General features: G+C 33.3%; 12 protein-coding genes and 1 pseudogene across 21 annotated transcripts; 6 read left to right on the top strand and 7 right to left on the bottom strand.

The window, feature by feature from the left end:
* Window positions 1-1,051: 1,051 nt before the first annotated feature.
* LOC124833708 (sulfate adenylyltransferase subunit) lies at window positions 1,052-5,132 on the bottom strand. The gene is made up of 3 exons (XM_047308248.2): window positions 4,875-5,132; window positions 1,645-1,866; window positions 1,052-1,526 (listed from the first exon to the last, which is right to left on the bottom strand). The coding sequence occupies exons 1-3, from the start codon at window positions 5,049-5,051 to the stop codon at window positions 1,302-1,304; spliced, it is 624 nt and encodes a 207-aa protein (XP_047164204.1). The 5' UTR covers window positions 5,052-5,132; the 3' UTR covers window positions 1,052-1,301.
* An 8,204-nt stretch (window positions 5,133-13,336) lies between these two features.
* Window positions 13,337-16,736, top strand: LOC124833706 (SWIB complex BAF60b domain-containing protein). 2 transcript variants are annotated; one of them, XM_047308244.2, is made up of 6 exons: window positions 13,337-14,046; window positions 14,834-14,945; window positions 15,077-15,248; window positions 15,568-15,752; window positions 16,033-16,164; window positions 16,410-16,736. In XM_047308244.2, the coding sequence occupies exons 1-6, from the start codon at window positions 13,652-13,654 to the stop codon at window positions 16,431-16,433; spliced, it is 1,020 nt and encodes a 339-aa protein (XP_047164200.1). In that variant the 5' UTR covers window positions 13,337-13,651; the 3' UTR covers window positions 16,434-16,736. The 2 variants fall into 2 exon arrangements, with proteins under 2 accessions (XP_047164200.1, XP_047164201.1); XM_047308245.2 differs by having other exon boundaries at window positions 13,340-14,046; window positions 16,033-16,169.
* A 5,241-nt stretch (window positions 16,737-21,977) lies between these two features.
* Window positions 21,978-30,428, bottom strand: UPL5 (ubiquitin protein ligase 5). The gene is made up of 3 exons (XM_047308147.2): window positions 28,470-30,428; window positions 23,497-24,086; window positions 21,978-22,683 (listed from the first exon to the last, which is right to left on the bottom strand). The coding sequence occupies exons 1-3, from the start codon at window positions 30,220-30,222 to the stop codon at window positions 22,420-22,422; spliced, it is 2,607 nt and encodes an 868-aa protein (XP_047164103.2). The 5' UTR covers window positions 30,223-30,428; the 3' UTR covers window positions 21,978-22,419.
* A 2,573-nt stretch (window positions 30,429-33,001) lies between these two features.
* On the bottom strand, window positions 33,002-40,092 carry LOC124836574 (E3 ubiquitin-protein ligase UPL5-like; annotated as a pseudogene). The gene is made up of 2 exons (XR_015783950.1): window positions 38,049-40,092; window positions 33,002-33,718 (listed from the first exon to the last, which is right to left on the bottom strand). The product of XR_015783950.1 is annotated as an E3 ubiquitin-protein ligase UPL5-like (transcript).
* Window positions 40,093-43,902: 3,810 nt separating this feature from the next.
* CPR1 (F-box and associated interaction domains-containing protein) lies at window positions 43,903-46,448 on the bottom strand. Of its 4 annotated transcripts, none has more exons than XR_015783951.1 (3): window positions 45,117-46,447; window positions 44,462-44,618; window positions 43,903-44,371 (listed from the first exon to the last, which is right to left on the bottom strand). XR_015783951.1 is itself a non-coding variant. In XM_088105547.1 (3 exons), the coding sequence occupies exons 1-2, from the start codon at window positions 46,226-46,228 to the stop codon at window positions 44,579-44,581; spliced, it is 1,152 nt and encodes a 383-aa protein (XP_087961673.1). In that variant the 5' UTR covers window positions 46,229-46,448; the 3' UTR covers window positions 43,903-44,371; window positions 44,555-44,578. The 4 variants fall into 4 exon arrangements, 3 of the variants coding, with proteins under 3 accessions (XP_087961673.1, XP_087961672.1, XP_087961671.1); XM_088105547.1 differs by having other exon boundaries at window positions 44,555-44,618; window positions 45,117-46,448; XM_088105546.1 differs by having other exon boundaries at window positions 44,538-44,618.
* An 11,686-nt stretch (window positions 46,449-58,134) lies between these two features.
* On the top strand, window positions 58,135-62,072 carry LOC148207091 (uncharacterized). The gene is made up of 4 exons (XM_088109479.1): window positions 58,135-58,703; window positions 58,902-59,335; window positions 60,380-61,528; window positions 62,007-62,072. The coding sequence occupies exons 1-4, from the start codon at window positions 58,135-58,137 to the stop codon at window positions 62,012-62,014; spliced, it is 2,160 nt and encodes a 719-aa protein (XP_087965605.1). The 3' UTR covers window positions 62,015-62,072.
* A 2,989-nt stretch (window positions 62,073-65,061) lies between these two features.
* LOC124836564 (cysteine proteinase inhibitor 5-like) lies at window positions 65,062-65,684 on the top strand. The gene has a single exon (XM_047311738.2). It carries the CDS (start codon window positions 65,115-65,117, stop codon window positions 65,460-65,462), a length of 348 nt encoding a protein of 115 aa, XP_047167694.1. The 5' UTR covers window positions 65,062-65,114; the 3' UTR covers window positions 65,463-65,684.
* A 1,574-nt stretch (window positions 65,685-67,258) lies between these two features.
* LOC124836561 (putative MO25-like protein At5g47540) lies at window positions 67,259-71,339 on the top strand. The gene is made up of 11 exons (XM_047311735.2): window positions 67,259-67,759; window positions 67,842-68,003; window positions 68,089-68,207; window positions 68,526-68,600; window positions 68,927-69,020; window positions 69,094-69,153; window positions 69,860-69,928; window positions 70,180-70,278; window positions 70,611-70,655; window positions 70,755-70,857; window positions 70,950-71,339. Exons 1-11 carry the CDS (start codon window positions 67,664-67,666, stop codon window positions 71,024-71,026), a joined length of 999 nt encoding a protein of 332 aa, XP_047167691.1. The 5' UTR covers window positions 67,259-67,663; the 3' UTR covers window positions 71,027-71,339.
* Window positions 71,340-73,353: 2,014 nt separating this feature from the next.
* Window positions 73,354-77,787, top strand: LOC124836571 (inositol-phosphate phosphatase-like). The gene is made up of 12 exons (XM_047311745.2): window positions 73,354-73,765; window positions 73,846-73,901; window positions 73,983-74,033; window positions 74,124-74,204; window positions 74,293-74,396; window positions 74,471-74,555; window positions 75,288-75,342; window positions 75,425-75,468; window positions 76,512-76,580; window positions 76,669-76,769; window positions 76,853-76,909; window positions 77,403-77,787. Exons 1-12 carry the CDS (start codon window positions 73,753-73,755, stop codon window positions 77,497-77,499), a joined length of 813 nt encoding a protein of 270 aa, XP_047167701.1. The 5' UTR covers window positions 73,354-73,752; the 3' UTR covers window positions 77,500-77,787.
* Window positions 77,788-78,782: 995 nt separating this feature from the next.
* Window positions 78,783-81,214, bottom strand: LOC124836575 (cytochrome b561 and DOMON domain-containing protein At5g47530-like). Its single transcript, XM_088105544.1, has 3 exons — window positions 80,131-81,214; window positions 79,501-79,755; window positions 78,783-79,404 (listed from the first exon to the last, which is right to left on the bottom strand). Exons 1-3 carry the CDS (start codon window positions 80,752-80,754, stop codon window positions 79,087-79,089), a joined length of 1,197 nt encoding a protein of 398 aa, XP_087961670.1. The 5' UTR covers window positions 80,755-81,214; the 3' UTR covers window positions 78,783-79,086.
* Window positions 81,215-87,033: 5,819 nt separating this feature from the next.
* On the top strand, window positions 87,034-91,115 carry LOC124836553 (uncharacterized). Of its 4 annotated transcripts, XR_015783949.1 has the most exons (4): window positions 87,034-88,548; window positions 89,497-89,581; window positions 89,713-89,767; window positions 90,522-91,115. XR_015783949.1 is itself a non-coding variant. In XM_047311726.2 (3 exons), the coding sequence occupies exons 1-2, from the start codon at window positions 87,301-87,303 to the stop codon at window positions 89,557-89,559; spliced, it is 1,311 nt and encodes a 436-aa protein (XP_047167682.1). In that variant the 5' UTR covers window positions 87,034-87,300; the 3' UTR covers window positions 89,560-89,581; window positions 90,522-91,115. The 4 variants fall into 4 exon arrangements, 3 of the variants coding, with proteins under 3 accessions (XP_047167682.1, XP_087961669.1, XP_047167680.1); XM_047311726.2 differs by lacking the exon at window positions 89,713-89,767; XM_088105543.1 differs by lacking the exon at window positions 90,522-91,115 and having other exon boundaries at window positions 89,713-89,975.
* Window positions 91,116-92,202: 1,087 nt separating this feature from the next.
* INT4 (inositol transporter 4) lies at window positions 92,203-95,517 on the bottom strand. 2 transcript variants are annotated; one of them, XM_047311723.2, is made up of 6 exons: window positions 95,219-95,517; window positions 94,835-94,905; window positions 94,417-94,752; window positions 94,204-94,311; window positions 93,468-94,073; window positions 92,203-93,217 (listed from the first exon to the last, which is right to left on the bottom strand). In XM_047311723.2, the coding sequence occupies exons 1-6, from the start codon at window positions 95,349-95,351 to the stop codon at window positions 92,735-92,737; spliced, it is 1,737 nt and encodes a 578-aa protein (XP_047167679.1). In that variant the 5' UTR covers window positions 95,352-95,517; the 3' UTR covers window positions 92,203-92,734. The 2 variants fall into 2 exon arrangements, with proteins under 2 accessions (XP_047167679.1, XP_087961668.1); XM_088105542.1 differs by lacking the exon at window positions 95,219-95,517 and having other exon boundaries at window positions 92,203-92,734; window positions 92,855-93,217; window positions 94,417-95,151.
* Window positions 95,518-101,038: 5,521 nt separating this feature from the next.
* LOC124836572 (zinc finger CCCH domain protein) lies at window positions 101,039-102,004 on the bottom strand. The gene is made up of 3 exons (XM_047311746.2): window positions 101,740-102,004; window positions 101,437-101,583; window positions 101,039-101,322 (listed from the first exon to the last, which is right to left on the bottom strand). The coding sequence occupies exons 1-3, from the start codon at window positions 102,002-102,004 to the stop codon at window positions 101,204-101,206; spliced, it is 531 nt and encodes a 176-aa protein (XP_047167702.1). The 3' UTR covers window positions 101,039-101,203.
* Window positions 102,005-103,059: the final 1,055 nt, after the last annotated feature.

Raw genomic sequence — 103,059 nt, 5'->3', positions numbered from 1 at the left:
GAAATTCAATTAAATATAATTTTTTTATTATCATATTTCAAAATCAAATGTTAATTTCTTTTTATGTAAATTTCCATGTTATTAATCAGAAACCGATAAAGTCATGAACAAAACTAATAATGGTTCCAAATTTCATACATCTCATATCATACATTTAATAATAATTTATTTATTTAATATATATTTTGTAGGGGTAAAATGAGAAATGCTCTAAAAGTTGGGGAGCAGTAAGAAAACAACGGAGTGCAGGAAGAAAACCCTGGTTTCGAATCGAAACTTCATTATCAGCCCGTATATTCATTTACATGCCTGAATACATGATGTACGAATGCAGTTCTCCCTCTGGATTCAAATTGAGTTCTCAAAGCTTTATTTAATATTGCTATTTCAAAATAATTGTCTATTTAATATAGGAATGATATTTAACACATGATCAAGAATATCACATGGACCTAATAACCATTTTTAATAAGTGTTAAATTAGTTTATTTTGCTTAAATAAAAAGTATTATACACGAGATAAAATTATCATAGGAAACATAGATACTATGATGCAGACAACCAATTCTTGCATCAACTGTCTTTAAAGATAATTAAAAAGTATAAAATTATTCATGTGACTTTGCCTTCTATCAAGATCTGGGATGTCCAGGCTCACAGGTCATCCTGGACCGTGTCCTCCATGCCTAATTTAGTATATCCCTGTTCTCATGAAGCCCCTGAGTGGCTGATAGGGACAGAAATTAACCCCAGACAGAAGGTGGACTTAAATGCTTGTATTATGAGATACAGCTCATATGAAAATGAAATCAGCAATGATTCAATGACAGGTCATACAATGTAAGGACTGCATTCCAAATAATCAAGAAAAACAATACAAATCATAAAAACACGGGTTTACAGAAAACTGAAAATCACCAGGCATCTTTTGGGGACCATTTTTCAGGTGTTTGTACAGCAAACAAGTGTTGGAGCCAACAGAAAATCTGTTTTCTTACTTGATCTTAAACTTTCATGACATTCTTTTATAAAATTTGATACAATACGAAAGTAATCAATCAGCAGCTGCTAATAAAATTTAAAAGTACACTTTCAATTCTAACTAACTTCTCAGGATCATGAAAGCGTTAAACAAAATTTAACCGTTGTTTAGGTGCGAAGGAAATAAACAATCTGTGTTACAACAAAAATCGCTGCACTAATATTTGCATGGAGCAAACGTGATGTTGAACGTATTAAGAGGGTGTGAAATAACATACTGTATCAAGGCGTTAATGCCAAACCTTTAAGGGATGAATGACTCAATAGTCACTGCCCCATTTTCTTACAACATTCTCCTTTGCAGAAGTTTGCTGATAAGATTTCTTCTTTGAAAGTCCATCAAAATCAGCCTGATTGCTGGTAGAAGTATTTTTCAAGACTTTAGATGTTACGAAACTAAACCCATTTCTCACTCCCCGAAGTGTATATAGCAATGGATTGAGAATGATAGCAAGGAACAAATCACCTTTTGCAACTAGGAGATACTGAAAAGCAGAGAAGGAAAAATAGAATTTTTATTGTAGGCTACGTTGGTACTTACAATAAAATATGAATTCTGGATATCAGAAAGTGAGTTAAGACAGGAATGAGGAAACTTCTTACCACTAGAACGAGAGCAAGTATAGTAAGACCAGCTTGTTTCGCTTCTTGCCAAAAATTATCATCATTAGACCAGCCAAACCGTCCACCCCACCCAAACCAACCACCTCCACCGGAATCACCCCCACCTCCCAGCTCTTCTCTTCTTTTAATTTCCTTATCCCACTTGTCAAATTCATTTTTCTTACCACTTAATGCACCTTCTAATGCTTTTCTAGCCTGTTCCTGCAATCCAAATTCTCTTTCAGTTTTGTATTTCCCCTCATACCAGTTTTGTGAGGCATAAAGGACTAAACATAGTTCATTATCACAAGATTCAAAATAGATTTTACTCATTAACTATTTCCATGGATAGTCAACCATGACGTCAAAATTTTATTATTATATCAATATAAACTGATAGTGAGAATATAATTTTTTCTACAAACAAGAGTATGATTCAATTTTTATACTTTTCATGAAAATTGTACCTGCACAACATGACGAGGCCAGCAGAATAATTAGACTAAATAACAAACAAACCGATTTTTGTTAACTAAGGCATCTTCCAAATGTTATCCAAAAGGAAAAGGAATTGAAAAACAGAATTCCATTATTGGACCACCTTGACATCTAATAGTGATAAGACAAGTAATAGAAACTAACTCGCATAAGCTCAAGTCAATTAGCAGTGACTTCATGCATCATTCTGTTATAGTTTAGCTTCCATTGTATTTTATAAATACATGCAAATCATTCTTATATCATCATCTTTTATTCTTTCAATTCTCCGAGTTAGTTCTAAGGAACTCCTCTCTTGTTCTGAGATTTATGAACTTTGACCTCAACACCTGATGATCATTTGCAACCCCAGCCAAACTCTGATAATTATCAAATCTTTGGCTTGACAATGCAGATATCAAAATGCTTGAAGGAAAGGACCTCAAGATGGATTTAAGCTTTCAAAACCTTGGCACACTCAGACCACAAAAACACATCGTTGTCGGGTTCAATGCTCAATTATTGTTCAATACTCAAATTGATGCTGGGAAAAATAACATAAACCAATGAAATCACCCAGAATAATTGACGTGGTTTGACACCTCTTCTTGCCTATATCCATGAAACCATCTTAAAACTATTTTGCTATATAAATATGATTACAAAATTTGTAATTCACCCTGAACTGTGTATCACTCGACTAACTGACCAAACTATTTTGCTATATAAATATAATTAATTACAAAATGTTGCTAAACCAACAGCCGACGTCAGCAATTTATTAATAATGGGTATGTTCAGCAAACCACCCATAAAAAATGAGAGACACCACATTTTGAAGCTTTACCAAATTACCAGACCAGATGGAGCTTGCTGAACAGAATAAGGAATAACACCTACGACACAAAAGAGATCATAGTTTGATTCTTCAAAATCAACTTTGTTAGGATTGGCTGATAATAGGCTCTACAAATGGGAGATGAGATGAGCAATAGAAGAGAACTGGTTTCGTCAAATGCTAATTTTCAATGCTTTGCAATCACTGAAAGTGGTCGCACAAAAACAGTGCCATTGTTTGAGAAGATGATGCTGTATTCGGAGACACAACAAAGCCAGCTGAGACTGACTCTTGTGTTACCTGGATTGCCCATCAGTTTTAAAGTTGTTTATGCTGGCGAGTGGATGTTGGACACCATTAACATGCTGCTTCTTGTCTGTAGCTTGTTTACAGATAAAGATAAGAGAACAAAGACTGGGTTTAGATGGTTGCAGATCACTTCTCTGGTTTCACATTTGACTGGTTGAAGTAATGACTTACATGGTGGCCTTTTCTCGTGGCTTACTGAGAATTGCAAATAAAAAACACAGAAGGCTTTCGAGAAGAAAATAATTCAGGTGACTTGTATCTAAGTCATACAAGATAAAATAATAGGGTAACAATTAGAGTGAGAATTATTGGAAGACTAAACTATATTTGGCATGGTAGAGGGAAAATGATGAAGGAAAGAAAAAATTTAAAATTAAATTAAAGTAAATATGAAAAGCATATATATTTTTTCTTAACAACAAAAACAGAAGAAATGTATCACTATCCTTGCTTTATTTCCTCCCATAAAAACATAATAGAACAGGGATGGGTTTACTTCGGAGTCCACTCTAAAGTTCTTACATGTTTAATAGAGTATGGAATGTACTTACTCGGGACATACAAAAGATTATTCATTCAATTGCCTTTCAGTTCCCCTACTTTTTCAATTTCGCGAATTTCACCACTTCATGTTTAATTTTGGCAAATTTGATCCCCCTCTACCTTATTCTGTAATTTGTATCCATATTTAACAGCCAATATTAAACATAAATGCTAGCGTAGCATTGCAGTAGAGTGTCACTCGTGGATGTGTTGATGAGGCAGTGTATTAGAGTGTCATACCAACATCATTGTTAAATATTAGATCAAGTTATCGAATAAACAAGAATTGAACAATTAAAATAGAGGGGGCATCAAATTCAAGGAAAAAAATAGTTAACAAATTTCGTGAATTGAGAAAAGGAGTGCAATTAAGTCAAGGATTATCCCTAAATGTATTTTTTGTGAGGATGATATAAAGATATTAATGATAAAGATTAACTATAAATCCGAGCCTTGGAGACAAACATTGAAATCAAAGGTTTTTTGCAAACAGAATACATACATTGCAATTAGTAAGAAACAAAAAGAAAATGACTAATAGGTAAAATTGAAGAAGATGTTATGTCAAAAAGGTTTCTATATCTAAGTACGGAGGATGAATATTACAAAACAATGAGGAAACTAATGAAAATGTCATACATCATGGGATACAAGCTAGAATGGATAAAGGTAGTAAGCGTTATTTGTGACTGTAAATTATCTAACAAGTTGAAAAGGAAGTTTTAACATATTACTATAAAATCAACTATACTCTATACTTGTGAACGTAGGACGTTAAAGAAATAACGGGACAGAAAAGTGTGACAATAGAAATAAGTATATTACGATAACCAAATGACCATTCAAAAAGGGACAGAAAATGAAATGACTGAAATAAATAGAATGAATTGTGCACTGCACAGCATATGATACATTATCAGAAAGATAATTCAGCAAGTGTTGTCAAAACTCATTCCCAAACGCATGGATAAGGCAAAACAAACGGTAAAAGGGTTGAAATTGAAATGCAGAGATGCAGGAAAGGAATAAGAAATCGGCGAGAAAGAGAAATTGAGAGAAAAACCTGTTTTCTGTTATCGGAGAAAAGGCACAGGAATCTGCCTCTGCACTTGAGGTTGTGCTGCAAAGAAGACCAGCTTTGGCTGATGGAATCATGCTTTGTGAAATGGGAATGAGAACGGCATGAGTGTTTCCTCGTACCTAAGCTTTGGGGGGCTCCTAGGTTTAGAATATCTGCCATGCTCTCCTCTTTCAAGCCTAACCCTTCTCTTTTCTTCTCTTCTTTTTTTCTCACTGTCACTACACTATCCAATCACTTGTATTCCATTTTATTAACCCCAATTATCATCTGTTACCATAAGGGTTCGTTCATGATGTCACGTCGTCCTTTCTCTCTGAGTAAATAAATTAACGAGCTATATATTTTAAATTCGAATATAAAATTGGAATTTAGTTAAAAAAAAACTATAATTTTAAACTTTAAAAATAAAATAAAGATAATTTTTTAATTTGTTAAATTCTTTTATATTTTAAACTGTATTTTAGACTTATATATAATCTGAAACGTATAAAACGACATAAGCATTTTGAGTTTGAAATACTATATAATATATAAAACATGATACGTCGCAAACCGCTAAAAATTACATTACAATAGCTATACCTATTTATTTTCTAAATTTGAGGACGAATTTCTATCAAAAATTATAATATAAGTAAATTTGAATTTTACCCTTGATGTTTAATGAATTAATTTTGGTCGTCTTCTCTTAATTCAATCTCATGTCCAATGTTTATATTTAATGATACGTCTGTTATTACACGTGTTTCTGAGCATGGTTCCAGTTGTTATTCAAAAAGTTTATTATAAAATTTCTAAAGAAATTAAACAATTTTTTAACGATTTTTATTAGTAAATAGTTAAGCATTTTATAATAAAAGAGTATTAAATAGATATATAACATTTTTACAATTAAAGTTGTATTCCTAATTTTAACTTTTCCCCATTTAATAAATAAGTTGAGTTAACAATTATAATGCAAATTTTAAAAAATTTAATAACTATAAATATATTATAACTAATATACAATAAGAATTTAAACATATAATATGTAAATACAATAAATATTTCAATTTGATTTTTCAATTTTTATATCAAATATTGAATTTGGTACTCTTTATATTTTTTTATTAAAATTAACTAATTTTTAGTCATTTAGATTTTAAGCACTCATATATATATATATATATATATATATATATATATATATATATATATAATGTAATTGAAATAATAATATAAATTTATATATTTTGTTTTCACATTTTCATATGTTTTTGTGCATCCACTAAAATTGTTGCATGTGAATATAAGATTATTTATAAATTCCTTCGTCACTATGGTACATTTTCACAAATCAATTCTTGCGAATAGACTCTTAAAGATAAAATTAGGACAAAGTTTAAGTCTTCAATTAAATTTTGTTGCAAAAACAGCAACAACACTCATCCTAATATTACTCTTTCTCAATCACACTTAACTGTAAAGTTCTATTAATGCTGATATGATCGCACATACAAAGTATTACACCCTCAATATATATATATATATATATATATATATATATATGGGTCCTGGGCATAAGTTTCAATGCTTAGGGAGACACTAAGTCTAGGGACGTGAGGTAGATGGTTTAGGTCTGACGAAACTGTACTAACAGATAAAGTCGTGTAAGCAGTACTTTTGGACTTGTTGCAAAAAAATAGTGACAAAAAGGAATTTAAAAGTAAACAAAAATTGTAAAAAAATGTACACTCATATTAGTATTACTCTCATCCAAACACGCTTAACAGTAAAACTATGATGAAATACAATATATTAGTGCTTATATGATCGTACCTACCAAGTATTATACAATCAATGTATATATGAATATCGCAATGAAATTAAGTTTAATGTTTAAGATGACATGATTCATATACTTAACATAGATGGTCTGTATTCAAATAAACTATAATAAAAATAAGTTGAAATCGTGTAAACAATATTTTCATACTTGATTAAAAAACAATAAAAAAATATCTTAAGAAAAAGAGATGCAAGACAATTACTTAACAAATATGATATTAAAAGATAAACTATATTAAAAGCAATATTTTCATATTTGACTAAAAAACAATAAAAAAATATCTTAAAAAAAGAGATGCAAGACAATTACTTAACAAATATGATATTAAAAGATAAACTATATTAAAATATGTTAAAAAAATAAAATAAATTTTGATTTTTACATCCTTATATATTTCTATAATTATACAATCATGATATTTTACACATATATACACACAGGGACGAGTTAATTATTTTAAACAATTACACAATATATAATTCATTTTAATCACTTCTATGTTCCCATTAATCTCTTGAAGAAGATGATGCCCAAATCTTTCATCAATTTCTGTCACCACTTCATGTTTCAGTACACAGTAATAAATTATTAATGAAGGAGGAATACTAACTTTTATTCTTTATTTGACGATGGGTAAGACAAATAGCACACGTGTATTAAATTAGCAATGGTTTTTCGTTATCATCTTTATATATTTATATTTATTTTAAATATAAAAAATATTTATATATACAATAAAAAAAAAGGAATTATAAGTATATTGAAATGGTGACTAACTCTGTCCTGCTCATGACGCTGTGAGTTAAAAGATGTGGAACTCGACTCAAGAGACTTAAAAGGTTAATATACCACTCTAACTTATAAAATCCATGACAAATTAACTTACATAATAAACTTCGGTGGGATTGCACCTTCATAATTTGTCTTTTTCCACCGCTCGGTTTCACTTCATGTGTTTCTCTTTGCTCGTCTGTCTGGAGGTGTACTTGTTAAAGACGCTTCGATGTTAAAGTCAGTAATTGAACCATTCGGTAATTCAATATGACAATGATAATAATAAATACGCACTAAATGTCACTACTTACCTTTTATCTTTGACTTATATTTATAGTTTTTTTTATGTGGACCTAGGATTAGCGATATTTTAATCTCGGTCTAATCCCAGTCCAATACCCTTAAACACGATTTACCTTAATCTCCTTAAAATTAATCATTTACACTTGTGATGCCGTCTGTCCTTATCGGGCGTCCCTGTGGACTTTAATGGCCGTTCGACCATATGGTACAATAACCATGTTAACTTATCTAGAAATATTTTCTTATTGTGTTTTAAAGCATGCAAAACAAATCTTAAAAAAAATAGATGAAATCAAAGTTTCTAAAAATAAATATTTTTTTAATAATATGAAATTAGTTATTTTGATTTTAATTTAGTGAAAAAGTTAATTTTTTTGTCACTTTATAATCAAATTTTGATTTATTTTAATCGGTGTAAAACCTGTTAAAGGGTTTACATGTCAATAAAGGGTGAAACTATCCATTCTGTAAAATAGTGTTAGTATGCTATACCAAAAGGATTAAGTATGAAAAGTAAATGTTAGTGTATATCTATCAATGCTAAAATTAACTGTAAGGGAAAAAAGTATGATTTTAAAGTTTTGAGAATATGTGAACAAAACAAATATGTATATGCTAAGTTTTCTGAACTTATCATGGTAAAATTGTTATTTTTCTCTTTTAAGTATAGATATTAATAAAATAATTTATTCTAAATTGTCTGGGTGGACTATCAGTAAAAAATAACGATATCCGAATAGGTTAAAAAAATTAAAAGTTAGAAAATATAATATATATTTTTATTCTGTTTTATAGGAATAAAATAAGTAGGGTTTTTACCATCGGAAAATGATACTTAGACAACAAATTTTGACAACATTTCGACACAGCACACGTGTCAGCGTTTGAGCGGCCCACGTTTTGGTTGGAAAAAGCTGCTGCGTTCTGAGAAAGTCTGATGAAACCTGCTGACGTGGCGAGGACGGGCACGGGCACGGGCAGATTGGGGTGTGCGTTTCAAAAATTAAAATGACGTGGCAATGACAGAATTGGGGGCAGATTCAAATTTTAGGGTTGTTTCGAAAATTTGAGATTCAAATATTTTGAGAGAGAGAGAAAACGGAGAACATTTGATGGAGCACCTTCTTTCCTTCTTTCCTTCTTTCCTTCGAACCAGCCATCACAGCTCTCGCCGGATACGCGCCGCCCGTAGACGTTGCCGTTTTCGCTCCATCCAGTGCCGCCGGTGTCCGTCGTCTTCCACCCAGCCACGCAGTTCCGTTTGCGGGTCGCCGCAGCGCCAGTGTTGGCAGACGAACCGAAGACGGCATCGTCTTCCCTCCGGCCCAGCCAACCAAGTTTGCGTTTTGAGTATCGATTCCTCCCACCCGCTTCCTTCCCTGTGCCGGACCCTTGCGGTGGCCGCCGGACTGCCGTCGGAGTGTCGCCGGACCAAAAATAGTCCCACTTGGTCCCTTCCCTTCCCTTGATGATATTTTATGGACTTGCAAATCTCTTTTGCCAGTAAACCAACTTCCTTAGATTGTACTGATTCATTGGATGGTAGAAATACATAAATTTGTTGCAATATATGCTGTCTTTTTGGACGAATTTCTCATAAACTATGCTTAGAATATATGTTCATTAGATTTGATAGAGTATTGAGATCAAGTTCTTTAATTGCTTGAATAGACCCAAAACTATTTTTGTCGTTCTTGGATTTATTTTGTTAATTTGAGTTGACAAATCATGATACAATGATAATTTTGTTTCGGTTCTTACATGTTTTAATCACATCTATTGGTTTGAAATTCCACAGGAGACTATTGGATGACTGTTGATAATGGAATCATTAGGTAGGCAGACATAATTGGAGGGTTGGTGGAGTGGGAAACATTAGTGGAAGTTTGTTAAGTGGGAATCATTAGTGAAGTTAACTGTTTAAGCTGCTTTTACCGTTCGGCTTTATTGTGCTCATTTCTGATTTACTGCCTTAACCGATCGGCCTTGTTATAAGAACCGTGCAGTTAGGACGCTCGGTATTTAGCGTTCGCTCAAATGCATTTTCGGAGACCGCTCGGTCTCAATGTTATTACAGCTCGGTTTTTACTTCTGTGCAATTTATACTTCAACCTTTCGTTCTGTGCTTTGGACCGTTCGGTCTTTTATATCACCGTTCGGTTTTAACATTGGTTAGAACCGTTCGGTTTTCTGCTTTCAGCTTTTAATTTTCATAATTTTGTCAATTGTTTTTAACTTTCAACTTTTAATTAATTTAATTTTCCTTGCAAAACAATCCAAAAAAAAACCCCCCTTTTTTTCGTGTGTCATCTATGACTGAACCGCAATACTTCCTAGTCTATACTGCATTAATTCAAATCATCAATAACTCGTTAAATGGATTTAGAATCTTAAACAAAAGATGAACATTGGGGCACCTATTGCTGCACCAAATTCAATAAACTGGCCGTAAAAGGTTATCATATGACGCTACAAAGGCGTACATTAACATAATTACAATTTGCTTCTTAGGAGGACCACGAAAGTCACTATTGACTCGGTGTTCAAGAATCCATATAACAATTCCAATCACAAAAAAATGAGACAGTCGTAGCACACCACATCTGCTGTAAATGGTTGATAGGACGAGCGTCCTCTGCGCGCTGGACGAGCGTCCCCTCTGGGTGACAAGCTTCTGGACGAGCGGCCTCTGCGAGCTGGGCGAGCGATCTCCGCTCTCTGGACGAGCGTCCTCTGCGCGCTGGACGAGCCTTCTCTGAGCGCTGGCCGAGCGTCCTCTGCGCTGCGCGCTGGACGAGCGTCCTGGCTTGCTGTTCGATGGGCGTTCATTTTATGTGTTAGTGAACGTTCGTTGTCTACGATCTTATTCTCAGTTGAACGTTCGGTCTTTACAAGGCGTTCGTCATAACAGTATATAATAGGTTTTAAAACGGTTTGCTATTTTAAAATAGTCCTAATCATTTCTCTTCCTCTACCGCTCGTCCTAATCACTTCCCCTCATCTACCGCTCGTCCTAATCATTTCTCTTCCTCTACCGCTCGTCCTAATCACTTCCCCTCATCTACCGCTCATCCTAATCACTTCCCCTCATCTACCGCTCGTCCTAATCACTTCCCCTCGTCTACTGCTCGTCCTAATCACTTCCCATCATCTATCGCTCGTCCTAGTCACTGTCCCTCATCTACCGCTCGTCCTAATCACTTCCCCTCGTCTACCACTCGTCCTAATCACTTTCCCTCATCTACCGCTCGTCCTAATCCCTTCCCCTCATCTACCGCTCGTCCTGATCACTCCCTCTCTCGTCTTGATCGCTCCCCTCGTTTAGGCCCCCAGTAATGATTCCCACGATCTTCACTAATGATTCCCACGATCTTCACTAATGATTCCCACTTAACAAACTTCCACTAATGTTTCCCACTCCACCAACCCTCCAATTATGTCTGCCTACCTAATGATTCCATTATCAACAGTCATCCAATAGTCTCCTGTGGAATTTCAAACCAATAGATGTGATTAAAACATGTAAGAACCGAAACAAAATTATCATTGTATCATGATTTGTCAACTCAAATTAACAAAATAAATCCAAGAACGACAAAAATAGTTTTGGGTCTATTCAAGCAATTAAAGAACTTGATCTCAATACTCTATCAAATCTAATGAACATATATTCTAAGCATAGTTTATGAGAAATTCGTCCAAAAAGACAGCATATATTGCAACAAATTTATGTATTTCTACCATCCAATGAATCAGTACAATCTAAGGAAGTTGGTTTACTGGCAAAAGAGATTTGCAAGTCCATAAAATATCATCAAGGGAAGGGAAGGGACCAAGTGGGACTATTTTTGGTCCGGCGACACTCCGACGGCAGTCCGGCGGCCACCGCAAGGGTCCGGCACAGGGAAGGAAGCGGGTGGGAGGAATCGATACTCAAAACGCAAACTTGGTTGGCTGGGCCGGAGGGAAGACGATGCCGTCTTCGGTTCGTCTGCCAACACTGGCGCTGCGGCGACCCGCAAACGGAACTGCGTGGCTGGGTGGAAGACGACGGACACCGGCGGCACTGGATGGAGCGAAAACGGCAACGTCTACGGGCGGCGCGTATCCGGCGAGAGCTGTGGTGGCTGGTTCGAAGGAAAGAAGGAAAGAAGGAAAGAAGGTGCTCCATCAAATGTTCTCCGTTTTCTCTCTCTCTCAAAATATTTGAATCTCAAATTTTCGAAACAACCCTAAAATTTGAATCTGCCCCCAATTCTGTCATTGCCACGTCATTTTAATTTTTGAAACGCACACCCCAATCTGCCCGTGCCCGTGCCCGTCCTCGCCACGTCAGCGTTGAAGCAGGTTTCATCAGACTTTCTCAGAACGCAGCAACTTTTTCCAACCAAAACGTGGGCCGCTCAAACGCTGACACGTGTGCTGTGTCGAAATGTTGTCAAAATTTGTTGTCTAAGTATCATTTTCCTTTACCATCAGATAGTTGAGGCGTGAGGCTCAACTTATTTTGCTTATTCAGGTTTACTTGCTTGATCCTGTTTTTGAGTAAAGCTATTATTTTTGCTACTTAAATTTTTTAAAAATGGCTAATTAAATACACTAAAAAAGCACACAGGATTCAAAACCTTGAATATTTTTATTTTTTACTATGGCCACAGGAACGATAGATAAGAGTACCATATTTCATCTAACCAAAAATAAGTAAATGTTATTTATTAACTGATTGTATGATTGTATAAATAGAAGAACGGATGTAGAATCTTTAACAATAAAAATTCCTAAACATAGTTTTAATCAAGAGTAAAATTCCTAAACATAGTTTTAATCAAGATTACTAGTAAAAATTATTTAGTGAATAATGGAATATGATTAAGACTTCACTAATCATAATTTTATCTCAAAACTTATTAATAGACGTGAAATGTGAGAAAGTAGATAATTATATTTATTGTAAATTTAAAATTTTAGTAATCCTCGGAGATTAATCATTGACTTAAATGTTAAAGTATTTTTTATAGATACATTCACACGGTTTAAAATTTAGAAAAAAAAAGTTTTGACTAAAATCATTTATAATTATCTAAACTAACTTGAAAGAAAACGTGAGAAAAGTTGTATAAAAAGTATCGACCTATATCAAAACAATTTTCCAAAACAATATTCCGAAACAATTTTCATTAGTTTAGCTTGTTGTTTATATGATATTTTTGTATAATAATATAATGTTGGACTAGGTGAGACAGCATATAGACCTATGTCTTACATAGTTATAGCCTGATGTTAATGTTAAATAGTCGAAAACAAGGAGGATATGATAGATGTCCAGATCTGGGTATGTTGAAAGATGGTTAAATAAACTGGGCCATGGTCGTTTGATGGCTTGCCTAGGAATGAAAGAATTCTCCATTACTAAGTTGACTATGGTAGCTGAGTTATAGATAAAGGCCCACCTATTTCAAAATCTTAATTAGTTGACCAAACCCCTCTAATCCCCAACCACTCACGGATTCTCCTGTAAGTCCCACCACACCATTCTCTTTCGGAACATACCCACATTACACAAATGGCATTACCGTAATTCCACCTTGCTTCACTTTTACCTTATTCCTCCTTCCCAAAGTCACATTTCATTCATCTTTAACGTCAAAAACAAGCAACTCCTCTCACTGCAACTTTTACCCTTTTTACGATTCCACCCTCAACCACTGCTCTCTCACTGCAAAACCATTTTCAAATAAAGGGTACTTTTGTGATTTCGATGTTATAAAGAGAGAGAGAAGAAGCAGAAGAGAGAAGGTATAAGCAGCCGTTTTTTCTGTTGGTATATGAAGGTGGTGAACAAAGAAGAACAAGAATGGTGTCCGACCAGGATATAGCTAAAGGGGTCGAGTCTCTACTGCGTCACTCTGACCCCAACTCCATAACCACTGTAAACGCCGTCGTACAGCAGCTCGAGGCTAAGCTAGGGTTAGACCTCTCTCACAAGGCCGCTTTCATCCGCGACCAGATCGACCTTCTTCTCCGCTCTCACCCACCGCGTGCATTTCTTCCTCACCCTCCTCCTCCTCTGCACAAAGACTACTTCGCCCCTCTCCCCCAACACCACTTCCCAACCACTCACTTTCCTTCCCATTTTGCCCTCCATGACGAGATCAACTTCCAGCACCCCAACCCTCCTCCGCCCTCCAAAGTTGATTCCTTTCCTGAAAATGCTGCCACTGTTGCCTCACCTCAAGCGCCCAAAGTAAGGTGCGGTTTTTCATATGCCCTTTTGTTTTGATCTTCAACTTCTTAACTGGGTCTTCCTGGGGCTTCTTGTTGTCGCTTAAATTAATTAGATCTTAGTTCCAAGTTTTTTTTTTCTGTTTGCTTCGATTTAGGGTTAGAGTTGTCCGCTTTCGCTTTCGTCCGAAGTACGGTTGCGATCTTGGGTTGATCTCCTACTGTATGTAGTTCGAGTACTGTTCCATTTCTGGAAACTCTTAATGGTTGGTTGGTTGGTTTTTGATACTATTTTCTTTATTATTGGTTACCGTGGTTTCCTTTCTTTGAAATTTGACGCCTTTTTTGGTAAAATAGTTGTAAACTTGTTCATGTCATGTCATTTCCATTTGATGGTTTTATTATGTTAAAATAATAATAATAATTTTTCTTATTAAAACACGCCGGTCCCAAATATCTCTTTCGTTAACTATTGTCCTCTTGTGTAGTCCTGTTTCTTAGCCCTCTCTTACCCCTATTGTGTATTTATTCCCATTCCATTGACCTGGACGTGTTTCAGAATTTTAAATGCATTTTTAGTATACCGTTCAAAAATAGCTTATATATGTGTGTGTTTTTATTTTTCCACATATACATAATCAGCGTTTGCTAGCCCGTGCTATGTATGACTTTCTTCAAGTTTTCTGGTCTCATGTTCTGGTTAGCTTGGAATATGTAATATTTTTCTCCAATCTGTCTCTATCGTACTAAGAATGGGTTTATGGACTTAACATACGAGATGTTGTGTTGCCGTTCTTTATAAATGGTTTTCCAGTGTTCAAACTGGAGGCAAAAGAAGAGGTGGTGCTGGTGGTCTAAACAAAGTTTGTGGTGTTTCTCCTGAGCTTCAGGCAGTTGTTGGTGAGCCTGCATTGCCAAGAACTGAGGTAGTTTTCTTTTACCGAACTAAGTTAGATCCCTCGCATTTACTGTAAAAGCATGAATCTTCATTTATCTGGAATAAACCATTAATAAAAAAATTCATATGGAATCCAACCCTTTGGTATGCTCAATGCAGATTGTGAGGCAGCTTTGGGCATATATAAAGAAAAACAACCTCCAGGATCCTGGTAACAAAAGGAAGATAATATGTGATGATGCACTGCGTTTGGTATTTGAGACAGACTGCACTGACATGTTCAAGATGAATCAGTTGCTAGCTAAACACATTATCCCACTTGGTCCCTCAAGTAAGTACTAAATAGCCAATGCCCTGTTTGGATAAACACGTTTCAAGAAAATAAGAAGGTGAAATGAATAAGTTTCTCCCATAAATTAAAAACAACTAATCCACTTTCAACTTTGATGCAATAAGTTATTTTTATTTAACCTTTCTAAAAGCTTTTTTTTTACCTTCTTAATTTTATCTCCTATGACTGCTTATCGAAAAATTTATCTTTCAGAACCCAAATAAAATGAGGATGCTGCATTACCATCTTTTCTACCAGTGGTTTTTGTTGTTTTTTTAGTAAAATAATCTTTAATATTCTTTGAATTTTGTCACTCCAGAGCAGTCACAAGCTAAGCGAGTGAAGGTGGACGTTGAAACTAAAATTGAATGTGCTGAACCTGCTTCATCCACCGTCGTGATATCTGAAGCACTTGCCAAATTTTTGGGTACTGAAGGAAAAGAGATGCAACAATCTGAAGCCATAAGACGTGTTTGGGAGTACATCAAGCATCACCATTTGGAGGTGTGTTGCATGTTCATCACATTATCCAATCTTTCACATGCTCAGACATTCTTTAACCTTCTGTTAAGAGCCAATACATACATGAAAAAAAAAAGTATTTTCTGATAGAGTTTAAACTGTTTCGGACAATGAAAGGTTCTTGAAATCAAAATCTGATTGAAAGCTGAAAAGTAACAGAAATTGAAGAAAAGGCCTTATATTCTAATGATATTTGTTTCAAAAATTACTTTGGTGAGCTGTTGCTTTTAATAATGAGAATGTTCCTCCATATTGATTGCAGGACCCTTTAAACGCAATGGTGATATTATGTGATGCAAAGCTTCAAGAGCTACTTGGGTGTGAAAGCATTTCTGCTCTAGGAATACCAGAGATGTTAGCGCGCCATCATCTATTTAAACAGCCAGACACCCACGTAAGGTTAACATTTCCTTTCATCTTATGTTTACCTATTGTGCTAGCACTGTGTTTTTTCCTAATCTCTGGATCATTTCGTCAACAATCTTGTGTTTTTCTTTTCTTTTTTATCTCTTCCCTTCCTGACTCCCTGTCAACGTTCATAAGTTATTTTCTTACACTGACTTTTTAACGAGTCTTGTATTAAAGCCTACTAGGAAATTGACTGACAAATTGTTGTGGTTTTTCTTTATTGTTGTGCAGCGCATGAACCGCAGAGAGGCGTAGTTGTATGTTTCTGGCTGTTGCTAGATCATACAGGAACATTTTACTTATTCCTGTAACTTCCTTAATCTGTTTCTTCATTGACATATGTAAACTGAATGTTGTCTGACAGTTAGTAGGTTCGTTGTTTAGAATGACAATGGATACATTGAGCTAGGCAAGAAGTATATTATTGTATTTAAGATATGGCCCCCCTAGGTTGCCCCTGCATTTTCTTTTATCAATTCTCAATGTCTAACCTCAACTCACTCAAGGAAACTCAACTCCCATTTGGAATTACTATTACTTTTTGTACTTTGAGTTACACCAACTACTCTCAAACAATGCCACTTTTCTGACAGGCTTGCAATTAATCCTTTGTCTCCTTAGAAAAAAAGTAAACAACAACTTGTTACATCGTACATTTCTATTTGAAGATGCACAGTTACAAGCATAACCGGGTTTATTGTGTATTTTCCTTTCTTTAAGGATCAATTCTTTACCCAAAATTACTAGTTCCAAAGTTATTTCATAATTACTTCCTTCTCCCCCCAAAAATTCGACATGGTGCTACTTTTAGTCGAAAATTTCCAACTCAGAAGGTGTAATCTTTTTCAAGTATTAGGTAAAGTATACGTGTAAGCCATTATGATAGCCTGATCACTTTGGATATCATTACTGGTCCCCAACAAGGACAGAGCAGCCTTTGGAGCATTCAATTATTTGTTACTATGAACCAACATGAAAATACAAGGCTTCGCATCCCAATCTTCCATGTTCTCACCCTGAAGATTCACGAATCTCGATTAACTTGCTCCTACTAGAACAATCAGATAATAAAATATTGCGTAAAGATCAGAACGCGACGCATGTTTCTAAACCATTTTATATTTCTCCATTCCAATTAAAACCTTTTTTGGTTGTTTGTTTCTGGTGGAGTTTTTCGTATGGATAATGATATTTTGACAATATTTTTTTGACAATATTTTAACATTGTCTACATGTTATTCTTTGATCGGTCTTTATTGGTGTTTATGATTATTATTATTGATTGTGGAATAATTTTGGATTAATCACAGAATGACACGTAAACAGTGTTAAAATGTTGTAAAGAAAAATGTTGTCAAAGTATCATTATCCTTTCGTATGGCAACATTTATAAAACAGATAATGATATTTGAGAATATTTTTTAACAACATTTTAACATTATCTATGTATCATTGTGTTTGATCTAAAATTATAATAAAATAATGATACTTTGATAATATTTTTTTGACAACATTTTAAGATCATTTACATGTCATTTTGTGATTGTTCTATGTTAGTGTTTATGATTATTATTATTGATTGTGGAGTAATTTTGAACTAATTACAAAATGACAGATAGATAGTGTTAAAATGTTGTCAAAGTATCATTATCTATTATAATATTAAGTGTTAAAACGTTGTCAAACTGTGAAAGTATAGGATAAAACATACTAATCGGGTAAGAACACACGCAGTGGTTCTTAGTACATGTTCGGATTGGAACTTGGAACCTCCCGCAGCGCAGAAATTTAAGTGACTGAAACTTAATGTATTTAAAAACATGACTGTTAAGTTTATCGAGGATAAAATTCATAATATAACACTGAGTTTAATTACATAAATGATTCACAGAATTTTTTATCTAAAATTTTAAAATAATAAATTAATAGGTTTTTAATTATATATAATATTTTACTTTTCTTTTTATTTAATGTAACACTTAAAATCAAATTTAAAATTATAATAATGATATAAGTCGTGGTACCTTCACATACGTGTCAACTACATTTAGCATTAAATTTTAGTACTGTGCTGAAAATTCAGTAAAGATAAGTCTACCAGTGTATCAAATGAATGTGTTAAAGTATTATTTTTGTAATAATATATATTAAAGATACTTTACTTTTTCATTTTTATTAAATATAACACTTAGACTCAGATTTAAAATTATAATAATGATATAAATTAAAAACATAAGAAGCTTCAGAGGCAGAAAACATTGCTAAATTCCAAGAAAGAAAGATCAAAGGAAAACGATACTATTTGCGAATTGACTTTCAAAACAAAGCGTGTAACTTATAAATGATACTTTCACCACATTTTAATATATATATATATATATATATATATATATATAGTGTTTGATACATATTAGTGTTTAGAATTATTATTATTATTATTCTAATATTTTTGAGATTATGTTTATTACTGTATGAACATTTGAGAATATTTTAGTAGTGTAAACATATAAAGGTCGAATTTAATATGTTATACTGGTAATTTATTCATTTTTACATATAAAGATAGACTTTTTCATTAAATATTAAATGAGACTTAAAGTGCTTTTTTGCTAAATTAAATTTCTCTTAATAAATTGACTAATACGTAGGAAATCGTAATGGTTAAATGTTTCTTTCCATTCATCATTATTATTATTATTATTTTTTGCATAATTCATTAAATGACATGAATTTATCAATATCTAATATTTCCCTCAAGACACTACTGGGAAGATATTATCCTATAACTACAATTAAATTATTTAATATTATCAATCACTCAAATTTCAGCACTATGTTTAAAATATAGTTCAATTAATGTGTTTCATTAATGAGTGAACTTACAAAATTTATTAGTGTTGATGTAATCTTTTTTTGGCTCATCTAAGTACAGTAACATCCAAGTATATCAACTTTTAATATAGTTTTTTATTTCCACGTCTCTTACATTAATGGGTACAACAACATTTTTATGGATAAATCTTTGTTAGACTTTTTATTAATATCTGTGGACAAACCTTCAATGCAATTAAATTTTTCTTATGAATATAAAAATAATTGAACTAATTCATTTTGATATATTATGAATTTTATTTTGCCTTATTTTTCATTTTATTTATTTTAAATCACAAAACACCGTACAAGATTTTTTTTCAAATCAAGTTGTGTTTAATAATTTGTAACTTTTCTATACTTTCCATGCATTGCATAAGGTGAAATTCCTCTATTAGCCCACACCAACGTGTAAAGATATAAAATATCTTCTGTTTGAATTAAATGAAAAGTTTATTACATTATTTTATAGTAATATAAAAATAATTAGTGTTTGGGATAACGACTGAAATTCTTTATTCAAAACATTCAAAGTTATTTTAAAGACTAGATAGATTTCCTTGATCATCTTCTATTATTTAAATTATGTTGTTTGTTCCTTTTTTTTCTAAGTTGTATGAAAGAGACATTCTAATACTCAAATTAATAACTTTGTTTGTCAAACATATATTTATATATATTAAAATGAATTTATAATTAAAACTGACCCATTAAACTTTCATTATTTTATTAACTATTAATAAGTTGTAACGATCTTTTATTTGTCCAATTCATTAAGTTGACAAGTATCCATCCATTACAATTAATTATGAAATCAATATGTTTCAATTAAATTCTAAAAATAATAGAATTGATATATGATCCACCCAAAAAGCTAAACTTGCTGAAGACCACTTATCTCTGCAAGAAGTTGATATCAACAACGCAAATCTAATATATTTGCATTATACACCTTTTTGTTAGAATTTTGAAAATAATAATATTATATTCACACCCAATAAAATTTTAAATATGTTTTACATCTATTATTTTATTTTTTTTTAATTTTTACAATACGTGAATAAGATGAAATTAAACAGGAAAAGGAAGTGTACATGAAATTGATTGAGTGACAACATACAAAGAATAAAAAAATAGTCTGAATTTTATATAAATAGAATAATGCAAATAACAGCGGAGAAAAGTAATGAAAATAAGTAAAAGGGAAGTGTGTGACTAGATAAGTGATTGAATATAAAAATCCATAATAAAAAATATGTTATAGTAATTATTAAAACAGAAAATTATAAAATAAATATAAATAAATTTAAAACGTTAGTTGTAATAATTTTTATTTATTTTATAAATAATACGAATTATTATTAATATGCTGCTCATATAACATCTGTTCATCCATGATTTACAGTTTTACATGTGTTACACAATTATCTAATTGAACAATCATTATTATCATGTTTCAAAATAAGTGAAATAGTTAAATTTGGGTTGTTTTCATCTTGTACCTTTTATTTTTATCACTCCTAAAAAATGATTTATTTTTTTATTCTTCGACAATATACCTATTTAAAAAAAATAAAAATTTAAAAAATCAATAATCACAGTTAAAAAAAAGTTATAATTGTATATAAATTCATTTGAATTATATATATATATATATATATATATATATATATATAATATCATTTTTTATGAGGAAATGTTATTTGTTATTTGTTAGTAAAAGAAATTGAACCCACGTCTCTCTCACCTTCCTTTCAAATCTTTCAAAGCTCAGCAAATAGTAATGAGAGTTAATTGTCTCATTTTTCCTTTCAAATTTGCATATTTGAAAATTATTTTTATACGTTGATCAAATAATCGATATCAGGTTTCAATGTGACTACAGTAAAAAATTTACACGAGAAAATGTTGAGTTCAAAAATCAATATCAACATACATAATTTCTAACTTTATTTATATTATATTTTACAAATGAAATAGAGGTTTTCTTATTTTACAAAAAGTGCAGTGAACACTCTTTCTTCCTTTGTAAGTAACTTCTCAAATAGGATGGTGATATGATAAAATGTTTAAGCCCCTTAAAATGATTGGATTATGATTTTGATATTTGTAGACAATATTTTTTTTTTATCTTTCTATAATAACTCATAAATTTTGTGTTAAACAGAAAATCGAATGACCATTCAAAGTAACTCAATATCAATTTTGTGAAATAATAAAAGTATGCTACACTTCAAAATAACTTAAAGTACGTAAAATAAATGTGATTTATCTATCTAAAAAGGAATATTAGGAACTAATAAAGATATATATATATGATATTTTCCATAGATGAATATCAAAGAAAATATTTTACAGAAAATAAAATCAGAGAAAAATATCTTTTAAAGAAAATAAAATTACTGTAAAGAATTTCAAACATTAAAGATTAAGGATAGATTGACACTCTTAAAGATAATCTACCTTAATAAAATTATAGAATATATTAATATTTAAAGTTAAAAAATATTAAAATATTAATATTGAGTTGTTAAATGTAATTTTTTTTTTCTTATTATTAAAATATAACTTCTCTTTCTTTAAAAAGTGATTAAAAATAAAAGGAAATTTTCTCACACTAGTATAAAATTAGTCTTTCACATTGTATGGTTTAAGACAAACACAGAAAAAATAACGAAAAAAACAATATAAATTTAAGAATACTTTGTTTCATCCTTTCTTTCTGTTTCCAGCTTCTTGTTTCTCTTTGCCTTTGTCTATTCTCTCTGTTTCGCTATTAACGTGACAACAAAAATATGCAGCAACTAAAGAGCCTAAAAATTTCATACACCTATTTATCTTAAGGGATTAGAAGCAATGAAACCAAAACTTGTGACAAAGTAGTTACTATATCTATCATAGCTAAACAATTGCATAGAACTCATAACATAGTAATAATGACTTTAAAAAAATTAGTCGTTAGACTTGAATGTAATTTATAGATGAAGACAGATAACTTAAAAAGTTTGGTGTTTCTACTGAGGGAGGGAGCAAGCAGCAGGCCTTTAGGCCGTAACCCGATCCATCCTGAGCACTACCATCCTAAGTCCATGGCATCACAAAATAAGCTACTTACCACAATAGCAATGCTAAGATCACAAGTGAGATCAATATTCTTTCTTTAAAGCCTGTTTTATTTCATACTTTATCCATATAAACATTTGATAAAGACCAATGCCACTGCAACCCTCCACTACTTTGGAAAATAGAGAACTGGTGAAATATGTCACAGTATCCAATTAGAGAACTGATGGGAACACTCATATAATCTGTACAACGACAATCTATGTGCAGTCAAAACCACTTTTATCCAGATTGAAGGTGTATTTGTTCACCAAGTACCAAAACTGCACCCAATGTGTTCTTGAGTGATGAGTTCGAGACGTTCTTTCATGACAGCCATAGATGAATAAGCCGGGAAACACAGCCGGAAAAAGCATGTGTGAGATGAAGGTAGGCGATCACCAGGTTCAAGGGATCTGTATATGTAGAGTCGTGAAGCCAAACCACGGAAACCTTCAACTGGTAAATATTTTACAGATGTCCAAAAGAATAGAAGAACCTTCCTTTGATCAGCTGTCATACTCCCAACAATCTGTTAAAAAGTGTTTTTCAACAGAAAAAAAAAAGAAAAAACTAAGATCTCTCGACAAATCATAAAATACCGAGTTATTTGGAAAGCTTTCCAGAACTAATTGATAACCACCCATATTTACTCAAAAAGAGATCATTGACAAATTAAATGAAGACGAGGAAGTTAATATTCAGACTAAACAAAAGATGAAATTATATGCTTGCACTACGAAAGATTCAAAAATATATATTGGTATGCTACCATTAGTCATAAAGAGGTGCATATTCAAAATGTATAAAGCTAGATGCTATCAGAAAAAGGGCCAAAACTGACAACCATAACAATTTTGACAGGGTTTCAAAGAAGGAACGCACGGCTACGGCAATGAACAGTCTGCTAGCAAATAAGGCATAATAAGATTTGAGGCTTCGGCAACAAAAATTAGAGAAAAAAGGTTCCGATAATAATGAGGCGCATCAAAGATTGAGCTTATCAGGAATTAAGGGAAGGAAAAATTTACAGTAACAAAGTTGAGGACTCTAGCACACTAGCATGATTGCTGCTCAGAGAAGTTAAAAAGTGGATTCCAACAGCAGTCAATAGAAAACAATTCCCTTAGGGAAATGGACACTTCAAAGTAACCACCATAGTGATGCTTTCCAAGAAGTACCAAGGCAATAAAACACACTTTGTTCAGTTGATAAAATGGAAGCAGAGACAGCCTTAAAGAACATCACATTGCAGGTACTTGTCACCAACCAGAGCAGGCGTTAAAAAGGAGATAGAACTTAGAGACAAACTTTGCGAGATTTAATAATAGCAGCATGCACATACCTCCCAAAACCAAGAGATCTGAATATCTGTCTCACTGTAACCATTATACTCGGTGTGTGCTTTCCAATCCTCAACAGAAAGGGTGTCTTCACTCCCGTGCAGCATCCAATCAAGATCTTCAAGGTCTAAACTTTGGAAGAAGTACTGCTGGAGCTTGGAGTTTGAAAGAATATCAGCAAAACCTTTGGCAAAATGTGATACCTGCTCGGATATGGATGTTACAAAGCGATCCTGTATAAGAAGTTCAACATACTTATCCCTGTTCTTACTATTAACTACAACGTTTTTTCCCCCAGGGCAGAGCTCAACCACTTTCCTCTGTCCTAACTCCTCCACCTCTCTAACAAATGTCAGTCCTAATGCATCTGAATCAATGAAATCAGCATCCATATCCAATATTTTCTTGCAGCTAGTATACAGACAAGGGTCCGCGCTCCTGATATCCTCTAAAACAATATAGCTTCCCGCCAATTGCAAGAAAAACACACGATCAAAAACAATACCCACTTGCACCCTATGCATCAAAGCTAATGCAATTACTCGACCAGCAAAGCTGAAGTACTCAAGGTGCAGAGGATGTACCCTAGATGCTGCAAACAAGTAAACAAAAAATATAAGCTAAACTCGTTATCCATAAATGCTATAATGATTGCAATGAATAGAAGATATAAAACAAATTATATCTTAGTCCCTATCTTAGGTGGGAACTAATATTTAGAACCAAAATATTTAGATGTGATAAACAAATGAGTTTTGAGTAATAGACAAGAAGCTGTTGCGTCCTATTTCAAATTATGACACAAGGATGCATAGGATTCTGCAAAAAACAAAGTTTAACCTACTAGGAGAGGTCAACTACATGGATCACACAATGTATTCGATTTTGATTAAAGATATTTGACAACTTCCAATATCCTTCTTGGTCTCCTCCTCCCATCACAGAACTAAAAATCATAATATTTATTCTTCTCGGCGATGCCTCCAGTGGATTTCACTGTAAGTTTACAAACCACAACCAATTGTGTATCATTTATACTTAATTGGGGCTACACCAAACATTACTTGTATAATCATTGCGTATTTTGTCTTCTTTTTTCTGTACAGTCACACATCCATCTTAACATTCTCATTTCTATCACTCCCACCCTTTTCTCTTGCAGTTCTGTTAAAGTTCAACATTCATTACCGCAAAGTATAGCCAGTCTATAACAGTATAATAAAATTTGCCTTGGAATTTAACTAATGGTCTCTTTCCCCATTTCAGTAATCCTAAGCAAGATATTTTCTCTCACTTTTACTTCCTAGTTCTATTCCTCGTTCCTCGTTAAAATTGTAATGCATATATTCCACCTTACTCATACTTAAGTGAAAACAATTTGTTTAAAATGTCTGACTCCAAAGTTGTTCACGGTTGACTAATCCCCTCAATTCATCAATCAAAACTATATCGCCTATATGGAAATACTTTGGTAAGTTCCCGGTAAGCACTTCCAAAGCTAGATTAAACAAGTAAAGATTACAGGCTTGACATAACCCTATCTGTTACGTACCTGAGTACGTAAACTAGCCAAATACAACCGCTCACACTCTCACAGACAATGAACAATGGTAAATAGCTGAATAAACCTCTTTATTGAATTGAAATAACTGTATCAAAGAAAACAAACAATAACTGGGAGCAGGATCTCTGTCATTTACCTGAGAGCATAACCTCTCTTACAAAACTCACAAATCAAAAGCATGCCCTAAACCCTAGACTTCCTCCTTTATTTAAACTAATTATTTCCCGCCCAACTTGTACTGAATATTAGAAAATAATCTTTATTTGCTATAATTAACTTATTCTAAATATATTTATCTTTATTTACTATAATTAACTTTTGCTGAATATCCGCTCAGAATATCTCTCTCCTTAGTTTCCCGCCCATCCTAACCGCTGTGGCTGTTAGGAGGCTTCCTCGCTGCTTCCAACCGTTCGGTCCACACGCTCCCCGCCTCCTACCGATCGGCTTGGTCGCTCCCCGCCTTCCACCGTTCGGCCTGGTTGCTCCCCCTGATCTACCGTTCGGCCTTTGTCCTCTACCGTTCAGTCCCCTTCTCTTTCTCTCTTATACCTTCTTCTCTCATATACTTGCCAACCCCTAACACTATCCTTAAAGGAAAATCTGTCTCACCTATTGGAGTTCTCACGTCGGTCATTACTTCATCATTGTCTTGTATAGCCAAAATATATGTCACATAAACACCTTTCCTTCCACAACACTACTTTTGGAACGCTCAGGTCAGTAAAAACCACAGGTAAGTTTCTTTACCATCCCATCAATCTTCGTCAAAGATAAATGACTTGCATATAGATCTCCTCAAACAAAACCAAATAGATTCACTACAATCCTCATCTCAATTTGTAATCCATGCTCCCCTTTTTGCACAATTTCATGATGTGGTTCATAAGTTTTATTTATACCTATAATCCATGGTGTATTAGATAAGTTCTGAAAAATGATATGGCCCTAAAACACCCCCAAATGGTTGAATAGTTTAAAATGAACATAACAAATTTCATTTTCATATGTAAAGTAGTTTTTCAGCAACAACCTTCCTAGCGTAGCAGTAAGGTTGATGCTTCATGACCCAGAGATCACAATTGAAATCCAGGAAACACCCAACCCCCTTGTAGGGGTAAAGGCTAGCAGGCTTACATTTACCCTCACTGGAACCCCTCAAAATTAAATTTAAAGAGTTTTTATATCATGGAAGTATTCTATTAGAGCTTCCTGGAAAGGACGGTGATAGACATCACTTTTTCATCGAGATATGACGCAAGGACTACCTCTTGTTTGTGGTCATTGGTTCGTTCGTTCTCCCTTCTTCATAACACTGCGAAAAGGTATGACAGACATAGGTTCAATTATTTCAGCACCATCATCCTCAAAACCAGTGGGTAATTCTTCCATTGTCTTATAATTCCACACCATTTTTTTAGAATGGACACATGAAATTCAGGATACCACCGAATTCTGTCCATGTTGCTTGAGCTTCAAAAATACCATTTCTCCTACATCAAAGCTTCTACCTGTCAGGTGTTTATTAGCTTGTGCCTTCATTATACCTTGAGCTCTTAGCAAGTTATTCTTTAGTTGCCTTAGATCCTGAAAAATTATTTCCAAAACCCGCTCATAAATATTGAATCCCTGTCATTTACAATAGAATTTGGAATGCCCCGGAGTCTCACCACCTCCCTTACAAAAATTTCTGCTATCACCCTAGCTATATAAGGGTGTTTCAGAGGCACAAAATGACTATACTTTGTTAATCTGTCCACAACTACCATAATGGCTTTGAACCCTCTTGACCTCGGTAAGCCTGTAAGTTCCTTATTTGCTGAACATAGGTAGTTCAACCTTTTTCATCGATTGTCTGAATTCATCCAGTTCTAGTGATCTAAGGACTTCAAGTCACTTCCACCACTAGATGACTCCTTATTCTTAGACCCAACAGAGCTCTCTCCCTCCATGTGAGGGATTTTCTCACAACTACAAGTCATTAATTCCACTAACTTTGATTGGTTTATCGCAGCCTCTTTAAGCATCGTCTTTATCGCTGATTGGTTTTGGATTGCTTGGAGTCGTATCTTCTCCATGACAACACTCATTCGCTCCAATTCTCCCTTGACAATCTCAACCCTAGCATCCATGACTATTGTATTTTCTGGCTCCCCTGTTTTCACCTCACTCCCCTTTTTCTTTGGTGGCATTCATTGGAAAAAAGGGATCCAAAAGGTGTGACCAAATGTTACAAACCCACACCTTAAAAGCTTAGAAGAAAAAGAAAGGAATGAAATGAACATTGTGGTTCGTATTATTCTATTTACAAAAATAGGATATAGAAGGATAACAAATCCCACCCAGAGCTACGCTAGAGCAACACAAGCAATTCCTCTCCTCTATCAACCAAAAACCTGTCCTCAACTCTCTGCAAAACCAAATACAAATAGAATCTCTCTATTCCCCTCCCCGATTTCTCTCTCCTCTAACTTCCTGCCACCTCAGCCCTTGGGTTCTTCTTTCTCACGTATATTTTTCCCACCATGTCTTGGTACCTTCGTGGGCTAGTGGTTGAGGAAGCCCAGTCATTCTCTGGGCCTCATCCGCCTCTCTATATTATTATTTTAGGTTCATTAACCATATAAAAAATGTAACTTGGGAGATTGTTTGGAGCAGCTGAATATACCTTTTGTGAAAGATACAATTTGACTTGTTTTTTGGTTTTCCTTGTAAGAGATAAAGTATTTCCATTGTAAAATATGTCTCCTAATAATATTGTGATGCCCATTGTCATAGGAAGAAGAAGAATGTAACTTGGCAGATTGGTTGGAGAAGTTGAACATACCTTTTGTGAGAGATATAATTCAACTTCTTGTTTAGTGGTTTTCCATATATGAGATAAAGTACTTGCATTGTAAAATGATGTCTCCTAAGAATATTGTGATGCCCATTGTCACAGGAAGAAGAATATACAAATCTTTATTCTGAGGTTAGATCTTCTGTTATACTACTCATTAAATTTTCAGTTTGAGTTCCTCTCGTGCGTGTGTGTGCTTTCTTAGAGTCCTCTGTTTTAAGACATTAACTATGTCATGCCCAATGTATGGTACAAAAGTCCACATTTTTAAGTATAGTCCCCTGCACAATCAAATAAATTGAAGCATAGAGGGCCTACAAGACAATGGAGATCATCCAAGGATTTCACCAAATAGGGGCATATTTCATTTAAGAAAAACCAATGAGTAATGATTCACAAATAAAAGACATGACTTCCACTATGCGGAGGTTAACGAATGGAACATTATGTAAATAAAGATCATATTAAGCCTCAACATATTTTATAATCTTAATAAAGGTCATCTTGTAAATAACAAACATCCAAGTTATTGAAATAAAAAGAAAGAATTCAAAAATGCAGGAAAAACTTACCAGGATTAGGGAAAAATCTCCTTCTGTCAGTTGGGCATGCCACAAAAAGTGCATTTTGTGGATTGAATATTGCTTGGCATACCAGAAGAAACCACTCCCTTAGTACACCTGGGCCAGTAGCTTCCTCATTTTTGAATTCCATAAATAAACCAACATGTAGAGATTCAGGCTCAGCACGCGCTATGTATTCAAAAGACTCAGCCAATAACTGAGACCTGTCAATAAGCATCTCGTGCAACTCCTCATAGTCTTCTTTGACCTCTGGGAACATCATCATGGCCAAATGCCTTCTAGACTCAAAATTGGTCACAAACCTATGCTCCAGAATCCACTGATGCTCATCAGTTCTCTTTGCATATCGAACAATCAACAGACACAGCACATTTCTATGTCGCCTCAAAACACTCCAAAGCTTTTCTTCAGCACCATCATAAAGCTTAGAAATTTGATACAACTCCTTCAAGATGGAAAGATAGTGAGACCACCCAGGATAAGGATTATCCCCTTCCATCATTTCCTGGCCAGCCAAGTTCTGGTCCATTTTTTGAAGGCACTGGTCGATTTTGTTCAATAACTGCATGTACAAACAGTGAAGATATTCAATCTCTTTGGCGTGCAAGAGATCCTTATTACTTTTGTCTTGAGCCATAGAACCATTGACAGCTTGTTGCTCCTTGATTCCAGTTCTCAAAGGCACTAAGAAGGCAGTAAAATCCACAACATCATTAGACAAAGGCCCCACGGCTCTGTGGGATTCCATACTCGAGTCCAAGTCCATCAACAAGCAATTAACAAGCTCAAAAACAAAGGGGAAAATGTCCTTAATCAAAACTAACCCCTTAGCATTATCAGAACCAGCGTAGGAAACCCCAGCAGTTTCCAACAAGGACCCAAAGGTACTCCGGCAATAGAGATACAAAGGGTCATTAGTTCCAACTCTCCTAAGCAATTTACAGAACTCTAAGACCACACATGCACACTGCCCATGCAATGCCTTAGACAAGGTATTTCGGCAAGAACTCAAAAAGTGTCTAACAGAAGACTCAGCACAATCCTTGTTACCTGCATAAGGGGACACATAGAGCATAACAAGCACGTCAGGAGCAGAAGAAGACATGAAAATCTGAAAATACCCAGAAGCAGATTCGTTGTCAATCCTCGGAGTCATGTTCAAGTAACTGGTGATTAACCCCTTGATAGTCTTCAAGGAATCGTGAACAGTCTCACCACAGCAAAGTCGATACACGAGGGAAACCATGTCGTTGATAATTTGCCATGCCTGAGGGTGTTCAGTACTGCGCATGCGACCAACGAGTTGAAGATTGGCGTCGTTTTGAATGGAACATTCAGCGAGAGTCTGTTCCCACTGAAGCTGCTTCCCCCGATAAATTAATCTCTGTTCAAACACCGGAATTCCCTTCATGCTTTGGATACGCTCATGAATCGATTTCACGCTGTCTTCGGGGAAAGCCTGCATCACAATAGTGTTTCCGGCTGACATCATTCGCACAAAGAACTGGATGTGCGATCGCGGCTTCTGCGCGACCGCAGAGCAGCCGCTTCCTGCGGTGCCAGAGGCGCCGGAGGAGCTCGACCATGAATTCACAGCCTCCTCTTTCCGCATCCTCACACAGATTAAGTCCGAGAAATCTCCGTCATCTTCTTCGTCGAGTTTGCGTTTAGACGAGTGACGGTGATGATCGGTGGCGCCCCCGCTGAGGTGGTGGACGGCGGGGGTTTCAATCATAGACATTTAGGAGGCGCCGCCCCGAGTGGCTGTGTCAGACACAAGCCGAGTGAAAAGTCCAAAAAGCCATCCACGAATGAAGACGCACCGGTGAGTCCTGCGGTGAGCCGAGCCGAGCCAAGCAAGCCAAGCCAGAAACAGAACTGTGTCTCTGCAAAGGAAATTGGGTTTTGCCTTTGATGTTTTACCGTCTTCAGTCTCTCCTTCTAATCCCTTCCTGCTTCTTTATATACTACCACTTTGTGTTGGCTTTTTCAATTGCCTCTCGAAACGGCGTCGTCTTCTGCTGTGCTGAGGCGCAAATGCTTGGATTGCTCTCCCGAATAAACCCACTGTGGGACCCTCTGCCTTTTGGAAGCAGCGGATGCTTATTTGGAATTTTTTTAATATTAAACTTTACATTAATGATTTATCATTTTATATTAATATTTCAACAGGAGAGATAATGTATTTGCTGCATACTTAGCAGAGAAGCTGCCAGACTTTTTCTTCTCTCTTATTTTATTCTTAGGTTAAAAGAATAAAATATATCAACTTTTTCTTCTTCTTTTACTTTTTTTTTATCTACTGTTTCTTTTCATATAATATATCACAAAATTAAAAATAGTATACTTATTTCAGTTGTACCTTATTTTATATGTATCTTAAACATAAACTAGGTGGTAAAATCCTAACGTTTGATTGTTTTTTTTGTCTTCAAAAAGTTTATTCTGTTACTTCGAAAAGATCTTTTGAAAAATCAGCAAGAAACTTAATGTCTTTGTAAATCGTGTGTATCAATTTCCGATTGTGTGTATCAATTTCCGAGGGAGCGTGCAAAAAGTGAATATTTATCAAATAATATTAATTATATTTAGAAAATAAATATTAATTATAGATTTATATTTTGATTAAAATAATATATAATAATATTATAATAAATAGTAGTAAAATAATCAACACATGATATTATTATCAAAATATAGTTATAATATATAAATAAGCTTAAATTTGAACTATTTGAACTATTTGATAATAAATAAGCTTAAATTTTTTTATTGAACCATACTTTTTAATATAATGTTAAGCTAAATAATACCAAAATAATTTCAAAATATTATATATTACAATATTTACCGGTTATTCCAAATTAATATATAAAATGTTTTTTTTCAAAAATTTACTAGAAATTTAGAAAAATATGAATATATAATATATAAATTTATTATTTTGGGTTGATATTTATTATTTAGTCATGATTTAATTTGGATCACTAAATAAATAATTTTTGAAACTTTATTATAAAGTTTTTATATATTGTATAAGTGGTTTTATAATTAAAAAATGGTTAAGTTTAATAAACGGTCAAACTACAAAATATAAAATTTAAAGCAAGAGTAAAATTAATAAAATAACTATTTTAATTTAATTTTTTTATTTAAATAATAAATTTAGAAAATAAATATGAACACGCAGAAAATCTCTTCTATATAATATAGATAAAATTGATACCGAATATTAAAGTTATTATCTTAGTATATTTTAAATTATTAACAATAAATTTATTACATAATTAATTTAATATTAAATTAGCATTTATAGTCCGTAACGTAAGTTATTGATTTAGACTATTCATAAAGTTTTCTCGTGTATTTTTTTTATCTTATTATAACTTTAGTTACACATTAATTGCAAATTTCGTACCAATAATGAATTGCATTTAAGACCCACAATTTTATTAAATATTCTTTTGTAATATTATTTAAATAATTAATCAAATATTAACCATATATGTCATACACTACAAAACATGTGTCAGTCTATGAATTTTTCTTACTTTTTTTAATTTTTAATCTTTTAAAAATTATTTTATATTTTATTTTTTTCAATTCAATTCCTATATTTATTACTTTTATTTATTTTAATCATATTTTTTTAAATAACATTTTTATTATTAAAATTGATATTTTTATTGTTTAGTACTTCTGGTGTTATTTTTAAACCAAACTCTAATAATTATATTTTACCAACATAATTAGAGTAAATTTAAAAATAATTTATAAATATTAAAAATGAAGTTGTTATAAGTGATAGATGTATTAAAAATAATTTAAGAAATATTAAAAAGAAATACATGTGTGTTTTCTCTTTAAAATATTAACAACTTACATGTTATTTTTATCAATTTTGAGTTTGATCACTCATGAAAATTTTAATAAAAAATATATATTCAATAAAACAAGATGATGAAAAGCAGTAACCAAACGCCAATAAAACCATCTAAAAAAACACATTATAAGTTTATAAGCAGGTCATCCACATAATCACAGTTAATAAATAAGTCAAACTATGAAAACTAAAATGAGAAAAAAATTAAAATAAAAATAATGTAAAAAAATGTTAACAACCAAATATAAAAAATAAAACTCAAAATTAAAATTCAATTAAGAACTATTATAGGAGAAAATTTGTTAAGGATTACATGTTGTGTTCATAATTAAAAATAACAACATTCTTACTTTTATTATAAAATTAAATATAAATAAGTTTAAGATTTTGAAATAATTTTTATATAGTTTTATTTTAAAAAGGTAATTTATAATTATTGCTTTAGTCATTAATAATTGTTCTGAATTCTTAACAATAAATTTAACACATCATTAATTTCAACATTAAATTAACATTTACAGAATTAACTTAGTCGATTATTTAGATTTATTAGTCAAATTTATAAATATCATTATAAATAATTATTCTTACAAGGATTTATTTTCACAATAATATTAGTTGTTCTTTGAACAAAATCTTTAAAATTTACAATTTCTTAATAATAACAAATTCTTTAAAGGGACAATAATAGACTACTTTTAATATTATACAAAATTCTTAGAGACAAACTTTGCGAGATATAAAAATAGCAGCATGCACATACCTCCTAAAACCAAGAGATCTGAATATCTGTCTCACTGTAACCATTATACTCGGTGTGTGCTTTCCAATCCTCAACAGAAAGGGTGTCTTCACTCCCGTGCAGCATCCAATCAAGATCTTCAAGGTCTAAACTTTGGAAGAAGTACTGCTGGAGCTTGGAGTTTGAAAGAATATCAGCAAAACCTTTGGCAAAAATGTGATACCTGCTCGGATATGGATGTTACAAAGCGATCCTGTATAAGAAGTTCAACATACTTATCCCTGTTCTTACTATTAACTACAACGTTTTTTCCCCCAGGGCAGAGCTCAACCACTTTCCTCTGTCCTAACTCCTCCACCTCTCTAACAAATGTCAGTCCTAATGCATCTGAATCAATGAAATCAGCATCCATATCCAATATTTTCTTGCAGCTAGTATACAGACAAGGGTCCGCGCTCCTGATATCCTCTAAAACAATATAGCTTCCCGCCAATTGCAAGAAAAACACACGATCAAAAACAATACCCACTTGCACCCTATGCATCAAAGCTAATGCAATTACTCGACCAGCAAAGCTGAAGTACTCAAGGTGCAGAGGATGTACCCTAGATGCTGCAAACAAGTAAACAAAAAATATAAGCTAAACTCGTTATCCATAAATGCTATAATGATTGCAATGAATAGAAGATATAAAACAAATTATATCTTAGTCCCTATCTTAGGTGGGAACTAATATTTAGAACCAAAATATTTAGATGTGATAAACAAATATGAGTTTTGAGTAATAGACAAGAAGCTGTTGCGTCCTATTTCAAATTATGACACAAGGATGCATAGGATTCTGCAAAAAACAAAGTTTATCCTACTAGGAGAGGTCAACTACATGGATCACACAATGTATTCGATTTTGATTAAAGATATTTGACAACTTCCAATATCCTTCTTGGTCTCCTCCTCCCATCACAGAACTAAAAATCATAATATTTATTCTTCTCGGCGATGCCTCCAGTGGATTTCACTGTAAGTTTACAAACCACAACCAATTGTGTATCATTTATACTTAATTGGGGCTACACCAAACATTACTTGTATAATCATTGCGTATTTTGTCTTCTTTTTTCTGTACAGTCACACATCCATCTTAACATTCTCATTTCTATCACTCCCACCCTTTTCTCTTGCAGTTCCGTTAAAGTTCAACATTCATTACCGCAAAGTATAGCCAGTCTATAACAGTATAATAAAATTTGCCTTGGAATTTAACTAATGGTCTCTTTCCCCATTTCAGTAATCCTAAGCAAGATATTTTCTCTCACTTTTACTTCCTAGTTCTATTCCTCGTTCCTCGTTAAAATTGTAATGCATATATTCCACCTTACTCATACTTAAGTGAAAACAATTTGTTTAAAATGTCTGACTCCAAAGTTGTTCACGGTTGACTAATCCCCTCAATTCCTCAATCAAAACTATATCGCCTTTAGGGAAATACTTTGGTAAGTTCCCGGTAAGCACTTCCAAAGCTAGATTAAACAAGTAAAGATTACAGGCTTGACATAACCCTATCTGTTACGTACCTGAGTACGTAAACTAGCCAAATACAACCGCTCACACTCTCACAGACAATGAACAATGGTAAATAGCTGAATAAACCTCTTTATTGAATTGAAATAACTGTATGAAAGAAAACAAACAATAACTGGGGGCAGGATCTCTGTCAATTACCTGAGAGCATAATCTCTCTTACAAAACTCACAAATCAAAAGCATGCCCTAAACCCTAGACTTCCCCCTTTATTTAAACTAATTATTTCCCACCCAACTTGTACTGAATATTAGAAAATAATCTTTATTTGCTATAATTAACTTATTCTGAATATATTTATCTTTATTTACTATAATTAACTTTTGCTGAATATACGCTCAAAATAGCTCTCTCCTTAGTTTCCCGCCCATCCTAACCGCTGCGGCTGTTAGGAGGCTTCCTTGCTGCTTCCAACCGTTCGGTCCGCACGCTCCCCGCCTTCCACCGTTCGGCCTGGTTGCTCCCCCTGATCTACCGTTCGGCCTTTGTCCTCTACCGTTCCGTCCCCTTCTCTTTCTCTCTTATACCTTCTTCTCTCATATACTTACCAACCCCTAACACTATCCTTAAAGGAAAATCTGTCTCACCTATTGGAGTTCTCACGTCGGTCATTACTTCATCATTGTCTTGTATAGCCAAAATATATGTCACATAAACACCTTTCCTTCCACAACACTACTTTTGGAACGCTCAGGTCAGTAAAAACCACAGGTAAGTTTCTTTACCATCCCATCAATCTTCGTCAAAGATAAATGACTTGCATATAGATCTCCTCAAACAAAACCAAATAGATTCACTACAATCCTCATCTCAATTTTTAATCCATGCTCCCCTTTTTGCACAATTTCATGATGTGGTTCATAAGTTTTATTTATACCTATAATCCATGGTGTATTAGATAAGTTCTGAAAAATGATATGGCCCTAAAACACCCCCAAATGGTTGAATAGTTTAAAATGAACATAACAAATTTCATTTTCATATGTAAAGTAGTTTTTCAGCAACACCCTTCCTAGCGTAGCAGTAAGGTTGATGCTTCATGACCCAGAGATCACAATTGAAATCCAGGAAACACCCAATCCCCTTGTAGGGGTAAAGGCTAGCAGGCTTACATTTACCCTCACTGGAACCCCTCAAAATTAAATTTAAAGAGTTTTTATATCATGGAAGTATTCTATTAGAGCTGCCTGGAAAGGACGGTGATAGACATCACTTTTCCATCGAGATATGACGCAAGGACTACCTCTTGTTTGTGGTCATTGGTTCGTTCGTTCTCCCTTCTTCATAACACTGCGAAAAGCTATGACAGACATAGGTTCAATTATTTCAGCACCATCATCCTCAAAACCAGTGGGTAATTCTTCCATTGTCTTATAATTCCCCACCATTTTTTAGAATGCACACATGAAATTCAGGATACCACCGAATTCTGTCCATGTTGCTTGAGCTTCAAAAATACCATTTCTCCTACATCAAAGCTTCTACCTGTTAGGTGTTTATTAGCTTGTGCCTTCATTCTACCTTGAGCTCTTAGCAAGTGATTCTTTAGTCGCCTTAGATCCTGAAAAATTATTTCCAAAACCCGCTCATAAATATTGAATCCCTGTCACTTACAATAGAATTTGGAATGCCATGGAGTCTCACCACCTCTCTTACAAAAATTTCTGCTATCACCCTAGCTATATAAGGGTGTTTCAGAGGCACAAAATGACTATACTTTGTTAATCTGTCCACAACTACCATAATGGCTTTGAACCCTCTTGACCTCGGTAAGCCTGTAAGTTCCTTATTTGCTAAACCTTGATATTCTACCTACATATCACAAAGAGACGCAAATAACAATTCTCCTCAAGGCATCCCTTTTAAAATTGTGGTTCCTTGAGATGTCTTCTTTATCTTCATGGTTTGTTTTTTCCAGTCAACAACCATTTCGCCAGAGAAACCAGCCATGGCATGCCCAAAATCATATCAATGTCCTCTAAGTCAAACAAATAGGCATCTACCATAAAGTCCAAACCTTCTATTTCAATTTTAATTTTACAACACACTCCAAACGTTTCTATTGTGCCCACCCCCCATCAATATTCGCATACTTGGTGGTCTCCAACTGCCAACCTATTGCCTCTACCAATCCTCTAGAAATAAAGTTATGCGATGATACACAGTCGACCAAAATAAACAGAGGCAATTCATGTACCTTTTCCTTAAATTTAAGAGTTCGAGGTGATTATGTTTTCTCATCTCCTAGGCTGAGTAAAGTTGAGGCACTGCACTCACCACCGGTGTCTCCCTCTTCAACCACACATACATTTCCTGACACATTTTCTCCATCATCATATTCCATCTGGATTTCATCACCCACTAACACGAATTGTAGTTGTTTCACGGGGCATTGTTGCATGGGGTTGTACGATCCACCACATTTAAAATATCTCTATTTTCACTGAGTTCTTTTGTTGTGTTTGGGCCAGGCCCATTAATCCCTCTACCAGTCCCTTGTTTTTTGGGAATGATGCACCCTGAAATATTTGAGCTAGTCTTGTAACCCGAATAGCCTCCCAATTGTGTTTCTTCTTTCGCATGCCATCCTCTGTTCTTATTCGGAAACTTCATACAATGGCTCTTGCTCATTAATCATTTTTCCTCTCATAAGTGGACTAACAACATGCAAACTTCTGATTTGGGCCCTAATTTCTTCGTGCAATCCATGAATAAAGTAAGCAAAGTATTGTTCGTCATGTAATTTGGGCACCTGCCACTAAACATTTAAATCTTTATATGCATTCTTCTATACTCCCTGTTAGTCACAGTGACGTCAAGTGCTCGAATACACTTCCCTCACCCAAACCTCCATATCTTTCAATCAATTCTTTCATCAAATCCTCCCAAGTTAATTCATCATAATCATTTAATGGTGTGTTGAAGAAATGAATCGTAGCCCCCTCCATGCATAATTGAGAAAGATTCACCCTCATAGCCGAACTAGTTTCTTAGAGTCCTTTGTTTTAAGACATTAACTATGTCATGCCCAATGTATGGTACAAAAGTTCACATTTTTAAGTATAGTCCCCTGCACAATCAAATAAATTGAAGCGTAGAGGGCCTACAAGACAATGGAGATCATCCAAGGATTTCACCAAATAGGGGCATATTTCATTTAAGAAAAACCAATGAGTAATGATTCACAAATAAAAGACATGACTTCCACTATGCGGAGGTCAACGAATGGAACATTATGTAAATAAAGATCATATTAAGCCTCAACATATTTTATAATCTTAATAAAGGTCATGTTGTAAATAACAAACATCCAAGTTATTGAAATAAAAAGAAAGAATTCAAAAATGCAGGAGAAACTTACCAGGATTAGGGAAAAATCTCCTTCTGTCAGTTGGGCATGCCACGAAAAGTGCATTTTGTGGATTGAATATTGCTTGGCATACCAGAAGAAACCACTCCCTTAGTACACCTGGGCCAGTAGCTTCCTAATTTTTGAATTCCATAAATAAACCAGCATGTAGAGATTCAGGCTCAGCACGCGCTATGTATTCAAAAGACTCAGCCAATAACTGAGACCTGTCAATAAGCATCTCGTGCAACTCCTCATAGTCTTCTTTGACCTCTGGGAACATCATCATGGCCAAATGCCTTCTAGACTCAAAATTGGTCACAAACCTATGCTCCAGAATCCACTGATGCTCATCAGTTCTCTTTGCATATCGAACAATCAACAGACACACCACATTTCTATGTCGCCTCAAAACACTCCAAAGCTTTTCTTCAGCACCATCATAAAGCTTAGAAACTTGATACAACTCCTTCAAGATGGAAAGATAATGAGACCACCCAGGATAAGGATTATCCCCTTCCATCATTTCCTGGCCAGCCAAGTTCTGGTCCATTTTTTGAAGGCACTGGTCGATTTTGTTCAATAACTGCATGTACAAACAGTGAAGATATTCAATCTCTTTGGCGTGCAAGAGATCCTTATTACTTTTGTCTTGAGCCATAGAACCATTGACAGCTTGTTGCTCCTTGATTCCAGTTCTCAAAGGCAATAAGAAGGCAGTAAAATCCACAACATCATTAGACAAAGGCCCCACGGCTCGGTGGGATTCCATACTCGAGTCCAAGTCCATCAACAAGCAATTAACAAGCTCAAAAACAAAGGGGAAAAAGTCCTTAATCAAAACTAACCCCTTAGCATTATCAGAACCAGCGTAGGAAACCCCAGCAGTTTCCAACAAGGACCCAAAGGTACTCCGGCAATAGAGATACAAAGGGTCATTAGTTCCAACTCTCCTAAGCAATTTACAGAACTCTAAGACCACACGTGCACACTGCCCATGCAATGCCTTAGACAAGGTATTTCGGCAAGAACTCAAAAAGTGTCTAACAGAAGACTCCGCACAATCCTTGTTACCTGCATAAGGGGACACATAGAGCATAACAAGCACGTCAGGAGCAGAAGAAGACATGAAAATCTGAAAATACCCAGAAGCAGATTCGTTGTCAATCCTCGGAGTCATGTTCAAGTAACTGGTGATTAACCCCTTGACAGTCTTCAAGGAATCGTGAACAGTCTCACCACAGCAAAGTCGATACACGAGGGAAACCATGTCGTTGATAATTTGCCATGCCTGAGGGTGTTCAGTACTGCGCATGCGACCAACGAGTTGAAGATTGGCGTCGTTTTGAATGGAACATTCAGCGAGAGTCTGTTCCCACTGAAGCTGCTTCCCCCGATAAAGTAATCTCTGTTCAAACACCGGAATTCCCTTCATGCTTTGGATACCCTCATGAATCGATTTCACGCTGTCTTCGGGGAAAGCCTGCATCACAATAGTGTTTCCGGCTGACATCATTCGCACAAAGAACTGGATGTGCGATCGCGGCTTCTGCGCGACCGCAGAGCAGCCGCTTCCGGCGGTGCCAGAGGCGCCGGAGGAGCTCAACCATGAATTCACAGCCTCCTCTTTCCGCATCCTCACACAGACTAAGTCCGACAAATCTCCGAGTTTGCGTTTAGACGAGTGACGGTGATGATCGGTGGCCCCCGCTGAGGTGGTGGACGGCGGGGGTTTCAATCATAGACATTTAGAAGGCGCCGCCCCGAGTGGCTGTGTCAGACACAAGCCGAGTGAAAAGTCCAAAAAGCCATCCACGAACGAAGACGCTGCACCGGTGAGTCCTGCGGTGAGCCGAGTCGGGCCAAGCAAGCCCAGCCAGAAACAGAACTGTGTCTCTGCAAAGGAAATTGGGTTTTGCCTTTGATGTTTTACCGTCTTCAGTCTCTCCTTCTTATCCATTCCTGCTTCATTATATACTACCACTTTGTGTTGGCTTTTTCAATTGCCTCTCGAAACGGCGTCCTCTTCTGCTGTGCTGAGGTGCTTGGACTGCTCTCCCGAATAAACCCACTGTGGGACCCTCTGCCTTTTTGAAGCAGCGGATGCTTATTTGGAATTTTTTTAATATTAAACTTTATATTAATGATTTATCATTTTATATTAATATTTCAAAGGGAGAGATAATGTATTTGCTGCATACTTAGCAGAGAAGCTGTCAGACTTTTTCTTCTCTCTTATTTTATTCTTAGGTTAAAAGAATAAAATATATCAACTTTTTCTTCTCCTTTTACTTTTTTTTTTTATCTACTGTTTCTTTTCATATAATATATCACAAAATTAAAAATAGTATACTTATTCAAGTTGGACCTGATTTTATATGTATCTTAAACATAAAGTAGGTGGTAAAATCCTAACGTTTGATTTTTTTTTTTTTTGTCTTGAAAAAGTTTATTCTGTTACTTGGAAAAGATTTTTTTGAAAAATAGCAAGAAACTTACGCTGTGTTTGTTTGAAGAAAAATGACTGTTCACGGTGATTGGCGATAATGGATTTGAAAAACGAGCGTTGTTCTCTTGCGACGATTTGAGACGATGGAACAGCGCTGATTTGCAAGATAGCACGGTTGAACTTATCTCGCCAATTTGCGAGGATTTGCTCTGATTTAATACACAAAGACTCATATGCCCTGACTAACGTGGAAGCAGCCGGGATTGAAGAAGTGATAACCGGTTACAGAAGAATGAAGTTTTGGTGACACACGCGTTACGCAAACGCGTAACCGGTTACACAAACGCGTAACCGGTAACAGGCTATATATTTTTCAGTTTTTTTATAATTATTTTAATATTATAATTTAAAAAGATCTACATCTTAATAAAATTAGGTATATTATATTTTCTAATTTATTAAAAATAAGTTGATTATTTAATTTTTATAATTTTTAAACATTAATTTTATAAATTATTCATAATTTTTTTTTCTTTATAAACATTTTTACTATTAAATATAACATTTATAAATAAAATTTTATATTTCTTTTATAATTAGGGGCATTTTGGTAATCTTTAATTTCTACCAATTAAACTAATTTTTAAAATCTATCACATCAATCAAATCCTACACTAATTCTCATCAACTTTACTTCCAAATTCACTCTCAATTACCCACAAATCCACTCAAAAAAATAACAAAAAAAATTACTCTCAAATTCACTCAAATCTATTCAAATCATTTCCCCCAAATCAGTTTTCGAGGGAGTGTGCAAAAAGTGAATATTTATCAAATAATATTAATTATATTTAGAAAATAAATATTAATTATAGATTTATATTTTGATTAAAATAATATATAATAATATTATAATAAATAGTAGTAAAATAATACAAAATAATCTATCAAAATATAATTATAATATATAAATAAGCTTAAATTTGAACTATTTGATAATGAATAAGCTTAAATTTTTTTATTGAACCATACTTTTTAATATAATGTTAAGCTAAATAATACCAAAATAATTTCAAAATATTATATATTGTAATATTTACCGGTTCTTCAAAATTAATATATAAAATGTTTTTTTTTTCAAAAATTTACTAGAAATTTAGAAAAATATGAATATATAATATATAAATTTATTATTTTGGGTTGATATTTATTATTTAGTCATGATTTAATTTGGATCACTACATAAATAATTTTTGAAACTTTATTATAAAGTTTTTATATATTGTATAAGTGGTTGTATAATTAAAAAATGGTTAAGTTTAATAAACGGTCAAACTACAAAATGTAAAATTTAAAGCAAGAGTAAAATTAATAAAATAACTATTTTAATTTAATTTTTGTTTATTTAAATAATAAATTTAGAAAATAAATATGAACACGCAGAAAATCTCTTCTATCTAATATAGATAAAACTGATACCGAATATTAAAATTATTATCTTAGTATATTTTAATGGGTTAAATATGTTTTTAGTCCCTCAATTATTAAACGATTTTGTTTTTCGTCTTTATTTCAAACTTAGTACGTTTTGATCTTCTCATTAAGGAAACCATAATTTTTGGTCCGACGTTAATAATCAGGTGAGGTGACTAACCTGGAAACTTAGAAACTCTCTATATCTATGCATCATTTGATATATTTCAATGCAAAGTCAAAACAGTAGTCACACACACGAACGCCAACACACCTCCACTAACTCAGGTTGTCGTCGGCGACGTATGTTGCCGCCGGGGAAGCCATCGGAGTTTCCCATCCTTTTCTTCCAAGCATTAGGGTTTCTTTCTTCTTTTTCAATCTCTGCAACGCTCATCAGGAACGATAAAGGCACCATCACGGTCCACTCCAACCAGATTCGTCATGGGTGGCATATGGAGCCATCGATGGTGTTGTCAACGCCAGTGTCTCCTTCTTCGATCGATCTGCACTGGCCGTCGAAGCTTAAAGCTTCAATCCCAAAACACAAAACAGTCAAATTTTCCGATCAAGCTTTTCTCTCACATCACCCATCACCATGAACTTCACTGGCTTCAATTGGGTTGGTTTGGAGTGAAGAAGATACCTCGACGTGGGAAAGTTAAGTTTCAGATTAGAAGACAAAGTGTGTGCCATTTATGAAGATTAACACATCATTAATTTCGATATTAAATTAACATTTACAGAATTAACTTAAGTCGATTATTTAGATTTATTAGTCAAATTTATAAATATCATTATAAATAGTTATTCTTACAAGGATTTATTTTCACAATAATATTAGTTGCTCTTTGAAAAAAATCTTTAAAATTTACAATTTCTTAATAATAACAAATTCTTTAAAGGGACAATAATAGACTACTTTTAATATTAACTATATTAAATGTGCATCTGTGCTACTTTTTTTATATGATAATAAAAAATAACAAAATTCTTCTTATTATTATAAAATTAAATATAAATAATTTTATAATTTTATTAAAATAACTTTTACATATTTTATAGGTAAATTATATATTAAAGAATTGTTAAGTTAAAAATTATAGTAAGATTTAAATTTTTTTAATTAAACATTTATTTTAATTTAGAAAACTTTTATCTAAAAGGTAAAATTAAAAAAGAAAAAGAAAAATCCTTTATATATAATATAGATAAAATAAGTAAATATAAATAATCCTTTAAATTTCATTGAAAATAACTTTTCATAGGTAGTTTTATGATTAAATTAATAGTTAAGTTTAAAACATGTCAAATTGTTAAATTTAAAAAAGTATATTTTAATTTTTAAAAAAACTTTCATTTAAAGGATTATATTGGAAAAAAAATATAGATACTAAAAAGAGAAACCTATAGACAAAAATAAATATAATTAATTATCTATAATTTTATTGTAGATCATTATTTTAATTTAAAAATAAGTAGTTAAATGTAAAAAAGGGGAATAAAAAAATACCAATTTTAAAAAATAATTATTTAAAGGATATAAATGAAAAACATGTAAACCAAAATTCCATTTATATATATAATAGCATGATTTTACTACTAAATTTTAATAGATAGTAATAATAAATTTAAAGTGGTCTTGATATTAATAATAAATATATAATATTGAATTAATTTTAATATAATAATGAAGTAGTATTGTTGATTTATATTATTATATAATAATTTAAAATATTAATATTAACTTACAACTAATTTGCATTTATTATATCTATTTTAATATATTTTCAAATTTATTATTTTATAAACATTCTAAATTCATAAGAAGCCGGATTATAACTAGTTTTCAGAAATGGAGAGTAAAAATGAGATTTAGAGTTCATTCTCAAGGAAATTGAAAAAACTTAGATATAACCTAAATTAAAGTACAAAAAGAAATCCTAAAAGTAAAACATGTGATCCATAATTCTGTCTATAACGTGAAAAGAGTGTCCATATCCGTAGTTAAAATTCAGTAACTCTAAAAAACCAGATTACTTCAGTAATTTGTTCCTTGAGTTATCCAGGAAAGAAAATCCAAGTGTTCCGATTCCTTTCTCAATCGTGCGAACAAAACTCACTTTCTTCAAACAGAGCACTATTCATGTAAAACTGTACGTGAGATATACCTATTAAAGTGGCTTGTATTGTATACGTGGGTAGCTTCAACCATTAAATGCACATATGCATACCCCTCACCCATGGATCAGTGAACTCAAGTTTGTAGCACTGTGTGGTTAAACTTATTACAAACTTAACTGGCCATGGCGCATCTTCTTTATCCTTGTTGGTATGAACAGGTTGTACTTATGTACGGTTTTTCTTGATATTGAACATTCGGAACTTGGATCACTTTGGTCCCTCTTCAAACCTGAGAAAAACAACATGAGAAAACTCGGGGCAGTAAAGGGAGGGAATTGAACGTCCCAGAAATTAGCATTAAAAAGAGTGGTTTTGTTACTGATCATTCCAAGTGTTTCCCATGAACCAGGGTGCCTAATCTCACAACAAGAGACAATTCAATTCACAGGACAAACCAGTTTCAGCTGTATACCGTGTCCTCTTCTTTTGCTCGAGCTCACAACGTCAATTTGAACCCCTTAGACAGGAAGTCATCCCTGCGAAAAAGATGAAGTAAGCACAACAACAACAGCACAGGAAGACGAGGAGCGTTGAAAAATCAAAATTGGCCCACCGATCCATGTGTGAATCAGATTAAACTTTAGGCTAATTCACTATTACAAAAAGATCTCAGGACAATCCCGAGTTTTTTTTTCTTTTTTTCTAAATAAGATTCAAACATACCGTGAATTTTTTATAGTCCAACCACGGGAAAAAGTTAATCTTAACAAAGAGAACAACACTATCATGCATGTAAAATTTAATTTCAGAAAAGTTACCCATAGTCATAAACATCAAATCTGACAACACTTAATAAATTTGTCAATGATTTCACTTGTCATGAGGGGTGGACTTGGTTCAAGTTATAGTCAACTCACTACTAGACAGAGCTAGCCACAAAATTAAAGAAAACTTGCATAGCCCCTTGTTTTAAATATGACAACAGAGAGTATAAACTTATTTTGTGGGAGACAAAAAGCAATTAGCATTGGTACCTTTTCTTCCTATTCTTCTGGTGGCCCAGTTCGTGCATCTCGCTCTCGTCACGGAGGTTCAGTAGAGTGGGTGGGAGAAGGCTTCCAGCGCAAACTGTGCCTTCGATGGAGTTTCCGATTCCGGGTATTTTAACGAAACTCACATCGCCACTACTGAGGTTATACCAACAGAGCTTGCTACGGTTCTGTTCAAGCAAAACCCTGTCTCCGTCTATAAGCAAAGGCCTCACAGATTGTAATTTTGGCAATCCAATGTGAAGATGGTCCTGCGTTATGGTAAACAGTTTCTCCCACGAATCTGAGGATCCGTACACTCTCATAACCCAGAAGTCAAATCCGCTTCCCCTATTCTCCACCAGGCACAGACACCCTCCCAACAGAGCCACCTCCATATCGAAATTTCCCTTCACGGTTGCAGGGAGCTCAACTTCACGAAAGCTCTCGCGCGTGAGGTCAAAGGCGACTATGAGATCGGGTTGGTCAGGTTGGAGTTTGCGAGTGACGACCCAGTGAAGGGCACCGCCGACCAAGACGCCCATGGTCCGCGCGCAGCAGAGGGCGTAGGGCATGCTAGGGAGATTTTTCCAGGCGTCGGATTTGAGTGTGTAGAGTTGGACCTGGGAATCGAAGGTGCGGTTGTGGAGATCGACAAAGTAAGTAATGCTGACGAGCTTGTAGTCATTGGAGGCAGCATCGTGGCCGAAGCCGTGGACGCGGGCTGCGAAGAGGGAGGAGTCCGGGCGGTTGAAGCGGTCAGCGGGGAGAATCCGGTGCTTGCGGAGGTGAGGGTTCCAGAGGGCGATGTCGTCGGCGACGTTGGAGATACAGATGAGGCCGTTGCAGGAACCAAGAACCTTGATGCTGTTGCTGTAGCACATGAGAGGGTGAGTAACTTCGAGGGGTTTCTCGAGGGATTGAAGGTCGACGGTGTAGAGGTGGGAGCGGTGACGGAGAATGAGGGTGGTGTGGGATTTGCTGAGGTGGAATAGGATGAAGTGGGTGGTGTCGATGAGGGAGCGCCACCACTTACAGGTGGAGCGGAGCCGCAGCACTGACTTCACCGGCAGACGGGACAGGATTTCGGTGATTACTTCCACCGGAAGATTTGCCATCACTGGGATTGCATGCAACCGGAATTGATTCCTATTGCTGCCACTTGATTCTCAAGAATTGGGATTGATTTTCTGTCTTTTTGTTAATGCTAGGGTTTCCTTCTGAAAAAGAATCAGTGTTGCCAACAGCAGTTCTGTATCACACGCTTTACATCATTTTTTTTTTACATTATTATCCAAATTTATTTTTTATATACCTAACTAAACCATCATCTCAATTACAATGGATTATCCACCACTCCAATTTAACTATTTAGTTTTTTTCCGGATCAATTTAGAATTAATTTTAAATGGATTTTTCGTTTTTCTAGTTTATAATACTTTTTGTTTTTAAAGAAATTGATATTTTGGAAATAATAATATTCTTTCACAATTTGATTTTGGTTAATACATGATTTAGCGTATGTTTAATTTACTAATAAAAGTTGTTGATGTTGTGAACAATTCAGTAACTTGTCAAAAGGAATGGCATATAGAGTAATTATAGAAGAATATAGCAACAGTAATAATAAATAACTAATAGTAATATATTTTTAAAAGGCTGTTTATAAAAGAATTACAACAATTAGCCAGAATTCAAATTTATTTACAAAATAAGATAAAATTATTTTTATATAAAATTAATAATACACATATAGATATAAATATGTTTTATTTAGAAACAAAATTGTAAATATATTATATTTTTAAGAAAAAAATTGTAAAAATGTAATAAATTTAAGTCATATTTTCATAAAACACATGAGAAAATTTGGAGGTACTCATTGCCATGACACGTTTCAATTGTCCTAATTAGATGAAATAAGATGTGAGATTTTTGATACAGCTGTCAATTTGACCCATGACTCTAGAGCTAGATCTAATCCACTCTTGAAAAAACCCTCTCTTAAGAAGCCTCTCAAATTGGGGCAAAAAAAAAGCCTCAATCCCAAAGTCCCCTCTCAAGGAAGTTAGGGTCACGGTTAATGTAGGTTTAGCCCTACTAAAATTTTTTTAGAAACTAAACTTCAATATTCTCATAGTAACTATTAAAAGTACTAAATTTTTACTAAAATATTATAAAAATGCTTTATTTGGTTGTCAATTTTAATACAACTATGTCTTAAATTGCAGACACCAATTATTAAAAAATTATATATAATTAGTAATATCAAAATAACCCCATAATAACATATTAAATTGATTTAATATTTGCACTGCTTTTACAGTTCTTAAAAAGAATCATTGTTTTGTTTCCTCGACTTCTAAACTATCACTCAATCTTTTTTTAATTATTTAAAATTAAAAAATAATTCAAAAATTTTTTATCTAAAATTTTTGGATCAAAACTAGTATTAATATTTTATGTGTAAATTAAACTTATGTTTTATTTTGTTTTTTTCTCTTTGATAATCTTTTCTCAAAATCACCATAAGATATATTATAAAAAGAAAGTTAATTTGTTAAAAATTTATAAAAAAATAAAAATTTTAAATAGACCTGAAGTACTAAAGAATTACAAATGTTATAGTGTTTCAATTCTTTGACTAACACATTAAATAATTTTTCAATTAGAACACGTAACATAAATGTATGTTTATGTTTATGTTTATGACATTTAAAATGTAAACATTTTGAGTATGTAGTACGACGAGATAGAATCCTATGGACGAATACAACTGCAGCACAAGGTTTATGAGTTTTTTTCTTTTTAGTTATTATTTATGTTATAAGCATGATTTGTTGAGTATAAAATGAAAAAAAAAATCATTTATATTTAATTTTTTTCAATAGCTTTATAAGAAAATAAAGAAGCCTTGTTTTTTTTTTTTAATTAAGAGTTTCAATCAGAGAAAATCTTCTCTTAAATTTCAATTTGGATAATTTTAGATAGAAAGTTAATTTCTGATTTATAACCTAAAAAAAAGCGAAATTAAATATTTAAATTTCAAATTTATAAAATGATCGTTTAATTATATACTTGGAGAATCTAACTCAATAAATATTGTTATTTTCCTTTTGTTTCTTGATTCTAGAACTCTCCTCCTATAAAAATTTCAATTTATTTTCTATAATAACTATTTTTGTAATAAATTAAAAGTTAATTATATTTTTTTTTATTCAATAAATATTTTTTCTTTAAAAAACTCATGGATTGAGCTGACCCACAAGACTTTTGAAAATATTTTAACCCTATAAATTTTTTTTACGAGAGACTTTTTGATTTTATGAATTTTTCTGGCCAGCCTACATGAGTTAGCGCCTAGGCCAAAATTGACAGGTGTAATTGTTGTATGTTGTCACCATGTGTACTTTGTCTATTCACGTAATTCTACATAGTTCGTTTTCTTTTTTATTTGTTTTCATAGCTGAATTTAAATAAATAAATTATTCCACCTAATTCCACTAGATAACTTTAAACCTTGTTTTCTTTTAATTTATTTTTTTTACATTTGGTTTAATAATTAATTAAACTTAGACGGTGGGAATCATGTGAAGTTAGTTGGTGAAGGAATGCAAAATCTGACAAAACTCACTTCTAGAAATCATCGAAAAGCTTTCTCCATTTGAAGAAATCTCGTAGCTTGTCCTGATTCCTGGGTTACCTGATTCCTGGGTTACGTTACGCATCTTTCGAAGTCTATCTTCTTCGTTTTTTCTTTATGTATTGTCTAGTTTGATATTACAATTTTTTTTTCAATTTTATTATTAAGTAATTGTAATTTTAAATTAAAATAATTATTATTCTTTTAATTATTAATTCTAATTTAATTATTTTATAAATTGAAATGATTATTTTATCCTTTTTTTTTCAAAAAAAATAACTAATTATTTATAATATAAAGTATACAGATTATTATTTTTAATTAATTATTTTATAGTTCAATAATTTTTTATTAGAATGTGAAAAAAATAAACACACATATATGTATTTCCACTAATTGATAAATTGAAAAATTATGTTTTGAATTATACAATTTAAAAATTATCATTTGTATAGAAAAAGATTTGGATAGTGTAATTTATAAAAAAAGACGAATTATATTTTCCAAAAGTTCTTCCATGAAAAACAATTTTTTTCGTTAAAAAGTTACTTTTGAAGTACATAATCTAAAAATTATAAATATCGGATAACATAATCTATAAATAAAATAATTTAGATTTTATAATTTGAAAAGAAAAACTGAAAGACATTTTTAACAATAAAATGAAAAGTTTTTATGTTTATGAAAGAGAAGAAAAAAACATATTAAATATGCAGGAAAAAAATGGATACCAGAGTTTTTTAATTTCAAATTAATGTTATGTTTTTTTCTCTTGATAAAATAAGTAACAGTCTTTGAATTCAATTCATTATCTCACTTCATCAAAATCTCGTATAAAAACAATACTGTATACCATCTAGATCTGTTAATTTGATATCCTCCTATGACCCAAATAAGTTAGGATTAAAAAAACTCACAAAAAAAAACTCATTAAAAAAAGCTTGGGAGATCAAAATATTCACAAAAATAGACTAGGCCATAACCTTTATTTTTAAAAAAATATTTATTTTTGAATATAATAAATAAATTGTAATTAACTCATAATACGTTATAAATTTAACTATTTTTAATTTGTCAAATAATTATATAAAAAATTTTAATTAGATTAACATAGATTTTATAAGAAGTTTCAATAAATTTAATTGTTTATTTATACAAGAAAATCATGCAATAACATGTAAGATAATAATTTGATTTTCTTGTGAAAAAAATCATCTAAATCCTAATCAAAATTAAATAAAATATTTTAATTTGAAATTTAAAATAGTGAATTTATTAATAAAAAGGATATGAATTTTTTTCTTATATGTTGTTTTTTTTAATATGTATGACTTAAATTTACACTGAAATTATACCAATTATTTATTTATTTTATATATATATATATATAAGGGTCTGTTAGCATGTATAAGGTATTTTTTTAGTTTGTATATTTTAACAATGTGTATCTGGTTTTAGTAGACAAAAATGTCCTCATATATTATGCATTATAAGTTTTAAGGTCAAGGATATTTGAATAATTTTCATTCTCAAAACTAAAAAAAACAAGAAACTCTAAAACCCTTACTCATCTCCCAAAGTCCTTTTAAAATTTTCTTTTTCATCTCTTGTTAAATATAGTGAAAATTATATATGGGATTAATTTCCCTTGTGTTAAACACACATAGGGTTCTCTATTTATAATAGAAGAAATATGGGCTAAGCCCAAAATACAAATAAGAAATAATAACAAACTAACTGAAAGATAAAAGATAAAGATAAAAGATATAATATTTCTAACACTTCCCCCTCAAGCTAGAGCATACAAATTGTATGAACCAAACTTGAAATAATTGAACTTGGTTTTGAATTAGATGATTTGTCTTCAAGAGCAACGGAGGAGGAGGCAATAAACACTTAAACTTCAAAAGTGGATGAAGGAGAGCAGCGGAGAAGGAGACAATAAACACTTCAACTTTTCAGAAGTGGATGAAGAAGAGCAGCGGAGAACAGCGAAGAAGGAGGCAATACACACTTTAACTTCAGAAGTTGATGAAGGAGAGCATAAGAGAAGGAGGCAATAAACACTTCAACTTCAGAAGTGGATGAAGGAGAGCAGCGGAGAAGGAGGAAATAAACACTTCAACTTCAAAAGTGGATGAAGGAGAGCAGCGGAGAAGGAGCCAATAAACACTTCAACTTCAGAAGTGGATGAAGGAGAGCAGCGGAGAAGGAGACAATAAACACTTCAACTTCAGAAGTGGATGAAGGAGAGCAACGGAGAAGGAGGCAATAAACACTTCAACTTCAGAAGTGAATGAAGAAGAGCAGCGGAGAAGGAGGCAATAAACGCAGCAGATCTGTGCGACAGATACAATAAGAAAGGAAGAACAAGGCAAGAACAATAATACAGAGGCGAAACCCTCTACAATAGAGACGAAGCACAAAAAAACGCAGAAAGAAGAAGGAGGTCCGAAGATGCGGAAGCATGCGGCGAGAAGAAGACAGACGTCGATGGCAGCAATGGCTGCTCTGGAAGGTCTGAACAGAGAAAGGGAGGTTCGGTGAGACGACTGGCAGCGGCGCGGTTTGATACCGACACCGAGAAGGCGGCGCGTGATGAACACGCGTTCGAGATCTACTTCCGGAGAGTGGAGGCGCGTGACAACGCATGCAAATGAGACAAAGACGGCGACCGCCAGGGTTAGGTCGCGCTTGAAGAAACAATCCAGATCCACTGGTTCAGAGGAGGCAGTGGTTCCCAGGAGACTTGTCTCTTTGATTATGGGTGCTGAGATTTAAGAAGAAAATAAAATGAATCTTATGAAATTTTTAGGGGCTGCCGGCGGCCATGACGGCCGACCGCCGGCAGACAGCAAAGACCACCGGAAGAGATCAGAAAACCTGCTCTGATAGCATGTTAAATATATTGAAAATTATATATGGGATTAATCTCCCTTGTGTTAAACACACAATAATAGAAGAAATATGGGCTAAGCCCAAAATACAAATAAGAAATAATAACAAACTAACTGAAAGATAAAAGATAAAGATAAAAGATATAATATTTCTAGCATCTCTCTCACTCCAATATTTTCTCTGTCATCCCTGGTCTAGTCCCAACTGAAAAAAAATCAGAAACACTCACCTAACCCTAATCCACATTTCTCACTTATTCAATTTATTTCTCTCTCATCTCCATCCTCTCTCACATCCACTCACAGCAACCCACGACACCGTAATTTATTACTCTTCCTATGTTCGTTCATTTGATTTTCAATTTAATAACAAAATGATTGATGATGTTGATGTTGATTTTTGATTAGAGGGTTGTGTTATATATTTTCACTTCTGATTGTAATTAAATATGTAAAAAGCTAAAATCTACAATAATTTCAAAACTAAAATAAAAAACAAGAAACCTCCCATAAAAAAATGTTAACATCAACCCATAATAGTTGCAAAACATTTAGTTTCTTAATACCAATTTTGATAAAATCATAGAAATGAAAGGAGTAGAAGTTAAACTATGAACGTGATTGGTAACAAATTTATTAAATTTTAATTTTAATTTGAAATTCATTACGTTTTGTTTTTCTTAATTTCACTTCTACAACAAATGATAAATGAGAATCACAACATCATGTTTATAATTTTGATAAAATCATAGAAATGAAAGGAGTAAAAGTTAAATTATGAGCTTAATGGTAACAAATTTATTAATTTCAATTTGAAATTCAGTACATTTTATTTTTCTTGATTTCAGTTATGCGACAAATGATAAATCAGAATGGCAACATCATGTTTATATTGACAAAAAAAGTTGGAGATGTGAATTGTTTAAAATAAAATTACATGATGTGATTTACTTTGGAATGTAGTCTTTTGGTCCGACCTAACAAGTTCATTATGACTAGTTTACTAATTTCTGGTTGATTTTTAATTAATTGGTATATCAATGCAATTCTTCTTGAAAACTACTCGATATTCTGCAATCTGCTTAAATATAGAGAAGATGTGTAATTTGTTATAATATTTTATTCTTTTTACAAAAATGAAATGAAAATATGCTTATCAATATAAAACATTCGAGATGGAACGAGTGGTGATTTCTTTTTTGAACAAGGGGACAAAGTCAACAATAACAATTTTCTTTGTTCATAACTTTCTTCAATAACTTGTTCCGGTTAAATAATTTAGTACGATGTGCATGAACTTTATTTTTGCTATGTTTTGAAGTTGGTTATATGCAGGAATGTGTCAAGTATATTGCATTTTCTGGACAATGATTTACCCCTTTTGAAATCCCCTTTTCACATTACGATTTTGCCCTTTTGGAAAATATTTTCGAACAATTTAATAGTCAAAATATAAAATCTTCCTAAAGATAAACTACTAATTTTAAAATTTAAAAACGAAATTTTATATCCATCAGAAGAAAAAATATATAGCACAACCCTCCAAATTTTAAAAACGAAATTTAGAAACGGAAGTTATGGTATGTGTTGGAAACCATTTTTAATTAGTATTATCTTTCTAAACCGAAAAACTAATGCAATAATTTCATTAGTTATTTTATTGAGATAATTTGAATAGTTTGTCCAATTTTGGGTTGGAAACGTATGCCAAGTTTTTGTCGTTGTCTTTTGAGCATTCTTATTGGCCAGTTGCAAACTTAGTTTTCCATTAGCATGCCAAAAACAATGTTTGCAGTTTCCGAGAGTCATTTTTTTCACTGTATATATACACTCCAAACACTCAAATATAAGAATAGTTAATTGATTAGTTTTATGTCCATGAATAAAGTTTCTCGTGTTAATATTTAATTACATTTAAAAAAAACTCTATAAAATGTCTTTCTCAAATAAAAATATGCATCACTAATTGTTAGTTACTTGAATAAAATTTTTGAGATGTTATGACTTATATTTAAATATATTTTGCTGTATAATTTATAAAAAATAAATTTTCTAGTGTACACGTCATCTTGTTCAATTTTATATTTTATATATTAATTTCTTTTAAATAAAATTAGTTTTAAAACTGGTACATAAGTATGGGTTGATGTATTTTTTATGTTAGTAAATATATATTATAATAAAAAATATTTAGAGGTTGAAGAAAAAAATCATGTTTATAATTAAATTTTGAATAAAATCAACGTGAAAAATTATTCATAATTTTTAAAAGTAGAAATGTAAAGAATAAATTTTGTAAAAATACAAAATATATAATATGTGAAAAAAATATAGAATAAACTTTTTTAAACTATAAAGAATAGACTATAAAAAATTACGTTGAGAATATTTGTTATAAATATAAGTTAGTGTACAAATGTTATAATGTATTGATAAACTCATATATTCATATATTTATAGTGTATCGACAAACTCATATAATAAAAAATTATATTATGTAATCTTATAAATTTTGTTTTCTATATTCTTTTAATTGATTTTAGTAATGTCATTAGTTTATGAAATTTAAAATTTTCAAAACAATATCTGAAACAATAATATTTTTCTCTCTTGAAAAATCTTTTTTATCACTATCTACCATATAATAAAAAAATGCTAACTAATAATATTGAAATACAAATAATAAATAATTAAATTAGGTGGGTTAGTGAGTCAACCCGACTCACCACGAGTTCAACCTGGTGAGTCGAGTTTTAAGTGAGCCGGGTTGAAAACTAACCTACATAAACAAAATTACATTTTTTTCAAACCAAACCCGGCTCAAACCCGCGGTGAGCCGGGTTGGTTCGCGGGTTAGAACCCATTTTTACAACACTAACAAAAATTAAAGATACTAATACCTAACACCTATCATAGACATTAATCTCAATTTAACATAAAGGCTAACATTACACTTTAAACAAAATTGATAATCAATTAAGTTAAAAAAGATATTAAGATATAATTGAATATTTGTGTTTAATATTGACATCAAAATATTAATTAAATTTCTCTTTTTTATATATATTGATGAAAAAACATAAGTTATTGTATTGAATGTGGAGTTGCAATTACAAACAAAACTGTTCTTCATATTTTTTTTTCTCCAAATTTTTAATATCGTTTCTATTTTCGGGTTCTCCTAAATCTTTAATATTTTAATTTGAAACTATATAAGGGAATATATGTCAAAATAACTCATACCGAAGTCAATTACATGGTTGATAGGTTTCTATATAATAAAGTCTTAAATTTACAATAAATACAATCACATAGTTACATAGGTTAATACATTATTTAAGTATTTATAGATTTTGAAACGAGATTTTTATGTTTTATCTATTGTGAGACCCTGGATAATTAGCAAATTTAATCCTGACATCACACCACTAACACACACACCACGTCACTGTTGCGGGTAATTAAAAACCCACTTTCAACTCTGATTTTCACCTCTGCAATGCACAGAAAACTGAACCACCATCATTCTCTGCAACATTAAAAACGCACCACTCCTTACATGCACACCTGCCACTTGTCACGTTAGAAACTTACAAATCAGAATTTAGTATGCAGGTGTCAGTCTTGGACATGTTTGTTCAAGCAAACGTTACTTTAACAAAACCAAAGTTTTCTGAGAACCCTTTCACCTGCACACTCATTCATCTTCTTCCTCAGAAAACCAAACTCTTCATTTTCTCCAAATTTCTCTCTAAGAATCCTTAACTTCTCTCTATCAGAAAACTCACGTTTCCTCTCTGATCACAATTGCAGCACCATAGGAATGTTAGTACTGCTGTGATCTCCATTTTGGACCAAACAGAAACTGAATCCAATCTGGTAAGCCTTCTTACTGTATTTCGTTCTTAGGTTTCTGGAAGAATAGAGTTTTAGTGCATGCAAGTATGTAGTCTCAGAGTTCTGCAATTTTTGATTAGATTTGTTTTGGAAGAATCAAGAATATAATAGAAGCATAGTTGGATAAAGCCATTTTCATCTAGGACAAGTTGGAACTTCAATCCGGGTAAGGGAAGCTTATATGTTTAATTCATACTGCTTGATTTTATAATCTGAGTTGCATGTATATGAAATCTGATATTTGAGCCTTATGAACGTTTACTGATATGAGATATAAATTCTGGTTCATTTGCATGTTGTTTTGGATACGCATGAAAGATGTGTGAATGTTATAGAGTTGGAATGATTAGATCGATTGAATCTGTCATGAATGAACACTGCTTAATTGTATTATATATATGTTGTTGCTGATTTTGATTTAAATGTATATTGATTTGATTCTGTATAAATGGAGTATGGTGATTGTATATTTGGAATGATCCAAATGTTGAAATCTGTATGATTTGATGTATTAAATCTGAAAGGAAAGTTGTCAAGTTCATAAAAATCGAAATCTGGAAAATTCTGTTAAGAGTTGAGAAATCTGGTCTCTGTACTGATAAAGGACGTTCGTCCCTGTACGGTCTTAAACCGTTCGGTTTTCAGTTAAGCTTACTTAGACTAGAATTCTTTCATTTGGAAAGAATTCTGCCCGAGAATGAGCGTCCCTAGTTGATGATCTGAGCGTTCGTCTAGCTCAGTAATATTTAAACATTTAAAACTTTATAAATGAGTGACGTTCGGCCTTAAGTAGAGCGTCCGTCCTTAATAACGTTCGTCCTAAATGAAGTTCGACCTTCTGTTGAACGTTCGTCTACAGAGCGTTCGTTTCTATATTGAACGTTCGTTCATAACTGGTGTTCGGTCATATACCTAAACGTTCGTCCTACCCAACGTTCGGTTTATACCAACGTTCGTTCTGATTGTGCTCGGTCATTGACTTAGCGTTCGTTCCAAAGCGGGGTTCGGTTTCTAAACTGAACGCTCGTCCCTATTATTGAATTTTGAGCGAACATAACTGGCGTTCGTCCAAATTGTTAAATTACGTTCGTACTTGGACTGCCAGTGCTGTTCTTCTGAAATCAATTATATTGCTGGTGTATCTAAACACTTATCACTGGTTTTATTCCTTGGGTTCTATCTAGATTCTTTACACTTAAAATCTTTCAATGTATTATTCATCTCTTCTAAAGATCAGTATTTTCAAATTATCAAGAGTTGAAGCATATTAAGTGAATAAATGACTCGTTTCTTTTGTTCAGAAACGTGAAATCAAAGGTTCTGTGATAAGTTCATTTTATTTGATTAAAGAATGCATGACGTTAATATTAAGAGAGTGAAATACAGAATGGAGATATTATAATTATGAAAGGATATGATGGTTGAACACGACATGATATGATTATATGATTTTGAACTTGAATGAGCATTCCATGGAGGAGCTTCTCAGTTGTATTAAATGCTAAATTTGTAAAGTATGAACATGGACAAGTTACTGATGGCTTGGTCCATCCTGATATTCCGTGATGCTCATCTTCACGTAGAAGGGGGTAGTCATGCGTGGGAATGGCAGGAGGTCATTCGTATCCCTCACTTAGCAGGGGCGAATGATTAACCTCAAGTGGAGGTCATTCGTATCCCTCACTTAGCAGGGGCGAAGGATTAACCGCATGTGGAAGCTGATTAGGTATATCCCGGCTACCACACCACTTGGGTGCAAGGACGCCTGTAACTACATGGTTCATACAGTTCAGTACAGTCTGTTTTATATAGATTTATATGTTAAATTTTATGATTAAGTTGTTTGATGTATCTGTGAATTAAATTGTGAACTGTATGTATGTTGTATTAATTAAACAATATAAGCTTACCCTTGCAATTTTCCTGGTGCTGTTTACTGTCCATGTATAATCCGTCTTGTCAAAATGCAATGATCATCCGTTGTGGATGTGAGCAGAGGGTGATGCATCTCTTGAAGTATTACTGGAAGAAGAAAATTTGGAAGATGCAAACCTGGTTGAAGTTGAAGTAAAAGCTGAACAGTAGGGGCGCGATTCCGTAGCAGTTTTAGTCTAGTGTGTCGTGCAGTATTTTTGGCAGTTGTATATATATATAGTTCTGCAGATCTGTTTTGTATTTATCTGAAAATTTGGAATTCTGTCAAGTGCTGGACTGTATTTTGATATTCTGTATTTAAATTCTACAGAATGGATAATCAGAACTGGTTTCTGTTTATTTTTTTATGAATTCTGAACACTGCAGATTTTACTGTACGTGCTGTATGTTAGGTTTTAAAATTCTGAGCTACTGTAATATTCTTAAGACTGAACTGTTTATCTCTGTAAATGTGATCAGTCCTGGTTAATGGTAATTATCATTATTTAGGGATGTTACATTAGTGGTATCAGAGCAGTTTTGTTCTCTTAAGGACACTGTAGGGTTATGAGTGCACTGTGTTTTGCTGTGTGCTTATTATATGTTTAATGAGTTATTATTATTTAACTCTTGGACATAACTAACGCTCGTTTTCTCTGTATCCAGAGAACTAATGGCACCTAGATTGCCTCCCCCTCCTCAACCGAATGAACCTGATACTTCCAACCGCTCTAGATTGTTGGAAGACGTTATTGAGAGACTCCAACGACAAAATACCACCCTTATGGAACAGAACACCACCCTGATGCAGCAGAATCAGGCAGCCATGCAGGGTTTAGAAGCCTCACGTGTTACTGCTGAAAACACACAGAGACAATTGATGGACATCCTTGCTGCCACTAGAGGTACGCCTGGAGCATCCTCTTCAAACGCCACTCCACACGCTGCTCAACCAAACGCTGAATGGAGTTTGGAGAGTTTCCTCCAGCATCATCCAGCTAAATTCAATGGAAAGGGCCTCCCTGATGAGGCGGATCAGTGGCTAGGAGACATGGAGAGAATTTTCAATGCAAAGAGGTGTCCGGACGAGAATAGGTTGGCTTACACAGAATATTTACTGACTGGGGAAGCAAGCCACTGGTGGGCGAGCACAAGAGCTATTCTGATAGAAGCTCAACGTCCTGTCACTTGGGAAGTATTTCGTGGTAAATTTTACGAGGAGTACTTTCCTGACAGCGTACGGTTTGCGAAGGAAGTGGAGTTTTTACAACTAGTTCAAGGTGGGATGACAGTTTCAGAGTATACCAACAAGTTCAAGCACCTTGTTCGGTTCTATACGATGGCAGCCAATGAAGAATGGCAGTGTAGGAAGTTTGAGAACGGATTGAGGAGTGATTTGAAGGTGTTGATATCCAGCTTATGTATCCGGTCTTTTCCCAGTATGGTTGAGCGAGCTAAGGTATTGGAGAAAAATATGGCAGAGGTTGAACGACAGAAGAAACAACCGCAAGTTAGTAGGGGACCAATTGTGTCCAGGGGAAGTTCTGTTCAGAGGAGACTACCTTACGCTCGTCCAAATCAATCAGCCAATACAAGTGGTTCTCAAGCACTGGTTCCTGTAGGACAAGCTGGACAAGGCAGTGTAACTTGCTTTCACTGTGGAGGGCCGCATTACCGTTCATCCTGCCCTCAACTGGTAGGAGGAAAGCACTGTAACAGATGTGGACGAAATGGGCACGTGGAGAACGAGTGTAACATGAGTGGAAGAGCAGTGATGAGACCACCAAACACTGGCAGAAATCAGCCACGGGGTGGACGTGCACAAGCAGTGGGGAGAGTGTACGCTATCACTGGAGCGGAAGCAGAGAACGCAGGTAATCTTATAACTAGTGAATGCTTGCTGTTTGGAGTGCCTTGTTGTGTGCTGTTTGACTCTGGGGCAACGCACTCCTTCATCTCGAAGGCGTGTGTTGAAAAGCTGGGAATAGTAGAGAGAGATCTGCAGTTTGACTTGGTGGTATCAACACCAGCGGCTGGAGAGCTTAGAACATCTACCGTGTGCATTAGATGTCCTATTGTGGTTGAGGGGCATAGTTATAAGGTGAACTTAATCTGTTTACCTTTGAAGGACTTGGAAATAATTCTAGGAATGGATTGGTTGGCTACCAACCATATTATTATAGATTGTGGCAAGAAGGAATTAGTGTTTCCTGAAGATGATGAAGAATGTGTGGGAGTTACATTCGGTCAGTTAAGGGAGGATATAATGGAAGGTGCAAGCTGTTTTCTCATTATGACACATGAAGACAAGGAGTTAGGAGGGTTGACGGAAGCACGGACGTCCAATGAGAGCAGTACGGAACGAGCAGTGGTGAGTGAATTTCTGGACGTTTTTCCAGAAGAGATACCAGGATTGCCTCCTGTTAGAGAAGTCGAATTCACCATTGATTTGGTGACAACGGCAGCTCCTATATCTGTTCAACCTTACCGAATGGCACCTGCAGAGTTGGTTGAACTCAAGAAGCAAATTGAAGAGCTTATGGAGAAGAAATTCATTAGACCGAGCGTATCACCATGGGGAGCTCCGGTACTCTTGGTGAAAAAGAAAGATGGCAGCTCTCGGTTATGTATAGATTACAGGCAATTAAACAAGCTGACCATCAAGAACAAATACCCGTTGCCAAGAATAGATGATTTGTTGGATCAGCTGCATGGAGCAACAGTATTTTCTAAGATTGATTTGCGTTCAGGATATCACCAGATAAGGGTTAAGGAGGACGACATCCAGAAGACAGCATTCAGATCACGTTATGGGCATTATGAGTACGTGGTAATGCCATTTGGAGTAACGAACGCTCCAGCCATCTTCATGGATTACATGAACCGGATATTTAGACCCTATTTGGATAAATTTGTAGTTGTGTTCATAGATGATATTCTCATCTACTCCAAAACCAAGGCTGAACACCAACGTCCAGGTGGATTGCTTCAACAATTGGAGATTCCTGAATGGAAGTGGGACAGCATTTCCATGGACTTTGTGACTCATCTGCCACGCACAGTCAAGAATCACGATTCAATCTGGGTAATTGTGGACAGATTAACTAAGAGCGCCCACTTCTTAGCCGTGAATTTGAAGATGTCAATGACAAATTTGGCTAAGCTGTACATCAAGGAGATAGTGCGTCTTCATGGAGTGCCTTCAAGCATAGTTTCTGACCGAGACACGAGATTCACATCTCGGTTTTGGCAATCTTTACAAGGTGAATTGGGAAGCAAGCTACAGATGAGTTCTGCGTATCATCCGCAAACAGATGGCCAATCTGAAAGGACCATCCAGACGTTAGAAGATTTGCTTAGGACGTGTGTCCTGGACCATTTAGGCGCATGGGATGAGGTCTTGCCACTGGTGGAATTCACATACAATAACAGTTTCCAGTCTAGCATTGGTATGGCGCCTTTTGAAGCTCTCTATGGAAGGAAGTGCAGAACGCCACTTTGCTGGTTTCAGGAAGGAGAGAATGTGCTAACTGGACCAGAACTTATCCAGCAAACTACTGATAAAGTGAAATTGATTCAGGACAGATTGAAGACATCCTTGAGCAGACAGAAATCTTATGCAGATAGGAGGAGAAGACCCTTGGAGTTTGCAGCAGGAGACCATGTATTTTTAAGGTTGAATCCAATCACTGGAGTGGGAAGAGTTGTTCGTCCAAAGAAGCTGTCTCCCAAGTTCATAGGACCGTATCAAATTCTGAAGAAGATTGGACCAGTAGCTTATGAGCTTGCTTTGCCTCCTCAACTATCAAACCTTCATCCTGTTTTCCATGTGTCTCAACTCAGAAAGTATATAGCCAATCCCTCTCATGTTTTAGAACTGGAAGACATTCAACTACAACCTGATCGAACGCTGGAGTTGCAACCAATCCGCATTGATGATGTTCGCACTAAATTACACAAGAGGAAGGATGTTCGATTGGTGAAGGTAGTGTGGGATGCCAAGAATGGAGATTCAACGTGGGAGGTGGAGAGTGCAATGAGGGACTTATATCCACACTTATTCATAGGTAAATTCTGAATTTTCGAGGACGAAAATTTTTGTAGTTAGGGAGAATGTGAGACCCTGGATAATTAGCAAATTTAATCCTGACATCACACCACTAACACACACACCACGTCACTGTTGCGGGTAATTAAAAACCCACTTTCAACTCTGATTTTCACCTCTGCAATGCACAGAAAACTGAACCACCATCATTCTCTGCAACATTAAAAACGCACCACTCCTTACATGCACACCTGCCACTTGTCACGTTAGAAACTTACAAATCAGAATTTAGTATGCAGGTGTCAGTCTTGGACATGTTTGTTCAAGCAAACGTTACTTTAACAAAACCAAAGTTTTCTGAGAACCCTTTCACCTGCACACTCATTCATCTTCTTCCTCAGAAAACCAAACTCTTCATTTTCTCCAAATTTCTCTCTAAGAATCCTTAACTTCTCTCTATCAGAAAACTCACGTTTCCTCTCTGATCACAATTGCAGCACCATAGGAATGTTAGTACTGCTGTGATCTCCATTTTGGACCAAACAGAAACTGAATCCAATCTGGTAAGCCTTCTTACTGTATTTCGTTCTTAGGTTTCTGGAAGAATAGAGTTTTAGTGCATGCAAGTATGTAGTCTCAGAGTTCTGCAATTTTTGATTAGATTTGTTTTGGAAGAATCAAGAATATAATAGAAGCATAGTTGGATAAAGCCATTTTCATCTAGGACAAGTTGGAACTTCAATCCGGGTAAGGGAAGCTTATATGTTTAATTCATACTGCTTGATTTTATAATCTGAGTTGCATGTATATGAAATCTGATATTTGAGCCTTATGAACGTTTACTGATATGAGATATAAATTCTGGTTCATTTGCATGTTGTTTTGGATACGCATGAAAGATGTGTGAATGTTATAGAGTTGGAATGATTAGATCGATTGAATCTGTCATGAATGAACACTGCTTAATTGTATTATATATATGTTGTTGCTGATTTTGATTTAAATGTATATTGATTTGATTCTGTATAAATGGAGTATGGTGATTGTATATTTGGAATGATCCAAATGTTGAAATCTGTATGATTTGATGTATTAAATCTGAAAGGAAAGTTGTCAAGTTCATAAAAATCGAAATCTGGAAAATTCTGTTAAGAGTTGAGAAATCTGGTCTCTGTACTGATAAAGGACGTTCGTCCCTGTACGGTCTTAAACCGTTCGGTTTTCAGTTAAGCTTACTTAGACTAGAATTCTTTCATTTGGAAAGAATTCTGCCCGAGAATGAGCGTCCCTAGTTGATGATCTGAGCGTTCGTCTAGCTCAGTAATATTTAAACATTTAAAACTTTATAAATGAGTGACGTTCGGCCTTAAGTAGAGCGTCCGTCCTTAATAACGTTCGTCCTAAATGAAGTTCGACCTTCTGTTGAACGTTCGTCTACAGAGCGTTCGTTTCTATATTGAACGTTCGTTCATAACTGGTGTTCGGTCATATACCTAAACGTTCGTCCTACCCAACGTTCGGTTTATACCAACGTTCGTTCTGATTGTGCTCGGTCATTGACTTAGCGTTCGTTCCAAAGCGGGGTTCGGTTTCTAAACTGAACGCTCGTCCCTATTATTGAATTTTGAGCGAACATAACTGGCGTTCGTCCAAATTGTTAAATTACGTTCGTACTTGGACTGCCAGTGCTGTTCTTCTGAAATCAATTATATTGCTGGTGTATCTAAACACTTATCACTGGTTTTATTCCTTGGGTTCTATCTAGATTCTTTACACTTAAAATCTTTCAATGTATTATTCATCTCTTCTAAAGATCAGTATTTTCAAATTATCAAGAGTTGAAGCATATTAAGTGAATAAATGACTCGTTTCTTTTGTTCAGAAACGTGAAATCAAAGGTTCTGTGATAAGTTCATTTTATTTGATTAAAGAATGCATGACGTTAATATTAAGAGAGTGAAATACAGAATGGAGATATTATAATTATGAAAGGATATGATGGTTGAACACGACATGATATGATTATATGATTTTGAACTTGAATGAGCATTCCATGGAGGAGCTTCTCAGTTGTATTAAATGCTAAATTTGTAAAGTATGAACATGGACAAGTTACTGATGGCTTGGTCCATCCTGATATTCCGTGATGCTCATCTTCACGTAGAAGGGGGTAGTCATGCGTGGGAATGGCAGGAGGTCATTCGTATCCCTCACTTAGCAGGGGCGAATGATTAACCTCAAGTGGAGGTCATTCGTATCCCTCACTTAGCAGGGGCGAAGGATTAACCGCATGTGGAAGCTGATTAGGTATATCCCGGCTACCACACCACTTGGGTGCAAGGACGCCTGTAACTACATGGTTCATACAGTTCAGTACAGTCTGTTTTATATAGATTTATATGTTAAATTTTATGATTAAGTTGTTTGATGTATCTGTGAATTAAATTGTGAACTGTATGTATGTTGTATTAATTAAACAATATAAGCTTACCCTTGCAATTTTCCTGGTGCTGTTTACTGTCCATGTATAATCCGTCTTGTCAAAATGCAATGATCATCCGTTGTGGATGTGAGCAGAGGGTGATGCATCTCTTGAAGTATTACTGGAAGAAGAAAATTTGGAAGATGCAAACCTGGTTGAAGTTGAAGTAAAAGCTGAACAGTAGGGGCGCGATTCCGTAGCAGTTTTAGTCTAGTGTGTCGTGCAGTATTTTTGGCAGTTGTATATATATATAGTTCTGCAGATCTGTTTTGTATTTATCTGAAAATTTGGAATTCTGTCAAGTGCTGGACTGTATTTTGATATTCTGTATTTAAATTCTACAGAATGGATAATCAGAACTGGTTTCTGTTTATTTTTTTATGAATTCTGAACACTGCAGATTTTACTGTACGTGCTGTATGTTAGGTTTTAAAATTCTGAGCTACTGTAATATTCTTAAGACTGAACTGTTTATCTCTGTAAATGTGATCAGTCCTGGTTAATGGTAATTATCATTATTTAGGGATGTTACATCTATAAATAGATATTTATGCAAATAAGGATAATTAATTGTAAAATAAATGTATTTTTATTTCTAAAAAAATTTAAAATCTAAATTTAGCATGTATAAAACTTAATACGTATTTATTTAATTATTAATAGTAATGTTTCATTCTCATTAGAAACTACATAAAAATTTTAAACATATTATATATATATATATATATATATATATATATATATTAAATAATATATTTTGTTCACCTGTAAGAAATACGAGCCTTGTTATATAAGACAAGACTGTACACAATTGTTTGAATAATTCAATTCCTATTTTTCTTTTCGAATACTTGTACATGCATTTTATAAAAATTCATAAATCAGAGCATTACCAGTGGTTTCAACTTAAATAACCTATTTAGAGTATTTATATGAAATATTTGGAACCAACTCTCATGTTATGTTTTATATGGGCTTTTATTCTTATGGGCCAAGCACATACAGTGCGATCCAACCCATAAAAACTATTCCCCTTCCTCGAGCTTCTGCTATAAATTAGAATCCTGAAATTTCAAGTTTCAAGTGAAAGAAAGAGAGAGAGAAGAAACAGTTACCAGTCACTATGAAACCTCTCCAGTGCCTTATTCTTCTGATGTTTGTTCTCTTTGCTTCTGCGGTTGCAAGGAAGGACAATATGAGCGGAGGGTGGAGTCCCATCAAGAACATCAACGATCCTCACGTAAAGGAGATAGCAGATTACGCGGTTACGGAGTATGTTAAGCGATCGGGTCAGAAATTGAAGTTGGAGAAGGTATTGAAGGGCGAGACTCAGGTAGTTGCAGGGCTCAACTACCGCCTTACCCTAGCGGCCGCCGACGGTTCTTCTTCCAACAACTACGAAGCAATTGTGTGGGAGAAAGCGTGGCAGCATTTCAGGAACCTCACTTCCTTTACCCCTGTACGTGTTTAATGGTTCTGTTGTCTTGTAGTGCCTATCTATCTTCTGTGTATTATTATTATATACACTAATAAAATCTTAAGTTAGGTTAACTAGATGTTCTGTGAATCTTATTTTATTATTCCTCTGCGTGTTAAGATGTTTCTAAAATTGAAGATGTTCTGTGAATCTTACAGAAGGAATTAAATTGTACTGGTTAATGATGACATTATTTGAAAGAATTCGTTAAAAGGATGCCTCGGTTTTGATCATCATGATACTTATATGCAAGTTTTTGTCAATTTTGATTTATGTGTAAGATTCTATCACTTTTTCTTCGTATAATTTGATTAGATATTTAATTAGATTCAACACTAATTAATTAGAAGGAATCGACGTTAAAATTTTTGCATAAAATAATTTCTATTAATTCATAACGATTTTAGTAAAATTTGCATTTTAACACCTTTCCCTTTAACGTTTTCAGTATTTTGAGCTGAATTTGAGCATAACATTAATGACTTAATAGGTATTGAACTAAGGTGTCATAGTATAAATTGATTTTGAAATAAAATTATCATTCCCGTAACTTTAGTGTATTGATTTTGAATTGAAATCATGGTACCATTGACTTGAATATAATAAAAACTATTTTTATTATTTAAAATCCAATGATTAGTTATTTTATTTAACTGTTTATTATCTCTAATGCTATTCATTTTATATTTTAATTTACTTAAATAAAAGTAACAATTAAATTATATTACTATATATTATCAAAAAAATATCTATTGCATGTAAATTATCTATTACGTGAAGATTTATTTCCAAATTTTCTTAAAAATAATTTAAAAAAAATACTTATAATTTTTATTGTGAAATATTTTTCATAAAATATCTATAAATATTTTTAGAATTACTTTTTCAAAAGATATTTACAAATAATTTTAAAAAATATTTGTAGAGAATCAATATTAATAATTGTATATTTCTTAACAATAATGTTATATATATATATATATATATATATATATATATTCTACTGTGGACTTTAATAAAAAATTAAATTACATTTTTTAATAAAAAAGTTAAATTACATTGAAGAGATAGTAACTTTAATTCCAAACTTATTGCACTAATAATTAATAATGAAGTTGTGAGACGATTTTAGTTTAAAATAATTTATACTGAAGTCATTAAAGGAAGCACGATTTTACGAAATGTTAAAAGTTAAAATTATTAGGTAAAAAGAAGTGTTAGATTGGTGGAAAATAATGTGTAAAATTAAAAACCCCAATTATAATTTCGAAAATCAGAATTTCAATTAGCAATCCACGATATCATGTCAATTTGCAATTTACAAAAAAAAATAAAAAATCTTATATATCTTCCAACATTTAGGCAATCACTAATTCATAATTGTGTTCTTCTTTACCTCAAACACTCACAATAAAAAAAAGTCATTAAAAAAGAGAAAAAAATAATAAATAACAGTAATTAAAAAAATTTAACAATAAAAAAATATTAAACACAAATAATTTTACTAAATTTATAATATAACATTTAATTAAAATTAACTATAATAATACGGTAATTTTATCAATACATTATTTCCCACTTTTTTTTATTTTAAATTCATTCAGTCGAATATTAAAAAATAAATTCATCTATATGATGTTTCTTTTAATTTAAATAATCTGATTTTTTTCCTATTATATATATATATTTTATTTTTTCACTTCCTTATTAGTTTCTCCCTCCAATGGCGACTTAAAAAGCAAAATTGACCTAATTTTTAATTTTCAATAAATAAAAAAAGAGAATATAGTAAGAGGTGCATCGGCAACATATGGATGGAGGGATTGTCTTTTGTCTGTAGATTTGGTTGTTGAAATCGGCAAGGAAGGGAAATATCGAAAGAGACAGAAATAAAAAGAATGTGAGAAAGAAAAAAGAAAAAGAAAAGAAGTGAAGATGGAGGAATGAATGAGACGGTGGAAATGATGAAGGCGATGATGATGACGAGAGAAAAAATGAGAAAGGCGTGAATTCACGTGAAGGGATAGGAGAGTGGGGTGAATTAAGGAAGGTTGAGAACTGAAAATTGAACATCGGAATCGGATAGGGTAAGAGAAGAAGAAGCGGAGATAGGAGTGTGCGTGTCCAAACCCAAGGGGCCTAAGAGGGGCTCTTCGTCGGAGGCGGTGGTTTTTTCCCCTCCGGATTCCCCCGCCATGAAGAGCCTCTTCAAGTCCAAGCCCCGCACTCCCTCCGACATCGTTCGCCATACTCGAGATCTTCTCCGCCTCACCAACCGCGATGACGACAAGGTATTTTCAACTCTCCCTCGCATCGCACCTCTCATTCTACGCCTCCCATTGTTTTCCACTTTTTCTCTTCTCTTCTCTGCAGACGGCCGAACTCACCAAAAACCTCCGGGAGATGAAGTCAATTCTCTATGGAAACAGCGAATCCGAACCGGTCCCCGAGGCTTGTGCGCAGCTCACTCAGGAATTCTTCAAGGAAAACACCTTGCGTCTCCTTATCCAATGTCTTCCCAAGTTAAACTTGGAGGTAATTGCTTGATACAGGCGTTACCGTTTATTTTATTATTTCATTTCTTTCGGTGATTTTTGTTGTGTTGTTCGAATTTTTTCAGGCTCGGAAGGATGCCACTCAAATTGTTGCGAATTTACAGAGGCAGCAGGTTCAGTCTAAGCTCATCGCGTCCGATTACTTGGAGACAAATTTGGATCTCATGGATGTGTTGATATCTGGGTAGGCTACAACTGTTGGACAAACTTTTTGTTTCTTTCATGTTTGTCTTTTTAATTTTTCTAGCTGGCTTTCCAGTCGGTAGGTGCACTCGCTATTTTGATTTAATGTAAATTTAGTTTTGTGGTGCCAGTTGATTATAGTCAATCGTTCTTGATTGCTACATTTTATCTGTTTCTTTAGGTGAAAGTCTGTACTGTTGTGTATCTTATCGTGATCATGTGACTTCTGTTTCTTGTTGTGCTCTTTATAAAATTGCGCTCGCCCTCTGTTGATTCTCTCATGATATTATTGACAAGCTCTGTTGTTTCCTTTTTGTAGCTATGAAAACATGGACATGGCTTTACACTACGGTGCGATGTTGAGAGAGTGTATAAGACACCAGATTGTTGCTAAGTAAGGGGAAGGAGCAAATAGATTCGACGGTGTTTTTTTTTTGTGATTTCAAATTTAAAGCAGTTAATGTTCACTGGTGGAAACAATAATTTTGGCCATGCTAGAATAGTTTTATATCTTGAAGTCATATTGGTGATGCTATTGATTCCAATACTTCCATATATGTTATTTGCTACACGATAATGCTATTGTGTAGGCAGCCCCTATGGAAACTGAAGCATAAATAGATGAAGAAAAATCAGAGACAGCCTATGCATTATATTTGTTTCTAGAATAACTTCTATGAGTTGTGACTTTTGATGTTGTAACTTTTTGCTTTATATCAGATATGTTCTGGACTCACCTCATATGAAGAAGTTTTTTGACTACATTCAACTTCCAAATTTTGACATAGCTGCAGATGCTGGAGCTACTTTTAAGGTATTTTTTTCGTTTTTGGTATCATGCCCTTTCTTTAGGGAAAGTTGAGAGTTATATCATGTCATCGTTGCAGGAGCTCTTGATGAGGCATAAATCTACAGTTGCCGAATTCCTTTCCAAGAATTATGAATGGGTAGGTTATCCCCCTCAATTTAAATAGAAAATCAATGATTTTTTAGGTTTACACACATGTGTATATTTCGCTTCTTGCAATATTCTTCTTGGTGCTAGATTCATTGGAGGAATGCTTGATTTGTGAAGGTTTAATGGTAATAGTATGTAGTTTGGTACTAAAGGGTCACATTTAGATTATGATTTTAGTTCTTTGGTAACTCTTACATTGATATTATTGTTTTCCAGAGGGAGTTTGAAAAATGAATCATTGTTTTTTTCAAGTTTAAGTTATACGAAATTTGTTATTGGAGAAAATACTTTTTAAAATATTGTGTAATAAAACTTATTTCAAAGAACAGCTGTAAATGCATGACAGCATTTGTTTATGATTGTTAACAACCGAAGTGTTTTTCCTCACCCTGTTCTTGGAATCTTTTTAAAACGTTTTTTTTGGGAGGGGGACAATACTTTCTGTTAGTTGCATAGATTGCATTAGAAAGTCTATCTGTTTATCTTGACATGTTTTATTTTGTATTGGTTTTATCTCGTATACATAACCACATTTATTTATGAATATTAACCACACAAGTGTTTTTACTTGCCTTGATCTTGGAATCTAGTTTAAAGCTACCACTTTTTAAAGTTTGTTTTGGTAGGGATGATACTTTCTATGATAATCGTAGTTACCACCCGTTGTTACTCATTGTCTTTGTGATTAATTACAGTTTTTTGATGAATATAACTCCAAGCTGTTGGAATCTTCCAATTATATTACAAGGCGTCAAGCTGTCAAGGTATGATCTAAGTTTGTTTGTTATTCATCTCAACTCTAATTTTATAATGCAAGAATGAGAAGTCTGGGATTCTGAGATTATCCTCTTGAAAATGTTTTCATAAATCTTTACTTGTTTGGTTATAGTAGTAGGTTTGAGTTTGTTCAGCTCTTTGCTATTATATGTCTTCTATTGCTACTTTTATTCTTGTTCGATAATTGAATCTGTTCATATATATTTGTTGAGTGATTTCTTTTATTCCTCTTTTGCAGGTGCTGGGAGATATGTTACTTGATCGCTCAAATTCAGCTGTAATGACACAATATGTCAGCTCACGAGACAACCTAAGGATTTTAATGAATCTTCTACGAGTATGGTCCTTCATGACTTGTTTTCTCAACTGTCTTTCTTGTGTCCCCCCCCCCCCCCCCCCCCCCCACCACCACAAAAGCTAAAAAAGGAAATATATTATTATATGATATTGCAGTTTTTGAGTCGACAATGTTTAATTTTTATTAAAATATTACAGTGACTTCTTACTAGTCCATCTGTCTAAACGTAAGGAATTGCTAAACATTAATATGATCAATGTTGAGTTTCTGATGAGCATGTGTGTGTGTGTGTTAATGTTGAAGAGAAAATTCAGAATTTTTGCTATGTTTGTAAAAGCATTTAATGGGTCATTGCTCATATCTTTCTGCAGGAGTCAAGCAAGAGCATACAGATTGAAGCATTTCATGTTTTCAAGGTATTATAGTTACATATCGGTCCACATTTTGAAACGTTATTCTTAACATAATACCTTTCAAATTATGCTTCTCTATATTGATTTGTTCTTGTCATGCAGCTTTTTGTTGCTAACCAAAAGAAACCAGCAGATATCATCAGCATACTTGTTGCAAACAGAAGCAAGCTTCTTAGACTTTTGGGTGACTTAAAAATAGCTAAAGGTAAGGAAAAAAGTGATGTCATTTCTGAATAATTTGTATTTACTTTCTCATTACTGTGTTCCCATGATCTCACACTTATTGGGATTTTGTAGAGGATGAACAGTTTGAAGCTGACAAAGCTCAAGTTATAAGAGAAATTGCAGCTCTTGAACCGAGAGATATTGCTTGAGCTTCAGATTGTGAGGTGAGAAGGTGCATTGCGACATTTTACTTTATATAATTGTCTATTGATATAGTTCTTTTAGTCTTCATCAAGATGAGACCAACATTCAACACAATTCCAGTGTTTTCATTCTGAAATTTAATTTCGTTTCTGTAATTCGTAGATAAATAAATAAATTACTAAAATTAGCTACACGCAGTAGCAGTATATGGCTTTCTGGTGTTAGAATGGTTTACCTACCAGCTGGTTTATATATTGTATTCGGTCATGTAATATTCTTAATCTATTTGTATGACAAATTTCTTCTGTTAGTTCTTCATTTTGGACTTCTGCTGTATTCTAATGATGTTATTAGACATGAGAGAAAAATCTACTTTACATCAAAGTACATGTTATCAACGAAATCTATTTAAGGGTTAGGATCTCTTCAGGTGAAAAAGTCACTGCATAAAATCCTTATACCAGTGAGGGGGCATTTTTTACCTGAGTTGAATACAATGAATGGTCAAAATTTGAAAAGCTTTTTACATTAACACAATCTGTCAAGAAAGTATGTAACTTTCAAAAAATCTAAAATGGTTAGTGCGTTTTAATCTTTACCACTTATCTCAAAACTGAATTGGATGGGTCAATTGCACTAACAAGTTCATGAACCGGTTAATAAATATTGAGTATTGTTGAAATTCAGCCTTTAATAAGTATTATGATATATTTAATCTTATTCTAAACCGATTAGGCAAGCACTTTGACTTTTAGAAACTAATAATGAAAGTATCTACTATTTTCGTTGAGTTACAAAGTTTGGTATGTTTATTTAATATTGTGCTATCTACCTTTTTGTAATTATGAGTTAGAGCAAGATTGAATTATTGACTCTTGAACGATTTCTTGCCCAGCTCTCTGGTTTTAAAAGCATACATTTTATCTTTCATGGTAAAATATATTTGTTAAATTATTTTCACTCGTTAAAAGGACCTCTTCTCCTTTTCAATGCATGATCAAGCATGTTTATATGGATATATAATCTCATGTTATAAAAGGAAAAAAAAGAATGAGACTTATTAATTTTTATAATAATTAATAAATATATAATATCAATGATTCTTAATTAATTGATCGTGTAAAACTTTTGACACCGACGACATACATTAAGCTGTGTTCTCCATGACATGTTTTTCTTATAAAGTTTAATACTTACGTATAGTCAATATAAAATGTTTATATTTTTCATTAATTAGAAATAATTAAAGATAAAACTTTTTCAAATGACTATTAAAAAATAAGAAATTTATTATTGGCAACGGTTTATAATGTGATGATAGCAATTAATAACTATTTTAAGTAATAGAAAAATGAAATTTTTTTAGACACTCTTGTGAGTTAAGATGGAATTCCTGGCTAAGGGTCCCCCATAAATGGACTTTTTGTTTTATTGCCTTGAAAACAATGTGTACCATTTGGACTCAGAGACAAAACAACGACGCAATTTCAATTTTTGTCTTTTAACTGTTTTAAAAAAGTTATGTATCCTTTTCCCCATCCTTTTCAATCAACTGAAACATTTTCTTGTTTGGTAACACACAATAAATGATGAGAAAGAAAATTTTTTGGAAAAGAAGGTGTCTCGACATTTTATTTTTCGTAAAATAATATCATTATTTAATTTAACCAGACTCAGAGAATAAAATAAAAGTAACAAAAAAGTGGGCTATTAAAAAATTAAGAGTGAATTAAGTTTGGTCCTCAGACATTACGAGTAAATAAATAGATGTTAGTTTTTTTTATTCCATTTCTAACGTTAGAGAAAAACTTATACTTTAGTTAGATATAATTTCACAAAAAGCTCATTATAGCTCTTAACACTTTTTATGTTTAAGTAATAATATGTATATACTTCTGATATTTCTATTTATATGATTTGAGTATTAATAAAATCAAATTTTAATGACTTCGTGATTTGATATAGAGTTTAAAAACCTTTTAGAAATTTTTTTATCACCTTAAAAAAATTAATCCTATAACATGAAACCACTCCAAACTTCAAACCTTCACTTTATTTTCCCACCAAACAACCATTGTTTGCGTGAATTTCTAGGAAAAAAAGGTAAGGAGTTTGTGAAAAAGACTAATCTTGTTGAGAGAAAAATATGACATTAATGTTTCGGAGCCTTGATTTCAAATTTGAAGGTCACATTTTTTTAATTTTGAAAGGATAAAGATTAACTTCGAGAAGCATACCGAGAAAGAAAGATGGTTGATTGGAGAGTGATAGATGAAAGGGTATATGACTTTTGTTTTCACTTTTGGGAGAATAAAGAAATGAAATATTATGAATGTTAGAGACAAAAATAAAATACGGAATTGCTTCATGATTTGTGGGTGAGAGACAGTGAAAGAAGGTTCGTGAGAGAACAAGAGCAGAATGCTTTCCATGTTTTCTTTTCTTCTCATTCACGGCAGCAGGACAAGAATCGATAATAGACAAGAGAAAACGGAACAAATTCATAAACACCATTGAGGAAAATAACAAAACATGAGAAATTGAGAGCCAAATAAATGTTTAGGAAAAAATAAAATAATTTAGGGCCAAATTTGAGTTTTTGTAAACAAAGTAAAATTCGAAAGAGGAGAAAATGGGAAATGGAACTGAAAATGCTATATAGTTGGGCTTCTGATTCAGAATGAGAGCAGTGTGCTGTTGAAGTTCTCACTCTGATTTGCGAAGGAACAAAATGGGTGACAGTGGTACGATTAAGATCGAATCATTTTAATAACTGCGAATGTTATATGATATTGAAATCTTTTGATTTTCATTGCAAACACAGATTCGCTCTCCCAATTTCTCGCATCTGCGGTCGATGCTGCTCACAAGGCCGGTGAGGTCGTTCCCCACTTAAATCTCTCTCTGTTTATGTTTCTTTAGTTTCATCACTTTCGATCGTCAAAACGATTTTCATTGCAGATTATTCGGAAAGGTTTCTATCAGACCAAGAACGTGCATCACAAAGGACAGGTTTCTGCCTTGCCTTCATTTCTAACTTCGACATTTGCACTGTAAGTAGACGATCGAAGGTACGATAATAATTCTTTTTGCTTTCATTAGGTTGATTTGGTCACTGAAACTGATAAAGCATGTGAAGATCTCATATTTAATCATCTCAAGCAACTTTACCCCTCTCACAAGGTTCATTCATCTCTTCCTCAACTATACACACAATCATATTTGACGGAATATCTTCTTGACTTCATTTTAAGTTGTTTTTTATGTTTAGTTCATCGGGGAAGAAACCACAGCTGCTGGTGGCAATGCGGAACTGACTGACGAACCCACGTGGATAGTTGATCCTCTCGATGGAACTACTAATTTTGTTCATGGGTAAATATTGCTCTGATGTTTTAACTGATACATTGGCTTTTCTATATGGACTGATTATAGTTCTGCTTTTTTAGGTTCCCTTTTGTTTGTGTATCCATCGGTCTTACAATTCGAAAAATTCCTACAGTTGGTGTTGTTTACAATCCTATCATTAATGAGGTGAGAACCTTTCTTTGGCACCACTGTCTGACCACAACGCCATTCCAAATTTCCTGACGTTTGAAACATACGTGCTATTCAATGGTAAACGTTGTTATAAGTAAACGAAACCTATTTTCTATTGGATTTTCATATATCATGTGGATTTTTGTATCTTTCTCTTCTTGAAGATTAAACAGGTAGAATCGTATTAAAATTTATGTACACTTAAAGAGAAAGATAGACCCAAAATTTTCAAATAAGATACTCATGTGAAGGTTTAACATGAGGGAATCCATTCCGGTTATGATACATGTATTGTTTTTATTTTTGGTTATCATGCAAATTCAGATTGTTGGGCAAAGCTTTCAATCAATATGTTCTCATGTTTTCTAAATAGTATTTCAATGACTTTAACGTATTTGCAATGATTTGTTGAGGACTAGTGACGTTGAAGTAATTAATTTAGGACCTAAATTCGATAACTTACTTTCTATTAGTAATATTGGTATTACTGCGGTAGGTTAATTGTTTTTGTTGGAAATTCATATCGACCAAAGATGTAACTAAATTATAGTATATAAATATGAGCAATGTAACTAAATTATAGTATATAAATATGAACAAATCGTACTTGTAAGTTGATTTTGTGAGAGGTTGAATTAGGCCTAAATTCTATACTTTTTAAGAGTTTTTATTTGCTTTCCCCCCTTCCTTGGTATGAAAACTGAAGTTTTATGATGGTACATGTAGCTTTTCACTGGAATCCATGGTAAAGGTGCTTTTCTGAACGGAAACCCTATAAAAGGTGGATCTTCTGATCTCTGTCTTTTGATTGTTATTGTTAATTGACTATAGTTACCTCATGGATATTGCCTTGAATTTTTCAGTATCATCACAAACTGAACTAATAAGCGCGCTTCTTGCCACGGAGGTATTTCAAGTTTGTTAGAGTTGATTTTGTGAAAGTTCTTCATTTATCCTTTTTCTATGGACCAATGATATGTGTTCTGTTCAACTCGCTACCCATATTGGGCATTAGCGAGACTTTCTGTTAGGATAGTCATTTGCTGCAGCATATCAATGGCAATAGTCCTCCAGTTCTTTTGGTAAATAAAAACTGCAGACTACATTCTGTCTGTTATTTGGTCTAAGCACCTAGGGAGCATGCATGTATGAGTTTGTGTGTGCCATTACATGTCAATCTTTTTCCACACATTTGTATTCTCTTTTCAATACCTAGCATCGACGTCCTGAGCTGTGTTAGAGGATCTATATAAATCATGATATTCTCCTTATATTTTCCAAATAGATTTATAACCTGACCATTTGGATTTATAATGTTGTATGCTCCTCGACCTTTATATGTGTGCTCTGATTTTGTTTGGATTGCTACTTGCCTCTCAAGTACTTCGAATTAGAAATGCGTGCTTTGTGTATACATTTCAAAGCCTTTCTATTTCTGAGCTTGTGCAAACCTAGAAGGTACAAAATCTAAACATTTCCATTTATTTAGGCAATCATTGTGACACGATGATGAAAGTAAAAGAAAGTAAAATAGGAATTAAAATGTCTTTTTGGGAGTTAGATTGTACTAATTGCAAGTATGATCATTTAGCAGATTGTGATGTCAATGTCATTGCTAGTTTTGCTTTAAATTGTATTCCAGGTAACCCACAAGGGACGGCCTAGTAACCCGCTAGTAACCTGGGCGGGTTACGGGTAGTTTTCATGATGCCTTAAATTATTGCCACCTATTGTGCAAAAAGAGTTCTATCCCCAGTGACTTGCACCTTTTGTCCATACACATTTTATTTAATTGCATGCAATTCCAGTCCTTGATTATGAAAGTTATCATATTTTGGCAATACTAACGTGAAAGGGGATGACTCAAACGTGTGTCAGTTTCACTGTAAATGTTTCAAATCAAGATAGATTTGAAACTCATCAAGTTCTTTTTTATTTCTGAAAGTGCAGGTTGGAACAAAACGTGACAATTTAACGGTAGATGCCTGTACAAATAGGATTAATAGCTTGCTTTTCAAGGTAAAATTAGGTGTTCTTCCTGTTGGAATCCATCGGATTAAAGCTTGATATTATTGCATCATAATAACCATGCCTTTATTCTGATTAGGTGAGATCACTCCGAATGACTGGCTCCTGTGCTTTAAACCTATGCGGAATTGCATGTGGAAGGCTGGATGTATGCTTTGAACTAGGCTTTGGAGGTCCTTGGTAGGAATGTTAACATCCCTTATAACTGGGAATTATGATAATTTGATATGTTCCTAGATTAACCGTCTCTTCCTTCTTATTAGGGATGTGGCAGGCGGTGCTGTCATTGTTAGAGAAGCTGGAGGTGTTTTATTTGATCCGTAAGTGTCTTTAATTTGATGCCTTGTTCTTTAGAATATAACATGTTATATTAAAAAAATGGTTTAAGTCAAACTCAACAACACTAACTTTAAGGTAAGGATTGTCTTACTTATATATGTTGTATTTTGACATTACTTAATGATCCTTTAAAATCTAAGATGGACATTGTTATCATATTAGAAAGTGGCTTAGGTCTGACTCAATCCACCAAAATTGGTTTATAAATTGAGGTTTATCCTTGTTTATATACTGGATTTTGATATTGTTTCTAGTGATTATGGGACTTGGGTTTTTTGCAATATGTCATGCTGTTCTACTAGACTGGTTGCACTGTTAGATAGGTAGGCTATTTTATTACTTGGGTGAATCTTTATCCCGTGGGCATTTATGTAATTGTAGTTGGATGTTCATGCAATATGGGAAGTCCTTTCTATTCATTCAGAACTATAAAGCACAAACTTGTGTCAATATCTGATGGTTCATTTGCTTCAGGTCTGGGGCTGATTTTGACATCACATCTCAGCGAGTAGCAGCTTCCAACCCTTTCTTGAAGGATGCTCTTGTTGATGTTGTGCGCCAAAACCTGTGAGAAACCTTTATTAATCAGCGAGACCAGGAGAAATTTAGTCAGTCTCATGTTAACTCGTTTCTCCCTTTGGGTAAAATGCTTTGTAGTGTGGATGCGCGTGACTTCAATTATTTTTCTAATTCTTGTATGACATTACCAAAATTTTAGTATTCTATTCTCTAGTTCAAAAATCTCAGATAGTTTAGCCATGCGACTTAGTTTAGAATAATGTATAGTTTAGCCATACAATATGTCATGCTGTTTCATCTCATTTTAATTCCTTTTGAATTTCAGTTTGTTTAATTATTAGATGGCTGAGTCTTTTTTGTAGTTGGTATATTTTAGGTAGTTGGTATAATGATAAAAATAATAAAAATTGACAGAAATTTGAGAAAATTGCAAGTGGTTAGTTATATCCTATTATAAAGTAAATTGGCATACGTATCTCTGCTTCCGGCTGGACCGTGTTTGGTTTACATTTTCATAATATATGAACAACTGTGATTATGATTGTATATAATATATAAAATGATTGGTCTAGTCTTGTGTCGATAGCAGAACAGAGAATTATAAAAATCCAGTATTCTTGGTGGATGGTGAGGAGGAATTGGAGAACCCAATGATTTCCTTTAGCCTGACCAAGTCTAATCTAATTCAGGTCGAGTCAATGATTGTGTTTGTGCCCCTAAATGCAATGTATTCTGGGAATCTGAGCTGTATGCTTTAAACGTTGAACTGCTACTTACAACTATAATTGAAGCTTAACCAACTTTTAATATAATATTAAATCAGATGAGTTGTTTCAATCAGAAAGAGCTTTATATTTTTCGCTTAGGTCATTTCTTGTTATTTTGTTCAGTTGAATTTCTGAATCTTTTATCAATTTTTTGAGTTTGAAGGAATCAAATTATAGCCTCAGTTCCTATGGTAAATATATATATATATATATTAAAAGATTATTTTCAAGAATGGAAATGTTCTTTCATGTTTCGGAAACTATACTTAATTATTATTGATTCATACAACTCTTTATTAGCATATTCTTCTACATTTCCATTTCCATTTCCAATAAAAGTTTGTGAAAGTGCTATTCTCTCGCACAAATATGACAAGAAGGATGTTTGTATTATGATGCCTAAAAGTGCGACTTCCTTTTTTTTACTTTTTTTTTATCTAAATTATTTTAAAATTGTTTTTAATAATATTAGAATGTAACGAATGTGGCCACGAGGCCAAGAAGGAAAAAGGTTGCTGCCGCGGAACGCAAAAGGATATTTGAAACTCAAGATATGTTGTAGAATGAGTAAGACAATGGTAAGAAGTAATTAATCATTAATCATAAATACAGATATGAAGTAAAAGAAAGCGATACAACGTATACCCTGCAGTAACAATATAAATAAAACAAGAACCTGAAAGTAAGTCACTTTCCTATGAAAGAATTACCTCAAAACTGATAGTCTAAGCAGCTGGAGCACTCCCCAGATACCCTCAACATCATACAGAGGAGTCCAACGACATAACAACACACCAATAGAATAGAAGAAATAACAAAAGAAAGCAATATCTATCTGGCTACATACACGTCATATCTATATCCTACGCCTGCTATGGCCTAGAACCATACCCGTTAACACCATTTTCTCCGTGTGGCAACTTGTTCTCTGACTTTCTCCTCTTCAACACTATGATCCATGTGATAACTTCCAAAAACACAGCAATGCCACCCAATGCTCCAATAATGCCAATGTACGCATGCTTCCAGTCATTGTAGCGATCCCCTACGTAATTCTCCAAGGTGTCGAACCCTTTGAAAACGTTGGCGATGCTGAGGGATATGGTGGCGTATCCCACCAAGTAGTGGTAGGCATTCCAGTACACTCTGAATTTATGGTCCTTGTTCGGCCTCAAGAACAATGCAAACACCTGCATCCAATCATCGCACATGTAGTTTTCTGTCAGTACCATCAACATCACTTAAGCATATATTGTATATGGTGTCATAACAAGAAAACCTCGTACCTGAAGGGTTCCTAAGCAAACGAGGACAATAGCAATCGCTCTGTGAGTGTCGTATTCGACACCCTCGGAGTCACTGCCGAGTTTGAGACCGGTTCCGAATCCGGAAATACCAACTATGTAGGCAGAGGCTTGGCAAGCGATGTGAAGATAAAACCAAGCCGGGTCAGCAGATTTGAACACCTTCAAGTACCTTGCGATTATGGCACCCGTTGGCATCAGTATGCCCCAGCTCACCGCATTTATCACTCCATGGGTCTGAAATTAACAATCTCCACACTCAGTCCATCTCTACTCAAACACCAAAATAAACTACCGACCCTATTCGATTCCCTCTCACTCTTTTGTCTTCAAAATCAATTCTATACAATTAATTTCTTATCCAAAATCTATTATGATTTCAAAAATTTTTAAGAAAACAAAACAATTGAGAAATGTTTTATCACCCTTCTCTGTTTTCTTCAAGTTTTGCGTTGAAACGCCCCAAAACAAAATTTCAGAAAACAGAATTGACACATTCACTAGACAAACACTTTCGAGTATACCCTCTACCGAAATAAACTTAAAAAACAGAAAATTGATATGTACGATATGATCGAAAACATTAAGCAAAGATTGGTCCTTGGTGCTTACGTTTCTTCTTCTCTGGCGTGAATTCCCTGTCACCTGAGTGGAGGAACCGGAAAGAAGATTCAACGTTTCCTTGGAGTTTTGGTGGGAAGTCTCGTGGCTATGCTCTTGAGGGGTACTGCCAGAGACAGATCCATCTTGCCAGACGTGGACCAAGGAGGTGGTGTCGTTGGGAAGTGTGAGAGTGGCGAAAATGGTTACCTCGTTGTTCACGTAGGTGGCACTCAACCCCGACACCGGATAACTGATTTCACTCTCTTCCAGCTGCGTGCTGGTGCTCGCTATGGATGAGGTATATACCCTTGGACCTCCATTCGACTGAGGAATGGCCACCAGTGCCTGGGCTCCAATCATGGCCGGGTCCAGAGTGTTCCTGGGATTGATGGCCCACGCCACCCACCTGTTTGTCGAGGTGATTCCCGCGTGCACGAATGCTATCTCCAACTTCCCACTCCCCTGGTCGTACGTCCAGTGCAGGTAAGCCGTCAACTGTGGAAGATCACGACATGTGGTGAACAACCTGTTAGAGAATGTTTGGTTTCTACACGTCTGAGCCGAGGATGTCACAACCACGCTGCTCAAAACACACAAAGCCAACACCATCCTCAACATGTTGCCCATGAACATGTCTGGTCCTGTAATTAATCTACCTTAACCGGTGCCAATTGGTAAATGAGTTGACAAGCTGAGAATGTGTATAGGGTTGGTGGTAGCAAATGGGTTTGGAGAATCGAAAAGAAAAATTGTTTCTTGTGATGCAAACAAGAACTTTCAGGTGGAGCAGGTGGTGGAGATGATGAGATTGAGAGAGATGGAAAAGGAGGGGTTAGTTTATTTATAAGATAAGGGTTGGTGGGTTTCGGCAGTTGAGTTGTTTGATGTGCAAGAATCTACAACTGGGACGGACGGACGGAAGGTAGAAATTAAAAAGTTGTTTGAATTTGTTTTTATAATGTTGAAGTTATTGACGAATTAAACAGGTGATAAATAAATGAGGAAACCTTCCTTCCACAGCAATCATAAGAATTAAGTATCCTTTGGGAAGCTTCCTTTTTCCTCGTTAGGATTAAGGTGGTTTGATTTTTTCTACCAAGAACGCTTCAGCTCTGCATCTATCGTTTTCTGATGATGAATTTGGAGTTCATACACCAATTTAAGAAGCTCCATCATGAGTGGAGCCTGCATGTCCAAGGGGACCAGTCTTCTCAGCCCATCGTGGGAGAGTAGTTGCACGACGTGACTCCGTATATTCTCAACCTCAAGATTTATGTACCTTTTATTTTCTTTAATTAATTTTAAAAGTTCTCAAAATGTTTCGCTTTATGGTTTATTTTATAGATTTTAAGATCATATTCTCAATAGTATTAGTCTAATTACGATCTAAAGAGTAATATTCTCATTTATATTTTCAACGCTAATTTTATCTATAGTTTGATTCACCGATCATTTAATGTAGAATTGAAAGGTTTGTTGATTGCACGACTTGTAACTTATTTAACGGTTATATTATTATACAGTCTTTAATTTTTTTTATGTTTTTAAAATTTTTCAAATTTAATTCTTATAATCAACTCTTGATTAAACTTTAGAAAATTTTAAAAATTGTCTTTTTTACGTGAAACGTTACACCAAAATGATAAGGCCTAATTTTTTTCAAGGATCTTTCTTACATATGATTTTTTTTCTACAAGTTTATACATCACAATAAAAAAAAAAAACTATAGTATGTTAACAACTTTTTTTAATAATTTTTTATTAGTATATAAATTTGAACGAACCAATCACAAATTATCACGTATTTTTATAAGAAATTGTTAAAAAAACATTTTCAAATAAAAACATGAATAGTATGTATATAAAGTAGATAATTGCTACTACTGTTCAATAAATACGTATTAGCTCCAGTTAGTTGAGAATGCAATGGAGAAAATCATTTGTGAAAATTAACAAGTAATTGAATTTTTTTTAAAAAAAAGTAAAACTCACTAATAACGTAAGAGATTCTGCATCGAGTAATTCGACTGTATATTATAATTTTCTAAATAAAGTTTAGTTTATTGATAGTGTAGGAATCTTTTCGCCGCCTGAAAATTAAACTAAAAAGTATTATGCATTTAACTCGTGAAAGGAGAAAAACGTACCATTTTATTAATTATCAGTGCTTTAACTAGCCTAATAAAAAAATATCAAAACAAATATTTATTTAAAAAATTAAAATTTATAATGATAAATATTTTAGAAATTATATAAATTACGAGGATAATGATGATTGAAACAAATGCTCAACAGATAAAAAAAACTCTATGGATGGAAACAAAAAAAGTTGGAGTAGTTTGGGATTTTTTTTAAGTGCGAAAACAACTCTTAATATGTAGATAATTAATTTCTAAAATACCTTTTATTAAGATTAAACTATAAATTTAAATATAGAAATAAATTTAAATTTACTGGCGAAAATTGCTGATTTACTCAACATCTAGTTTTACGGTAAAACTGAACTTTTTTTTTTTTTAATTAAAGGTCCTTTTAGGAATTATCATTGAGTGGGCAACATTTGTTTTATATATAAAACAAAACACTAGTTAGGTAAATATCTTAATCATTATTTTAAGTTTTGAAATATACATTTAATGTTTTTTTAGGTGATGTATTGTTAGTTACCTGAGGAATTGGGAATTGGGTTCTTTAAATGTGCGGATGCCAAGGCACTGAAATATTATTTAAATGTCAAATACTTTGGTATGATAATATTATTACTTTTATTAATGTTTAAATTAGCAATCTAATATGATTATTTTGTTGAAAAGTAGGAACATTATTCCCTTTGCTTAAGTTTGAAGTCTGAATTCAAATAATTAATTTGCATTTTTCAAAAGAAGAAACAAGCACAATAAAAAGTTAAGTTGTCATTAGCAAAAGCCACTTCTTAAGAATGAGTCGGAGAAGCAATTGAAATTAAATAATTGTAGTTACTTATATTTTTATCATATTTAATATCATTTATAAATTGAGATAAAGCATAATTTAAATATTCTTTTTATTTTTACCTTCTAAAACAATTTTTAAAAACAAAATGATAATAATATTTAAATTACTTTCGACTCTGAAAGATTGAATTTGATATTTTGGCAAGAGTGAGCGAGTCAGTGATCGTTATCCAATTTAAATTGGTATCAAAACTCAGTCAAAGTGGTTGACCTTGTCGTTTTTGGGTACACGTTTTTGCCACTCGTCTTGACGCTGTCGTTTTTCTAATATTCCTCACTGTATGTATATTATGTATGAATGAATATCTCACACGTGAAATCAGATAATGAGGAAGTCATTTGTGGTGTACGGTTTTCACACATTTTAAATATATTTTAACAAATTTTATCAACAACTCTATAAAATAAAGCATACATTAATCATTCATTTATATTATTTTCATTTCTATCCCAACTATACAATTAGTTTTTTGTTTTTACACAACGTCATGGCACTAATTAAATAAAATAACACCAAATATGTAACAATTGGTCAACATATCTTCGTATAACTAAAAGTGGCTTTATTATTGTTTTTAAATGTAGTTGTTATGAGCATATCAAACGAGTAAGAATATCTTTTTTTTTTGTATTACTCAATATGATCAGACGGTCTCAAAGATAAAAAATAGCGTTAAAATATCCAATTCAAAGCAAAAACAAATACAAAGGCTAATCGGTTATGATTGGACGGGTGATCTCGGGAGCGAATATTTCTTAAAAAACACTGAGAATTAAAGTTAAAAATAAGTACCAATTAGTGTAATGGATTAAGTTTGGGCCATAATTAAAATTTCACTAATCTTAGGTCCATATAAAAAACTATAAATAGAGAACAAATGTAAGAGAAAATAATTATATTTATTGTGAATTTAAGACTCTGCTTTGATCTGTATAGATTGTTTATTGACTTAAACATTAGATACCATTGATAAGTATTTCCGATCGGTTTGAAGAAAGGATGAAGGAAAAGTGGACAAATGATGGAAACAACCACCTGAACGATTTTGGAATAAAAATGTGAAGACATGTTTGTGAAAGTTGTTTGACCCTAGATTCAATACACTTAACATTTTTGTATTTGTAGTTCATTTTCATGTTTTCATCATACTTCACTCTGATTTGATAAACAAACTGAAATATTGTTATAGTGATTCTTTTTATTCACATCAATTTCATTATTATTGCCTTTGTTGCTCTCTTCCATTATTTATCATTGCAAAAATATGTTGTTTTTCTCCACCGTCTATATATGGTATTAATATATGTAGGTTCTCTTTAAACATAATTTCATGTGCGATTTATATTTTAGGTTAAATATATTGTATAAATGATAATAATCATGAAGAATAATTTTGTGAGATGTGTTTTACTTTTATACATTTAAAATATCCTTAATAGACTTTTGAAGATTAATTTCCTTTTAAGAATGACGTGTTTGCTTATTTTAATAAATTATTTTAATGCATTGCACATAAGTAACTGGGCCAAACAAAAAAGAGTTGTAAATATTAAGTTATAAAAACTTGGTACTTGGCATGTGTGAGATAGTACAAGTTTTACTGTTTGAGATAGTACGATAGTACTGGACCCAGAGTCTTTTTTTAGTTCTTTATAATACTATGGCTACTGTTTTTTAATTAGAGTTAAACAAAATGGGAGTAACATTAAAATAAATTGAAAAGTTATTCACCAAATATATTAATAATTAGAAATAAATTACATATAATTACGTGATTTAAATAAATATGGTGTAACTGATGGAGGATATTTTTTTTTTATTTTTTTCCGTTAACACGAAGGTGCAATTAGCAATCATGGGCCGCAAGAAGAAAACCCGTATATCCAAGAGGGCCTTGGTCTTGGGCTTTCTTTTTGTTACTTTTGTGATCTAAAAAGAGTGGGATAGATATACTATTATTATATTTAATAGCTTATTATGTTTCATTACTTTTAAATTAAAATTTTACTATTTTTTTAGTTAGAACTTACTTGTAAAAGTTATAAGAATTTATTTACTTTTTCTCTCAAATTAAAGAAAACGTCATTAATATATATATATATATATATATATACACACATCCCGATCGACAACGAACTTAGCCCTTTATCGAAAAGACGATCTTGCACACTCAATTTGCTTCTCATCTAATCATAATTTTATTTTCATCAATTGACATTCTTTCGTGCTCAAATCGAAATATAATTAGACTTCCATTTATTTAGTCTTTATGTATAATAAATAAATCTTAAAAGACAAAAAGAAGAAAAAGGGAAGACCCATATATATATGACTGCTGTTAGGGTTGTGTACAACTCATAATGTTTGACTTTATATAAGATTCCTATAAGATCTCTCTTACCCACTAAATCTAGACTCTATGTGATGTTAGAATATATTAATTCTCCATGTAGTGCAAAAAAAAATTGGATTAAATATGTTTTTACTCCTTAAACTATTGGTCGTTTTTGGTTTTCGTTCCTCTTTCAAAGTAAGGTACAATTTGGTCCTCATTTTTTTCGAAACGTTCGTTTTAGTCCTCGGAATTTTGGTTTTAGTCCTCGTTTTGTTGCTAAATGAGGACCAAATTTTTAAACAATGTTTAGTTTTCGAAGACTAAAATGAACGTTTCGAAAAGAACGATGACCAAATTGTACCTTACTTTGAAATAGGGACGAAAACCAGAAACGGCTAATAGTTTAGGGACTAAAAGCATATTTAACCCAAAAAAATTCCAAAAGTCTATCTTTTTTTATGTTTTAATTCTTATATTTTTCATTTTATAACAGTATTACACCAATGAATAATTAACACAAAGTAAAACATAAAAAAAAGAACACCCTACTTGGACTTTTAAACATAAATATTAATATAAAAACTAATATAAATTAAAAATCAAGATCAATGATTATTAATTTTGTCTAGAAAACTACCCACCACTCTGATACAACATATTACTACTAATAATAATAAAAAATACCAACCCCCACCTAACCCGACCAAACAAAATCTGTTAGCTATTAGTGCACCCAGCTGAAACATCATATCCAATTTAATATTTCTGCTTTCTTTTGTTCAGCACATTTTAAAACTAACGCCACTCACCACTAATCAATTAATGCTTAATGCAAACCTACATTCTTTCTAATACATCTTTTAATTAAATGAACTATGTATGGATATCTTTTAATGAAACTAAAATATAGGGTAAAACAATAAATGAGTTATTAGTTAAAACCATTCAAATAAAGAGTATACACTAATATATTAATACTTTAATTATAATATCTTCTATATATTGATTTCAAATATTAATATATTATTAAAGTGAATTATAAAGTAGTTGTTTATTTCTTTTAAGTTCTCGAACTATTATTTTTGAACAATAATATCATATATAATAATCATTAATATCATATATTTATATTCGACGATTCATTAATTAACCGTTAATATGTACTTGAAATTTAATCATACTTAATACGGTCTATCGGATATCTTGATCTATCACCATCCCCTCTGAGTACACTTCATATAACACATTAATAATTAACATGAATTTGATCGATGATCGAGTTTCCATTTAAATTAATATAAATTTAGAAGATAATTTTTTTATTTTTTATTTTAAGACAATTAGCCTGACAAATAATGTTACTATAAACTAGAGTGTGGAAGGGTCATTTTCGACCTGTGAGACCAATAAACGCTACTTTGACAAAGGTTACTGAAAACTGACCGATGTTTTTAGACGTTTGGTTAGGAAGTTTGAAATATAATTTTTTATTAGTTTACGTAAATATTATTTAAAAATAGGGTGAAAATAGGAGTATTTTATTGGTCAGCATTTATCGATAATAGATGAATAATGAGCGTGCGGAAAGCGATATGTGGAAACAGCAGCACGTGGTTCTTCGGGTGGCAACACAAATCTGAACGGCGTTGTGATGATTGTAGGATAGGATAGAACGAACCCACAGCGAAAACCAGGCTTTTAATTTCTTGATTAATTAATTTTGAAATAAATAATTGGTTTGGGTGATATCATTAATGCAATTTGCCACACTTTCCCAGTGAGGAAATGAAGGAAAATCAGTTGTAGTATTGAGAAGAAGAGCACAATCAATTATCATTCTGCCACCGACAATGGTTTCTGCGGAGAATGATTCGCATTCCACTTCCGATCAAGCTACTCATAATCATTCCTCCGTTTCCGACAAAGCTCACAGAAGCATCGGCAAGTCCATGCGAACCGTGCGCTCCAAATTATTCCGACGCGACCACGCCACGTGCGTCTCCGATAGCCTAACCGATTCGCTCATGGAACTCGCCTCGCGAAACTCAAAGTCAGTTAAATCTTCCGTTACGGAGGAGCAACTTCTCGAGCTCTCTCAAGCTTTGAGCGATTTCTCTGCCTGCAGCAGCGATATCTCTGGAGAGCTCCAGAGGCTCGCCACCGTCTCCTCCTACGAACCTGCAGTTGACGGGGATCGCGAGCCCGAACCTGAGCCGGAGCCTTGCCTAGGGTTTCTCCAACGGGAGAGTTTCTCCACGGAGATAATCGAGAGTATCTCGCCGGAGGATCTTCAGCCCACGGTGAAGATCTGCGTCGACGGACTGCATTCTCCGTCGGTGGCGGTGAAGCGATCGGCGGCGGCGAAGCTGAGGCTCTTGGCGAAGAACAGAGCGGACAACCGCGCTCTGATTGGCGAGTCCGGTGCGGTGCCTGCTCTGGTTCCGTTGCTCCGGTGCAGCGATCCGTGGACGCAGGAGCACGCGGTCACGGCGTTGCTGAATCTGTCTCTTCTGGAGGAGAACAAGGCGCTGATAACGAATGCCGGTGCGGTGAAGTCGCTGATTTACGCGCTTAAAACAGGGACGGAGACTTCGAAGCAGAACGCGGCTTGCGCGCTGATGAGTCTTGCCTTGGTGGAGGAGAACAAGATCTCGATCGGTGCTTGCGGGGCGATACCGCCGCTGGTTTCGCTGCTACTGAATGGCTCCCACAGAGGGAAGAAGGACGCACTGACGACGCTGTATAAGCTGTGCTCGGTGCGGCAGAACAAAGAGAGGGCGGTGAGCGCGGGGGCAGTGAAGCCGCTGGTGGAGCTGGTGGCGGAGGAAGGGAGCGGGATGGCGGACAAGGCGATGGTGGTGCTAAACAGCTTGGCGGGGATTGAGGAGGGAAAAGAGGCGATCGTGGAAGAAGGTGGTATTGCTGCGCTTGTGGAGGCGATCGAAGATGGGTCGGTGAAGGGGAAGGAGTTCGCTGTTCTGACTCTTGTTCAGCTCTGTGCTCACAGTGTTAATAACAGAGGCTTGCTTGTGAGAGAGGGCGGGATTCCTCCTCTCGTTGCTCTTTCTCAGAACGGCTCTGTTCGAGCTAAGCACAAGGTATGTTTGTTTGTTGCTTCCTATATCCTTCTCTCCCACCGTGTATTGTTGTTTTTCAGTTATGTTTAATTGTTGTGATGTTTTAACTGAATAAAGATAAGAATAGATTTGCTTGTGAAAGCATATACATACCTGAACATCCCTAAAATTCTGCAATTTTTTTTATAGTATGATTAGTTATTGGTTTCAGAACCCATATTAATAAAGGTCTAGTAGAGGAGTTGGTTTCACACAATGTGATGATCGTAAAGGGTACTATGAAGAGTTGAATTAATCATGTATGAACTCTTGATTCATGCTGTTGGCGTCAAAAAAGGAAAGGGAAGGGGTGAAAATTGTAGAGGGACGGAGTAGGGGTGTGCAGTCATCATTTCCTTTGTTTGGTATCGTGCAATGCTAGATAGAAGTGAGCCTCCTCTTCTGTTTGGTTTGATCAACCACTAAAGTGGTGTGTTAAATGATTTTATTACCCTCTATCTAAGCATAGATTTATTTGAAACATTTATATAAGGGGTATGTGAATTGGCGGCTATTCTATATTCCCTATAAGGGAGGGAAGTGATGTAAAATATGTGCTTTCCACAGAAAATGTTGCAATGTATCCTTCCAGTTCTCCCTGATGAACAGGTTAACCGCAAGTAACATACAAGGTCCATATGCAACCCTTTCATCCATAAACAAAGTAAACGGACTGTTAGCCTTACTAGGCAATTTTTTTTTTCTATTTATAGACGCCTTTGTGTGTGGGCTTAAGGTTTTAGGTGCTTACAGTGTGGATTTTGCATTTTGCAGACTTCACCAGCATTAGATATACATAGTGTTGGGTTAAAGACAAAACAATTTTTATTAAAGAAACTTGCCTTCTTCCTCTGTTGTTTGCCCCCTCAGGGACTGTAATTTTTCTCGTTTGATTACTTTGTTTATTAAAGTTTCTTGTTGGTTTTTCAGGCTGAGACACTCCTTGGATATTTAAGAGAATCAAGACATGAAGCATCCTGTTCAAGTCCCTAGAGAGTAGTTTATATATAGGAAGGTAATTATATAATGTAAGCGGTTGTTGTACATAATATATATATTTTTTGGTTTGTAACTTTGTACAGTGTGGATCCAAGTTAGAAACTTGCCAGCACAGCAGTAGGCTCACCCTTTGATGATTTAATCCAGGCTTTGGTGATTTTGCTTCCCCGTGTCCAATCTGTAATGTTTCCAGTTTCCAGAGGTTGTCTTAGTTTCTGTTTGATTAGCCTTTTTTTCCGATTTCTTTTTGTTTTGAAAAATTCAGTTTTTGTAGAAAAGGCTAGCTCAGTTTTTTGTGTTTTTGCCTGTCTTGTAGTGAAAATACAGAGGTGGTGTTACGCTGCCACTTGGAATGTGTTTGTTAGTTTGTACATATTTTATCTTGGTGAACATGGAGTTTTAACTTTAAATTTGGTTAGTCTGGCGCATTTAAATGTATTGTACAAGCCATAGGCCATTAATCACCTTCATCGGTTTCCACTGAATACCCTTTGTGAGTCACTTTCACCGGCCAACAGGGATATACTTTTAACCGAATGACTTTCTGGTAGCTTGAACTTCTTGATTTCATGCTTGCTTACCTGCAAATATGAAAAAAGTACACACTTTATCTTCTCTTCATAAGATTGACATGTTATTGCGTGGATTTTTTGTCTTGCATGCTGACTGGCAAAACCCAGAAAAGTACATACTGCACCTTTTCTTTATGACGTTACGAATAAGATATATCCGTTCGAGTAAAGGCACTACTAGTCTTGATAAATTAAATTAAGAAAGGCATTACGTTTATCTTTTTGTTTTCGAAGTTGCTTAGTGGGTGTTTAGATTGTCGCTAATGTCTTGGTGCGTTATAGCCATGTAGAGAGAAACGTTTGGTGGTTGTGAAATAATGTGAATTTAAGATGAGATAAAGTTCATTTGGAGGATGATGATCGGTGTGTAATGTGATGTTGTAGGTCCGTGAAGCTGCTTCTCCTTGTTGTAAAGTCCTCCAGTTTCATGCTTTCATGTGCGGTGTGGTATGAAGTAGCATCTGGGTGGCAAATCAGTGTCCCACCTTCAGCATGCAGGCCAACCCCACAGACTGCGACTACTCATACCTGTGGTACCATTTTTCCTCAAATACCATCTTATTTTTTTCTTCCTTTTCAAATCATCTTCATTCTTCTCGCCTATAATAAATTAATAATCATCAATTAGCTGTCACAGCAGGTAACAGTTTCGAATTAATCCGCTGTCGGTGTTCCGGTCTTTAGTTCACTCATAACCGTAGGATTTGTACGCATTAGGTTGATGCTTGCATCCGAAGGTAAGGTTGTTTTGGTGAGGGCCAGTGTTTTCTCTTACGCAAAAGCATGGGTTACTGTTCGCTTCTTAGTTCTTCCATGCTAGGCTATTCGTTTTTTTACTAAATGGGTTAATTTGCTTTTATATCTCGCTTTTGGGTGTCTTTTTTACCTAAAGCGTGCCTCGTATGTACGATTTTATTTCCGATAAATTGTGACATTTGAAAATCAAGTGGTGAAAATGATAGATGACATCTTCGTCAATATGAAGTTGTAGGGCTCAAATCCAAGTTAAATTATTTTTACTTAATCATGTACTTAATAAAAAAAATTTATTAAGGTGAAGTTGTCACGTTAGTCTATTCTTTCTAAAGCTAAGTCGTTATAAATATCGACAACTTCTTTAGAAATAAGTTACGTAATTAGGTATGACAATTTTTTTGAAAATAATTTCAATTAACATTGTTATTGAATGTAATAACTTCTTTGAAAATAATTTCAGTTAAAGTTATCAATGGATGTCTGTAAAAGAAATTAAGTTGAATTAAAGACGTTATTAGATGTGATAACTTAAAAGTATTTATAAAGTCGTGATTGGATGTAGTGATTTTTACTAAAAACTAAGTCAAACTGAAATCGTGCATTGATGTGATGATTTATAAGAATGGAAAAATTAATCAGTCCAAGTCCAAATTAAAGAAAGTGTTTGTTGTAAAGTTTAATCTTATCATCTCAGATATTCAATCAAACTTTGAAGAAATTTAAAAAAAAAGATAAAAAATTCTAAAAAAATAGTTTCTATATAAATGATATGTTTTTAAAATAATAAAATTAATTTGTAACAAAACTATTTATATTAAAATAATTAAGCTTACTATTTTTAAATTACTATTGTTTTTAAAGTGTTATTTTTAATCTTTACATATCAATTTAAATCATTCTCGTGTATTATCTTTTAATATTCATTTCATTTACAATAAATTATAAATCACTTTTTAAATTTATTTTCTTGAAAATATAAAAACATAAAATACGTATTTTATATTAAGGGTTAAATATGTTTATATCTTTTTAAAAATTGAAATTAGTTCTTTTTTAAAAATTTGAGTTAATTTAGTTTTTCATATTTAGAATTTAAATCTTATATTAAGCGTAAATAAAATATGAAAACATAAAATACGTCTTTTATATTAAGAATAAATAAAATGTTTAAAGTTCAGTTAAGCTTGAAGTTTATCATAAATTAATATTTTTAATTGTTTTTATTAAATTTTTTGTCTATTAAGAATTTTTTTTTACCTTTTTCAATTAAATTTTAACTATTTAATTTTTTTCATTAATAAGGCTGGTGTTAATTTTTTTCTTACATTTTTTATTTGTTTCTAAATTTTAAGAAATATAAGATTTTATGATTAGTATAAATTAATATTGTGATTAATGTAAATAATAAATATTTTATTATTTTTTTAATTAAGAACATAGTAGATTACAAGAGATAATATGTACTCACCGAACCGACAAAGAAAAAATCTTTAGTACACTGTTTAGTTTTTCAAACATGATTTGTTTGTGAGTTTCCTAATTCTGAATGTAATGAAACAATGAATGTTAGAACTAAGCGGCTAACAAAAATAGTCCTAATTGAACTACGTTCACAAAGTTTTACAGGGACCTGGGTTGTGGGGCTCCCAAAGAAAATTTGGGTGAGCAATCTGAGGCATGTAACAAAGGCAATAGCATAATTGCCAAGTGAAGCTACCCACTCTTGTAGAGATTTCCAAGATGAATTAAATGCCATTTCATTAATTATTTGAGGAGGCAAGAAGAGAAGCACCTTTTATTGTGATGTCCTCCATATCATTAAAGCTACTCTTACATGGCAACTACTCATCTTCAACTTTTTCTTTGATGTCCTTCTTTTTCTTGTTAAACGGGAAGGGTTTGAAGCCTTCTTGAAGCAACTTCTCCACTTCCTCAAACTGAAGGCCTTTGGTTTCAGGCACTAATGCATAGATTGCTATCAATGCAATGACGGAGAACCCAGCAAAAAGTAGGAATGTGCCGGCTGCACCAAGAGTCTCAGTCATGCTTAAGAATGACTCACTCACAATAAGATTAGCACACCAGTTGGAAACTGCAGCTATACCTCCACCTAAACCTCTGTATCTCAAAGGGTATATCTCTGAATTCAGAACCCAAGGCACTGTTCCCATTCCTGGAGAGTATGCTAGAATATACAATCCCAGCACTGCTACAGCTAAGATTCCAATTTTGCTTGGACATCCCTTAGAAAACCATACTCGTTTCTCTGCACGGCACTCTCCTCTTACACTCTTTTCTGCAGACAGGCATGCACCTGGATGATACTGTACAACAAATACAGACAGACAGACACAGCTTTGGTTAAACAAGGTTGCATGATGTTCAGCTTAATTAATACACATTTGGGAAGAAATTATTAGATATTCTGATTTGTTAGATCATAATTGTCCTGAATTATGTAATAGATTCTGATTTACAAGAACATGCAAGTTGAGGGTCTTGTTGTGAGGTAATTAGTTATGGGAGTGGCCTAACAGTGTTAGCATGTGATACGAGGAAGTTGGAAGAACCTACTTCGTTGTCGCTGTTGGCACAGAAGGCACAGTCTTCATGCAAACATTGCATGCAGTTCCAGGAAGGGAATTTAGGAGCATTTATATAAGGCTGGCATGTAGAGTTGGTTCCAAAACTGAGGGTGTCTTGGTCACTAACTGCAGGGGCATGTTTAGCTGCCTGGAAAAAGACAGCACTTGAAACGACGAGGCAAACAATGATTCCAACCAGGGAAATGAGCATAAGTCTTCTCCTTCCATATCTATCGATGAATGCCATACTCATGACAGTGCCAACAGCATTGAGACCTGATGTAATGAGAGAAAGTGCAAGAGCTGTTGAGTTAGATGCAATTCCAGCGAACTGAACAATGGTTGGACTGTAATACATGAGTGTGTTAATGCCCACAAACTGCTGAGCAACTTGAACAGTGATGCCAGCATATAGACCTCTTCGAACTACATCATTGCTAAAAGCATCCTTCAATCTTTTTGCCAAATTCTTCTGGCCATTCGAGTGTTCCTCCTTCTCAGCTTGAACAGACTCTTGCATTGATCTCATCTCTTCTTCAATTTCGTCTTGCCGATAGATTCTCAACAGGATGTTCCTTGCCTCCTCTTCCTTCCCCTGAAATACCAAATGGATGCCAATCACTGAGTTTATGCTATTGAACAATAAACACATGTAAGCAATTTCACAAACAATTAATGCACAAAAATTTCAATCTGGATTGGATTGGCAGGAAGATTTGCAATACCTGACGGTAGAGCCATCTGGGTGACTCAGGGAGAGACAACATTAATACAAACTGAAGCACAGCAGGAATTCCTGCCACCCCAAGCATCCATCGCCAGGTTCCAGGTACCTGAAACGCATCAAATTGACCATTAAGAAAAAAAAGAAAACAACCCTCTGATCTGACAACGTTATCCAAAAGTTTTACACTTCAGTTCAGTTCCTATATGTTTACCTTGGTGAATGCCAAATTGATAAGGTAAGACAGAAATTGTCCTCCTGTGAGAAGCAGACCATTGACACAGACTAGAGCTCCTCTGATGTTATGAGGAGAAGCTTCTGAGATGTACAGAGGTGCAGTCATGGATGCCATACCAACTCCCAAACCAACTAAGATTCTCCCAATAATGAGGATCAACGGAAACGGTGCAAAAGCCATAACTATTGCACCGAGAAAGAACAAAACATCAGATACTATAATCGACTTTTTTCTCCCAAATTTGTCATTTATCCATCCTCCAAATGCAGCACCAATGATGGCTCCTGCGACAGCCATGCTTACAATCGTTTCCTGCAACAGCAATAAAATAGAACATTAAGTCAATCATCTAGAAATGGAGGGTGACAGCACATCCCTTCTTCGCAGAATTCACCTGTAGCCATGTTTTCTTGTCAACTTCTTCAAAGTAGTCTCGGATGTACAACAGAGCTCCAGAGATGACACCTACACGTGTGAGGATTCAGTAAAATAATCTTGAAGATATGATGTTATAGAAGAAAGAAAGGAACTTGTTTAGGCAAATTGAAAAGTTTTTTGATGAAGGAATTTATTAGAAAGTGGGTTTTTAAGCCTAACTCAACCACTTAGAACTCGCTAGGATAGGCACTAACCATGGCTCTGATACCATATTAGAAAGTGGGTTTTTAAGCCTAACTCAACCCCACAAAACCGGCTTGTAAGGTGAGGTTTGCACCTCACTTATATATTATAAATTTGGCCTTATCTCTAGTCGATGTGGGACTTCCAACAGAATTACCTGTGTCATAGCCAAATAGAAGACCTCCAATGCCTGCTGATAAAGCAAGGCGCATAATGTATGGTGAACCTCTTGCTCTGTTCCAACATTCTCTGAATTCCACATTGCTTCCACCGTGCTCAACCCCTCCCATTCTAACACCTTCAATGGCCCATTATTTATTTCTTAGACAATAAATTTCACCTTTCATAAAAAAATGGTGAAAAGCTCACAAAACATTTCAAATGCTCTTGCAACTATCAAGAAAATCTCTTCCATTTCTCTCATAGAATGTTCTTCAAATTCTTTTATAATAGCCAAAAGTTAAACTAAGTAATATCATACACATTTTAAAAGGTCATTTTATCTAGATACTATATGTCAATCACTCTCGAACTAGTTAACTTGATTGAATTTTTTAAGAAAAAAAAAATTGTTGTGAAGGTATGTTTAGAAATATATATACCTGGGACGTGACGAAGAGAGTCGCAGGTAAATCCACTTCACCTGGGATATGAAGAAATATTATATAATGTCGCAGAAAATAAATAATGCAAAGTAAACTTACGAGGCCAGAAAGAAAATAAGTGTATTAATTAAGTATTTTGACCTATTTTAGTATGAAAAATAAGGAATGAGTTTCATTCATTGTTTGTAAAGATTGTTTACTTCATAAAATGAAAATGACGAGATGTTCAGAAGCTTTTATGCCATTTTTTTAATGAAACTGTACCATCTTATTCAAAATAAGATTTGCATTTAATTTACGTTCTTCTTTATGTAGCCTTGATCAATTTCTGACGATTTCTTCACTGAAAATATTCTTATGATTAAAAAAGTCACTGAGAAAAGATAACTCAAAAGTCAGAAAATCAAATTATTCTTCTCTATTTTGAAATTTGTCAACAATGTATATTTATAATATAAAGTAAGATTTTTTGTGTTCCCTCGTATGTGTACTATTTGTATGCTTTCCTCCTAAATGATTTTTTGTTGTACATTCTACTATCTTAATCTATAAATGTAATTTAATATGTTATTGATCACGTTATTACCAGTGTATTAATTATTTACCTATCAAAACATTCAAAATCCTTAATTTCAAAACATATTTAAACACAATATAATTAAATATATTGTAGAGAAGTTGATGAGGTGATCCGTAATCCTGCAATTTAATACTGATATCAGATATAATTATAAAATATATTCCATACTAATATCAGAAATAATTATGAAGATGTGCTAACAGAAATAGACACGGATTTGTCCAACAAATCACAGCCAATGAAGAGAATTAAGTTAGTATGATTATAGAAATCATTTTAAATCAGTATTCGTATTGTTGTTTTTTAAATAGTTTTCTAGGAATGTATGTATATAAGTTTAGCATCTGTCTTCAATAAAATCATCATATTCTTCCTATGCCAAGTCTTGTTAGAAGTACTACTTAAGCAACAAGTATTATATAATTTTAGTAGTATGCTCAAACTGTTAAACTTGTTGGTTTATGTTATTTTTCTATGTTAATTAATTAATTATAAATTGGTAGATGTAATTCAATTGTTTTTCTTATAATTATGATTTTAATATCGATAACGATTTCTTATTAAATTAAATTTTATTTGTAATTGTAACATGTCAGAGACAATATATAATAGTATAGCATATCAGTTAGACATTATAAATGAACTTGTTTTCATGGATATATATATTCATGTTCCATCCTCCTTCGTGTTTTAAGAATAAATCACGTTATCTAATCTAAAAAATTTATATTAAGTTTATTTAATTTTTAATTTCGTAACTTATTTCTAACACACATATTTAACATTTTTATTTTTATATATAATTATGTGACCTTTATTTAATTATTATTAGATATTTAAATAAATTATAATTTATTTTTTAAAATTTGATCTTGAAAAAGATAATATTTACATTGAATACTTAATAACAACAGTTTTTTACTATGATTTTTATTTTTGTAAAAAAGGGGTGATGCTTGTTTTCTGATAAGATGAGAGATGAAATAAATTATTTCAAATATAAACTATAATTTGAAAAAGTGGTAACTAAGCAAGGATAATTGTCTGAATAATTTTATATCAATTAATTAGGTTAAGAAAATTTTAAATATATTTTTATTTTTAAATGTTTTTTATATAAAAATAAATTTTAAGTTTAACTCAATTTTGTAAAATTAATTTAAAAATTAAAATTTATAGTTAATATTGTAACTTTGTTATATCTAGTTAACGTGAAATTTCTAACAAAATTCTCGTTCTTGTACTCAAAGTATACAACTCTCGTTCCTACCCTGAAAGTATACATTTGGTTTATAAGATTAAACATTCGTGAATGATTTAACAAACCAGATGCTAACATTATATATGTTTAAGATGATAGTTAGTATAGTATTAATAAAAATAACCTGATTACATCAATTTCTTTTTTCTAAATAAAAATTAAATTGAAAAAGAAAATGAAGAATCATATATTTTACCTCGCTGAATTTCTTAGGCAGTGTGCATTGTGTATCCGCGATGAGAATTAATGACGTTTCCTGCAACGCAGTTCCATATTGTATAACAATGAAACTAACGGCATGGTGATCGTTGGAAGAGATGAAAGGAGATGCATAAATTAATCAGAAGATCTTCTGATCTGAAAGCCACGTCTTCTTCTGTTTTGACGCGATCTCTCAGATTGAATGAGAAACCAAACGCGCACTGTTGAGATCCTCTGTGTTTTGTCGGTTGAGGATGTTTGGTTGGATACTTAATTCTGAGGGCTGAAAAGTAAGTTTCGGATACAACAATGTCGTCTTGTCTCTCTGCTCCACTTTCACTCTTCAAAATGTTCACCAAAATTTGCCACCATTCCTTCCTTGATTTTAGCTCATCCCTACCCATTGCAACAGAATCGATGGCTCTTTCTCTTTTCATATCTCGCTATACACGCCTGCTTTCGAGTTTTAGAATAAAAGGCCGTTGTAAAATCTATTTTACAACATTTTATATTTTAAACATTAAATTCAAGTAATCCATTTCCTATTTACGACCTATATTATTCTCAAAATACTATAGATCGCTAAATAGCTGTGTTTGCAAAAAAAAAAAAATCAAAAGAATTGCTTTATATTTTTTAATTTATGTATAAATTGATTATAATCTTGTGAAAAAGAATAATTTTTTTATAATTTCTTTTATGATATTAATAGGTATTTGAAGAAAATATCATTCATATCTCAATTGACATCATCTGTAACCCAAATTTTCAATAAAATAAGTTTAAGGGTATAAAAATGTTTAACTTTTTCATTTTAATTTAACATGAGACTTATACTAACATTCAGATTCTCAAAAATCACATTGGCACGTCTCCTCAACTAACCATAAGTTTTCCTTAATTGTGTCGTCATTCATCTTAACGGAACATATTTGTTTTACCTTCTGTCATAAAGGCTTTTGATACATAAACTCGTTTAAGTTAGTCACCAAGACTAACAATCTTTTTCATTTTTACTAAACGTAGGATTTATACTGACATTTTGAATTATCAAAAATCACATTAATAATAATCATGAACAATAATTTTGTGAGATGTGTTTTACTTTTATACCTTTAGAATATCCTTAATAGACTTTTGAAGATTAATTTCCTTTTAAGAATGACGTGTTTGCTTATTTTAATAAATTATTTTAATGCATTGCACATAAGTAACTGGGCCAAACAAAAAAGTTGTAAATATTAAGTTATAAAAACTTGGTACTTGGCATGTGTGAGATAGTACAAGTTTTACTGTTTGAGATAGTACGATAGTACTGGACCGAGAGTCTTTTTTTAGTTCTTTATAATACTATGGCTACTGCTTTTTAATTAGAGTTAAACAAAATGGGAGTAACATTAAAATAAATTGAAAAGTTATTCACAATATATTAATAATTAGAAATAAATTACATATAATTACGTCATTTAAATAAATATGGTGTAACTGATGGAGGATATTTTTTTTTATGCTTACATTCAGATTTTCAAAAATCACATTGGCACGTCTCCCTCGAACTAACCACAAGTTTTCCTTAATTGTATCGTCATTCATCTTAATGGAACATGTTTGTTTTACCTTCTGTCAGAAAGCCTTTTGATACATAGACTCGTTTAAAATAGCCACCAAGATTAACAATCTTTTTCATTTTTACTAAACATATGATTTATACTGACACTTTAAATTATCAAAAATCACATTAACACTTCTCCCTCAAGCTACCACAAATTTTCCTTATTTGTGTTGTTATTCATATTAACTGAACATATTTATCGGACCTTTCATTATAAAGACTTTTGGTTAAAGATGACAAAACCGGTCAACTTAATCCATTCTTGGCCTACTAAAAATGGGTTAGCTATAAATGGTAACATGTCCCACTACAATATGTCCTTGGCCCACCAAAAATGGGCTAGCTAGAAATGGTAACATGGGTTGATATATTGATTTATCAATTTTTCTGTACCTTTTCTTTTCTTTTAATTTTTTAAATTCATTTATATAAATTGATTAATTAATGTTTTAATTGAATAAATTAAAATAATTATTATATTTTTATGTTAAATTACTATATCATAACTAATAATTAAAATTTAATTTGTAAGTATTAATGATTTAAATTACAATATTATTTTTTGCATATTTACTTCTTCAAAAAATATAATATAAAAAATTTAATTTTTTAAATTATATTTAATTTAATTTTAATTAAAAAAAATGCCAACGAGTCGGAGCAAGGTGACTTACCTTTGACCCGTCAATTTGGTGAGCTAGATAGATCAAGTAAAAACACGTTGGAGGTTAAAAATTCGAACCTTGCACACCCTTGCTTTGGCGAGCTGGCCCACAAGGCACAACCCATTTTGTCACTCATACTTTTGATCCATGGACATGTTTGAGTTACTCACCAAGATTATCATTTTGATATCATTTTTGAAAGAAATCACTGTAGAAATACAATATCATTGAGACACGAGCTCAACCATCTCCAATAAAAATCTTTAGGACAATATATTTATGGATATTCAACTTTTTCATTTGTATTTGATGTGAGAGTTAAACTTATAATTGGATTCTCAATCATGTTAAAAAAGGTTAAAAAATACTAATTGGAGAAAATTATTCAAATGATAAAATATGTTATTTGATAGAACTTTAAAAAGAAATAAAATTATGGAAGTTATAGTAATTGAATAGTTTAAAATTAGTGGAAAATTTTAAAATTTACGTAAAGGAAGAATTCAAAATTTAACATTCTTCATATTTTTAAATTTATGTTTTATCGTATATACTATTATTTATTGTTGAATATTAATTAGAGTTTGTTAATGTTAATTGGTTACTGCTGCTCCTCAGGTTTCCATTGCTCCTAATGTTTACGTGACTATTGTTCTGCTGCCATTCCTAATCTAATCTTGTCGCCGCAGCTGATCCACTGTTGTGATTATTATTTGATGTAATAATTAAATTAATGTATTTAAACTGTTTAATTACGTGGGAAATATATAAAAGGTGTGTTTGTAAATGTTTGAGTGAAATTAAATTAAATTTATTACAAATATAAGGTTTTAACATAATTCAAACAAAATTAAAAAAACATAAAACGACATAAATTAGTTATAAGTAAACATGATAACTAAACCAAATAAACAAAATAACATTTTGTAACATGGTTAATGATGTACATTTCCTGTTTTCAATTTGGAAGAGTAACTCTTCCAACAAATTCCAACAAAGAATGTCTAATAAAAATGATTTTTTTTGGCGAATATAAAAAATTGCCATGAAAATAGTAAATAGAATTAATGTAATATTTGCCTGCTACTGATTGTACAATTACAAGGGCACGAGTGATTCACTACATAATCCCGTGTCCTATTTTGTTCTACACTGTCTAAATTGAATAGCATTATACATTAAAAGAAAACAGAAAGTTACATTCATTCCAACAAGAAACTAACTATTAGTTACATTGTCGTTATTTCTGGATGGCTGTTTCTCCAAAGGAAAACTCAATGATCGAGCAAGGCGTTTCACACTATTCAAACGTAAGATGTTTGTCGTGCCACTGTTACCTGAAATAAGGGAAGGTATCAAGAATCACTTACAAAAAACACTTATGCTTTTATCCAAAAAAACATAAAGAACTAAAAGACAAATAAAAAGGTTGTTTTGTGTATTGCTTGAACCTGATATAAAATGTGGTGCGACATGATAACTGTCCAGTGTCATAACACTCTTTGTATTTCCAAAGTTTCTTGCAAGCCGTTTCACGATACTTAATCGCTTGGGAAAACCTTCCATCTGAATTGACGCTCCATTATTCATCATCGTATCTGTATTTTTATAATTAGACAATACATCTATTTAACGATAAATTTCTAAAATATTGAATATCTATTAATTTAATTTTCATCGTTACTTTAAACTATTTTTAATTACCTAATATAAATAATCGTGTAATTTTCTTAATTCAGAAAAGTAAAAATTACCTTGAATAATTTGTAACGTGTTCTGTGAGGGGATGGAAGGAGGAAGAGAGGGAAGGTGACCGGCAGTGGTGACGGAGGGTTGAGAAGATGTTGATTGAGGAAGAGGCGGTAATGGAGTATTTGCAGCTCTCTGCCGCCGAAGCTGGTAGTTTCTGCGCCGCCGTGCAAGGTGTCGTTCCCTCTGCTCTTTAGTCATTGATTGCCTTCTTTGTCGGTCACGCAAACGACGCCGTTCCCTCTCTTCCTCTCTCTCCATTCTGCACATTAAAGTATTAATCAACCAATTCAGATCTTATTATCACTCATGACAGAAAAATATTACGTTTTATAAGAGATCAAAATGTAAGGAACGTTATTTCCGGAGAATCCCGAGGAATCTGGGAGAGTGAATCGAGCTTGTAATAATTTTTATTTTCTTCACAATCTTTAAGAAAATTAGATTAACACTAATTACAGATTAAGAATATCTCATGATGCCAACTGCAGGATCAATTGAAGGGATAATAAAATACAATTTCATTTGTTTAATGGTTGTAATGAAGGTTGAGAGATTGGGGAAGAAGACATTTTACCTGTCACTGCAGATTCAATAACGGAAGAGCCACTGAAATGTATGAAAGAGAGCATATAAAATGAAATTTAGTGTTGTAGGAATAAAAAATATAAATAAATAACGTCATGCAGGTAATGAACATTTCTATTCTGGCAAAATATATTTTGCAATAAATGCTTTTGTAATTGTTTTCCATTTTAAGCAAGAATAATATTTGCTTTAATGAATGTAGGGCGAAAAAATATTTTTACATTAATGTTTATGATAAATGTTAGAATTTGACTTTGATATATGGTCAATGTAATCAACTAATATGTAAAGTTCGGAACATGACAAGTAAATATTATCGGTGAAACAAATCAAAATTAAATAAAAGCAAATGAAGTGATCAAATTTAGAAGAAATTATTAATATTTGGGTGATAGCCTTTGGAAAATGATTTTAATATTATATTTTTGTTAATTTTCTAACATGGAATATATTTATAACTTACAAAAAAGAATTAAAATAGGATTTGAATTCTTACATGTGAAAGATTGAAATATAATAATAATAATAATATCTTAATGTATATATTTTTTGTTTTTCTTTAAGTAGGATTGACATACATAATGAAATAGTGGAAATTATCTTTTCACATTCGCTTTTTTAATAATAAAATATTATATTCAAATTATATAAATAAATAAATTAAAATTAAAATAAAGTAGTAATATTCATAGTTATTGGATGGTTATATAAAGTACAGAATATTGACGTAAAATAAT

The sequence above is a fragment of the Vigna umbellata genome, chromosome 1 (assembly GCF_029865625.1).
Source record: "Vigna umbellata cultivar VRB3 chromosome 1, Vumbellata_1.0, whole genome shotgun sequence".
Lineage (NCBI taxonomy): Eukaryota > Viridiplantae > Streptophyta > Magnoliopsida > Fabales > Fabaceae > Vigna > Vigna umbellata.
This window is presented reverse-complemented; position numbering and strand designations above follow the sequence as displayed.

What these genes read in the sequence shown, in the direction of transcription:
- LOC124836561 (XM_047311735.2), top strand. Translation starts at nt 67,664, where the DNA reads ATGAAGAGCCTCTTCAAGTCCAAGCCCCGCACTCCCTCCGACATCGTT. An exon ending in AGACACCAGATTGTTGCTAA is followed by an intron (nt 68,601 to 68,926) that starts GTAAGGGGAAGG and finishes GCTTTATATCAG; the next exon opens with ATATGTTCTGGACTCACCTC. An exon ending in AAGCATTTCATGTTTTCAAG is followed by an intron (nt 70,656 to 70,754) that starts GTATTATAGTTA and finishes CTTGTCATGCAG; the next exon opens with CTTTTTGTTGCTAACCAAAA.
- LOC148207091 (XM_088109479.1), top strand. Translation starts at nt 58,135, where the DNA reads ATGGCACCTAGATTGCCTCCCCCTCCTCAACCGAATGAACCTGATACT. An exon ending in TACTTTCCTGACAGCGTACG is followed by an intron (nt 58,704 to 58,901) that starts GTTTGCGAAGGA and finishes GTCTTTTCCCAG; the next exon opens with TATGGTTGAGCGAGCTAAGG. An exon ending in AGCGGAAGCAGAGAACGCAG is followed by an intron (nt 59,336 to 60,379) that starts GTAATCTTATAA and finishes ATAAATTTGTAG; the next exon opens with TTGTGTTCATAGATGATATT.
- LOC124836564 (XM_047311738.2), top strand. Translation starts at nt 65,115, where the DNA reads ATGAAACCTCTCCAGTGCCTTATTCTTCTGATGTTTGTTCTCTTTGCT.
- LOC124836575 (XM_088105544.1), bottom strand. Translation starts at nt 80,754, where the DNA reads ATGTTCATGGGCAACATGTTGAGGATGGTGTTGGCTTTGTGTGTTTTG. An exon ending in CACGCCAGAGAAGAAGAAAC is followed by an intron (nt 79,756 to 80,130) that starts GTAAGCACCAAG and finishes TGTTAATTTCAG; the next exon opens with ACCCATGGAGTGATAAATGC. An exon ending in TTTGCTTAGGAACCCTTCAG is followed by an intron (nt 79,405 to 79,500) that starts GTACGAGGTTTT and finishes GATTGGATGCAG; the next exon opens with GTGTTTGCATTGTTCTTGAG.
- LOC124833708 (XM_047308248.2), bottom strand. Translation starts at nt 5,051, where the DNA reads ATGGCAGATATTCTAAACCTAGGAGCCCCCCAAAGCTTAGGTACGAGG. An exon ending in TCTCCGATAACAGAAAACAG is followed by an intron (nt 1,867 to 4,874) that starts GTTTTTCTCTCA and finishes TTTGGATTGCAG; the next exon opens with GAACAGGCTAGAAAAGCATT. An exon ending in TACTTGCTCTCGTTCTAGTG is followed by an intron (nt 1,527 to 1,644) that starts GTAAGAAGTTTC and finishes TCTGCTTTTCAG; the next exon opens with TATCTCCTAGTTGCAAAAGG.
- LOC124836571 (XM_047311745.2), top strand. An exon ending in ACGTGCATCACAAAGGACAG is followed by an intron (nt 74,034 to 74,123) that starts GTTTCTGCCTTG and finishes TGCTTTCATTAG; the next exon opens with GTTGATTTGGTCACTGAAAC. An exon ending in ACAATCCTATCATTAATGAG is followed by an intron (nt 74,556 to 75,287) that starts GTGAGAACCTTT and finishes TGGTACATGTAG; the next exon opens with CTTTTCACTGGAATCCATGG.
- INT4 (XM_047311723.2), bottom strand. Translation starts at nt 95,351, where the DNA reads ATGGGAGGGGTTGAGCACGGTGGAAGCAATGTGGAATTCAGAGAATGT. An exon ending in TCTATTTGGCTATGACACAG is followed by an intron (nt 94,906 to 95,218) that starts GTAATTCTGTTG and finishes TCACACGTGTAG; the next exon opens with GTGTCATCTCTGGAGCTCTG. An exon ending in ACAAGAAAACATGGCTACAG is followed by an intron (nt 94,753 to 94,834) that starts GTGAATTCTGCG and finishes TTGCTGTTGCAG; the next exon opens with GAAACGATTGTAAGCATGGC.
- UPL5 (XM_047308147.2), bottom strand. Translation starts at nt 30,222, where the DNA reads ATGTCTATGATTGAAACCCCCGCCGTCCACCACCTCAGCGGGGGCGCC. An exon ending in GAGATTTTTCCCTAATCCTG is followed by an intron (nt 24,087 to 28,469) that starts GTAAGTTTTTCC and finishes ACTTGTTTGCAG; the next exon opens with CATCTAGGGTACATCCTCTG. An exon ending in AGATCTCTTGGTTTTGGGAG is followed by an intron (nt 22,684 to 23,496) that starts GTATGTGCATGC and finishes ACTTTTTAACAG; the next exon opens with ATTGTTGGGAGTATGACAGC.
- LOC124833706 (XM_047308244.2), top strand. Translation starts at nt 13,652, where the DNA reads ATGGTGTCCGACCAGGATATAGCTAAAGGGGTCGAGTCTCTACTGCGT. An exon ending in CCTCAAGCGCCCAAAGTAAG is followed by an intron (nt 14,047 to 14,833) that starts GTGCGGTTTTTC and finishes ATGGTTTTCCAG; the next exon opens with TGTTCAAACTGGAGGCAAAA. An exon ending in TCAAGCATCACCATTTGGAG is followed by an intron (nt 15,753 to 16,032) that starts GTGTGTTGCATG and finishes TATTGATTGCAG; the next exon opens with GACCCTTTAAACGCAATGGT.
- LOC124836572 (XM_047311746.2), bottom strand. Translation starts at nt 102,004, where the DNA reads ATGTGCAGAATGGAGAGAGAGGAAGAGAGGGAACGGCGTCGTTTGCGT. An exon ending in CACGTTACAAATTATTCAAG is followed by an intron (nt 101,584 to 101,739) that starts GTAATTTTTACT and finishes ATAAAAATACAG; the next exon opens with ATACGATGATGAATAATGGA. An exon ending in CGCACCACATTTTATATCAG is followed by an intron (nt 101,323 to 101,436) that starts GTTCAAGCAATA and finishes CCCTTATTTCAG; the next exon opens with GTAACAGTGGCACGACAAAC.
- LOC124836553 (XM_047311726.2), top strand. Translation starts at nt 87,301, where the DNA reads ATGGTTTCTGCGGAGAATGATTCGCATTCCACTTCCGATCAAGCTACT. An exon ending in CTGTTCGAGCTAAGCACAAG is followed by an intron (nt 88,549 to 89,496) that starts GTATGTTTGTTT and finishes TTGGTTTTTCAG; the next exon opens with GCTGAGACACTCCTTGGATA.
- CPR1 (XM_088105547.1), bottom strand. Translation starts at nt 46,228, where the DNA reads ATGGCAAATCTTCCGGTGGAAGTAATCACCGAAATCCTGTCCCGTCTG. An exon ending in CAGAAGAATAGGAAGAAAAG is followed by an intron (nt 44,619 to 45,116) that starts GTACCAATGCTA and finishes TCTTTTTCGCAG; the next exon opens with GGATGACTTCCTGTCTAAGG.